This window comes from Scophthalmus maximus, chromosome 9 (genome assembly GCF_022379125.1).
Source record: "Scophthalmus maximus strain ysfricsl-2021 chromosome 9, ASM2237912v1, whole genome shotgun sequence".
In the NCBI taxonomy this organism is placed as follows: Eukaryota; Metazoa; Chordata; class Actinopteri; order Pleuronectiformes; family Scophthalmidae; genus Scophthalmus; species Scophthalmus maximus.
Window position 1 is genome coordinate 1794388 of NC_061523.1, and position 144179 is coordinate 1938566.

General features: G+C 40.4%; 1 protein-coding gene and 1 pseudogene across 2 annotated transcripts; both read left to right on the forward strand.

The window, feature by feature from the left end:
• The first annotated feature begins 21469 nt into the window (after positions 1 to 21469).
• Positions 21470 to 24501, forward strand: LOC124850533 (annotated as a pseudogene).
• An 8453-nt stretch (positions 24502 to 32954) lies between these two features.
• On the forward strand, positions 32955 to 100592 carry gfra3 (GDNF family receptor alpha 3). 2 transcript variants are annotated; one of them, XR_007031475.1, is made up of 9 exons: positions 32955 to 33411; positions 66552 to 66845; positions 74670 to 74741; positions 75883 to 76237; positions 77388 to 77497; positions 79200 to 79334; positions 82683 to 82819; positions 90590 to 99605; positions 99768 to 100592. XR_007031475.1 is itself a non-coding variant. In XM_035650294.2 (8 exons), exons 1-8 carry the CDS (start codon positions 33372 to 33374, stop codon positions 90803 to 90805), a joined length of 1359 nt encoding a protein of 452 aa, XP_035506187.1. In that variant the 5' UTR covers positions 32955 to 33371; the 3' UTR covers positions 90806 to 100592. The 2 variants fall into 2 exon arrangements, 1 of the variants encoding a protein (XP_035506187.1); XM_035650294.2 differs by having other exon boundaries at positions 90590 to 100592.
• The last annotated feature ends 43587 nt before the right edge of the window (positions 100593 to 144179 follow it).

Below are 144179 nucleotides of genomic sequence, written 5' to 3' on the forward strand. Positions count from 1 at the left end.
GGTTGTCCAAAGCAGAAGAACCACAAAGTGAATTGTCGTTCTGGGGAAGGAGCAGTGTCTGAGCCAATGCGATATGATGTAGTATATTGCAGGATGGGGAACAGCTGTGCAAGGAGAACTGGCGGGGGGAGAGGGAACTGGAGGCCTCGCCCAAACAGCAGCACGCGCTGGGTGCGGTCGAATTGTCAAATTTGCTTAGGAAGGTTCCCAAATCCTGAAATGACCTGGAAGTATTTCATCGCCAGTCATGATAAGAGCTGTTCGAAATTTTTTAAATGCTTAGGAAAGGTGCTCCAATGCTTCCTTTCCTATTTCCTATGAGGACAAATAGACGCCCCACCGGTTCTAGGTAAACAATTAAATCTGAAGTAGAAGAAGAGTATGAATATGACCCAGAAGTGATCATGTAAGTTACATTTGCCATGAAGCATTTACATCTGATGTCACACGGTGTCATGTGGATAAATATGAATGGACAGGAGCAAGAGCAAACATTCTCAATGTGACAACCCTTTCCATTCACTTTCGTAGCCTATAATATTGTTTTTGTTTCAATTCCAACCTTGGTGATGAATAAATCCATGTTGTCCATGTTTAACATGAATCAACCTGCTAAGAAGGCACAGGGCGAAGTCACCTATAAGATATGCATTTTGTTGTCCACAATGGCAGACGCACGACAATAACATCTGCCGTTGCATAATTATGTAGTCAACTTCTAAGTCCTGTGAATTCTCCATTACACCTTTCCTTGACCTCATCCAAATCCACCAACTGAGTTAAAAGGGAGACAGGGCAAAACACACATGCAGGTCCAAAACCAGGAAGTCACCAGAATGTAGGTAAAGTTCTTACAAACCCAATGGAGACAATCATAATGTGATTTCTGTCACACATTGTCTGCACAGCTATTAACCACTGAAACATTGCTGTTTTGTACTGAACAATCTTAATATGAAGGAAAAAAAAGACTATAACAGAGAGACCCTTTCCCCCATGTCTTTTTATTTGTACTTGTTATGATTTCTCACAAAGAAGCTTGGACCCAAACGCTGAGTGCTCACACACTGAAGATAGAAGTGTGTTAAAGGTAAGTTTAAGGAATTTATTTTACAGTTCAATATGCGTTTTGAGCTCCAGGCTGTGCAGCAGTGATCCAGGATAGATAGGAAAACTCCAGCAGTGAACCGAGGGGATGACTCAGGGGACTTGATCCATATGGCTTGTAGAATGGAGGTTGTGAGCTGGATAAGGCAAGGCAGCTTTGAACCGAGAGCTGGACCTGGAGCACACAGAGATCGATATGAGTTAACAGAAAACAATTGAAACTTGATTAGAGCATATAGCAGAAGACCTGACATAGTACCACTGTTGGTGACTGTACGATCTGGCGAGTGGGAGAAAGAGCCGGTCTTCAATACTGCAGACTGGAGGTGAGATGATGGCAGGATTGGCAGTTGGTGACGCCCACCACCAGACACGCACGCACGCATGCACACACACACAAAAGACTGAGGACACAGACGGATTCTAACAGTACTGAGGTGGCAGAGAAGAATAAATACCTAAAAAGGAAACTTAAACGTCACTCAGTAGAGCGCCTCCCTCCCCCAAGTCCTGACAGTCCTCTTATGAAACCACATTTAAGTCTGCTAGCTCCTGATTCTATTTTGATAGCACCAAATTGCACACAGTCATAGGTTTAATATAGATCCATGTATATATTAATTATTTCCCAGGAAATATGTGAAAATGTAAATGTCGAAAAAAAATTAAAAATAAATAGTTGGATCTGCCCTCTTTGTCTGGATCTGTGTCAAAAACTAATGGATTCCTAATGTCCCATCCTTTCACCAAGTTTCATGGAAATCTGTTCAGTAGTATTAGTGTAATCCTACTGACAAACAAATGGACAGGGTAGAAATCATAACCTCCTTGGCGGAGGTGATAAGAATCCTTTAAGATATGACAGGACTACTGTTCCAGAAACATTTGCAAATGAAAATTAGTCTACACAATTTAATGTCAGGCTAACACAATCCAGATTCAATATACAGCTTGAAACACTGCAGGATGTACTGTATGAGTGAAGCTTGTGTCAACCCCCTTCCTATCTCCCCCTCACTGTGTGGTGTGTTTCTGATCAGTCTGACAGACGGAGACTAATTCATCCAGGTGATAAGGCGTGTCATTGGCTTTTCTCTCTCCGTCGCTACTGTGCTTAATGTGACCTGCAGCATGTCGCAGAGCGTGCTGGTCAATATTAGCTCTGCCGCCACTGACTCAAAAGGACATGTTTGTTCACCCTGCCCACAACCACCACAGCCACAGAAAACAAACACACACTAACAAACAGAGTGGTGATAGCTCTGATAGTAGCATGTAACAATCACTCAACAAGGCCTTGAGCCAAGAGCAAAGCATAGTCGCAGCAGCTGTTTGGTAAGGAGAACTGTTCTAGGTATTGGAGCTGGGGTATCATATGTTTTTTTTTTTATGATTCACCTGGTTGATTATGTTTTTATTGTGTTTTAATAGATTTTTTTGTAATATTTTGTTCATTTCATGCCATGCCTTCCCGAGGACTGCAACTGCTGTTTCCTTTTTCTGTCATCCATCAAACAAGATTAAATATCAACAAATAAATCTAAAATATGGATCCTATATACCAACATACACACATTACACAGAACATAAGGCTTGATGCCAGCATTAAATGAAGTAAATTAACAATTATAATTTCAGTTTAATTAAAGTTATTAGAAGCATGAAATGTAATTATCTCTCAGGAATCAGACTCATGTTAAACTCATAGTCTCTCCTTCATATTAATATACTTCAACCCTTTGTGGAGTGTCAGTATTATTCATTGTAAATTAAGTCAAATAAAGTTTATGATATTATGAATTTAAATGAATTTGCTGCTGCCTTGAAAATTACATTGTCTTCCCGAAAAATGAAGACAAACAAAACTAAATTAAAATCCATTGGTTTCTAGTTATGACATAAAAAATAAATAATAATATCATTAAGTATTTAAGTCCCTCTTCTTTGTTAGCACCAAAAAATAACACATAAGTAAGTTTTAAAATAAAACGGAATTTCTGACATTAAAGTTGTAAATTTGCGAGGAAAAAAATTGGATATTCTCTGAGATTAGAGATGTAAATTTATGAGAACATTTTCAGTCAGCAGTGATGAGGAGCCACCAAAAGCAGTCCACTGACGGACAAACCAGAGATATGCAACAGTGGCACTATCAGACCTGTAAATATTTACATTTGTTTGATTAGATATTGTTGTTTTAAACTCATATCTTCTAAATAAATGTCTCTAAATATAGTCTGGTCTATTTAATGTTCACACTGAGCTTCATTGAAACGATAATAGGGCAACAACAAAAAACAGTAACCGATTCTCTGCATAGTGTGTATGTATGTATGTATCCGGAAATACAAAAAATATATTGCTGGAATTATTTCATATGAATTTGATGAGTAAAGGATCAATCAAACGTAAACATATACAGCCAGAATACATTGCAGCTACAGTAGCTGGTCTAACTTGGCTCTATACATCGTCACAATCTTAATTCAAAGGTAAAAAATGATTGTGTTTGTCTTTACACAGCTTGTGTGTGCCTAAAACCTATGAGGATTTATTGTGGGCGGGCAGGGGCGGACTGCGTCCGTGTTTCAGCTCATATCCTGTTTGTTTAGACTCCGCAGCTCTACGAGGGCAGCAAGGTAGCAGCTCACTGGGTTTAGATTGTTTGTCATTTGGCATTTCAAGTGGAACTAACAAGCCTATAAAATGGTAACGAGAGAAGAGGAGAGGAGGCTGAGGGCAACCTGAAGACGAAAGAGAGAAAGAGACTTTAGGAAGTGGGGGGTGAAGGAGACAGAGCAAGAGCGGAATAAGAGAAGAGATGAAGAGAGAAAAAGGGATGGATGGGTGGAGATAAAGGGTACGAGAGAAAATGAGAGAAAATGAGAACTGTAGATAAGAGACATAGGAAGAGGCTGAGTGGGAGAAATTTCATGTGAAATTGTTAGTGGGATTTGGTAACAATATCTGGTATTTCACGCTCATGTGGATCTTCAACCCCCACCATCTTACCCCTTGTCTGCTCCCTGATTATTTGATTTAGAATTTTTTTCTTCTCTCGAGAAACAATGCTGTGTAAAAGTCAAGGCTGATATGGTCAGTTACACTCTGAAAAAACACCCTCCAAAAAGCAGTGTCCAGTGGGAGTTACTCAAATGGAGTGGAGTCTAAAACCAGATTAAGGATTGTTAATGAAAAAATAGTTTTTTAATTTAAAGAGATACTGCACAGTTGATGTGTTTTTTGAGCTTTAAACTAAATGACATTCCTGGACTGTGATGAAACACATTAATTGTAGTTTGAATATCACATTCCTGACAAAATGTATATTAAAAAACAAACAAACATTTTATGTGTTGTACATGGCTCAGAACACCACCTGGTGTTTCAAACCATGCTGATACCATACCACAATGCTGACAGAGTGAACCATTTTGGACGTCTATACGTCATGAGATTTATACACTGCTCCAAAAAATGAAGGGAACACTTAAAGCTGCCGTCGGTAGGTTTGAGAAGAGAGTGGAATTAGTCTCAGAATTCAAAATTCAACGACTCCTGCTCCCTCCCCCCCCCCCCCTCTCAGCTGCACTTCAGTTCTGCCTTCACAGCTCCTCCCAGTCCGCCGTGCCCGTGCAGGCTACCATGGTAACTGAAGCCAGGCAAGGTACGTAACATGACGTGCCCACCGGTAAGAAGTTACCTACTGGCCTACTGTCGACATTGGTAGACTATAACACATTCTTAGTTACTGTTGCCTCACATTATTACCTGTGACTTTTTGTGAAAACAACATTGTCAGTGTTTTTTACAAATTGATCACAAGTCGAAATACTATGAGGGGAATAAATCATTTGAGTACTTAATCTGTAGTTATGATTATCAGTGTCGAACAAAATGTTTCAACGCAGGGGCAATGTGCATTTTACTTTTCCACATGGCAAAAGTGGAGTCTTGCTTCGGGAACGCTCCTGTGTTATTGGCAAGCACACAGAAGATTGCGCATGTAAAAATAATATCTGCTCTGAAGTGACAAATAAATACGTAAGTGATGAGTGCATTTGCAAATTCAGTAGGCCTACGTGAACGTGACTGTAGCCACAGCTGGGTATATCAATACATACTAAGCATTTAGCATAGCACGGGATGCTATGTTTGGAGATAAATAGTGATGCAACCTAAACAGTATGACACTGATGGGGGAGCATTTAGCCATGAGAGCACAGGCAACTGCACACACATATCTTTGTTGGTCTTGACCGAGCGAGTGAGTGTGTGCACTGGTCCTGCAGCGGTGCGCAGCGTGTACCCAGATGATTGACAGAGCGGAGAGACACCCCCTGTTTGTGATTGGAGATTTTTCTTAGGGCAAATTAAATTAAAGACAATAGGGGTCACCAGATAAACTACATTCTGTCACATATGATCTGTCTCACATACTACTACCAGAATGTAGTGACAGTTTTAGCAAATATGAAAAAAAGTTATTTTTGCAAATCCTACCGACTGCAGCTTTAATTGTCACAGTAAAACACCAAGTCAGTTAAACATCAGGTATATCAATCTGTCCATTTAGGAAGCAAAAGTGATTGTGAATCAATCTCTGACAACAGGTACAATGGAGTGGCAATGCCACTACTGGAAGCAAGAGGCAGTGCCTGCAGCCCAATCGTTTTACACAGGTAGTCCAGCTTCTCCAGGATGGCACATCCATATGTGCGGTTACAAGAAGGTTTGCTGTGACTCCCAGCACAGTTTCAAGTGCATGAAGGGCACAAATCAGAACCTCAAGCAGGCTACCAGAGTGCTTGTTTCAGACCAAACTGTCCGAAACAGACTCCATGAATGTGGCATAAGGGCCCGAATTCTTTTAGTGGGACCTGTGTTCACAGCCCAGCATCATACAGCTTGATTGGCATTTGCGAGAGAACACCAGAATTGGCAGGACCACCACTCGCACGCCGATGTCTTTGCAGATGAGAGCAGGTTGACACTGAGCACACGTGACAGGCATGAAAGAGTCTGGAGCCCTGTAACATCATCCAGCATGACCAGTTTGGCAGTGAGTTGGTGATGGTCTTGGGAGGCATATCCATGTCATAGCCAACGGTATCCTGACTGCTGTTAGGTACGAGGAGAAAATCCTCAGCGATTGTCAGACCCTGGGCCCTGGGTTCCTCCTGGTGCAGGACAATTCTAGGCATCATGTGGCCAGAGTGTGTAGGACACACCGCTAAAGTCAGGGAATATTAAATACCCTCTGCTGTGCGGTTTAAGTCACTGGACTCAAACATCTCCAAATTTTTGCGGAAAATAAACCCCCATGAATCAGTTTAAAAACTCTGATAAATCATAGTCCCCTGGAACACTCATGGATGGCCATTGAATAAACATTCTGTAAGGAAATTAAAAATTTCCGATATACCATTCATCAGCTCCAGTATCAAACATCATACTTGCTTTAAAAGCATTAACATAAGCACTTCCCTGGTAGCCTGGTGGGAATTTCCTCTAAATGTCTGGGTCTTCACCTATCCCGTGCGGATTTAGTCCAATCTGGAATAATCCAGACATCCTAAAAAATAAGAAAACACAAAATTTCCCAGTGTGGTATGACAAAGGGATAAGACATCTACAGCATGTAATGCAGGGCAGTAACTTTATTCCATTCCAGGACTTAGTGGCACAATATGGAATTAGCAATAATAGATTTCTTGAATATCAACAGTTTAAATCCATAATTCGGGCGCGATTTAAGGATAACAAAATGGATTTAGATCTACCACCAATGATAACAGACTTTCTTAAACTCTCGCCCCAAAAGTACTATCAAAGATGTACTGTTGAAAACAGATGGATCAGTTTTTTTCCCACTCTTAAAGTGGGAGACAGATCTATCTATTAGTCCAGACCTAAACTTCTGGACGCAAATATGTTTAAATACCTTTAAAATGACTAAAAATCCCAATCTACAACTTATACAGTATACAAAGGCTGTTCATAATAGGTCTTAGGCAATTAAACATCTGTCTTGACTGCTCAGGTAACATATCGGATAGTTATATACATGCTATGTGGCAATGTGCGCCTGTCCAGAAGTTCTACGCTGATGATACCCAGCTGTATTTATCTATAAAGCCAGATGAAACTAATCAGGTCGACAAACTTCTGGATTGTCTTAAAGACATAAAGGCCTGGATGACTTATAATTTTTTACTTCTAAACTCAGAAAAAACTGAGGTCATTATACTCGGCCCTAAACACCTCAGAGAAACATTATCTGATCATATAGTTACTTTGGATGGCATTACCTTGGCCTCCAGCTCTACTGTGAGAAACCTTGGAGTTACCTTTGACCAGGACATGTCCTTTGACTCACACATAAAACAAGTCTCTAGGACAGCCTTCTTTCACCTGCGCAATATCAAGAACATTAGAAACATCCTCTCTCAAAAGGATGCTGAAAAACTAGTCCATGCTTTTGTTACTTCTAGACTGGACTACTGTAATTCATTACTGCTAGGATGCCCCAATAAGTCTGTGAAAAGCCTCCAGCTAATCCAAAATGCCGCAGCTCGAGTTCTGACAGGAACTAGAAAAAGAGATCATATTTCTCCAGTGTTAGAATCTCTGCATTGGCTTCCTGTAAAATTTAGAATAGAATTCAAAATACTGCTCCTAACATACAAAGCCCTTAATAATCAAGCTCCATCATATCTTACAGAGCTCCTAGTTTCATATTATCCCAATAGATCACTTCGCTCTGTAAATGCAGGATTACTTGTGGTTCCCAGAGTCTGTAAAAGTAGAATGGGAGGCAGAGCCTTCAGCCACCAGGCTCCTCTCCTCTGGAACCAGCTCCCAGTTTGTGTCAGGGATGCAGATACCCTGTCTACATTTAAAGTTAAACTTAAAACCTTCCTTTTTGATAAAGCTTATAGTTAGAACTGCTCAGGTGTTTAATAAACCATTTCTTTATTATGCTGTTATAAGCCTAGACTGCTGGGGGAACTTATATCATGAGCATCTTTCTCCCTCTCCCGTTCTCTCCTTCTCCCTCTTTCTCTCCCTTTATATCTCTCTCCTTCTCCCACCTTTTCAATCTCTCTCTCTCTCTCTCTCTGCCCCCATGTATCTACATTACATGTCACTAACTCTGTTTTCTCTCTCCCCTAGTAGATCTGACCCCAGATCTGCAGGATCCAAACCCGTCATTATTATTATTACTATCATTATTATTAATAACATCATTGTATTTATAAGTATCAGTTTTCACTAATTATAAGTATCAGTCTGGTAGAAATTAAAGCAACTGTTATACTACCCCCCCCATCCCCCGATATGTTTACAGTACATGTCACTAACCCTGTTTGTGTTTTCTATCTCTCCTAGTGTATCTCTGACCCCAGAGCTGCAGGACCCAAACCCGTCATTATTATTATTATTGCTATTATTAATATTAATATTAATATCATCACTATATAATGACAACAACATAATTGTATTTTTTAATTATAAGTATCAGTCTGGTAGAGATTACAGCGGCGGTTGTACAACTGTCCTCTCTCTCTCTTCTCTCCTACTGTCTCTCCTCCCACCCTCTTTCTGCCCACCTCTCCTCTCTTCCTCCTCTCTCTCCTCACCCCAACCGGTCGAGACAGATGACCGCCCACAACTGAGTCTGGTTCTGTCAGAGATTTCTTCCTGTTAAAAGGGAGTTTTTTCTCTCCACCGTCGCCAAGTGCTTTGCTCATTGTGGGATTTGTTGGGTTTTCCCTGTAATATTGTAATATTGACCTCACTATGTAAAGTGCCTTGAGACAATGTATGTTGTGATATGGCGCTATACAAATAAAATTGAATTGAATTGAATTGATATGTGAAGACCTATCGACTTGGCTAAAATACCCCGTCCCAGTTACCCCATCACTCTGCGTGCTGGGGGACCTAAGTGACATTAATATAGAGGCTGACACATCATACATGCTTCTCACTGCCATGTGCATTGCCAAGAAATCTATCCTCATGACCTGGAAGGCAACTCATGAACTGGGTTGGCGGGCTTCGGGCCGGGGCTGTGCTGGGCTGCCTCGGGGCTGTGTGGGGGCCTTTGGTTTGGGGCTTTGGATCTCTGAGTCTGGGGCGGGTCTGCGCGCTGGGGGTTGGTGGGGCGGTTGTTCGCTCTGGGGTGCTGGTGGTGCTCGGGGGGCTCTTGCTCTCCTGGGCTGGGGGGACCTGGCGTCCTCTTACCTAGGAGGGCGGGGGACAGGGCTGAATGCAGGGGCCAGTCAGGAACCTGGCCCCAGTGGGGAGGACCAACCAAGCCTCCCTATAACCTTCTCAACCTTCCCCCTTTGGTTATGTCTCACTACATGTATAAACCCTTAGGACTCTGTGAGGCAGACAGGTGGCGAGGCGTTTGGTGGACGGGGTTACTTTATTGCGGCCTCGCCCTCCTTCCTCCCCCGCTGGCCGCCCCTTAATTTTAATCACACATTAGACACAGAGGGCTTGGGGGGTGGGAGGGGCACGTTGGAGAGCCTCACTACCTGCCAGTTGTGTGAAGCCCGTGTCGCAACTACCCTCCAGATTTTAACTGCACTTTAGGTACCACGCACCTTACCTCCACTCCACCATACAACACTTCACAAATCATTGTTTTCCCCTGCCGGCTCTCTCGCAAGGGGGGCGTGAGGTTGTCCTGGGGGCACAAGGGCCGGTGTTGTCGCGGTGGGTTTTGGCCCTCTCCCTTGGGGGTGGTTGCGGGCGGCCTCGGGTTCACGGGGCTGGGGGGCCGCTGGCTCTGCCTGCTTTCGGTGGGGGTGGCCTCTGGCTGGGCTGGGGGGGCTGTCATCCCTGGTTCCCCCGCGTTCTCGCTCTCTGGCGGCGGGGGGGGGGGGGGGGGCTTCCCAGCACGGCTCTCTGCTGTTCTCCCTTGGGGATGGGCATGGTTGTCCCCGGGGCATGTGGTCTTGGGTCCTTTGCGCTTTCGGGGGGTTGCAGGGTGCCCTGGCTACTGGGGTCCCTGCCTGCCTGCTGCTGGGGTTGGTGCATCGCTGTTGTGGCGTCCCACTCTCAGTAAACTCAACTGCTGGACACATCTTCTCAACTGCTGGACACATCTTCTCAACTGCTGGACACATCTTCTTACTAATCCTGCTAATAAGTCAAGAAATCTGTCTGAATGTGTGTCTGTGTGTGGGTGTCTGTCTGTCATATCTCGAGAACCGTTCATCTTCTCACTCTCAGACTTGTGAGTATGTTATTTAGGGAACAAGAAAGGGCGGTGCTTGAAACGCGTTACGTTCAGTGTTGATACTTTTTTGAATAAACAGCTGATCAATGTTGTCGAGCGGCAGCAGTAAAGACGTTGTCAACCTCGACAACAACGTGTTCACAACAACAGTGACAACAACTGATTCTCCGGTTCAGTGTTCTGTGTACTGAGTTGAGATTCACCGATAGTTTGTTATTTGCACGTCTGAACATTTTTGTAGAAGAAATTAACACTGCCCTGAGACTACAGTCAAAAACCTTGCCAAGGCTCATAAATGGATAAATGGACTTTCTTGTCTTATTGACCACTCAAAGTGCTTTACAGGACATGTCACATTCACCCATTCACACATATTCATACAGCACGGCTGTTTACAGCGATTTTTCTGTCAAATTCATACACTGGCGGAAAAGCCTTTATACAAAATATTAATTCGCTTTACAACTTATTTTAATTGTTCACTAACATTAGCCTTCTAATCAATGTTATGTTACCATACACAGACTGCCCCCTTCCTCTCATCCAATTGCATTGCCTCTGCAGCGAGAACTCCAGCTTCAGGTGTAACTAGGGCTGGAGCGGGCCCGGTACTAGGCATGTGTGTGTGGGGGAGCAGAACCCTGCTCTTACTGCCCCACAATACTAACCTGGCTTCATCCAGAAATTAAAAAAGAACTCAAGAGTATTTTATTTTGTCCTAGTTGATCTGGCCAATCACAAACATGCCACATCGAAAAAATAAAAGTACTTCCTTACTTCCTTACATAGCCTACTTTAGGGTTTATGGATCATTACGACCCTGCAGCTTGCGAGCTTGCGGCTCTTTGGCTGCTCCTGTGCGGCTCGTGGCTTTCTACTGGTGTTGCTGCCTTCTTAATTCTTAATTCAGCGTTCACACGCACGAATGATTAACTGTTTCCGTGAAGCTCAACTCGTTACACAGAGCCGGGGAAAATTCAAAACTGAACTTCCTTTGTCCCTAAACAACAAGAGTGTTAGACAGGCAGGCAGGCAGGCAGGCAGCCAGGCAGGCAGGCAGACAGACAGATTTCTTGAATAACAATTAGCAGGTTTAGTAAAATGTCTCCAGCAGTAGATAGCCTCTCTGCTGCCTTTATCTCAGACATCTCTGCATGCTCTACTCTGTTGACATTTTCGCATCGCTCAACAGACGTTACATGATTTGTTGTTCTCACTGGTTGTAGGTCTATCAAATTGCATCCAGAGACATTTTGGTCTGTGTCCGTTGGTAATGCCTCTTGGAAATCGAAAATGAAGTCTTTCAGAGCTACTAATGCCAGCCTTACACCTAACGACTTTCAAGCGACTTCACTGTCGTAGACAAATTTCCATTGTCGGTATAAAATCATGAGAGTTTTGCTTGAGTTGAGGCCCCCAACCGTCATCTTGATTGTTTGGTGTAAGGTGGTGATCTGAGCTGTTTTAAGTCTGTCTTTTTGTCATCTTGCTGTTCGATAAATTCAACCGTGTTTCATATTATTGTAAGTTTTTAGTCTTCGTTCAAGCAGATGGTGACGTGAAAATTATGTAAAACCAATAGTTGAGGTCTTTCCAGAACCAAACAGGAAGCAGAAGAGCGTCTAGGAGTCGGGAAAAACATGCTGCAACATCGCATGGAGACTGTGGTGAAGCCTGGAAACCCGCAGTTTCTAAACTACCTGGTTGCGTGAACGGGGACAACGCAGAGGACAAAGCAACCAGGTAGTTTAGAAAACGTAGCATTCGAGGCTTCACCCGAGTCTCCATGCGATGTTGCAGAAAGTATTTACCGTCGTTTCCACATTCTGCAGCGCCTTCGCTTTTTCTTGTTGGCTTATATTTTCTGTACAGACCAATGTACACACACACACACACTAGGAAACCGAGCGGCTTAAAGCTGCTGGTGGCTAGACTGCGACTAAAAACTCTGTGACTAATGACAAATTGTCTTTTAAAAGTCTTTTCAGTGTCTTCTCAAAGTCGTCTAGTGTATGGGAGGCATAATGCTTTTAGTTCAAGATTGATGAGTGGAAAATCGGTAGATGAAGTTTGTTTCAGAGCTCTGTGGTGGCCATTTAGGTAAGCTGGACCTCTGTGAAATTGTATTTTGTAATTGTATGGCACTCACATTGCATAAAAAGTTGCCCAGGCAACAGCACAGTGGTTCCATTATGTTTTGGAACAGTGCCAAACAGTGCTGCACAGAAGCATCGCTTGTGCATTAAAAAGAAGTACATTGTTACGTTTTAACTTGTACAAAAAATAAACGTGCATCATTATAATGGAATGAATGCCACTCACTAAATCTCTGGAGACAGATGTTGTTGCATGCCACTCACATTGTGTCATAAGTTGCCCAGGCAATGACTCATCAAGGTTGACTCATGTTTTGGAACAGCAAATGTGAATGGGATGCAATAAACGCAAATGGTTTTATTAGGTAACATTTCAATGAAAACGACATATTGCTTTAGGAAATGTACCGATACCAGAATATAATAATAATAATATTATATAATCACAGCAACATAGCTAGGCCGAGGGTAATACGGTGAATAGACGTCTCATGCCTAAATAAGGGAAGGCGGTAACTGCCCATTTCCATTGTTGTTTTTTTCAAATTGACACGGAATGACTGATGACCAGCTAATTGCACACATACCCAGAATTGGAGATCAGTTTAGGCAGTACTGCAAAGAGAAGTGGTTGCCCTGGAAGGACTCACCACCACAGTCTCTAGGGCTACAGCAAGCCTGATGACAAAGATAAACCAAAGGTGGGTCTTAAAGAGAGGTCATAGGGATGATCGCTCAAAGAAAATTGTTGGTAACTTCAATGCTTAAAAAAAATGGAGCGATCTTTTCAGTAAGGGTTGTTTGAAGAATTGGGTGGCTGTAATGTTCAGGTTAAATGATAAAAGGGGTTGAGGGAACAGGCATTTGAAGGCGTTGAAGAATGCCACAATGGCTCAGCTGATGGAGACTGGAAAATTACTTTTTTTTCCAAATGGAAGATGTAAACTTGGTAATGTCACTGAATTTGAATTCACTATGCAAGATTTTACAGATGATGAGCTGGAACGATTTACCACACTAGGTCAGCAATATGAGTATAGAAAAGTATTGACAATCTGGCATGCAAAAACACTGCTACTTTCACACCTGGAACTCTCAGGGGAACTGCTCTCAGACCTGGAACTCCCAGTGGAACTGCTCTCACAGCTGAAACTCCCAGTTTACACCTGAAACTTCCAGTGGCTCTGCTTGCAAATACTGTTAATAAAGTTTAAATTGAAGAATTTAATTTCTGGCTGTTTTGTTTCTTTGTACTTTTATTTTTGATACTTAAGTACATTTTAATACCTGACAAATACATTTGATACTCAAGTACATTTGATGAAAGCTACTTTAAGATTTTACTGACGGCTGCTACAATCCAAGTCAGCCATAGCATTCTTTTTGAGAACCCGTCAATTGCTCCATTGATGCATATACCAAATGGCCTTAATTTGTAATATGAATCAACATGCCATACAAAATTGATGCCCCTTGGAAAAGTATGTCAGTCTCTGCAATCTTGTACTTCTGCATATTTGCCTTCTGGGTAAAGAGTGGATAGCATTATGCAGACATCCTCTTTCCATACATGCAATCCCCTTCCTTTGCATTTAGTGTAAATCCACCTGTAACCATCCAAAGCCAATGATCCTTGGAGCCCCTCCCTTATGAATTCAACAGTTTCTGCTAAACTGTTTTACACACAACTGGCAGACCACTGTTACATGCGCACAACACAACAAAACATGCAAGAAATGAATCTCCCTTCCAAATATCAGAAATAAAACAAGTCTTGGGATGAAGGCAGTCCTTTTGTACTTTTTGCATTACGTGAGTTGGTACAGCAATCTCTAGGGTTTGGTCCATCAGAGCTTGTTTTTGGACACTGCGTGCAGTCCTCTGAAAGTGCTGAAAGATAACTTACTTTCAGCAGTGTTGTCATCAGAAAGAAACATGCTAGACTAAGTAAGTAAGTTCCATGAATGGTTACATCAGACCCGTTCCTTTGCAAAAGAAGCACTTACTAGCTGCCAAATCAAAATTAAAATTCAGTCTGACCTCACCATCACATATTTCCCTGTCCCTTCCGCAGGGTGGAAGGGACACTTGGTGGGGTGTTATGGGCTTGGCTCTTCAGGGTTTCTTTTTCTTTTGAAGCACGTCATCCTGGTCCTGTCCACCGCACCTCCACTGGGGACTCCTACCTGGTCTGCGACTATGGACCTCCCACCACGTTGTATCACCCAGTCATCGCCCAGTTTATACCTGTCATTTGACAATCACAAGCTCCACTGACACCACCTGGTGCAGTTGTCAGTGATGGCTGTTGGTTAATATTAGCAGTTTGCCTCTGTGTCTCTATGTTTAATTTTTTTCACTCGTTGATATAGCAACATGAAAAATTGTTACTTCAAAAAAAGAGGAAATTTTAAATCATATGAGACGAGTTTTGCGTTTTATGGAAATGTGGCTTTAGGTTAGATTGTTTGTTATTTTCTCTCATTCTTGCACTACATCTAGTTTGTATATTGTCAAATAAGGTTATATTCTGAAAGAACAGGCCAGGTTTGTTCATATATTGACAGATAGAAGGTTGAGGGTGATGTAGATGTTTTTTTTTTTTTTTTTTTATGATTTGTCGTCATCCACAGCCCTTTCCTTTATTTGTTTGCCTCCCCTGACTCCTGTTCTTTTAGTTTTTGTTTTACAATTGCTTCTACACAAGCTTGATTGCCTCATTGCATTGTTATTGGGTGGTAAATGTGCATACAGGTCTGGCCATGGCCATGAACTCACACAACATGCGGACTTTCCTTGAAGCTCATCTTGTTATTGGATTTTATAAATCAAGACTAAAGTAAGTAAAATGCCTGAAATATTTTGTGTGTTTATTACAATGTCTAGAACATATAGATACCAAGTTACTGTGGAATACATTCATCAAATTAGAGTTTGAGCTTGTTATGTCCATGTTGCAATTTTACAACACTGGGTGAGAGTGGTTGTCAAAATAGCCTGTGCACCTTACACATTACCTTGGGACATTGCACTTCTCACATGTTCACATATGGAAAAAATATGCAATGTATCTTCTTACAATTACAAGTTCCAATTATGAGTTTATACAATTTCTGGTTAAAAGTCTGTAGCAGAATTTGAAGTTGAATCTGTATCTTATCAGTTAAAAAATTTAATTCACTGATCCTGGGCTTTTTTCTGGGCTTTGTTTGTTTGCCCAAATAGTTGCTTGTTGCATTAGGGAGAAACAGGTTTTAAAATGTTCTGGAATGTTGGGATGTAAGTGCTCTGGGGGATGGTTGTTGCTTTGTTCAGGGACAGGTGCGATTGGGCTGCAAGTGGTACCCGAATAGCACAACTCTGTGATTCCTTTCAAGGGGAAATTCATCTAAACTAAACAATACATGCAAGGCCAGTCTACCCTAGGGGGTTCTAATTGTGGTAAAAAACTAAAATCTCTGACATGATCTGTCACTTTGAAGTGTCAACGGAGTACGAGCCAGATCTGAACTTGGATTGTCGTGTGATGTTGATTCAGTGATGGGACAAAGCCACCAAAACCTACATTAATGTTGACCTTACATTGTGGGTGCCTACAATAAATACAAGGGAGATGTCTATTTTTTTGGACTAATTTGTAGTCAAGTACAAGTTCCCCATGACATTGCGGTGCTGGTACATTTTCATCTTCTGGCGCACTATCACCCTCGCAGTGGTTAACATCTGGTTTCTCTACAAGTGGGACTGCAAAGCTCTCAACATTCCTAGGAAAGAGATACTGAACAGGAGACTGTTCCAGGCACAACTTACATCCTCTATCATCCTGGTGAACACAACTGTCAACACGCCAAAGAGGACGACCTTCTTCAGGCAATGGGAACCCAGTAAAACAGACAGTGCCATCAAGGAGCCCTTTGACTGGTCAGAAGAGACTGTCCTCAGGTGATTCGAGTCCACCAAATATAGGGTCCCAGCCAAGAGGACTTCTGTGCACCACCTTTGTGGATATACGCAGGGACATGTTTGCATATTTCACCGTGAAGATGAAGAGAGGACGCTGCAGACACTGGGATGAAGGATTCACCAACACTCTGCAGGAAGTGCAATGTCCATAAATAAAGGAGAAGAACTGTCTTTGGGACTGTCACTGCAAATGAACATGGTGGAATACTTTTCCAGGCTTTCATTCAGGTCATTGAGTTTTGTTAATATTTGTAGAAAATTCTGAATTTTCCCCCCTATTTTTCGTTTAATAAATTATTATTCATAAAAAATATGTCTGTTGTGTGATGATTATTCATGATATATGTTGTTATGGGGTTATATGAGCAAACAAGCCTGTAAATGATCCCTTAGTAGTTCTGTATATTCATTCAGACTGTGATTGCATGAACAGAACTCCTGCTACCACTGAGGCCCAGCGTTGCAAAATTACAACGTTACCCTAAAAACTTACTAAAAAGTAAAAAATTCCGAAAGCTATCATTTCTGAAAGGTGAAAAAAATTTTAGCAAATTTTTTCTATATTTAGGCTTTACAGGGTTAATGATGATGAATTTAAAAGTCCCAAAATCAAATTTGGACAAAGAACTCAATCTGTAAATAACTTCTATGTACAGTGGCTGTGAGTGAACATTTGTACACACACACACACACACACACACAACTTGTCCCTTCCTTGGTTATGTCTGTCCTGCAATCTTATAGGGCTTGTTTACTGCGTTAATTCCATTTTGGAAAATATTAGATTATTCTGCATTAAGTTCCATGTAGATAGAAGGTGTCTTTACAGCAGGGACATACAACTGGATGGACCCTGCTGATAGTGGGCCAGTAGTCTCTTCATGGCTGTTCGATGTTACCTGTTAATTAAGAAGTCTGTGCAAAGGCTTTGATTTTTCTGAAGTGTAAATCTTGGTCCAGGTTTGTTGTCCTAATCCAGCAGTGAGTACAAGATTGAGTCTTGTGTAACGGGTAGCGTGGGAAGCATTACACCTGAGGTATCTCCTGTGTTCTGCTCTTCTACAAACATCAGGGAAACATGCTGAACTGGATGATTTGCAAGGACATATGCACCAAAAGCAGCTTTCTGACAGACAGTGTTATGCAGGCAAGATTTGTGTTGACAAATGTGAATTGCTTAGAAGTCTTTCCCTTTGGCAGCAATTAATCGCAGGTGATTATGTCAACCTTGCTCTGCTCTGTTAACCATCTGCATTTGCTACTGCCAGTCCAAAAGTACAAACCAAAGAGCTTTATGATTGGCCAATTCTCCAGCTGTACTTTTTTCCAATCTACCGCATTAGCTACATGGGCATAACCCCCAGGAAATTATCCTGCAATAAGACATTAGTTATCTTTCTTATTCCCATGTTGCCAGCACAACAGGCATGCAACATGTATTTTCCATGCAACACACCACCATATTGGTTTTCTCTATACATCGACACTGCTGGATACTACTCCACAGCTACAAACTTCAATATGTTGTTCACCCTCTAGAAGACTTCCTCACTATCACACCATCATCATTGGGAGGCTGTGGTTCAAGAGGTAGAGCAGGTCATCCGCAAACCAGAATGACTCTTGTTCTACCCCCGGCTCCTCCAGTCTTGCTTGCCGATGTGTCCTTGGGCAAGACACTATACCCTAAATTGCCCTTGTTGGCTGTACAAGCAGTGTATGAATGAGTGGTTGATTCGACTACAAAAGGGCTTTATAAATACAGTCCATTTACCATTGTATGGTCTCTACAAATTTTTCATCTTGTAATAGAAGAACGCAGCTTATCTGTCAAATTAGTTGGCATCACCCTATATTCACTCATCTTTTACACATCCCTTGCAACTGAGAAATTGCAATGGATATCTTTGTACAAGCATGACCAAGCAAGAGGTGCCAAGCATGACCCCCCAACGTAATTCCTTCATCTCCCACTTACTGTCCCTGTCTGCCACTACCATGTGCCTTCATGACTACATAATGTTGGGTGAAACTATGCGATGAGTTCCTTTCCTCCTGAAACAAGGTCTTTTTTTCCTATGATGACCACACAACTCAGCCCAAAGAGATCTAAATGTACATTAATACAGCACCCTCCATCAGATTTGGAAGCTACTAAGGCTGTAGGTGGCTTACATCTGAGGGGCCACCATAGTTATCCTTGTACCATCCATCCTTCACCCACTACAAACTGTATCCCATAGTTATTGCTGCCCTTCTTTTGGGGGCTGTGACTGTTCCAAAAAAGTAATTAATTCAGAAAGCTGTACTAGATAGATAGACTTTATTGTCATCCCACATACACCAGACAAGTGCACATCAGAACGAAAATTCTTCGCAGCTGGCTCTCAAATGTTCTACAATATAAATATATTCAGAAAGAAAATACCAAATAAAAACAGAGGATAAATAATAAACTTTAAACATGCAAATACTTTGATTTTCAAAAAAAGTTTGAGCATCAGTAAATATATGTAATGTTTTGGCACAAGTAAATATTGAGTATGAAGTAAGTCATACGTGCTCTTATTCAATATACATTATGATTAGGGCTGGTATCGTGGCCAATTTCCTAAATCGATCGATTTCAATTTATAAGGTTCTGAATCGATTAATCACGATTCGATTCAATTCAATCTGCTATTAAATAATGAAAATGGCTCAACTGTGTTACAAAATACAAATGTACTTTATTTATTCTCTTCACCTTAAACAACAGGTTTTAAGTGCAAACTTGTAAATTGGACATATTAAACTTGAGCTGTAAACAAAACAAAACTGTCTCAAGTCTCAAAAGTGCAATTTTTAAATTAGAAAAGAATTGAAACTGAAAGTGTACTTGAACTACAACATTTCATCACTGCAAATTGCATTAAGGCAAGGTTTATTAAAGTGCAAAAATAATAATAATGGTAACAAAACTAAAAGTAGACTTAAACTGTCTAAAGTCAAGTCTTGTTATTGTGACTTTGTTCTTACTTCTCACTAATTGTGAGATTCTTGTGCAGGAAAAGGAGCTCATCGACATGATTTGGGGTTAGGCAGCTCCTTTTTGCAGTGACAATATCACCCGCAGTTGAAAACACCCGCTCCGACGCAATACTGGTCCCAGGGACACAAACGTATTGCTTCGCAAGGCGAGCCAACAGTGGATATTCCCCTTCATTTGACCTCCACCAGGTCAGAGGATTTTCATTCAGCCCAGCAGGATTTTCCGCCCTGTATCTTCTGATTTCATCTTCAGCCCTCATTGCTGGATTTTTCTGTCCATGTTCCTTTACTGTTGGTGAGTAGACTGCCCCAAGGAGAGACTCCAAGGTGCTGGATTTCTTGGGCTTCTTGGGCGAAGTTGCTTCCCCCATCTCATCAGCTCCTTCATCAGCATCATCACCATCAGTATTTTGCTGTTGAATAAGACAGGGAAAAAAATAGAAATAAATAAATAGATTGAAAATCATTTATGAACTCTTTTAAATTATATAATATTCCTTATAATCCAATAGAGAATCTTTTAATTCGCAATGAAAACATTCGTATTAAATTGAACAGTTTTTTTCTAAATACTTACATCACGTGCAGCAGTGGCAGCCTCAGTCTGCAGTCTGGAGAAGGTGTCATTTCGCTCTTTAGCAGACAGGGATGGTAGGGCCTTAAAGCGAGGATCCAGCGCTGATGCTGCATACAATGTGTCCTTCCGCGTATCATATCTTAAAGACATTTCACAAATTATTTTTGTTATCACAGTATGAGTATAAACATGGCATGCATACAAATATTCAATCTCACACATACAAACAAAAAAGTGCATGGATTATAAATTATTAACTGCTACAACTAATCAGTAAAATGAGAAGAAAATGCACTTATAAAATACAAAACTTTGCTTTTGTAATGTTTGGATTTGGCCTACCACTGACTATTGCATAGACACACACAGAGAGAGAGAGAGAGAGAGAGAGAGACCTTAGCATACCTTGTCCTTAAGTTATTCTTTACAGCAGCCTTCAAGTCCCTCACCCCGGTGGAGTCTTCGAGGCTGGGGCTCAAGGCCTCCTGCAGCAGTTGGGCGATGACGGACAGAGTTGGTTGCTTATCCTCCGACATTGCCAGTGTAGCTTCTTTCACTAGTTTCAAGACCCGCACCAAATCTTATGCAATCGTTACGTCCTCCTCTGTGAAGGTGCACAGATCTTTTTCATTCCTGCGCACGTCTTGTGAAAGGAGAGTGGCAGAGATAGCTGGCTGTTGCTCTAAAAAGCGCTCCAGCATGTCCAGTGCACTGTTCCACCTAGTCACAACGTCTACTGTTAGCTTGTGCGCTGGCAGTTGAAGCAGCCTCTGTTTTTCTTTTAGTATGTGGTTTGCCGTCCTACTCCGGTGAAAGAACGTTGCTATACGCCTCACTCTAGCAAGAAGACGTGACACGGCTGGGATTTTTAGACCTGCTTGTGAGGCTAAGTTCAGTGTGTGCGCCAACGTGCATTAGCTGCAATATCTCAACCGCACAAACCATATTTGCAGCGTTGTCCGTCACGACTTCTGGGTCTTTGCTGGTCATTCCCCATTCCTGTATGGCCCCCGTCAACTTATCAGCTATATTAATAGCAGTGGGGCTTGTGAAAACCTCGGTGGTCTGTAGCACATGAGACATGAGGCACCACTCGTTGTCGATGTAGTGAGAAGTCACTGTCAAGTACGACTGCGTTGACAGGTATGTCCAGGTGTCACACGTTATGCCGACTCTCTGCATTTTCGTTTGAATGTCGTCTTTCACACATGTATACATCATGGGGATAACAGTTTCAGTCAGATATTTACGTTGCACCATAACGTAGTGTGGTTCGAGCACCTGAATGAGCCGCTTGAAGCCTTCGTTTTGCTGGTAAAAAAATGCTGGTTTACATGTGGAGCCAATCCCATCTGAAATTGGTTGAGAGGTGGGGTACACCCTGGACAAGTCCAGTCAAATACAGCAGCGGCCTGGGGTAATTTCACTGACTGACAGACTATGCAACATGCCTGCAAGTGCTCGGGAGAGTTTTTGTAAGTCAAAATTAATTTGGCTTAATCTTCATTTGACCTATGGAAAATGGCTCCCTTGTTTAAAAGCAACGCTCGCACACACATTTTGTCTTACCTACAATTTTGTCACGACAAGTTGTGTTTTGATCCATAAATCCGCTTCCATAAGCTAGCACAAAGGCTACTTCTCACTTTAAGATGATATCCTGCTTGTTCCACCACTGTTTGCTTCCAGCTGAGTGATTCTGATCCTCAGTGGGTTTGCTTCCTCATAGTCAGCGAATGGTGTTGTTGACAGGTGTGCATTTGGACTTCTGGGATTCTACTAAAAGCCTGCTAGATTAACTGAGTATATTTACTTTTCTGATATTGGCATTGTCTGCTTAACTGTTCTCTATATGTTGTTTCTGGTTTTCAGGTTGACCTTGTAGACTGTCTCTGAGCTAAGTTCTGTTGTGATCAGTGTTGTTGAGCTAGATTTACTTATCTCCTAGATTTAAAATTTACTACACTGTCTCTACTGACTGATTCTAAACTGTTTTACTGTGATCAGTATCAGTATCCCTGAGTTAGACTCATTTATTTTCTAGTTATCTAGATAGCCTTGTTTTATTCAACTGTCTTTGCTGAAGGATTCTAAGCCGTGTTATGCTGTGATTGAGTTTATCTAGTTTCCAAAACTGTCATTTCCCTGCTAAACAGTGCTCTGCCTGTTAATAGATTTAACAATTTGGCCTATTAGTAAAGTTTATTGGGGCTTTAAATCCATCTTAGAAATCTATCTCCACTGACTAAGGTGGAAACTGTTGCAGTTCAGCTCTCAGCAGAAGTACTTTCAATTGCTCTCTCTCACCAGGTGATTCGAATACCTAACTAATTGTGGGGGCGTGGTTTGCACCCCTGTAGCCACTTTAGCAATCAGCACTTGTGTAGAAATGCCAGTGTTCGTTTGAAGCAGCAGCTTCAGCGGCAGTCAAAGACTCATCATGCAGAGTCCTTCGTGGGAGGACGAATCGGAGCGAGTATCTTTTGATTTTGACTTTTCCTCCACTTATCATGTGTGTATTTTCCATTCCTGTACACTACTCTTCTCGTAGATACTTTACACCACATACCCGTTCTCTACATCAAGTTAATCTTTCCAATCTTATCTTCCCCTCCCGGTCCACACAGACTCTGCCTTGCAACCCTCAAGGCAGAGTTCATCTCTGGCTGCGCATCCTCGCTGTCCCTGGACTTTCTTGCACTCACAGAGACCTGGATAACTCCCGAAAACACCTCCTCCCCTGCGGCCCTCTCCTCAGCCTGCTCATTCAGCCACATACCTCGACCTGCTGGCAGAGGGGGAGGCACTGGTCTGCTACTTTCTCCTGAATGGTAATTGTCTCTTTACCCCCTTCCGCAATTTACTCCTTCATCCTTTGAACTTCATGCTGTTTCTGTAACTCACCCAGTGAAATTAAACATCATTGTACTCTACCGCCCACCAGGCCCTCTTGGGGATTTCTTGGAGGAATTGGACGTCCTCCTGTCTAACATTCCGGAAGATGGTCCCCCACTAGTACTCGGGGACTTCAACAACCAGACAGAGAAGTAAACATCTCAGCTGTTAGTCTTTCTATCCTCCTTCGCTCTCCCACTCTCTCCCTCCCCCCCACTCACAAAGCTAGTAACCAACTCGATCTTATATTCCCCAGATACTGCTCTACCTCCGAGCTCTCTGTCACTCCTCTCCATGTCTCTGACCACTTATTCATATCCTACTCTCTTCCCCTCTCCCTAACTCCTAACCCTCCCTCTTCCACTCATACCATACCTGTCCGCCGCAACCTTCGCTCCCTGTCTCCCTCCTTTCTCGGCTCATCTGTCCTATCAGCTCTCCCCTCAGCTGACTCCTTCTCACTACGAGCGACTTTGTAACTACTTTGCAAAAAAGATAGATTCGCTCCTCATTTCCCGGCCCACCTACTGACACTTCCTCTCCCTCACCCTCCTCATCTCCTTCTGTAGTCGCTTTTTCAACACTGCCTCCCAGTGAGGTTCTATCTTTGGTCACTTCCCACCTCCCCAGCACATGCCCCCTTGACCCTCTCACCTTCTTCAGTCTGTTGCTCCTGACCTCCTTCCCTTCCTCTACATCTCATCAATACCTCTCTGACAACGGCTTACTTCCCCAACACTCTTAAAGCAGCAAGAGTGAATCCTCTTTAAAAGAAACCTACACTTGACCCATCTGATGTGAGAAACTACAGACCGGTCTCTCTTCTTCCATTTCTTTCAAAAACTCTTCAACGTGCTGTCTTAACTCAATTTTCCGCATATCTCCACCAGAACAACCTTCTTGATCCCCACAAGTCAGGATTCAAGGCAGGGCACTCAACAGAGACTGCCCTCCCAGCTGTCACAGAGGAACTACACACATCTCGAGCAGCCTCTCTCTCCTCTGTTGTCCTCCTGCTTGACCTCTCAGGCGATTTTGACAGTGATCCTACCTCAAGGGCCGCACATACAGGGTTACTTGGAGGTCTCCCACCAAAGACCACTCCATCACCATTGAGAACTCAGTGGTGACCCCTACTCGAACCACGAGGAACCTGGGTGTGACACTGGACGACCAGCTGTCCCTCCCTGCCAACATTGCAGTGACGACCCGCTCCTGTAGTTTAATCCTCCACAACATCAGTAGGATACGTCCGTTCCTCACAGAGAAGGCGACACAGGTATTGGTGTAGGCTCTTGTCATCTCACGCCTGGACTACTGCAATTCCCTTCTAGCTGATCTGCCGGCATGTGCCATCCGACCTCTGCAGCTTATCCAGAATGCAGCAGCCCGGGTGGTCTTCCACCTAGCCAAGTTCTCCCACACTACACCGCTCCCGATTGGTCGATTACTTGCCGCATTTTATTTTACCCGCCATCTTTAAAAGCCGGTGTGCAGCTGCAACCTCACCAATGTTTTGTCTTTTCACAGCGCTTTATCATGGACAAGCAGAAGAGAAGTTTCGATTGATGGACTAATGACGAGGTGCAGGCTCTGCTGAGCATTTTAGCTAGGGGAGCAAAGGATCACAAAACTTACGGTTCAGATCGATATGCGGCTTTTGAGTGACGTATATAAACGTTGGTTTCCAGAACACATAAAACAGAGTACTTTTGCCCTTGGTCTTCAATGACAACAACCTTCATGTCCGGTGTTTAAATAAAATCTTAAAATTAAATATGCAAAAAAAATAATTAAAGTGCAAAATGAGGTCTGAATTAGTCAAGAGGGAGAGATGTTCACCGTCTCGCTGCAGGACAAACACTGACTTTCCCCAACAGTGAAGCAAAGAACACAGGCTACTTTTTTACAATTACTTATCATATCAAGAGCGTGCAACCGGCACCGCACATTAACTTTTGCTATCAACCCTCCTTCCCTCGCTGGGTGGAGTCATGCTCAAATCACACATGCTCGAGGCTCTCTCACTCTCTCAATCTCTCTCCCTATCTTGCACACACGCACCGCTCCATTCCCAACAGGAGTATTTACAGTCATTGATTTTCCACCATGCGGATCACCACCATCATCTGTGTATTTTACAGAAAGGCCACAATGCTCCTTAATACGAGACTTAAATGATGCGGGTGGCTTGTCCAGTTCTTCCGCTCCTCCAGTAGCCATGACTACGTTCCGCTTCTACCGCTGTTAATATGCCTCTTTCCAGTGAACACACAACTTCCTTCAACATCTCCCGATCATTATATTGTCACTGCAGTTTTCTGCATCAACATTTAGGGAGTTATTATCCTACTTTAAAAAGTAATAGTGGTAGTACATAAAAAAGTTACACCAAAAATTTCCGCCAAGGACGACATTGAAACGGTGACGCAAAACGAAACTGCTTTTCCATACGTCACCGGTTTGATTTTCATAAGCTTCAGGAGGGACTTCCGGCCGCGGTGGAAATGCAGACAACAATAGGCCACAGGATCCTGTTAGTTCCTGGAAGAGTAGTTCCAGGATCTAATAGTTCATGGTACTTTTGCTGAAAATGCAGCTCATGTTAGAGATAAAGAATTCTTCCTGACAACAGCAATGAACTAAATACGGATTGTTGCTTTAACTGTTTTGCAAAGGGAGGCAAATCCGTTTCAGCCTCCCCTTGGTGGCTGGTTTGATTGCCATGCAGCCATGACAGGAGTCGAGACAACACCTGAAGGTAATTGCACTATATTTATTCAATAAATACACACAGAATCTCAAACTAAATGGTATGTAAGTGTCATAACATTAAACTTTTTTTATCCCCCCTCAAATTTCTGAGGAGGCGCTGACTCCCCTGATGACCCGCGGCTGGTCAATAATCTTAGTATTAAATCCTCCAAGTCTAAGTTTTTAAAACACTTTTCACTGAATTTTTCCTGATCCAACAACACTTGGTCCCAACAAACTGATACATTCAAATTTGAAGTTGAACTGCAGAGATTTTCCCCACTATGGGGCAACATATCTGTGATAAAATGTGCTTAAACCAACGTTTGGTTAAATGCTTAGGATCATCGGGCCTCATGCAAGACCCGTTCACCTGCATAAATTTGTTCTTAAATCGTAGTACGAGTGATTTAGGAGAACTTCCCGCACTCACCATTTTTTTCCTGTATTTTACGATTTCTTATAAATACGCGCAGAATTGACGAGTGGTTGAGACCTGTCGTAGGAGTCACGTATATTGTTCTACTGTTAATCAAACCAAGTTTTCCCACGCATTAGTTGTTTTTTCATCACTCGAAGAAATTAATTTAAATTAAACTAAATTTTTAAAAAAAAAAAATATATATATATATATAATACATTTTTCACTTCAATATGGTTACATTATTCTGTTTAATTCAGCAATTCGCGTTATAATATAATTGTATGTTAATAGTGTTGCGCAATGTCCAGGGGAGCGCACATCTTTGGCAGATGGCATGCATGTTGTAATATAGACTTTCATTTATGGATATGTGGAAACAGAACTTTAATCTCTGAGCCTGAGCCTTTGACACTGTTTTCCTGAATGAACTTATATTTTATTTTTGGGGTGTTGATTATGCTAATTTGTGATCCGCAGGCACGCTCACTCAAGTACGCACAGGTGACATTCATCCTGTTTATGCACGTAATTTACTCACTTTTCTGAAGATAGAAGCGTTTGATGAATACGACATGGCCTGTTCGTACGAAATCTCGGTACGAACAGATGTAGGAGAAATTTTGGATTAGAATACATGTCCTTGCATGAGGCCTATTGACTCGACCTGTGCCAAAGTTCTTTTGTGAGAGTAAACTTCACTCTTGTTTTCCATAGCCTGTCATTTACTCAAAACTTGTATAATTTGAATTTGAAATAAAGAAAAACAAAACAATGTATTTGATGTTAATGAACTGATTCTGCATCAGAAACATCATGTATTTGATCAGTATCATCAAACAGAAGGCTTGACAAGTAGCAAAAAAACAAGAAGCCATGTAGCAATGCCACAGTGGAGGAGGGAGATGTCTTTTGGGTATTTACATTTGTTTAGAAGTTTTGAGAGGGTGGAATGTTTTATAGATGAGACACATGATATAACAGAATATTAGTGCACTAGTTACATAATTTGTCTTTCAGTGACCCAGCTGATGTTCCAGACGGATATGAGAATGAAAATGTTCACTTTGTGAGATTTTCCTAGCCAGATTTATTTTCTCCTAAAACAATCCAGGGATTCCCTCGCCAAAAGCTGCCATAGGTCTCCAACAAAATGAATTGCACTCCCCCCATTCAAATTGTATTTGGAATGTTGATTGTCAATCATTTTGCATGTAACTGATGTAATGGTTCACCAGAAACGGCCAGTCAATTTTTTTAAGTTTAATATGCGTTTGCCTATGAAGCAGGTAATCAATGTTAAATGGAGCTTAAGTGAAGCTACAGCTGTGTAAGCATACACATTCAAATTCATTTCTCACTAATGTTAGTCAGAATTATGGGATAATACAAACTTCTTACAGGGGACCTTTGTGATTATGACTCCATCATTTTAATTTACTTTACTCAAGGCTTTTATAGTCTCCAAACGGGGCCATCTTTACTATTTATAAGATTAGTCCATATTAAGGAACCACTGTTGTGAATGCCATTAAAAGGGATCGATTTATCATCTGACTCTTTGATTGGTTGAAAGATCAGAGTCAGCTTGCCTTCCTTTATACTAACGCCCAAAGCACCAGCTACTAGTCAACAGAGCAGTTACTCAAGACTGTTAGATCTGACAGACCAATCTGTGCCTGGATTGACCACAAGAAAGCCTACAGGTCAATGCAGAGACATGGATACTGGAATGCTTGAAACTAAACATCAACAGAGCACTAAGAGCCTTCATCAAGAATTCAGTAGGACTGTGAAAATGACTCTAGAGGCCGACTCAAGGCCAATTGCACAAGTTACCATCAAGAGCGGCATATACCAAGGAGAAGCTCTGTCCCCACTGCTGTTCTGCATAGGCCTGAACCCGCTCAGACAGATTATCAGTAGGAGAAAGGGCATAGATTGTTCAAGAGTAAGAAGAATTTATTGAAAGATCGTCTCTTGTTCGATTGCGCCTCTCCTTAGTAGCCAAGGAACCAAACCAAACAACCACAATATGTTGACAAAGAAAAGGTAATCTTCTGCAGTGGGCAGCCAGAGTAAAGCTCCCGGGGACTAACTCCAGTTCTTTAAAATTATCGAAATCATAAATCGAATTATTCAAATCAAAAGATCAACCCGCTGAGCTCTGGTTGTGCTGACTTGGAATGACGCAAAAGCATCAACACGGTAGGCAGCCAGATAATTATTGTCATGAAAACAAAAAGAGACAGATTAAATATGGTTCTAATTGATACATCTAATATTACTAATTGACATCTAATTAATTTGACATGCCACTATCCAGGATGAAAATTCCAGGAGTACATAAGGAATATGGCCCCAAGTAATGACCTGCTAAGTGAAAACCTCAGACAGCAGAAACCCGATGATGAGGAGGAGGCAGAGGAGGAGGAACCATCATGGAAGTACAAGCCTCTGGCATGTACAGATAGAAGAAGCAGCTGATATCGCAAATTTAAAAGTGGCTGGAAAAGGCTGGTGAGAAAGGCAGCACAAAGACACTAATTATGGCAGCACAAAATCAGGTGCTGAGTACAAGATCGATATCAATATTGTGCCAGTATTTTTAGTAGATATTGAGATAATACACAGGGTATGAGAAATCTTTGACCTGTTGTTGGTGTTACAGAAAAAGTCAGGGTATCACCAAGTCCAAAAGCCTTCATTATCTGGAAACATGGATGTCTGTACAGAATTCCAAGTGCAATCTATCTAGTACTTGTTGAGATATTTAAATCTGGAGTGGTGGACCACCCAACATAAAGAACAACTATACTATAACTATATATCACAAATGATGTTACATGCAATACTGTAGTGATAGAATTATATTACATTGAGCAGTTAGCTACTATTTTTTGTAACATGACATCATCGCATGACCTGTACATCACTTAACCTACACCATCACCACCATAGAGTCTTGTAGCCTAGTGGTAAATGTAAAGATTTGCATCCAGTTTAGTGGCAGACCTCCGTGGTGGAGCCACATGTGGTCACAAAGCGATTTATGATGCCTCTGCAAAACCTTTATTATGATGTCACGGTGGTTGTTATTTGTTGTGATGTCACACTGCTGTTCACCATATGCCGTTCCCTGGAGAGTTGAGGCTCTCCACTGATTAGCTGAACAGCTTGTTGCCCAACAGGCCATGAGGTTGAATGACCTCTGGGGATGAACAGAGGCGCATGTAATTTGCTTGATGGGACAAGGTGGTAACACTTTTCGGTGTGTGTGTGTGCGTGCGTGTGCATATCATTATTAAAATGGACTCCCTGATATCACTATATAATTCGTAATATAATTCGTAAGTCAGGATGAAGTATCTGTTAATACATGAACAAAAGTATGTTGCTGATCATTGTCTCCATGCCCTCCACGTTGGTCTGTGGTCTTCGAAACAAGCACGACTGAAATTTTAATTCTGACATCTTGTTTTTTATGTTGTCACTGATGCCAATGCGTGACACCCCTACATTAGCATTTTGTAGAAGCACACCCATAAAAAAACAGAGGGGGCAATCTCGCCTGCTTCCACCGTCAATTATAGGAATTGCATGTGATGAAACTTAAGCACACACGATGGGGGGTTGTCTGTGAGCGTGTGTAATTGTGTAAGTGTTGTACATGTTACCGCTATTTATGGTTGGCCACCCATAAAAAAGTCTCCTCCAGCTCCTCTCTCTTCCATTTATACAATTATCCAGTCCAGCAGTGCACCTAACGGCCCACACCACAGCTGCACACAGCTCCACATATGATCTGCACTAAATCCACACACCATCAACACATCCAGCCCTGAAACCAGCACATATCATTAACATTCACTCAAACTCATATACATAAAAGCAGGTAGCCTAACTTAAAGACTGTTCTAAGATGAATTGTCTTATATTCTATTTTTTGGTATGTGTTAAAGTTCTAAAGGTAAGTTTAAAAGGGTTTTAGGGTAAGGTTCAAACGACAACCTTTTACTATATATGATCATTTTACTAAAAATATCTATGTTAGAGGATGATCTAAATTTTGAATATGTAAATAAGCTTAATGTTTTTTTATACAAACATTTCTTCTTTTGGAATTTGTTCAGGATTGTTGGTATTATTTAGATGGCACACAACAACGTTTTTTTTGTTTGTTTGTTATTTTTTTGCATCACATTTTCTGTATATTACTTCCCAAATATCAATTAATGGACAGTAATACCTTGCTGTTAATAGACAGGGTTGTATTTACGCCAAAGACATAACTGTTGTGTGATTATACCAACCCTGATTTTTAACCAATTCATTATATGCAACTAAATGTTTTTGCCGAACACTTTTCGATAATTGCTGCCTGGACTGGTGAGTTGTTTTTTTTCCAAACCGCACAGAGATCTAACCGAGGAGGTTGGAGTGGGTTGCATCCTGTGTCTGCATAGCTTTTGTTTGATGACTTTTCGTTGTAGGGTTTGTTTTGCTTCAGCTTTGAATATCCACCTCCACGATAAGATTGTGTCTATGCCTTGGCAACTTTTCCAATTTCATAGACAATATTAATGCAGCTAATGTAGGTTAGCATATAGACAGTAAGTAAGTGAGTAAAAAAAAGAAAAATATACTTATAAAACAGACTTATTAATGTGATATATCTTGTTTACCTATTCATTAAAAGTCATAATCTTCCCCTCTCTGTGACTCTCTGTACTGTTAATTTATCTCCTTTTTAAATTTTTTGTAAAGGATCTGCCTGTCTGTTGTTTTACCTCCTGCTGCAGTGTGTTTCACCTGTTCCTCTGTCCCTGCATCTGAACAGGGGCCGGGGGCGGGGCGCCCATTGCTCCTTTCCTTTTGCATCGGAAAGTCCAGTGTACCCTATACTAAAGGAGATTGGAAAGGAAGCCTTAAAGCTCCTTTCCTATGCATTAAGAGAACACGAACAGCTCTTATCTTGGCTGCTGATCAAATACTTCCGGGTGACTTCAAGATTTAGGAAACTTCCTAAGCAAATTTGACAATTCGACGGTATACCCCAACCAGAATCTTTTCTCAGAGAACATTTCTGACAACCTGTGATGAAACCTGTTCATTGTTATTATTATCTATTGTTGAGCAACACATTTTTAGTTCTCGCACATGAACACTAATGGTTGATTTTAAATTTCTATTCCCTACACATGTATATGGGGCCAAGCCCTGGCGACATTGGGCAAGATTGTGGCTGGAACAGATCAAAGCCCTTTCTAAAACAAATAAACTTCACAAGAGACATTGATTGTTTTTAATATGATTAATGTAGATTTTTTTTTCAAGTGAGTGTCATCCTGTTACAATTCTTCAATCTCCTCTTAATGATCACATTTTGTAATCCACTGCTTTACAGAAGCAAAATAACTCAAACGGCACAGTATGGGAAATTAGCCCATCAATCTAATATTGCGCAATCCTCCCAAATTTGCTTCCTTTAATAGTGTTTAATCTTGTCACCTAAGGCAATTTTTATCTATTTTCTATTGTAAATAAGAATATATATAATGTCTCATATATAAATGGTTAAAAACTTAAGATAAGATAAGATAAGATAAGATAAGATAAGATATACCTTTATTCGTCCCCCAATGGGGAAATTTGGGCATTACAGCAGCAAAGTGGACAGAAGAATATATAAGAAATTTCCAAATTTTTTTTAGTATGTACAAAATTTAACAAAAAAATAGCATTAATTAAAAAAAGACCAAAGGTATGTAAATACTATACACAGAGCAGTAGCAATAGATGCTTAATGTAAAAAAAGAATGCATTTAGAGCACGCCATAGACAGAGATAAAGTGAAACTTGACAGAAAGTGATTTTAATTTTTCTTAGTATAGCGTTTATCTTGAAACAAACTTCAAATGAAGGTTGTGTGGCAGAATAAAACAGAAATGTATTATAAGAAGATGACTCATCTCTTAAAGCTGCAACTGCTGAAGTTGCACTTTTCGGGACTTCTATAGCGTTATCCTGTTCCTAAAGATGAAAACTGAGCTAGCTGCGTCCCCTCAACTCAGCTCTAAAGACCACACAAAACATACATATTCAATAAACAATATTATATAAAAGACAAAAATGATCTCATAATATCATTATGATTTTTTTTTTAAGTTTTCATACTTATGGACTTGAGAACATGGAAGTTTCAGATTTCACTCTGGCTCATTATAGAAGTTCTGTTTTTCAGTGAATGTTGTGAAGTCAAAAATTGCATGTTCAGTATGTAGTGAGGAGCTTTTCGGCTCTTGTGACGCCAAACAAGACTGATGAGAGCCATGAGAGTCAGACAAAGCAAGCAATACAAGTTACTAAAGGACTAAAGGAAACAAAAGCAGTCTACTTTCAGTTTGGAAGCTCCATACAACCAATGTTCTGTCGGCTACATGATCTTTCTGTCTGGAAAAAATCATTTCAATAATAGCAATTGTAGAACTGTACTGCGCTCAACTTATCTTGTCACAGACGTCCTGATATTGTAGTTTAGAAGAATACAAATATTCAACTTTTAGTTCTTAATTGTGATCATTCTTTTTTGCCCTGTAGACCAACATTTTGCGATGCCATTTGTAAAAAAAACATATACTACTTCACTGTTTTGACATCTCAGCTCTATATTCTAGACTGATGAATGAATAGAAAACATATCATCATGACTTCCCAGTTATAATGACCTCAATAAAGGACTTATTTTCATCCCTTGGTACAATGTCCCCAAGGTGATGATGATGATGATGTGAAGAGGAGGAGGAGGAGGGATATCACCAGTTAATAACCCCTGCCTCCCCTGCCTGTCAGCATCATGAGCACGGGATGTGCGGGACTTGTTCACCAGCGGAGCCGCGTCGTGATGACTGTCCGCGGGCAGAGCAGCAGCCCGGGAACGCTTGACGCTTCCTGCATCCAGTAGCTGATCGCTCCAAAGAGCGCGGCGTGAAGCTGGGGTCTCGGCACAACAACAACAACAAAATATTATACTCCGACACATTTGGCCGAGGCTTTTTCTTTTCCTTCCATCTGGGGATTTGAAACTTGAGGGACTTAATCCGTCGCGGGCAGAGAACAAAAGGCGGACGGGCGGACGGGCGGACGGACGGACGTCTGTGCGCGCGGTGCATGTAGTGCCAGGCCGGGTGTCTGTCTGCGGGGCGCACAGCGGGGCGCACAGCGGTGCCGCTGGACCAGCCGAGGACGCACCAGGTCCGTCCCCCGGCGAACATGATTCTGCTCGGGACTGTGCTACTTCTTTTCTTCTCAGGTACGTTCAGCACTTTCATAACTGCGATCCAACAACAGAGATATGTGTCATCTGTTGCGAGACAGTGTCACCAAAACGCACGGGTCTTAAATTCGCAAGTTACACGAGGAAGGGATTTCTCCCATTTTGCCCCAAAAGAGAGATTCTCCTCCTCACTTGTATACTGTAGCCTGTATGTTTCGGACGCTGTAAAAAGGTTTTTGTTTTCTCCCAACTTTTCAGAAGAGTAAAAAACCTATATCGTATGGCTGTTCCTATCGTATAAAACGTCACCAGGATACGCCCTGCCAGCGTCAAGCCCCAGGTCAAACTTTATATATGATATACGTATATAGAAAAAGGCATCCAATGATTATCGAATAACAACAAATCTATACAATATGTCTTTGTCTTTAAATCGGCTTTAGTTTTGAATTGGCATAAAGTGTACAAATCTAGAAACATTTCAAGTTATAAAAATTGCAAAGCATAGTTGTCATGATATATATATATATATAAAAGAAGTACATAGGCAGAGTGTATTAACTATTAACCTTAAATCTCCTGGAAAGTGCCATGTAGATTAGGATGAACAGTGGATAAATAACTTCAAGGGAAAAAAAAATGAACAAAAGCTCAAACAAGAGAATGTGATCATCTGCAGACCGAGGCCTCAGTATCCTCGCACCCTCAGTCTAAAGGTGACAGATGACTTTGTGTTTCCGCAGCTCGTCCTGCGAACAAAGGAAAAGATTCAGGCTCGAAATGAATTGATTTTGTGGACCAGTGAATTTATATATTTGAGTTATATTAAAGGATTACATTTAGGTGTTTGTTCCCCACTTGTGCGCATATATATAAAATACACCTTTACTGATCACTTCACTGTCAGCGATGCCGTTCTCTTGGTTAAGGTAAATTGACAACCTTAAGGAGCATTTCTTTTCCTCACTTTACAGTTAATATTCTGTTGAAGCGTTCTTATTTTTGGTTTACAGTAGACCATTTATAATTGTTTTGTTTTCCTATGACGGCTATTCACTCTGATAGAGTTGTGACTGTTTAAAGATGTTGTGCGGATGCTTACATTTCTTTTTCAATTTTACACAAATAGTACTGACATGGTTTTAACTAAAGAGGATTCTTCAAGATTGGAAACTTTATCCTAATTCTATAAATAAATGCATGGATCAGAGAAACACTCCTCATGAATGGTTGAAAATTTCAAATGAATCAAATAATGATTTGGTTTTTAATCCGAATTTATAGTGCAGACGTTTTGTATTTGTATTATCACTCATTGGGCTTTTTTATTGCATTAATACTGAACTTATTGTTGGATATGAACCTGACATTGTACCAAGGATGTTAAGTTGACTCTTTTCCCTCTTTGTGTGGTTTGTATAAAGGGGATGCGTTCCGGAGTCTGAGCACTAAAAGCTTGAAAATGAAAAGAAAGCGGAAAGAAAAAGAGCTTCTCTAAAGGGCTGTTTATAGCACCACAGTGGGTTGTGCACTGTAACAAACATTTTGTAGTGTTACATTTCACCCAAATGTGAGGGCACAGCAGAAGAGGGGATGCCGTGTTAAATAAAAGTAGTATAGGTGAGTGTTCAGACGCAGCTTTTACCAAATCTAGACAAAGAAACAAAGAGTGATGTTGGGAGTGATCATGACTGAGCAGTATGGAAACAACCCCCTCAATATGTGTTACCAAAAGTCATAGGAGTCAATACATGTAGAGGAAACAACGTGCCACCTGCAATAAAGAGGGTTGTGTGAAGCCTTCCTAGGCCTGAAGATTAGATAGAAATATACTTTTGTTAATGAATAAAGTATTGGAGTGCTTTAATCACACAGATTTGTGGGCATACAAAAATATTTAAGCGCAAAGTAGACATTTCATGCTCCATTTAAAGTTGTATCCTCCTCTCTCCTTATCCATTTGTCAGTAGAGAATATGAGATGCCCTTTGCTAACAATACTTCAATAGAACACGGCCATGTGTGGCTTTTACTGTCAGGTGCTTCTCATGGCTGAGGTCAGACTTCATGCGAATGTCAGGAAAATCTGACGCAGCGCACAGGGAAGTCACCTGACATGACTCATGGAATCTGTTTCAGTTCCAGTTGTGAACCAAACGTCCGTTCTTACTCTCAGATGTGGACTATAAATTAAAAGCTATAATATTTTCTGGACACTTTATTTGTTGCAAATGGGTTTAATGTATTTATTTTCGTGTTGTAGCAGTCAACACTGGAGGTATGTGGATTATATCCCAGCACTTCTTTGTCAGATAAACCCCCCCAGCTGTCAGACGGGCTCATCATTAGAGCAGATGGCTTCATAGAGTTATTTGTATCAGTATTCGACAACAATGGCCGTGGTTGACTTTTGGTTGTGTACGATTACACACCAAATACGCAGATTCTAGAATGGTTGATGTTTGAATCTATTTTTTTCCCCATCTTCTTTTCAGTAGTCAGAGTTTAGTTTGCCCTTGTATTTGTACCACTTCACTTCAACCATTTATCCAGTGCTTGTAGTGGCAAGTTGATAGTAGTCGGTGGAAGACTATATAATATACTACAGCATAAGATCATTGCACCAATTTGAAAACATTTTGTGTGATTATTTTCCCATTAAACATACATATGTTGGATATGCATTATCAAATCATAATTTCTACTTTTTAAATTTGACCTGAACTCTACATCCCTCCCTGGTAGCTGCAGGATTATCCCCTGGTGTACAAGCGCTACTGTCTGAGAATTAGCAGATTATGTCAGTGCTGTGAAAGGAATAATAACATTCCCCTACAGTGGCTTTAAGTGAGCTTGTTCTTTGCTGCAGCATGACCCCACTGTGTTCATTAGCTATGTTAATGATTGTCCAGCTTGTAGTGACATTGTAATGTTGACTGACAGGCTCATATATCTCTCTGTCTCTCTGCTTCAGTTTCACCCAGCCTCCCCCTTCTCTCTATCTCCCTGAAGGCTTTCAGGTGGTGTGTGATTTTTTTTTCCCAGTCTCAATCTAAATTCCCCCTCGTATTCAGTGGCGCGTCAGAATAAATTGTTCGAGTCGTTCAATGAGAAAGTGCAGTCAACCGACGCCGGTGTGTGCAAACACATTTGGAGCGGTGGTGGTTGACGTCTTATCGGTGCACAGGCAGGTGTGTTTGTGTGTATTTCCAGGGGTTAGAGGGTGTGTGACGGGGTTCATTTTGTGCAGACGCCACTAGTGGGATTTTGAAGACCTATACTGATACCAATATTTTGAGAGAGAAGCTGGCCACAGAGAATATTTACCTTGTCTTTTGGATCATATTAGCATGTACTTTCCACCTAAAGGGAAAACCTGTTTTCTCAATCAGCTCTTACTGACAGGGATTATGGTGAAGTGTATGGGGCTCCCTTATGTCCCTTATTCCCATTGACAAATAAAAGTGACTGTGATTAAACCAAACTCACCAGTCCCGATGAGGCAGATTTGTCAAGTATTTTGAATGTTAAACAAATAAAAAATACACAACCTTAAATTTGATTGTTAATTATTTATTCATGATTATTTAATGTTGTCGAAAACTACTCAAGATTTAATTCCCAATTCTATGGCTGCATTATTACATTAGATGGAAATGTCTTGTTAGCGTCTTGCAAACATTTCAGCCCGGATTTGGTATCCTTAAAAACTAGAGCCCATATCCGTCAGTTATTCCTAAAATGACGTTATCAAACCTTTATGACAAAGAAATGTAATTGAGGCTTGATATTTTAGTGTAACCATTAACTATTTCATAAATAACTATTAATAAAAAGAAAACACATACAGATATGTCTGTGAAAGTCTCATATCGGCAGATATTCTCGGGCAACTGATATAGGCTCTAATAGAAACTATTCAGTGTTGAACTCAGAAAATGAAAAAGTGATAGCGCAAATCAGTAACAACAGATCTCCCAAATTTCCCTCTACTTGCTATGCACAGCACAGTTCTGTTTCCTCCCCCTGGTATTTTGTTCACCATTGCACATCCTTCAATCAATGAAACATATTTAAAGAGGGAAAAATAAAGCTCATTAGCTTAGCTCTGTCACTCTTGAGGCACTACATTTTTTCAAAAGACATAATTGTGTCACTTAGGGGTGAAAAAGTAATGAGTTAAAGGGGCAGAGCGCCCAAAAAAAGTACGTACCAAACAGCCACATACTTAAATGATGTCTTACCTTTGAATTCTGCAAGCTAGCACAAAGGCTACTCATCGCTTTGAGAATGGTGTTGAGAGGGATTGGAGGCTGTCCGTTGATTCTCCTGTCTCCGACAGTTCAATAGACGTGTCAATCATTCATATTGACCAATGGGCTGCTGAGGCCCCCGCCTCTTTAACGTTGTGTCGCTGCCAGCTCTGATGTCATTACGCAGCACTACAAAGAGTGTTTTTAGAGAAAGATGACCACCCGTTTTTGTTTAAACAGTTGTATTTGATGTAATATACACTTACAGAGACATATATGTGAAATTAAATGACTTTTGCAGCAGTGGTAATTTTGGAAGCTATTTTAGTCATCGAAAAGTCGTGAGATGTCTGTGATGACGATTCCACAATGTCTGTGAACCATTGTTGCCATTTTTGTGGGAGCCATTTGAAGATATCGTGTACTCTTCGAATGCTGGTTCATCAGCGGCAGCCTTGGTTGTTTACAAAAGTTGCTTCCGTCTGCGTCGTGGTATAAACCTCGCCCATTATCAGATAATCGGTTGTGATTGGACCGGAAAGTTTTCTGCCCGGGGGAAATCACTTCCCAGGACTACTACCCAACATGGTCTGAAAGAAAGATCAGAGAAGAGACAGGTTGACAACTCGTTATGTTAAATGCAGATCCCAAATGTCAATGACAATATACCAGCGTTTGCTCAACGCACTCTATTTGGAGACAGTGGATGCGAGCAGTTAATAGTCATGGCTAGAGAACTAGCAACTGTCCTATTGTACAACCTCCCTCCCCTCCCCCGGACCACCTGCCTCTCCAAAGCAGTCAACCCAGGGGAAATAGAAAACAATAAAATAATATTGTGTACTTAATTCAAACGTACGTTCAGCTAACTTAGCTCTGCGGCAATGATGGTCAGAGTTGATTCTTGAGATGATAGACTGGTTTCGCCATAAGGAGGAAGATTGAATTCAGACACGTTGATCAGATGGTTCGCGGTTCAGACATTGTTTATTGCAGCGCTGGTTCTATGGTTCTCTGCATGGTGCAAGGAGCTTCGACCATGAACAGAGCAACACTTGAGTTTATAAATCACACCATGAACCAACACAAATTTAGATTATACCATACACGGTTTGACTAGTTTCCCCAGACAGACATAGATCAACCAGGAGGTATTAGTTTATCTTGGTATAGCGATATTTGTGACCTTGACCTGTTCACTTAAATCTTCTAGCTTGAAGCACAGGCATCCCATCAATGACGCATTTGAATCTGACATGTCCAAACTTGGAACATGCTCAACATAGTCAATGTAAAATCTTAATAACAGGCAAGTAAGTCGTTCCATGAACATTATACAACTTACAGCGTGTGTTTTTTTTCACAAGAGTTGTGACACTGAAAGCTTCAGTTTACATTGTTGACAAGCTATTAGCAAGGCAGACAAGGCTGCCTTTCTCCGCTTAGACGACTGAAATAAATCTGCAGCTCTGTCTGCCAGTTCTTCAGTCATGTTGTCACAACACACACACACACACACACACACTCGTGTATCCATGGCTCCATTAATTTCCTGGATGCATAAACCTTATCCATAGTACTTGCCAAACCCTAGCCCACCAAACCCCTCATGTTGTGGCGAAATACCTGGACCACACACACAAACACACACACACACACACACACACACACACACACACACACACACACACACACACACACACACACACACACACATATACAGGTGCCAGGTGTTTCAAACTGTAGGCTGTCTTACCATGGTAACACACCCATTACTGATGATCCACAGCACTGCAGGGGTGTGCAGTGAACAACAGGAGTCTTTCCCGTGGGCACAGAGAGAGAGAGAGAGAGTTTCTTATCTATATTGACATCCACTGACAGACAATGATGTCTATGAAGAGCAATGAGGCCAGAGATATGAGCATCATAAACCTGTTTTGATGATAAGTGTTAAAAATTGTGAATAGAAGAGGCAATCCTCCCAGGTCAGAGGGAGAGCGAGTGAGAGAGTGAGGGAGAGAGAGATGAAGAGAATTGAAGTGTATGAGTAGAATGAAGTTGGTGAAAGCAGTGAGGAAATCTTCCTTCCTCCGTCTCATTCTGTGAAAAATTAGCAACTTATGTGGCCTCCATCCACCTGATTCCATCTGATCTGGGTGCAGAGGTGTGTGTGTGTGTGTGTGAGAGAGAGAGAGATACAGCCCTTCTCAAAGGGAATGGTGTATCCAAGGGGAAGTTTGGAGGTCTTCTGTGTGTTTTGTTGATAACTGGGATTTGGAACTCAAACACAGAGGCGGCAGATGGTGTGTTGGCTTATGATTCCTTGGCTGTGGGTTTGTGTGTGTGTGTGTGTGTGTGTGTGTGTGTGTGTGTCAAATGTGTGAAGAAGAATTAGATTGAGTGCTGTGTGTGTGAGCGTAATGGTGTATCCTTACCCAAACTCAGTGTCAGACATGCCTCAGTGGTCCCTGAAGGTACTGCTGCTCTCTGTGGTCAGAGCCCGGACTGATCCCTGGTCAGCCGTGGCCTGACCCCAGGCCCATCTGCTATCATGATGGCAGATGTGTCAGAGACTGGCTTCAGATATGTTGCTGAACCCACAAGCCCCAGTTAGTCTTTCCGACAGTCCATCCTCCCCGTTGGCAGGAGGACCTCTGCCCGACATTTAGTTCTGTACGTTCTGTAAACGCAAAATATGTGTGGAAACACACTAGATCAAATGTGTTTCGATCATCACTTCTTCTTGTCTGACTGTAGAGGTACTGACAGTATTATTAAGTCAAAGATTTTTTTTGAATGTCTCTGGCCTGGTAAAGCCACCCCACACGTTTTCACACATAAAAATAAAAGCTATTTGAAAGAAGGTAGGAAAGATCTCGACAGAATGATCAATATCTCTGAAATGGCAAGTATGACAAAATACAAAATGAAATCTGACAATGTATTGAAATTTTAATGATAAATTTTTTGATGATAAATTGTTCGACCATGTATAAAAGCAGTAGAGCTTATAGCTGTTAATGGCTGAACAACTTGCTGTCAGGACTACCTTCTGGCTATATCACACTGCCCCCCCTCCCCAAAGAATGTGATGAATCAGACAAATATGGATTTGTTATCCAATTGACTATGAAATCAAAGGTTACTCTCAGGTGTTCACATGATAAATAACGGACTCCGTTACAAAAAGTGTGTGTGTGATAACAGGCCTCTCGATGTGGCATTGTAAGATTTGTCCATTTTGCTGTGTATGTGTTTAACGTCAGTAAACATTGGTCAGTAAGCTACTGACGAATACAAAATTAAGTGGACAGTCAGCCACTATCCTCTAAACTATCTGTGAATAATGCAAATTTTGATATATGAATATAAAATGTGAGAAATGTAATTAGGGATGACTCATCTTGACACTCCTATTATATATATATCCCTTGGTTACGCCCTTACTGCAGGACTCAGCTAATGCCTTTTTGCTTAAAAAAATAAATATGAACAAATGAACAAATAAAAAAGCATGGCAGGTGTTATTCTACAAGATTTAAAGAAAACTTGGTGGCATTCATCACTGTCTGAGACCTTTGCAACTATTCAGACGTTATCCATTATTTTGCTCTTTCATCATAATTACACTAATTACAGCTTCTCTATTACCTCAGATTTCCATAACATGGAAGTAGGGAAATTAGAATGTCAAGACTTAATGATTCAAAATCTGCGTGAATTGTGGTTCAAACTTTGTAGGTGACTCAATGACAGATCATTCTGGTTAATTTAATTTTTGGAACTGTTAGGTGGCAGAGAGGGGAACCAAAAGCTCAGCTCATATCTTTGATTTTCTTCAAACTGCTCCATGTAGTCTTGCTACCCACATTTTTTAAAATTAAAGTGGGTGACTTACCCTGTTGCTGCAGAGCTAATTTTACCAATATGATGAGGTTTTTATTCTGTTAAAATGTCACAGACTCCTTTTATTGGCTCTGAAACGTCAGCGTACAGCCATGAATGGACCCTTCTTTTGAAATCAATGAAAGCTGCATGACTTTGGTATTAAGGCTGGGACGATATGCTTTTGTCCCGATTTGATTGTATCCTGACACTTGATTTGTATTGCGATTTATTTCTTTTTACTCAAAAAATGAATTGCATTCCTGAAATCTCCACACAGCACACATGTTGGTCTTTAAATCAACCTAGTTCTAAAAGATAAACAAATGTATATATATACTTTTTAAATAAAGTGCTATTTAGCTGTTCCTACTAAGTTCACACTGCAGCCATATTAGTTGCATTGTCTGAATAAAGCAGTGTCTTTTTCTGAGATAGGTTAGGGTAGGTCTGCATGACTCGTGAGCCTCTTGCATGACTCGTGTCTGGAGGACATGTGAGGACAATGACCAATGACCAATCTTCTGCAATGTAGTGGGCTCTGAGGGTGACATAGGACTTGGTGGCCCCGGGAGTCCAAGCATCGCAGGTAAGAGCGACTCATTCAGCTCTGCTCAGCTTTTCTTATACATTAGACAAACCCTCGTCGTAAATTGTAGGAGCAGTCTCCAACCAAAAACTTTCTTGACGGTATAAAGTACCGCATTATGGTTGGAGATTATGTTAAATTAAAGGTTGATATTGTTTGTTCCCTGGATTTCTAACTCAGAAAATCATAGCCATCCATGGCTGGGATTTTTATTTAAAAATGGACCATATTAGGACTGTCACTTCTTTATTACAGTGAAAGATGCGCATTCTAGCAAATAAAAACATATGAATATATGTATATAGGAGAGTCGACATCATTGACGACTTCTCTCTTACTTAAGTGAAGCATGAAATATGCTAATATCACATTAGTGTATCATGTATATCAGTCACAGACTCAGACTATCTCCTGTCAGGCTGTTGAAGCATCAGAATCATTTTCTCTGACAGTTAGAACTTTATAGACTTTTAGAGCTCATCATCTGAGTCAAACGTGAGGACTGATTGTTTAACAGATTTCCCCCCTCGTTCAAGATGATATGAACTCATTTTCAGTCTTCATGGATTTATTTCCTCGGTAGGGTGACCAGGTGTCCCGCTTTACGTGGGACTGCACAGCATTTTTATCTCTTTTCCCACGTCCCTCAAACTGAGACCATGTCCCGCATTTTGTTTGGCAGACACTTCTCACAGACGCTTGTCTAAATTCGGCTTTTACCCGGTGGCTGTAGAGAAAGCAGGGAAAGCTGTCATTCAGGGGCTGTGTATTGATGTCAATCAAATCATGCACACGTCACATGCCCACTTGAACTGCGCAGGTTAGCGCCGCGCGTCACCGTCTTTGCAGCCACAAGTCAAAACGTATGCAGATGTCTGGAAAATAAAATGGAAAGTACGACCAAGAAAAGAAAATGCAGCTACAACAAAGACTGGGAAAGTCATTACAACTGGGTTAAGCCAGTGGAAGGGGACTCACAAAGAGTTTTTTGCCTTTTATGCCAGAGCAGTTTTTTAGTTACTCACGGAGGATAGTATGATGTGAAGCGACACAGTCCATATCTACATTTTTTGAGTCTAATTTCGATTGAAATTCAGTGATTTGATCAGGAGGATTAAAAGACTTCAAGTGAATGTTGCCTTCTGTTTGATAAACATTGTTCTACTTCTGTATGTGTTTCAGTAGATTTTGATACTACAAAAGTCTGAATAAATGTATGATGTTTCAAAGGCGCAACATTAGACTATCATCTTTGTTAATGTGTCCCACATTGTCCCACACAAAAATATTATTTGCCCCACATTTGGTTTGTTGGGATCTGGTCACCCTATTTCTCGGTGGCAGCAAAAGATGTGATATCAGTCTTTAGTATCTTCTGCAGGTTAAAATGGACTAACCACATTACTGACTGAGTCTTTACTTAGTAGAAGACTATGTTACATTGGCACTATCTCCATTCAAAAATAATAGCTAACGTTGTAAACCTGTGAATTTCTTTTCCTTGAAAAAAGGATGACCAACACTTGAAAAAAAACTATCTTTCCAGGAATAAAATATTGCCATATAAAAGTGGTGATTTGTTGATGAGATATTATATAATTTGTCATATTTCCAAGGTCAAGAATCAAAGTTAATGTAAGTGCATATTTTATCAATAGGGATGCATGGTTTTGAAAAAAACAGTATGACAGTGCAGTAGAAAAAAAACCACAGCCTTTTGTTCTAACACATATTGTGTGAAAAATCATTGCTGATCATATTTTATATGTTCATACGGTAGATCAAATTTGAAATAAAAAGTTACAACCATCTGGTCACCCTATTTCTCGGTGGCAGCAAAAGATGTGATATCAGTCTTTAGTATCTTCTGCAGGTTAAAATGGACTAACCACATTACTGACTGAGTCTTTACTTAGTAGAAGACTATGTTACATTGGCACTATCTCCATTCAAAAATAATAGCTAACGTAAACCTGTGAATTTCTTTTCCTTGAAAAAAGGATGACCAACACTTGAAAAAAAACTATCTTTCCAGGAATAAAATATTGCCATATAAAAGTGGTGATTTGTTGATGAGATATTATATAATTTGTCATATTTCCAAGGTCAAGAATCAAAGTTAATGTAAGTGCATATTTTATCAATAGGGATGCATGGTTTTGAAAAAAACAGTATGACAGTGCAGTAGAAAAAAAAACACAGCCTTTTGTTCTAACACATATTGTGTGAAAAATCATTGCTGATCATATTTTATATGTTCATACGGTAGATCAAATTTGAAATAAAAAGTTACAACCATCTGGTCACCCTATTTCTCGGTGGCAGCAAAAGATGTGATATCAGTCTTTAGTATCTTCTGCAGTTTAAAATGGACTAACCACATTACTGACTGAGTCTTTACTTAGTAGAAGACTATGTTACATTGGCACTATCTCCATTCAAAAATAATAGCTAACGTAAACCTGTGAATTTCTTTTCCTTGAAAAAAGGATGACCAACACTTGAAAAAACCCTATCTTTCCAGGAATAAAATATTGCCATATAAAAGTGGTGATTTGTTGATGAGATATTATATAATTTGTCATATTTCCAAGGGCAAGAATCAAAGTTAATGTAAGTGCATATTTTATCAATAGGGATGCATGGTTTTGAAAAAAAACAGTATGACAGTGCAGTAGAAAAAAAACCACAGCCTTTTGTTCTAACACATAGTGTGAAAAATCATTGCTGATCATATTTTATATGTTCATACGGTAGATCAAATTTGAAATAAAAAGTTACAACCATTGGCTACTTTACATTACTGTATTAGGTCAAAGGCAACAAGACTTGCTGTACATCCTTGATAATGTCTGAAGAAGCTTTACAGAAATAACAAATGGTAAATGGACTCTACTTTTATAGCGCCTTTCTAGTCTTCCAACCCAAAGTGTCACATTCACCAATTCACACACACATTCATACACCGTTTTAAACACAGTGCATTTTCTATCTCACACCATTCATACACTGCTGTCAGGGGACATTTTAGGGTCAAGTGTCTTTCACTTATATGCACGAAGACTTGAGGACCTGGGGATCGAACCATCAACCTTTTGGTTGGTGGATGACCCGCTCCAAGTCCTGAGCCACAGCCATAATTATTTTTTTTTACACATGCACATGTTTGTAGGTATTCCTTTCCAAACAAACACAGAATGTAAAAGACATCATTGCCACTTCTCATCACACTGCCGGTAATTCTTTCCGACCAGCTGCCGGCTCAGAGTTTTTCTGTGTATCTTCTTTATATGAGGAAGATATTTGAACAGAGAGAGGGATAAGGGCTAATACAACCACATCATGACAGTGTATTCAAACCAGGTAAATCAAGAGAGATTCTGCAGTTACAATAATAGAAGTGGAATCAGATTGAGGATAACCTGCAGGTGTCCTCCGTGCTGCAAATTAATGAAGCAGCTTTTATATTAAATCCAACCTAATGTGGCACATGATGTAAAATCCAGTTTAAATCCAGCAGTATGTGCTGCTGTTTTCTAATTATATTACTGCCTGAGAATTTATGTAGTAATGACTTATTGATGTTGAAGTGCATCATTATTAGAAGATCAACTGTTTTAACTGTAGCCTCAAGTGATGTTACAGTATATTGACCTCTGTATCATACTTCATTACCTTGGGGCAGCTAGTGATTGATTAATTTCTATGTCCTTCACACACAACATATCAGCATGAGAGAATTACAATGACACTTGAAAAAGAGAGACCCAAACAAGGTGTAAAATTAGTGGATAAAAAAGATGGAATATTACTATTATCACATTTATGAGTGGAAAATGGACTTTTAAAAAAAGATAGTGCTTTTCTAGTCTTGACTATTGGACTACTGAAAGGGCTTTCACGTTCACCCAATCACACACTTTCACTTGCTGCTGTGACTCAGGAGGTTGAGTCGGTTGTCCTCCAACCCAAAGGTTGGTGGTGCGATCCCCTTGTGACCTTTGGCAATACACTTTACTCTAAATTGCCTTTGACGGCTCTTCCAGCAATGAATGAATGTGACAGAAAAAGTGTGGTTCATAGCAGGACTGTTTATATGTGTGTGTGAATGGGTGGACATGACTTGTCCTCTAAAGCTTGTTTCTTAATACCCAACCCTACCAAGTACTGATTGGGATTGAATCATCTACCTTCTGGTTATTATAAATAAAATTGACCGTAGGTGTGAATGTGAGAGTGAATGGTTGTCCACTTCTGTATGTGGCCCTGCGATAGGCTGGCGACCTGTACAGGGTGAACCCCGCCTCTCGCCCAATGTCAACTGGGGTTGGCTCCAACTTCAGAGCGAAAAAAAACACAGAACAGGCTTTCCTTGCAGGTAATCCACCTCTTTGTCGCGATTTGTTGCTGAGGTTGTTCAAATAATGTTGTGTTATGCCCTTGTTATGTCAGTAGATGGCAAAAATCACCTGTGAATGAACTATAGACCAGAGTTATGGCTATGGATCCTCTCTGGATAATAAAGGAAATCACTGCTGCAAAGGAGACAAGTCACTACCTTCACTCACTGCTCTTGGAACTGTATCCAGGTCAGTAACAATATAAATCTTTCTGAAACAGAAAACTCCCAAAGGAACGTTGCACAACCCATTCGTTTCATGGGAGCAGTTTGTTAAAATTATACTAAAGAAAATGTAACAGTATGTCAGCTGTTTAATAGAGGTATGTTTTGAATTTTTACCCTGCTTTGGCTATTCATCCAGTGGGCCACTTACACTATGGTAATTTTTTCAGTGTTTTTGTGTGTAAATGGAGACATGTACATGTTGTTTTTCTGTGAAGTCACTGAGGGCTTGTTTAAAGTGCATTCGTTAGACTGATTTGATCAGTTGAAGTATTTTAATTATATAAGTTACACTAAACCAGTTAAGGGATTCAATGAACATGCTTATTGTTGTTACATTTCTGTCTTTTTGATTGTGTTCAGAATATGGACTCCGCCCATGTCTTCCAGTGTCTTATACAAAATCATATTAGTGCATAACATCTGTTTAAAGTGAATTCTGAGTATACAGCATAGAGTTGTTTATAAAATGAGCTGTAATTTCTAATGTGAGTGAACTTGAAATGACAGAGAAACATGGCAATGCTTGACACTGTGTACTCACAGCAGTTGCAGAACGTTTCTGTGTAAGCCAATCAGGATTTGTACTGATTGTACTGTCTGTACCTGTTTTAGGACTGGGATCACTTGCCACTAACAACCGAGTTACTTAGATGTTTGTTCAAGTAATTGAGAAATGCAAAAGTTGCGCTTGGCAGTGAGTATATGTATTCCATTCCCAACATCCCCAGTCCTCTATTTGCTTTTATTAGACACATCTCACAGGCTGTGACCCCTCATCCTGCTCATGGACTTTTCTGTTGTGCTGCGCTGTTTAGCCTGTGAATATCTAAGGCTGGTGGGAATTTGTGTTCGTTAACCAATTAAGACCTCAAGTGCCCTCTAAAAAAGGGGTCTTGAGGTCTAATGTGTGACATCGACATTTTAATAGTACGTCTTAATTTATCACGCTTTTCCTCCACCTTTATTTCCTTAATTTTGTCCTTGCACCTGAACTCTTGGACCTTTTTATTCTGAAATAATTTGAACAAATAATTGAGATGTTCTTCTGACTGATCCAATCTAGCATTTGCCATCAGTACTTGTTATGTCCTGGTCTTATGCTGAGAGATGCAGAATTGCTCATCCAACAAATATTGCTCATGATTAATAGAAGTTGCCTTGACATTGGCAGACTCAGAAACAGGCTTGGGAAAAACAAGACATCTGGCGGACTGACTGACTCAGGAACAGGCTCAGGAACTGAAGAGGCATCGGTTTGGACAGCTGACTGCCAACTCAAGAACAGGCAGGATGTTGGCCAAGCCTCCTGTCCATGGGCCCAATGCGATGGCCTATGAGCCCCCAAGTAGCTGACTGGGTGGCTAGTAAGGGAACAAGGGTCTGAACAAAGTCCTTAAGCCATTAAGGCAATTAACTCTTCAACCCTTAGATTTTTGGACACTTCCATGCGTTCCTTGCTCGGAGCAGCTTGTTGGTATTCCAAGCAAAGCTCTTTTTACAGCAGCGTGAGACAGTTCCTTGGCATTTGGCGTAATGGCTGAAGGCTTTTAGTCGAGATTGGGCTCAGAACCAACAAAAACAGGATTAAGTCTCAAAGGCAGAAAAGAGCAGGTTGAGTGATGATCAAAAATTCCATATTCAAAAACAAGAGATCTCAGGCAAGAGTTTGGCCCTGAACTATACCACTGCACAGGGAGAAGAATCTGGGGACTAGGAAACAGAAAGGTACAGCTTTAAAGCAGGAGTTGATTAGCTGATGAGTAACAGGTGTGAGGTCCAGCACACAGTAGAAAGTGGGATGGATCTTCATGGACGATGAGGTTAACAACAACAAAATGGGCTTCTAATTTCCTAGGCTTCCTAGATCTCTGGAAGCAAGCTATACCATCTGACCTGGTGGGTAGTTGGGGGCAGGGGTTCGATGACGTCAGCGAGGCATTGGTTCCTGGCTGCTGTGCGAGGAAGAGCCACCCTGCTTTTGTTACATTACGTTAGTTTAGGTGCTGCTTTTTTCCAAATAAGGTTTCATTCCAAATATTACGGCCGCAGGGAACAGCAGTTGAGAAAATTACCTGATTTGCTGCAGTGCATGCAGAGACCCCCAATGATCCTCCCCGGGAAGGTTAAGCGGGTATGGCCCAACAGCATGTGTTCTTCGGATGGAGGTCACGATGGGTGGCTGAAGGTTTTTTGACAGGGTTACGTGGCAAAACCTTCTGAGACATGGTTGAAGTGAACAGGATTAGTAGTAGATTTCTCTCTCTGTCACTCCCTTTGGTTGTTATCTAAATGGCTAGAAAGAGAAATTTCAGACATCCAAACACACACACACACACACACACACACACACACAACCATTCAGCAAGGAGGAGCAACTTTAACTTGAAAAAAAGTTAATTGAATGGGAGTAACAGCATGAGCTTTAACAGAAAGTAGTGTCTTATGGGTCCATTTGATTTTCATACTGTAATAATGAAGGCTGGAACTCAGGGCAGAGGACACAAATATGATACTAAGGCTGACATTTTGAAGGTGCTTTGATATAAAAAGGCAGGCTTACAAGCAGAGGAGATGACAGTGTTGGCAGGCAGGAACACAATATGCTGGACTTGGCAAACAGTACAAAGAGTGTGGGGTAGGGTTGTCAAAAGTACCTTGATAATTTTTTCGATATCACGTGTTTAATCAAAAAATCTCCTTTAATTTAATTTCTGATAGTGTCGGAAAGACCAATTAGATTTTCAAATTACCCTAGGCTGCTAAAAGTTACAAGATGAAATAAAATCAACTGATCTTCAACCTGCTGTGGCTGTGAAGCGACCCTATCACGTGACTGGAGGCGGAAGCACAAGCAGGCAGCAGCATGTCTCCAGCAGGTGAGTGACCTATCGCTGTGGTGAAGAGTACTAGATGACCACCATGGCGAGTCCCGAACAAGTACCAAGGAGTGTAGGAAAGGAAAAGGGTCGGAGAGTTGTTTGGCGATATTTTTTCTTATGAGTCAGATTCTCAAAGAAAGGCGAAAGACTCCAACAAGCCTATTTGTGAACGGTGTTGTCCCTTACTGTAAGACACCAGGAGATAGCGTGGTCGTAGCATTGATCTGAAGTAGAATAGAGTCTCTTTTGTCATTGCACATGTACAAGTAAATTGGAGGCAGTCCTCTCAGTGCAACATCAGAAAAACATATAAAAGAGCCAGTCACTATAAAAAAAAAGAGACAGTATGAAGATTTATGGTTATGGTGTCCTCTGTGGACCTGTTTGCTCTGTAAGGAAACTGCTGTTTCGAGCATGGGTGGGAGGTAAGTCCGGACCACTTTCTCAAAGCACTTCATGATGATAGGAGTGAGTGCCATTGGACGGTAGTCTTTCAGGCTGATGATGGTGGTCTTTTTTGGCAGTGGGACGATGGTAGAGGACTTCAGGCAGGGTGGGATAGTAGACTGGGACAGGGACTGGTTGAAGATCTTGGTGAAGACCCCAGCCAGCTGGTCTGCACAATCCATCAACTGTCCAGAGATGCCATCGGGCCCCGCAGTTTTCTTAGGGTGCACCTCTCTCAGTGTGCGCCTCAACCCATGCTCCTCCACAGTGAAGATGTGGAAAGGTGGTTGTAATGTGGCTGTCTCTGGTACCTCGAAGCAGGCAAAGAAGTGGTTCAGCTCTTCCGCCAGCCAAGCGTCGCCAACCGCAACTGGGAGGTTGCTGGATTTGTAGCTGGTTATGTGCTGAACCCCCTGCCACACCTTAAGTGTGGACGGAGTGTCCGCAGTAGCAAATCAGTGTTGACCAGAGGAGGAAACACCACAAATGTGACTAAACGTTAATTGCAAAGAATGCAGGAGAACGAGGTAGTGACGTTGCATGAACAAGGACTTTTTGCTTCTCAAACACAGACAGAGACTCACTTCCTGCAACAAACTTGCTAAATTTTGTTACACACACAGCTTGCAGGGAGGGAGTCAGTAAAAGTAGTGTAGCTATCATACCGAAGTTCAGGAAGCTAGAGTGCCAGTGTAGGTCGGAACAGCAGCACGGAAAAGGCACACAGAACACACAGCAGCGGGACATAACTCTCTTCACTACTGAACATCCACTGACACCTGGGAAATCCCAGCATCTCCCCCAAACACTCTCCTACTGCCCTAACTAACTGGCGGGTTCGCTACAGTACCACACTGTAAAAATACTATGTTTTCTACAATTAAAATTTAATGCAACACTGTAAGCATATAGGAAAATGTGATGAGATTATTATTATTCATTTAAGGTTGGGAAAACATTCAAGAAGAGTTTTAATAATGTTGCTATGCGATCATTATTTAACTTTTTCTGTACCTGGATTGTGTGTTATGCTAATTGTTAATAATAATAAAAAAGAAATTAACAATCTTATGTGTCCATAGGAACTTTTTCTTTTTACCATGGTATCAAAAGTGGTACAGAGTATTGTTTTTTATCCAAGTATTATATCGCAGTCTAGAAATTTGGCATCGTGACAACCCCTAAGGTGGAAAACAGACCAAATACACTGGGTAGACAAGAGTAATTGGGAATATGGGAAACTAATCGGGGCAGTGTGCGCAATCACAAAGGTCGGAAACACACAAAGACAGAAAGAAAAACAACCAATAGATACACAAGTAAAGAAGTACATAGAATAAGTAACTACGTGAGAAATATCCCCAGGCAACCAACCAAGAACTGTCTGGCAAGAAAATTCCAAAATACAATGTGACAATTTGTAGAAAAATGTTGGTGTTGGTTAAGATTAGTGCAGTTTGTATGTTAATTTCAGTCCATTCATATAAGTGTCCCTGGGGCTGGGTCCATGTGGAGGGGCAGAGAGAAAAACACAGAGTATTTTTGAGGCTATCACCGAACAGCACCTGAATCACATATTTTCTAGACCTATAGAGTGCCTTATACATGATGTCACCTTGCTGCAAAACATACTAAGATAATGAGATTCCTTCTCTGTGGTGTCTGTTTGTGCCCCCATCCCCACTTCTGTCCCTCTGTCCGGCCTGGAGACAAATCATAACATAACTAAATAAATAATAAAACAGACAAAGGAATATATTAAAACTCTCTTGTTAAAGTAAAGTCTGTTTGGCACAACAAGGTATTCAGCTCCTCATACTGTATACTAGCTGCAGGGCAGGACAGGTTAAAAAAAAAGAAAAGATAATGAGATTCGCCTATTTGACTTATTTCATGTGAAAGAGACCTACCATCTTTATCTGTATATTAGTCAATAAATGAACAACCGACCCTGTTGCAATGGAAAGTATGTTGTGTGTTTAAAGTAAGTGTCTAAATGATAATTATGATTTCTCTTGGTTGTGAGTCAGAACAGATTAAGGTCCACATTCCATTCAAATGTTTGTTGACCAGTTGTTGCTGAATTGAACTGTGAATGTTAAACAAACATACTTAGTATAAATGGTTGTCTTCCTCGAAACTGGTCACCATACTCTTGTGTGTTGTCACTCAATTCCGGTGTGCAGCAGATGGCATAGTGAATGTTCATCATCTGTCCACATGGGAATACAATGAAAAACTCCCCTGGCACTGATGGAGAGTGCTGCCTGCCGTTTGCAGTCCACTGATGATAAACAGGGTTTGGTAATTATACCAAAGCCGAGGCATGTACATTTATTTACCAATGGGTACTTCATGTTCTTTTCTGGGGAATATAAATTATGAAAGAGTTTTCTTCTTCTGACTTAACATTTTGAAGTCCGGGAGGAAAAGGCATACTGCCAAAATAAGGTTTAGGTGATTTCCAGCTCACTTCCATGCTCTGTGCCCTTTGTAGTCAGCTTGGCACTTCTGGCTTGGCAACATCCTCCTGTTTCTTGGACTCCCTGTTGGAAACCATGTTGGAAAAGTCTGAAAGACGGTTATGATAATAATAATGAGAATCTTGTTAATGGGTCATACAACAAAACAGTTGGTTCTCTTTGGCTTTTTAATTTTTTTATTGTTTGCCAATACAATACTTGTTTCAGGGGTTTTCCTCTTTGTGAACCATGGAGAATAACATAGAAAGTGAAACTCTAACTTTCGGTTTGCTCCTTGTTTCAAATCATACTGACATTTGAATAAATGCAAATTAATTTACCAGATTTTTTTCCTTAAACAACAGAGGACGCAATTGTTGCTGTATGCAACAGGGCCTACAACTGTCCGTTATGGAGCTGTAGAGACAAAGCCGGGAGACTATTTGTGATGAGAACCATCCCGCTATATATGGCGAGGTGTATACAGACAGACTCTGGTTAGCTTTCTTTCTGCCTCTATGGCCAGAGCATACCTTTCGATCTCTGCAACATCTGTGCATAGCGAGCGCATCTTTTCAACTGTAGAAGAAATTATTACCTCCCAAAGCTCCCTGCTGTCTCCAGTAATTGTGGATCATTTGATTTTTCTCAACAAAAATATTTGCCCCTACATGTAACATCTTACATCAGAGTTACTGTCTGTGGCCTCAAGCAGTGTATGTGTATGTGTTTCCAGCTAAATTCAGGCTCTGTGGGACCGCTTATGCTTTATTTATCTTGTATTTTAAATTAGCTGAAAATTAAATATTTGGTTATTGTTTTGATTAATTTTCCAAAATTCATCCAAACAAAACTGTCAACAGAGACAATTAGTATTGTGCAGTGTAGTACATGCTACCCTATAGCAACATGCATTGGTTTACGAACAACATTGTTGTAGTTGGGTAAAGATGATAATTTAGGCACAAACTACAGTTGAACAAAAATAACCCAAGGTCAAGTAAGGAGATTTAACGGCATCTCATATTGTCTTAGAGAATAGTGTTATATCCTCTATGACAAAGGAGCAAATAAAATAAACTCGAAGAGAACTGTGAGATGAAAATTAAAGTCCTAATGTTACATGCCCAAGTAAAGGCTGTTAAGTGGACCTTGAGTTGATATTCTTTTCATCAAACTTTGTTTCCAAGGTCAATAATAACCTTTCATAATCAAAATAACTCATTTGGCAAGATCAGGGAATGTTCATTGTCATGGCTGAAAGCCAAAAACTACTCTGTTGAGGTTCTGCAAAGATGGGGATAATGGTTTAAACAAACCAATTTTGGCTGTTTGTAATATTCAATAAAATTTTATTTATATAGCACCAAATCACAACATACATTATGTCAAGGCACTTTACAAAGTAAGGTGGGATCTTACAATAAAGACCACTGTGTAAGACTAAGCGTGATCTATTTGCAGTGCTGGAATATACAGCAATATTCATGAAGTTTAGTGTAATCTTTTTTTGTTCATAATGACACTTTTATTTAGGCCCTCTTCCACTGAGTCCACCATGTTGCACCACCATGTACCTATGTTAGTCCAAAGTCACCGTAGGTTCTACTACACCTGGAAGGGGTGGTGGAGACAAGGGGTACTCAGTTTGTTGCAATCTGTACCCTCACCACTATCCATCCATCCATCCATCGTCTACTGCTTTATCCATTTAAGGGTCGTGGGGGGGGGGCTGGAGCGAATCCAAGCTGACATTGGGCGAGAGGCGGGGTTCACCCTGGACAGGTCGCTATGCCTATCGCAGGGCCACCTACAGAGACAAACAACCATTCACTCTCACATTCACACCTACAGTCAATTTAGAGTCTCAATGAACCTAACCCCATTCTGCATGTGTTTGGACTGTGGGAGGAAGCCAGAGAACCCCGGAGAGAACCCAAGGATACACGGGGATAACATGCAAACTCCACAAAGAAAGGCCCTGGTTGGTTTGAACCGGGACTCAAACCAGAACCTTCTTGCTGTGAGGCGAACGTGCTAACCACTACACCACCGTGCAGGGCTGCACGGTGACTAGATGCCACTAAATCGTGCACACTGAAAGTCACACGCATTTTCAATCCCTATATCTTTGTTGTGTTGACACATTGATGCTTAATAAGTGACTCTGGTCAAATTCTCAATGAAACCCATGAGAGATGAAGGGCATGAAGAGAAAAAATGTGAAGTTAGATTAAGACTGATGTTGAATTGAAGCAAAAATACATAAGCTGCAATGCCTTATATAACATTGACAGCTTACTGACTATGGTGTATTTCCTTTGTTCATAGAAATCTGCACCATACATACAATGAAATGATGCTTTACCATCAGAATTATTGCAGCAAAATCAGATTTGTGGTCCAGCGAGTTAATATTTTTCTTGATTTGGGAAGCACCTTTCGCAATAAGCAGTGGCTGGGTGGGTTTTATGCAGTGAATGTGCTGTGGATTGTGTTCTCTTAAACCTCTTGTACCTTGTGTGTATTCCAACAGAAAGCTCAGTAAAGGCCAGCAGACAGCAGTGTTTTTGATGTTGTATTAGGCTGTCAGGAGCTTTGACACAGAGCCAGAGTGGCCTGGTTTTGCTGCATTCACTTGTCTGTGTAGCAAGGAATAAAGCTGTTTTGATTAGTGTCACAATAGAAAAAAAATAATATCAATGGTTTACAGAGTATTGATGACAAAGATAAACAATTATGTTGATTTTGCTTGTCTTTTTATGCTTCGGGTTAAATTTCTCTTGAACCTAGTACATTTAGTTTGTCATCTCTGTCCTTGAAATGAAAATAAAAAACCCCCCAAAAAACATGTTAATTAGTTAACTTAAGGGTGCTGTAGGAGAATTGTGTTACCTTTGAACTGAGTCAGAGTAGCTGTTTCTCCGGCTTTATGTTAAGCTTTGTTAATGGTAAATTAACAGAATTTTATCGTTATAGAATGTAAGTCACACTAACATCAGCGCTGACATACACTGCGCTTTTTCCATCACATTCATGCACAGCCATCAGTGGCAATTTTTATGGCCAAGTGTCCTGCCTAAGGAACATTCGGCATGTAGATTGGAAGTAGCAGGGATCGAACCACCGGCCTTCTGGTTAGTGGAAGACCCTCTCCTTCCCCTGAGCCACAGCTCATTGCATTGAAGATCAGTTTGCCTTTGTGCAAAAGTCACTGCACACCAGTGCATATACATTTGACAACGATCGATTAATTTGCTGTCGCCACCCATTCCACTGGCCCAGGGAAATAACCTGGTTCTAACTGACTGATGTAGACATAACTGGACATTGGACTTTCACTGTGAAATCGAATCCTTTTGCAGCTTTGCTCGGGCATAAGTGTGGATAAATAGCTCATATAAAGTCTGTCTGCTCGGTTATGTGTGCTGAAATGCTACTGTCAGACATTCATGTGTCCTGAGCATGACATGACGCTACACAACATGACACCGGGTTTGAAGTGGAACTGCAGTGTTTCCTGTGAGATGAAAGTGAATCTGTTTGTAGAATTTTGATGGCGTGGGGTTGACATTGGATGGGATAGCCTCTGGTCAGAGAGGTGGTCAGGATCAAGTCGGTAGGGCTGAGCAGTTAGCCTTGATGTGTGGACACAGTGAGCTGTGGCAGTGTTGGGATGCGGTGCTCCACAAAGGCTGTTTGTTCACCCAACAATGTTTTATGTATGTGGTTAGTCTTTCATCAGCACACTCAGTATTCAATTTACATACTGTGTACTGATCCGGCACTGAATGTTAAGCTGTTTATGCTATCTCAGCCACTTTATTCTGACACTGAGATGTATGTGTGTGTGTGTGTGTGTGTGTGTGTGTGTGTGTGTGTGTGTGTGGGAGTCTGTGTGTGTGCTTTAGACAGATTGCTTTGCCCCCTCCGCCCCCTCTCCTGTGGTTGTGCAGTATTGTGTTCTGGTAATAATGATGGGTTCTGTGCCTCCCAGTCTCTCTCCCAGCAGGACACACACATAAAGGGTCCTTCTCAGGGTCCTTCTGTGTGTGTCTATTTGTTGCTTTTTGCGATTGTGTGTGCGTGTGAATGCGTGAGTGCATGTGTGAGCATTTTGTGTGATTCTAAGAACATCATTTTCGGAGGTGCATGCTGATTGTGCCTCATACTGTGTGCGTGTCCAACCCATCATGGTTCACATTGGAACGCTCGCTCTTTGTCTCTGCCTCTATCGCTCATGCTCTCTCCCTTACTCCCAACTCACCCTTTTTCCATCTACCTCTCCGTTCCATTATTTGAAAAAGAAAAAAGAAGGTTTCGGCTGTCCTCAAACAACATCTCTGCTCTTCCCCTGTGCATGAGCGATTGGATTTTACAAGGAGAGTCTCGGATGTGTGGCGCCTTTGATGGAAAATTGAAGCAGCCACACATTTGAAAACAATAGTTCCTCCTGCTGAAACTTTTTGTTCCCCACTATCCAAACGGTGTCTGTTTTAAATAAATAAATGAAAACAAGCTCAGAACTTCATCCATGCCAGCCAAGTGTGACAACTGTATCCGAGGACCATACATTGTAGTCTGCTACAAAAGAGGTGGACTAGGGATACGACAATTGTGAAATTCTGAGCAGAGGCCGATAGCCGATACCGATGTTTTTGTTATGTTGGTTTATTTTTTGTTGTTGTTATTCAGTGCCACTTTTGCGAAGGAAACCAAGGAATCTTCATTATAAAAAATAACTGCACTGTTTTAAAGCCTTTCAGCACTTCATCACACTATCTTTGAATTAGCACAAATTGAACCGTAGAAATTTATGGAACATACTTGTTTATTTTTGTGAAAAACAACTTTTTCAAAAGAATGGACATATGTTTTGTTTCTCGTACGGTACTCAGTACATTGTTGAACACTGAACAGCACTATTTTGAACAAATAACTACTATTAAGTATATGATGTTTTGTGTTGAATGATATGACTAACATAGAGCACATAAATAAATAAATAAATAATAATAATAAATAAAATAGCACAACTCAATATGTACAGACTGTTACCTAAAGCCCTTGGACTCTATTAAATTCAATTTGATTTGTATAGCGCAAAAATCACAACATATATTGTCTCAAGGCACTTACATAGGAAGGTCAATATTACAATATTACAGGGAAAACCCAACAGATCACACTATGAGCAAGCACTTGGCGACTGTGGATGAGAAAAAACTCCCTTTTAATCTCTGACAGAACCGGACTCAGTTGTGGGCGGTCATCTGTCTCGACCGCTTGAGGTGAGGAGAGAAATGGGGAGGAGAGGAGAGGGTGAGAGGAGAGACAGTAGGAGGAAAGAGAGAGAGAGAGGACACTTGTACAACTGCCGCTTTAATCATTCTCTACCAGAATGATACATATAATACAAAAATAATACTGACACTTATAGATGCAATAATGTTGTTGTTAATATTAGTAATAATAATAATGACGGATTTCTACTGTGGTAAAGGGTTGTAGACCTCTCACTATGAACCAGGTCACAGCCAGGTGGAACTCATTCACCCTCTCCTTCATCCTCCCACTAGCTGCAGCTTTGTGGGGCTTGGGGCTTAGATGTCCTTTCACTTTCACTAAATGTTTCGACAGATCGCTCGTGTTACCGCCTTTACTTGCAAAACATTATTTTACACTTGTGGCAAAGAGCGTTGTCTCCATTGATTTTGGTGAAATACACCCAGACTGTGGACCGGTTCACTCTCTGCCATCGTCACACGGAAGCAGGTCTCTGTCTGCACTGCGTGAAGGAGCTGGCCACGCCCCCCTCACAGCACACACTCTACTACGCAGAGACAGACATGAATCTCAGCTGGGCTGTTGTCAGAGTCAGACCGCAAATAACAGGGTTCGTACGGGTGCTTGAAATCCATAAAAATGTTTGAATTCTAATGTGTTTTCCAGGTTTCAAGGTGCTTGAATCTTGGATAAAGTGCTTGAAAATGCTTGAATGTATTTTTTTTCACAAGAAATAGCTAACTGACTGAATAGTTTATTCAGTATAGAATAGAAATTCGCTTATTAGATGGAGAAATAAAATTATTTGGAGAGCCTAAAAGGAAAAGTGTTTGCTCTGCCTGAGCCTCGCTGGTTCCCCTGCTTGTGTGATCTGCCTGTTCGTTTTCATGTGTGACCCCTCGCCCCTTCCGAAGACGTTCAGAGGTCATTGCAAACATGCCGGGAGGTTGCTGCTTCAATGAGCGTCGGCTGGAAAATGAAAAATATAAAGCTTTGATAAAAAATAAAAAAATGAGTAGCCTCCTGCAGAGTCTGCAAAAGGGACGTGCAGCTCTTCACAATGGGAGAGTCTGCGCTCTCAAGTCACATGAAAGGTAAGTAAGGTTTTCGAGTTGGCAAACGTTACATGTTGTTGCTAATTTGCTAGCTGGAGAATTCGCAGAATAAATGATTGAGAGACACTGTGTACAACGCTCATATTGCATTTCAATTATGGCACGCTCATTTATGGAATAAGCATTGAACATAACCGTAACTGTTAAGTAACGGTAACGTTAGTAACTTAATGCAACTGAAAACTTTAGGAAATGTTAGCCCAATGCACAACTAGCCAACTTAATTCTGGGTACCTGCGGCTTGTGGCTGTTTATTGGTGTTGTCAGTTTTTCTCGTCTTATGTTATTACATTATTCTACTACAACTCTTAGCCTGCCACCCTGCCACTGCTCCCTCACGGTGTACGTGTGCTCACAGACAGACAGAATCATGGTCATGGATATGAACAATATACTATAATTGTAAATAATAATATCAATAATAATGGTAGATAAAATAAATGAAGGAGGGAAAACCTCAATATCAGGCAGATGTTTGTGCAATGTCAAAGTCTTCTGACCTGAAATGAAATAACAGCTGCAGATGTCATTTGGCTCAAAGTCTCTCCCTCTCAGTGCTACTCTCCATGCCTGTCTTACTGTCTTGCTTATTTTTTCCAGTGGACTGCAGTGGAGGCAGCCAGTGGAATAGGGACAACAGGAGTTGCGCCGCTTCCATTCACAGGGTCCATGCACCATAAAATTATTTTTTGGTGGTAATCCAACACTCAAAGCAGAAATATGCTGGGCAACAAAAGCCATTACTCCTACAAATCATGTGAGAATGCAGGGGACTTTTTCAGAACCATGTTTCCTGACAGTGACATAGCAAAGCAGTATACTTGTGGGGAGAGAAAGGTGGCCTAACTCACCACATTTGGGATTGCTCCTTATTTCTCTTCCCAAATGAAGGCCAAAGCCAAGAAAAAGTCTGGATATGTACTTCTCCTCGATGAAAGTCTCAATAGGGAAATGAAGAAATGCCAGATTGACATTCACTTGACATTCTGGAATGATAGCCAAGTAAACTCGAGGTTACCTGACATCATTTTTCATGGGGAATCACACTGCAGAACCAATGTATGAGAAGATTGAAAAGGTCTGTTCAGATATGGGCTTCCAGAACCTGATTCAGCTGTCGATGGATGGCCCAAATGTGAATTGCAAGCTCTTCTCACTGGCCCAGCAGAACATTGAAGAACAAACAGGAAGGAAAATGTCAAACGTTGGAAGTTGTGGTTTGCATATTCTACACAACTCCTTCAGAGCAGGGTGTGCATCCACAGACTGGGAGCTGGGAAATGCTCTGTCAAGCCTTAAATGGCTATTTAACGATGTCCCAGCTCGTAGGGAGGACTAAACAGAAGTCACTGGTTCCACATCCTTCCCTCTTGACTTCTGCATTCATTGATGGCTGGAAAATGTGGAGGTGGCTGAGCTTGCCCTTCAGATTTTGCCCTCTCTGAAAATGTATATCAATGCTGCAAAAACTGTGACAGAACCATTGAAAAAGTCTTTCAAGATGGCTCAGATGATTGTGCAAGATGACCTCTTCTCAGCAAAGCTCAACTTCTTTCTAATGGGGACTCGGGAAATCACCCCTATAAAGCTTCTTCAAGTTGACTATGCTGACCCAGTCAACCACATGGATGTCACCAAACTGAGAGTCGGATTTGTCACAGAGCGGGCCCTAGAGGAACACACAAAGTAGAACTGGGAAGCTGAGAAACTGAGGCTGGAGTTCAGACAGAACTACAAGCTGTTTTTGCTGAAGATTGGTATCCAAGCTCCACGAAGGAGCTATTCCTCTCTGCAGCTGCTAACAGGCAAAAGTACCACATGTACCTTGATGACCAAAGACGTCTGAAGAAAGATGAGCAGAAAGCACAAAAGTGGAAAGGACTAATGGAGGAGATAAAATAGATAAAAGCCAAAAAGCAGAGAATGGAGGAGGATAATGAGGGTCCTCTTGAAGTCTGCTGATCGCAATGCAGTAAAAGCTGAATCAGTAGGAAAACTGTGCTTCATCTCAAAGTCCAATGGACTCCGAAGAGCTGCAAAAGAAAAGGAAAAAGGTCTGGAGGCTTTGGAGAAACAGCTACCTGACAAACTCATGGAACCGAAAGACACTCCTTTATAGGCCCTACCCTATTCGGTCTTACCTTGCACTGTTTTCCGTTGTTTGTTCTGTTTTTTTCATACATTTTTAAATTTTTTATACAGTTGCACTTATGTCAACTGAATTGATTTATTTACATTTGCACTTCTTGCTGAGTTAATGTGAAGAGAAATAAGCATTTAGAGTTTACACATTATATACAGGCATAGAATGCAACTTACTTTGTATTATTTTGTGGGGTTTGGTGCATTTTTTGGTTGTTTTTTCAACGGAAGGGGATACAGTACACTTATGTCAATTGTAGTTGATATTTTTACATTTGCACTTTTGCATGGTTAATATGATGTTATTTTGATGTTTTTTTCAAAAGAAGGGGATACAGTACACTTAGGTTGACTTTAGTTGATTTTTTTACATTTGCACTTGAGTTAATGTGAAGAGTAATTAGCATTTTGAATTTACACAATGTGTATATATATATATATATATATACATGCATAAAATGCAACTTGCTTTGCAGTATTTTGTGGTGTTTGGTGCATTTTTAGGTGGATTTTCAACAGAAGGGGAAACAGTAAATATGTCAATTGTTTACATTTGCACTTTTTGCAAATTAATGTGATGCTATTTTGTTATTGATTTTTCAACAGAAGGGGGAAACAAGAGACGTATGTCAACTTTAGCTGATTTGTTTACATTTGCACATCTTGTTGAGTAAATATGATGTTAAAGATACATTTTTTGAATTTATACATTTTCAGTAAAGAATTTATTGAAAGTGAATTTATTTGTCCAGTGATTTCGGAGGGGTAATTGTTTTACATTGAGTCAGCCAGGTTAGATAGCAAGTCTATTTACAGACATGTGACACATTTTGAAACATAAAAGTTGTGCATTTTCCTTTTAGATTCCTATCCTTCTGGTATAACGAAACACACTTTTGGTTGCTAATAGCATATTACCATCTTATTCAACATGATAAATAATAATTTTCAGTATGTATGTATTCATAGAAATTTGTAATTTACCACAGCTGTAAGGTGCTGGAAAAAATGGAAATTGACCCTGAAAAGGGCTTGAAAAGTGCTTGAATTTGACCTTGGAAAAGGTGTATGAACCCTGGATGGCAGTCAGCAAGGCGAAAAAAACGATGTATGGCCAATTAATCGATGCATCATTAAAGTGGACTGTTAAAGAAAGACTGAAACTGATAAATGGACAGTACAAGTCAAATTCACCCATTTACACACTCCCATTCATACAGCACTTCTATGCGCAACGCTTTCTATCAACAATCAATCATACACTGCTGGCACAGTCTTCAGGGGTTATTTAGGGTTCAGTGCCTTCCCCAAGGACACTTGTGGACTGGAGGAGCCGCCTAAGCCATCCTCATTTAAAGTTAGATGAGTGGAAGCAACATGTGTGTTTTTGTATATGACGACTGGCATTGAGTCTGGTCAACAGGTTTTTCTGACTTGTTAGGGTGCTTTCCCAACTTGGAGTCCTTCAAACAAATTCAGCTTTACATTGAACTCTGATGAAGACCAAATGACCACAGTGAAAAATCAGCTTTCTCTGCTCGGTTTTCAATCAATCTAATCTTGTTAGGCTTGTTTATGATATGAATACAAAACAGATAGACAACAACAGCATTTTTTAATAAAGATATTTAATTTTAATGCATATTTAAACGCCAAACTCCATCTTAATTATTCTATCTATTTAAGTGTGTGAACTCTCTCAGGAATCTGCTCAGCAACCCCGTCAGAACATTAATATTACAGTTAGATAAGTTTTTTCTATCCTACATCCTTATTCATAACAACAATAGCCTGTTGCACACACTGAATGATTTGACTTTCCTCAGGAAGAACAGTTTGCTATCGAAGGTGATTGTAAGAGGCCATCCTCTCCACTTCCTCCCCCTGAATAAATATACTGGGACAGAGGTCCCTCTGTTCCTCTGGTAGTCCACCACCAATCTTAAGTCGTGCTTGTTGAGCTTCAGGTGACTGATGCTGCAACATGTAATGAAGCTTTCAATCAGCCATCTGTAGTCCTCCTCATTGTCTCTGTTGATACATCCAACAAAAGACGAGTCATCAGAAAACTTCTGAAGGTGGCCGGAATCAGAGTCGAATCGGAAGAGGAATGGTGCCAATCAGTTATGTACTGGGATCAAAAAAACACCCTGGCACCTGCAACACCAACCCTATTTTTAAACCCAACAACACCAACCCCACCCAAATGTGGCCATAAAAAGCATAAAACCGTACAGACAGACCAGAATGCAGATATTCGCAACACATGACACGCATCGCTACAGCCAGTACCAGGTGACTGCGCCGAAAAACTGGACACATTTTTTTCCGCTAGCGAACTGTGAGGAAATATTTGCAGATTTTTACAAAACTTTATTGGATTCAAATCGCTTACTGAACCTTTAAAGCACAGTAGGCTACAGGCTACTGGTTGTGACAGACTGACTGTGTATTCACTGAGTGGAGACTTTTTCAGAATGTCTCAGTATGTGGCGAAATTTCACCCAATTTAATTCTATTTAATTTAACTCAGACTTAAATACAGTCTCAACTGTTGCATCTTCATCAAATGTAAAGCTGGAGGCATTTACTTATGTTCTGAAGTGCATTTGGTGGTAGTCCATTGGTTTTTATCATTGGGAAATTACGAGGATCCAGACACGCTAGAGTCTGTAGGTGTCCGCTGCATCACCAGACTCCCCTGGCATAGATTTTTCTTTTCTTGTTGTGTTTTGCTGGTATTTTTTGCCTGCACTTCAATTTCACATTCCTCACTTAAAAATATTGTATTTGCCCAGTTCACAAAATCTGTCTACGGCCTATTTCACAATGTCAAAATCTCTCACATAATTTTTCAGTTGCTGGTGTTTCTTTACCCATCCGATGGGCGCCCAGGAGATCCATCCGGCTGGTCTGGAGGTACTTTGACAAGGGCGCAGGAACACTTACACAGTCTAAAAGGTCTCTTGCTTTAAAAGTGACTTGATGAAGGCATGTGCTTCTACAAGCACAGCGGGCTTGTGTTTGTGGCTGCATGCATGAAAAAACCTGTTGGAAAATAATCAAATGTTTTTTTTAATATTATTTTTATCCATAAAATGACCCATTCTGAGCGGCCCATATACATTACATTCATTTAGCAGACAGGTTTTTTATCCAAAGCGACTTACAATTAGTGCATTACCCAAAAGTAAAATAATCGATTAGTACATAAACATTTATCAATTAGGCAAAAACAGCTTCAAATGCTCATTTAGATTTTTTTTATTTATAAATTCAGGGAGTAAGGTGCAGTCTGAACAGGTGAGTTTTCAGTCTGCAACGAAAGCTTTGAAGTGATTCTGCTGACCTGATGTCAATGGGGAGCTTGTTCCACCATTGAGATACCAGGACGGAGGAACAACGTATCCTCCTGATGTTGTGGTGGATGAATCTGCAGGAGCTGGTTGTCACTGCGATGTTGGCAGCAAAGGACAGCTGGTTGTCCAGTATCACACCCAGGTTCCTTGCAGTTTGAACAAGGGTAACCAAAGAGTTCTCAATGGTGATGGAGAGGTCGTGGCGACAGATGCCTTCCCTGGGAGGAAAAGCGTCTTGGTCTTGTCCAGATTGAGCTTCAGGTGGTGCGTCGACATCCACTGAGAATTGTCAGCCAGACATGCAGAGATCCGTGCTGCAACCTGGGTTTCAGATTGTGGAAAGGACCACAGGAGTTGGGTGTCATATACGTACCTATGGTAGGAAAAGCCATGTGAGGGAATGACAGAGCCTAATGACCTGGTGTACAGAGAGAAGGGGATGGGGCCCAGAACAGAGCCCTGTTCTGGGGTCCCTCAGTAGTGAGGTTGCAGGGTTCAGACACAGATCCTCTCCAAGTAACCCTGTAAGTGCAGTCCTTGAAGTAGTATGCAAATAGGGAGAGTGCCGAGCCTGAGACTCCCATTTCTTGGAGGGTGGAGAGGAAGATCAGCACAGTGTCAAAAGTGACTGAGAGGTCGAGGAAGATAACAACAGAGGAGACGGATGCTGCTCGAGCTGTGGGGAAGTCCTCTGTGACAGCTAGGAGGGCAGTCTCTATTGAGTGCCATGCTTTTAAATATAGAGGGCGGCCCTTCTGGCATTTGTCCAAATTCCAGATAGCCAGTCCATCACTGATGCCAGTATATTTCCATGGGGTGCACCAGTGCTGCTTAGTGCAAACTGAGGAGCACAGACATCCACTCGGACATACTGTGGCAGACCAATAAGGTTGAAAATAACAATATCTACACAAAAAATGTAAATGCATACAGGTTGGAGTGTGTGTGTGTGTGTGTGTGTGTGTGTGTGTGTGTCTGTGCATCTATGAAAAATATCTATCACATTACAATTCATATTAACTGGGCATGTGCATACTGGTGCAAACAGGAAGCAGATAGTCTACTCTACAGTTGGTTGCTTAGTTACAGAAAACACAAACAAATGAGTAACAACAATAGTGAAAAGTAAGAGCAGCGATATCTTTCCATGAACCAACGACAAGGTGGAACTAGTACTTAAAGTGAGTAAGTGTTGCTTTATTCTCCACTGGTAGTCGAGTCAAGACTGATAAAAAACAATCAGGAAGCTTTTCCCAGCCATACTACAATCCATCCAAATAGAAACGGGGCGAGCAGCATATTCAAACTTCTCCATTTTAGGCACCCGAAAACTGTGGGGTAGTGTGGATGGCAGGCGCAACCGTAACAGCAGTGCGGCGCGTTGAATGCGTCAACGCGCTGCACTGTTTACGTTCATCCCCAGTGATGGTCACCCCTGTTCTGGAGTATGCATAAAATGAAACTTAATCCGAAAAAGCTTGTGTTATATACAAAGAGTGTTTGTAAAAAGAGATGAACACCTGTCTTTGCTAAAACAGTTGTATTTCAATAGAATAAATACTTAAAGAGACCTAAGTGAAATTTAATGAGGTTTACTGTGAGAAACCTCAAAAGGAACAGCTGACCATGTCCCTATAAAGCCTGTTACTTTGTTATGCCTCACTTTATCAACATGAAATTTGGTTTGGAGATGATGTTCAGATGTGCTATGGATTCTGTCTGGAAATTTTTTGTTTCTGTTTCATCTGCATTATTACATAGAGAATATTCACTCTAAATATGTTTTCTTTTTCGGCAAATATAAAATATTCTATTTAAGTTGTGTTCCATCTTCAGTCACATCCTTTTCATATATATATATACTGTATATATTATTGGTAATTTAACCAAAGTATTAATCAATTTATCATTAGATTAATAGAAAAAAATAATGTTAGATTAATAGACTAATCTAAAAAATGGATTAATCAATAAAAAAATAATTGTTTGTTGAAGCCTAACAACGGATGTGCCAAGAGTTAGCACTGTGATAATGTTTTGTTTCTGACATATACACCTCTTTCTTTCCCTTTTGATTTTACCTCTTTCTGCTTTAATATGTCGCTCTTCATCTTTTTTTCCCTCTCTTAGATGCGTGGTCAACGTCACTACCCACCTTCCCTTTCTCCTCTCCCACTGACTGTGTTGAAGCTCATCGGGAGTGCTCTGCGGATTCCCAATGTGAGGCATTGTACCGGGGCCTGGAGCTGTGTGCAGCTGACGCAGCGGTTTCCCCACTAGGGGAGAAGGCGGCAGCTGAGTGCCTTGAGAGACGGGATGTTCTGCTGGTCAAACATTCTGCTCTGCTGGCCTGCAAGTGCCAGCGTGGCTTTCGCAAGGAGGAGCAGTGCCTGCGCATATACTGGAGGGTTCGCCTGCTGCCAGGTCAGTCAGGGTGTTGCTGAGGCAGGCAAAGGCACTTATGAAAGTCTTTATGTTAATGTATAATTTACATAATCTGAAAATAATTTAAGAATTCTGTACATAATATATAATTTGCACATTTTAATTTAGGTGTAAGTGATATTAACCCCCCCAGTGCATTTATTTTCAATTAGAAATGTTCTGAGTTTTTACTTTGCCAAATCATGTCCCATAAGAATTTGATTTTTTCAATCCATCCATTCATTTTTATACCCACTATCCCACATATGTGTTGTGTGTTTGTGCTGAAAGTATAACTGGTGCAGCTCAGGGAAATGGTCTTTTCACAGACTTTTTGGGACATCCTAACAATAATGAATTACAGTAGTCCAGTCTCGAAGTAACACATGCATGGACTAGTTTTTCAGCATCCTTTTGAGATAGGATGTTTATAATTTTCTTATAATTTTCTCTCTGCAGCACTTAGATCTAACAGGAAGAAAGTAGAGACTGTCCACGCTCTGAGGCAAGGTTGTTGGTGACTTTCAACAGTGCTGTTTCTGTACAATGATGTTTTTAAAATTCTGACTGAAAGTCTTCAAGTAAACTATTTCTGTGTAAATAATTTTTCGAGGATTTTAGAAATGAAGGGTTTGATATGGATCTATAGTTAGATAAGATATCTGGGTCTAGAGTCGGCTTTTTAAGCAGAGGTTAAAGGACTTTGGTACGTAACCTGTTGTATAGTGATACATTGATCTGATCTAATATGGAATTATTAATTAAAGGTAATACATCATTTAACAACCTCGATGGAATAGGATCTAAAAGACAGGTTGATGGCTTGGATGAAATGACCAATGAAGTCAGCTCAGCCAGATCTATGGGGGAAGAGCAATCTAGATATAAATTAAGCGACGCATTTGGTTCTGGGGCTACTATGTTGGACAGTGTATCTGAAATCATTACTACGAAGAGCTAAAGGAATAGACTTTTCAGTAGAGCCTTTACTCTCTCGCCTGGCTACAGTGCTGAAGAGGAACCTGGCATTGTTTTTATTTTCCTCTATTAGTGAAGATAATATATGGTTCTGGCATTTTGGATGGCTTTCTTATATGTAATTAAACTATTTTGCCAGGCTTCGTAAAAATAATCCAGATAAGTGGAACGCCACTTCCTTTCGAAACTTCTTGATGTCTGTTTTAAAGCACGGGTTTGATCATTGTATCATTGAGCTGTTCTCATTTGTCTAACTATCTTCTTTTTTAGAGCGACAATGAGTGACAGTGTCGAGTGTGGCACGCAATGAGGCTGCTGTACTATCAAAAAGATCATCAATTTGTGTGGGAGTAAAGTTTTGATAACTATCCTGCAATATTCTGACACATGACATTGGAGTAAGTAATGATGGAATTTTTTCCTTGAATTTGCTTAAAGGGGTTTTCTGATAGACCCCTGCTGTAATACAATAGTTTTTCAGAATTCAGTGTAGTTAATAATTGAGAATTCCTATTATTCCTATTATTCTTTGTGGGCAGTATGTCAGAACAAGGTCGAGGGTGTGATTAAAACAGTGAGTGGGTTTATTTACAAGTTGAATAAAACGAATTGAGTCTTTTAGTGAATTAAACTACTATATATACTGAATATAATCACTTTATCTGTTCTAAGCACTAACTCCACTAAATCCAGATACAAATTCTGAGTATGGGGCATGTGGACGATATACATATTGAGATATCCAGCTTGGGTGTATGTATATATAAGACTGATTTGGAAGAATACAAAATATTTAGTGGCACAAAAGCTGTAGTAGCGTCAGTACCCGACATTGTGCAGCAACGGGTGGAACTTGAAAGAGGTGAAGTGGATGGTCATGGCCACTGCCAGGCAGAGGAGCAGACGGGAGCAGGTAGAGGAACAGGCCTAGAGCAGACAGTGGTGCAGACAGAGGAGCAGGCAGTGGAGCAGACAGTGGACCAGGCAGTGGTGCAGGCAGTGGTGCAGACAGTGGTGCAGGCAGTGGAGCAGACAGTGGAGCAGGCAGTGGAGCAGACAGTGGAGCAGGCAGTGGTGCAGGCAGAGGTGCAGACAGTGGTGCAGACAGTGGTGCAGACAGTGGAGCAGACAGTGGAGCAGACAGTGGTGCAGGCAGTGGTGCAGACAGTGGTGCAGGCAGTGGTGCAGACAGTGGTGCAGACAGTGGAGCAGACAGTGGAGCAGACAGTGGTGCAGGCAGTGGTGCAGGCAGTGGAGCAGACCGAGGAGCAGGAAGAGAGTATAGTGGAAGCGATGAGTGTGGAGTAGCTTTTAAGCTTTTAGCAATTAAGTATTTTTCTGTCGATCATTATTTCTCCTTTGTTACTTTAAAAATAACTTTTATGCTATGACTATCTGTGTGTAGCTCTCCACCTTCAGTAAATTTAGATTGATTGGTGCTGCTGTCCACTGAGCTGCACCTTCTTTTGGTAGGTGCATCATGACCTGTAGGTCAAACTCTCCCACTGCTCATTACCAGTATGGTACAGTTTAAATTGTACATCTTTGTCAGGGAACTACAACAATTCTGGACCTGAATGTATTATCATGTATCATTTTAAAGGTGCACTGAGTAACTTTTTTAAAAACATAAACAAACTTTTATTTTATCATATTTTATTTTACATCTTAATGTATTTTTTGGTTCTGTCAGTGCTCTTAATACAATAAATATCAGTCTGTAAGAGTTTAATGAGTTTTTTGTAAAGCCATAAAAAGTTGTTGTTTTTAAACATTAGAGCAAAACATGCTTGTATTTTGACTTATGGTGCAATAACTATAATTAAAAGAGCACACTGTCCATCTAAAAGTCTTACTCTCCAACAATATAAACAAGCTTGTAAACTCACATTTATTTAAATAGTTTGAAATAATACCTTGACTTCTAGCAGAGCTTTTTCTTTGACAATCACTTGTGCCATTACTGGAGTATGGAGATTTTGTTTTCCAAAGCCATCTCAGTCAACAGTGAGTGAATGGGATGCTGGGCAATTTCCAGGTGTCACCAACAGATAGGACCACAGCCACACGGCCTACTATTCACTACCAAGACTTTGAAAGCAAACCCAGGCACACCACAGTTGCGATATGAACACGAGGAATAGGGGGAAGGAAGAGAGACAAGGAAGAGGCTGGGACTCCTGGAGGACAGAGCTCCAGATCCAAAACACAGACAGCCAGGGGATAACAGTTGCATAACTGTTCCTGGTCTCTTCTCTCTCCTATCTCTCTGATTCCCCCCCTCTTTTCACCCTCCTCTCCTCTTTTCCCCATTTCTCTTCTCTCACCACAACCGATCACGGCAGATGGCCGCCCACAACTGAGTCTGGTTCTGCTAGAAATTTCTTCCTGTTTAAATGAGTTTTGTTCTCTCCACAGTTGCGAAGTGCTAATCATTGTGGGAACTGTTGAGTTTGTTTGTAATATTGTGAGGTCTTGACATCACTACCTCGACCTCACTTCGTAAAGTGCCTTGAGATAATGTTTGTTGTGATTTGAGAGGACAGGGAGGAGAAAACAGGGACCTGGACACTCATGTTTGAAGGAATAAACAGGGTTCGACAGATTCAGTGGTTATCAGAAAGTTCATAGAAATCTTTCCAGCAGGACGCCATGGACTATAATATATGTAACAGGTTTAAAAGTTTTATTGTGACTAAAACCAACCCAGTGGATGAAAAATGCTAATTGCTACAATATCTGAAATAATCAAAGAGTACGCCATAGACTATAAAATTTATGTCGTGGCTATTTTTTCCAAGTTTGGATTTTCAAGTTTTGACTTCTCAACAGAGTCAGACAGGCTGATTTCAACATGGAGCCTGTTCCAGAGGAAAGGGGCATGATAGGGACAAGGGCAAGACCCTTTAGCATCATGTATGTAATTAGAAGCAACTCTTATCTGACCTGGGTATGGAGCCAATGAAGGGAAGCTACAATTGGTTTAATGGTAAAATTTTCTTGATTTAGTTGAAATTGTAGCTGCAGCTTTCTGAATTTTTCAAAGATTAGAGCACGCATGTGTTCATCCATGAAACTTGTTGGAAGGATGGTATATGGGCCAAGAGAAGGCCCATTCAAGTTTGGTGTGGATCCAGGAACCTTTTTTTTTTTTTATCTCTTTAACAGTTTTTACATTTTCACTAAATTCCCAGTGAATAATGCATGGATCTTGATGAAAATTAATCTGGCATATTTTTGGGGACTCTCAGTGTGTGTAATTTGGTGTGGCTTGATCGAATATAATGAGGACTGTTTGCCCTTGGCAGTGGTATGTGCTCTACTGCCATTCTAGTTCAGATAAGTAAAACTTTGATCACGTGAGAGTAAGGCCAGAGATAATCTCTGAGGATCTGTTGTATACAAAGCTACACTGAGATAGAGTAAGAGATGCACAAAGGTAGCATCTGAATCATCCTAAGCAGAAGATCATTCACCACTTCTGTTGGTAGAATGACACGTCCTGAAAGCAAACTGAAAATGTCCTGGAAGAGCACTGTTAGATACTGCATTCCTGGTAGTATGTTATTGAAGTAAATATTTAACAGTTTGAAACAATATGATTGAAAATTGTTATTCCCAAAACTAGCCAGAAGACTTTGAATAGCTTATCTGGGGTCATGGAGGCGGGTGGTAGGTTTATAAGCCAACCCTAACTTAGACAAGGATTCACAACTCAGTGTTTGTTGAGCGGAGACAATCTGAGATTCAGTGAAATGCTCAACTGGTTCTGTAGAAGAAGCTGGAGATGAGGAAATCAATTTGTTTTCTAATGAAGGATGTATTGAATATTGAATTAGTAACTTTCCACCACTGGTCGCTTACACAGAAACAACATATGCGGGTGTTTGGACGAACATCACACACAGCTGATGCATGTTGTCTGTTTTCATGTACATACAGACACATCTTCACTCACATTCACTCAAAATATACAAAACTTTTTAGTAACTACTGTTCTGTTCTTTAACTCCATATATCAATGATAAACCAAATTACCATAAATGTCTCATGATACCCACAAACCAGCCTCATGTGTAAGAGTTCCGTCAAAAGGGCCTCATTGTTAACTCACACACTAGTCCGCACACACACACACACACACACACACACACACACTCACACAGAGTAGCAGAAGCATATTCAGACTGCTGGTGTGATGTGTGAATTAGTAGGTGAGCTAATACTAGCCAGCAGACTCCTTCTCCCCTGTGGCTTATTAGTCAGTGGAGCATTTGTGTAATTACACACTCTTCAGTTCCTAACGCTGCTAGGCTGCTCTAGCGTGTCATTACCATAAATATATAGCCTGGAATAGGATTTACATACATAAACACTTTACATGCCATTACATTCTTGATTGAGTTTGTACTTTGGAATGTGTTAGAATAATTGGCAGGAACAAACGGCTCGTCCACTAGTCAATCAAGGCTCAGCTAATGGGTTTCACAAATGGACAAAAGCTGTATTCAATAACATGAGCTGATTGTGACTTTGGGTTTACCCTCCTATCATTCTTGTCCATAATTTTATCCTTCATTTTTTTTTAAATATACTGTATTTAATTATATTTTGCAATGTAAGTATGTGATGTGGGTTATTTAAAGTAATACAACTGGTTAATTGAAGAAAGATCCAAATCATTATCTAATGTTATCCAATTGTAATGATCCTACATAGACTACCTGAGCAACTACTGTAAATGGGTCGAGAGTGGTGTCACGTCATAGGTGCTTAGAGATCATGACAGAATGAGTACAAAACTAATGGTCTTATCGGCATGAGCTTTAGCATTGCTTTGATCCATTATTCTGTTTAATTTTACCAAAGTGATAGTAATACTCACATCCACTAACATTGTTATGTTTTCAGTAACAACAAAAACAGACAACATTTCAATTACTATAATTCTGCGTCAGTTGATGCTGCACACGCTATGCACTGAAAGCATGGGATAATGGCTACCATGTCATGGGCAATTTTGCATCACTCAGCCTAAGACCAGGGCGTAACAATGACTGACTGTTCGTAAATTCTTGATTGGTGCATAGTCTTTTAATATCAACTTAAAAGTGATAGTAAGCTGTCAATATCAGCGTAAAAAGTATTCAGACCCTAAGAGAAAGTAGTAATATCACACTGTCAAAATACTTAACAACAATTCAAAAGCCTCATTAGTTAAGTTAAAGTATTATTAGAAAAATGTAATTTAAGTACACAAAAAGTAAACATACTCATTCAGAAAAATTTTCCCTCTCAGTGTTTTACCATGTTTATGGACTAAGGCTGAGCTAATTTCAACAATTTGTACTGTTGTGTAGTTTAATCTAGAGTTTAATCTAGAGCAATGAATCAATAAGATTAGTGCTAAGAAAGTAACTTTTATTAACCGAAGCTGTCAGACAAATGTAGTGGAGTAATAATTATATTTGTCTCTGTGGTGGAGCACAAGTATAAAGTGACATAAAATGAAAATACTCAAGTGAAGTACATAATTACACCACTGCAAGCCAGGCGCTAACTGGATAACTGCTTCTTCCTAGAATGTAAAGAATCCTATTTCAAATCCTTATCTTGCCTAGGCAACCAAAATGGCTAGAGCCAGAATGACAGGGAATGAAATAATGTAGTCATGGTGACTGAATGGCAGAGGTCTCCTGTTCAGCAAAGAGGCAAAGTGGACCTTCCCATGGTCACTGTGGATCACAAAGTGAAGTTAACATGCTTACCTATACTGAGGGGCGGACTGGCTATCTGGACATTCTGGAGAAGTCGAGAACAGCCGTCCGCCCGATGGCCCGGCTGGTATCTGGAAGGGCGATTTAGTTCTTACTTGCTTTGTTTTGTTATGCGTGTGTAAACCTCATTTACTGACATATTAGCAGCCGTGCTAGCAGTACCAGGTTAGAGCTCTGGCATTTACCATCTTTGTTGGTGCCTCTGTCTTATGTCCCGAAGTGGGGGGCTGAACAACACCATAGTAATGAATTAAGACAAATTAATTAAATACACACCCATTCGTCCCTGTTTAAATTGCTCAAGAACTGGTCACAAACTCATATCATACCGCATATCAAAAAAAAAAAGGCAGAATTATCCAATTCTTATAGTGCTACGTGTCAATCTGCACAGTTAGTGGTGGTTGGGCCTATTTGGCGGGAAGGCCCAAGGGCGTGCAGATACATTGTTTCAGTGTTGCCATCAAAAAGTAATATCTAATGCTGAATAAATGAAAACCTGCACAGTGGATATATGTAGGGAGAGGAGGCCAGGCGGTGGGGCAGGGGGTGTGTACTCGTTCTTTCGAAATTAAAAATGAAGACTCATGCATGTGAGCAAAAATATAGTTAAAATTAATGAATGTGTATAGACAGTGGGACCCCTCTGCACTGCAGGGATGCAGGGGAAGGCCTTTGTTCTTCTAATTAGTCTTTGTGAAGTAAACATCAATTCGGCACAGTGAACTGTTAGAAACTACACAGCTCAATTTAGAGAATCATTTTTTTGCACACAGTGCAGCAACCTGGTGGAGGCCAGTTTGATGTCTTTTTTGATGTTCATGATTCTCCACCACTATCATACTGTATACTGTACATTCCCTGTATCACTATGATTACTCTTCTTTAGGTCATTAGGGTTCTTATACCTTTAAAAAAAATTTATGTTGACCCTTTTATAATTTAACGTGACCAGTCTGAGAAAGTAATCCTGAAGCTTTCATTATAAACAGCCAGCATGTTTGGTTGATTTCTGACCACAGGTCTTGACTATTTTCTTGTCCTCAATATCTATCTATTCTTTTTGCAGGGGAGGATGAGCTGGAAATATCTCCCTATGATGACACAACAATGGATACTCGCATGGCCTCCTTAGTGGCAGGTAAAACACTCCCTGAGATTCACTCAAACATACACACAGAGTAATTTGTGCAATCTTTTGTTACGATTACATGCTTTGGATTAGCATCCATTGCTAGTCTTACAAATACATGACAGGAAAGTAGCTTGATCAATCAACTAGTGACCAGCTGAGTGGAGGGACTCTGCTCTTTGCATTTGCCTCGTTCTCTGCCTGTGTCAGACCCTATTTACGCCCTCAAAGTTTGGTGGTGTTGGGAAATGGGTTCTGTATTAGAGATCTGCCTTTCTCTGAAGCTCTTCCTTTTTTTAATGTGTTGTGCTTCTAAGGATTATTAGGATGGTGAGGTGTGGCCTGGGATGGAATTGAACCCTGGACATTGAAGCAATAAATGATTATGCATTGTATGCTGTTGAACCAAAAGATTCAGTCATTACATTTTTTGTTCCGCTGACAGTGGGGACGAAATTTAGTATGTACCTATAAAGAGCCATTTCAGTATTCACTGTATTCTCTGATGTGATGGCTGGAAAAGCTTCTTTTTGGGAGGCGTCTGACTTCAGATGATTGTAATGATGATGATGATGCAAGTTCATCCCTGCAAACCACGCACACTGGCTCATTTATTACGTCATCAAAAGATAACTCTTTGTCCATTTTTTTCTTGTAAACCACTCGTATTGAGAGGTATCAAATATTTTGTTACCATTAAACCTTCCACAAATGTTGCAGTCCTAAAGCAGCTGTATAAAATTCACATTGTCTTAGGGGACCAGGACGGTGTTACGCCGAGGTATGCCTCGGCAGGCTAAATTCTGCACAACATGGGTTGATAATGCTTTGGCTGTGAACGATCACATGACAACCATACAGTTCTGAGCAGACAGACAGACCTGCCATCGCTGTCAATCTGGTGCGCACAACAGCGTACATGTTCACAGGGCGTTATTGCTATATAAAATATTTAGCACTACCTGACTGGGGTATATACAACTGTCAGTGTAAACATCACCCCTCTAATAAGTTTTGTCATTACAGTGATTATTTTATAGTATTACCAGTTACAAATTGTTAACTCAGCTCTAAAATATACTTTTTAAGCAATTCACAACTTGGTGCAAACACAGGTGTTTTGCTAATTCAACTTTTCCCCAATGCTCAGCCTCATCTTTCATGCAACTGGATGGTGAGAACCAGTGTCTGAAGGCAGCACAGGACTGCGGCCTGTACGAGAAGTGTGGCTCCCTGCGATCAGAGTATGTCCTGGCCTGCACCAAGCGGGTTCCAGGGTCCAACCGGTGCAACCAGCACAAGTGTCACCGGGCCCTCCGGCGCTTCCTGGAGAGGGTGCCTGAGGAGTACAGCCTGGGTGTCCTTTTCTGCCCCTGCACCAACACCCTGTGTGGTGAGAGGAGGAGGAAGACCATTGTGCCCTCCTGCTCCTACCAGGAGATGGAGGGACTACAACCCAACTGCCTCCACCAGCAGAGCTTCTGTCGCCGTGATGACCTCTGCAGGTTAGGACCTTAAGCATGGGGCTGATACTGTGGGTTAATTCTAACATTTAAAATGGCTTTATAAAATGGCTTTATAAAATTATGTCACAAGAGGAAGTCTAATTTCATATGTACTGTAGAACTAATTGTAGTGTTATACAATACAGCTATATATGAATCTATATAGTCACTAAATGCCTAAATATTCTTGCAGCTGACCGCTGATGAATTTGAAACTTAAAGTAAACATTTATGCCTTTGTTTCTAGTAGTCAGTATATATGTTTTTATTACATTGAAGAGCAGACTTCGACACAGGTAATATAATAATAATTCCTCTGTTTAGGACTCTCCAGTTCCTCATGCCTTTAGAGCCTAGCACTGTCAAGACAGTTTGCTATTGGTTTACAGTTGAGCCCAAACCGTTATATTGGTTGGCCGATAACATAGGCCAATATGAGCCTTTCACAGACATATTGGTGTCTGTGTTTATGTTTGCTGATGTGCACTGATGTATGTAAAAACGTTTTTTACATTTGTGCATTTATGTTACATTTTACATTAATAATATATGTTTAATTTCTTAATTCGAGTTCCATATATTAAGAGGAATTTCTGTTTTATTTATTGCTATTTGTGATACATTTCAAACTGTAAAATATCAAACCTCAACTACATTTTTTTTGTCATAAGAGTTTGATAAATAATCCTAGGAATAATGTTATCAGTGTATCATATTAGGCATTTTATGAGGAGGAGGATGTTGATCATGATGATGTTGAATTCTAGTGTGTCATGATGTCTATATTGCTGTTTCATTCCCACAGATAGTAACCCCCCCAGATTTTTACTATCTGGGGGAAATAGTGGAAAAAGTCATATTGGTATTGACCCTCAAAAATGCAGATTAATCCCCCAGTCCTCTGTGAGAGGACAGACTAGAACAGTGGTTGGTTCCAAGGCAAACATATCAAGAAAGTTATAATGATGAGACAGAGAAAGGACAAAGCACACAAAAATGTGCCAATGCTTCTACTGTACTAAAAAAAACATGGGACTGAAAACAACTGAACCTAATTTTACATGCACACAAACACCCAACCATACACACATCCACATTTACTCCCCATTTCTTGTGTTTGATGTTGAGTTGTTGTCTGTGTTGTTGCCAGGTCCAGACTGGCTGATTTCCTTAATAACTGCCAGCCATCTACTCTGACAGCCAGCGGCTGTCTGAAAGACTCAGCAGGCCTCTGCCTCCGAGCTTATGCTGGACTCATTGGTACGGAATGCATGAGGGAGTGGGAGAAAAGGGAACTTGGTGGAAGAAGGAAGCATGAGTTGTTGAATAACATGAAGTTGAAAGACTGCATGTTACCTCAAGAATATGCTTCCAGGAGATAATCTTTTGGCACACATAAAATATCCTAGTAGAGATTTCACGGAAACGGCCATGAAGTCGGACTGCTATAAAAGAAAGAATTGTAAAACATATGGTTGCCTAACCTTATGAATACAATTTAATCAAATATGGAACAACTGAGCAAAAACAGAAAAAACATGGTACATAATCCAAAAAGTCAAGATTTCAGAGCATGGTCAGATTTCAGTCCCTCTCTTTATTCTATCCATCATCAAATGGAACAAAAATTAGAACGATAAAGTAACAAGCTTTTATGTGCTATGAAAATACTAAGTAAACTTTTCACAAATGCATGCATGTATTTTTTGACATTATTTTAGCTGATTTTTTAAAGGTTATAATAATAATAGAATAATAGGTGCTTACACTTGGTAGCGCTCAGGCCCTAATAACAACAACAACAACAAGAATGGATGGATGGCTAGGCTATCAGTTGGTCTATGACACTTGTCTGTGAAAGGCATCATGAACGGAGTGACTAAAATTAAGATAAATGACGTTGAAGTTGCAAAATATCATTATGGCAACAAAAACTAACAGTTGAATAGACTCTCTAAAAAAGAGCAAATAATATACAATCTCAAAATCAGCTGTACAGAACCGATGGCAGGAAGGAGAGAAGAACAATAATGGGTAGGAAGTGTGTGGATGTGGTGATCAGACGTAGATGTGGAGGAGAAGCAGCAAGACAGAAAATGAGAAGCCATGGCAGCGACAGGAGCTGTGGATTCTGCAAGCTCTGATAATGATGGACGCCTTTCTATAAGGCTCTTAGCTTTTTTTTAAAGGTACAACCTGCATAATCCACATATTTACACAAAGGTGGCCTGCCTGTTGTAGTTTGCCAAGTAACATTTGATCCAAAAAGACAGATAATTTGATCCCTTCTAGTACAGATTATTAGGTGAATGTTGACATGTCTTATAAAATATTGATATGAAATGAAGTGGGTTCCTGTACTACCCTGAGTTGCATCACAAATACATTACAAAAAGGGTTATGGTCAGGTTTGCAAAATGTTGTACATGTACTGTATTAGTAGAGTTTACTGACAACTTATCATTCTTCAGCGTGTTAATAGATGATATCAGTAACTTTGTCATTTGTTTTTTAGTGTGACTGTAGCATCTGTACAGGAACTACAGATACTAACTTACACACAATTCACAGCAATGTTTATTAATGTGCACTGTTTCTAGGGAAAAAATGATTTAACTGTTTCTTCAAATGTCTTATAAGTGATAAAAATGCTGCCTGTTTGTGTCTAAGATTGCTCAGAATGCATCAGCAGAAAACCCCATTTTAAAGTTAGGGTTAGAGTTGAGGTTTATAATGTCCCTTTCAGAATCCACACCATGTTTTTCTGCAGGCAGCATTTATCTTTGCTTTTATTTAAAAATTAAAAATAGCCCATTTGCGTCCATATAGATCAAAGTTAAATGCAGCGTAGGTGTGAGATGCCGACAGTCTTTTTGGTCATGACGTCATCAGTCTCATTTTAAAGATATATTGAAAAAAAAAAAAAAATGATGATCCTAATTTTGACCCTTATGACCTACAGGTACTATGATGACGCCCAACTACATCAGTAACAGTTCTGCTGAGGTGTCACTGTGGTGCAACTGTGAAGGCAGCGGTAACCAGTGGCAGGACTGTCTGAGACTGCAACGCATGTTCACCCACAACACCTGCCTGCGTGAGTCTGTCTAAACTCTGTACACGTTTCATTTACAGGTCTCAGCAGAGTGGATGAGATGAGTTTGATTTATTTATTTGTTGTTGACTGTCCCTTAAACTGAGTTGACTCTGTGATGACATTCTGATCAGATTTCATACAGTTAATGATTTTTGTGTGACAGTATCAGCGGTATTCATAGTTGATGGGCTGATGGACGTATAAAGATTTGTGTCAGTCATGCAGTACAATAGTTTCCTTGCCCAGAAAAATAAAAATCCTCATTCTGTTACAAATTGGTTTTGCCAGGGCTGGATTAGCAACTGGGCCCCGCACAATATCACCTGAAATGGTCCTGCTTGTTGATTAGTCAGTGCATAGGTGTTTAAAAATCTATCGAAGACCTTTGTGATTTAAGTAAACATTTTGAATATTAAGACCAATAAAATATCCACCGATGAGCCAAAACATTATGACCACTCAATAATGAAGCAAATAGCATTATCTGACACGTCATAGTCTGGGAAATATTAGACAGTAAGTGAACAGTTGATCATTGTAGTCAATGTGTTGGATGTTTGAAAAATGAGCATGTGTAAAGAGCTGAGTGACGTCTGGTCATGAGTGTGTACTGTGGCACAAGTTCAAGACAATTTGAATGATGGTCATGGAAGCAATTTGTCACACAATACATCACACTTGGGGGGGGGGGGGGCGGGTCTGTGGGTGTCTCACGATTCGATTTGATTCAGATTCTTGGGGTCACGATTCGATTCAGAATCGATTTACAATTCAAAACGATTCTTCATTCAAAATCGATTCTCGGTTCATAATGATTCACGTTTCAAAATTTATTTTTTAATAAGTACCTGCTTCAGGATCTACTCCAGTCCTCTGTGAGCTAATAAAAGCAGTGTGGCGAATTTTGGCATGAAAGTGAAAGATTATATAATTTATTTTTTGAAAAACTTATCAACTGATTGCAAGAAGACAAAATCTATGACCAAATGTAATTTATTCATGCTTAACTTGCACAATTTTCTCAATTCTCACTTTTTAAGAATAACAAATAACAAACTTCCTGACTCTCTCACTTCTCAGTCTCCTGTGTTACTCTGCTCGGCACAGGTCGGCTGTTTTTCTGATCTCTTTACGGTGCGCATCCGGTAGTGGTTTTCTGCACCTCAGCTGCCACATTTAACTTTGTTTGGGGGGTATAAAGCTCTCAGTTGATGGATCTTGTCTGCCTTTCAGTTCATGGTGTAGATGGGTCTATTGGTCTTGCACTCACAACATCGAATCTCTCCACCACAAAACTGACATGATGATGATGATTCAATGATTCGGACTGCATTATCGTCAAATTGGCCATGCTCATGCTTAAACACCTTGCAGAAATGCATCTAATGTGCATCTAATGTGCAAGATAACACTATATTTGTCATCTTTAGTAATAATCCATTTTTCAAGGCAGTCTTCACATGGTCCATCCACACTCCTCAGGCTCCCCTAAGGGGTGTGTATGTTTCCCTATGTCTGTCTACATGTGTCTGTAGCTTTGTTGGGTTCTCTCTCAAAGAAGATACCTAGCATCTCAGAAAGAAGTGACCTTTTTTCCAATAGGGACATCCAGCTAAACTCTTGGTTTGAACCGAGAACCTTGAGATGTCCACTACATTACAGTGCCGGCCTCCAAAGCCTCTAAAGTTCATGATTAACACGTTTTAATTGCTCTTTAATCTGTACACGTGCAACAGTGAATATATGCAGCTTTCTGGAGTGCTATGATCATAGTGAGGTTATCAGGTTTGGTGCAATTGTGCCTGTACAGACACCTAAACCAGAACCTATACCAAGAGGTTGACCATTGTTTATTTTATTTTTTAATTGAAAAGACATGCCCTGCAAACCATATTAACCACACACTGACTCAAGCCCTGTACTAAAAGGAAGAGTGGAAAAGCTTTTTCCCAAATCTGCCACAAACCCTTTCATCTTGTTTTATTTTGTGCATCCACTGTTTCTTATAAATATCATACAATAATAAAGGGTAATTATTTCTTAAGATTTCATGATATGTATTGTTGGCTCATGATGCTTTGCATGCCATTTAAGATGATTTTTAAAAATCATTGCAATTCATTATTTAGAAGTGGGGGATTGTTCGGAATATATGCACACACATTTAAAGTGACCAAAAGTGATGTTATCCATAAACATTTTTATAAGGCTTTTAAAAAATGCATCTGAAGAACACAAATATGAAATCAGCATTAATGTGTCACCGTTATTCATACTCTGAGGAACAATTCAAAGGAAAAAAGAAAAGAAAAGACTTGATGTCTGCTGAATCTATCTGGGTAGCTGGCTCCTGCAGCAATGTTCACAGTTTGAGCTGAACTCCAGCTCCTTTATATATCAGTTACATGGTAAAACTTCAGTATTCATAAGGGTCTAAGACTCTATATCTAAGTCTAAGAGTCTATGTCCATATCTGTCATTAACATGTGTCTTGGGTCAAGCAATCACAAGTGGACAGCTTTAACGTACAGATGTGAATGTACCTGCGAAACATTGGATACATTGATATCCGATTGCTCCGACCACAGGAGGTCTGGGCCGCGTATAGCTTCATTCTTTTAGCAGTTTGTACACAAATGTATCCTGGGCTACATTGAAGAACCACCTAATCTAGGGATGCCCTCTGCATAAGATGAAGTATGTACCCATGTGCATTCTCAAATCGCATGAGCTGCCTTTGTCCATGACACGAAAAGTGTGTCAAACATCTTGGTCAATATGGTTTTCCTGGAACAGCCAAGGCATAGACCCTGTCTGTGTTGTTTTGATCTCCTTTACCTCCCGCTAGTTACAAACAACATTGCATTTGGTCTTTGCAATCTGAAAAGATGTACGTGATGAACGTTTGAATGTAGAGGGGAAGTGCGATCCATTCAGAAATAATCACTCACTCAAATAATCACTCTTATGTCAGGTGTGAAGTGATATAGCTGCCAGGTATGAACAGTGTCTTATAGTCTGTGTCTGCAGCATGAGGATGCTGCAAGAGATGTGAGGAGAAGCGCTAGAGGGTAAAGCCCTCCTTCTGGCACTCAGTCACAGCAGCTGTCAATCAGGCTGTCGATACACACTGAGCCCGTTATGTCCAAACACTAAAGTCTGGATCGATGCATCAATGCACTTCCCATAAAGATCTGTGATTCATCAAGCTGCTGACAGCTCGAACAATAAAGCTGCCAGATAGATATGAAGGTTCACGCCCACTCAGCTTCGCAGCAGTCCTGCCAAACACACACACACACACACACACACACACACACGTACTGACAGTGCTGTGTTTCTATGCAGGTAACTCTATCAGTTGGATGGGGAGTCCAGGCTCCCTGCCTGCTGACATCACCCCCCCTCCTGCTCCCAGACCCTCCCCGTTGGTACAGGAGGAAGAGCTGCTGAGCAACAACCACCTGCCTGAACACAACAACGTGGTGAGTACACTTCAGTGTGTCACAAACATCACCTTTTCAGATTTCGGTGAAGGTTCCAAATTTGTATATCCAATTTTAAAGAGTTTTAAACTTTACACCATTGTATGGCCATGCCACCAGGATACTTTTTTCAATGATGAAAGTTCTGCAATTGTATTTTCCAAATAAATAATTTTCATCAGTGTAACGTCAAGAAATAGTCAAACAAGACTAATTCAATTCAATTCAATTTTATTTGTACAGGGCCAACATACAGCATACATTGTCTGGCACTTTACATAATGAGGTACTCAGAACATTACACAGAAACCCAAGTGTTCCCACAATGAGCAGCACTTGGCGACTGTCTACAGCGATGTTAGCAGCTCTATGAGTAACGTTTACAAAATCCATAATATTAGTTTTAGCATGTAAGCATGTTAATAGCAGTAAAAAAAACAAGTGAGGCTTCTGGAAATGTCAACAGTTTTGAAGGTATTTGGTCATGAACCTTGTTATTGGACGGATTCAAATTTTGACTTGAAATCACAGAAATGATCCCCTCTTGATCTCTTTTCTGTAACATTTTCTGAGATCCCAAAGTGACATCTTCAAGTGTTATTAACACAAAACCCCAAGAATCTGAATCGAAATTCAGCAAGTAGTTTTTTTTAAGGTTTTTGAGGACTATTAGTCACAATGAGAAAATAAAATGTCCTCTAATGAGGGCTTTACAATTATACCATGCAATTAACATACAGGAACTTCATATAATGATTAGTTTACTTACATAGATTTCCTATAGAGACCTCAGAGAAATATTGCTAGCACATAAAATGACTGACATGAGGACTGTAGTTTATTAATATTCATGGGGTGTGTAATCTTAATTCACAGTTTCAAGGAAACACCACTGGAAGGCTCTCACTGTGTAGCAGCTTTAGGAAGTTGCACTGAGAATATTAGTCAGGCTAATAGCAGATTAATACAGAGCTTGTGAACAGCTCTAAATGGTAGCCACTGCTGTACAGTACTAGAGATAATGCACTCATGCCTGTATTTCACCAGAGACTCATCAATACTATGCATTCAAACAGGATAATAGAAAATGTTATGAGGGAAGCTGCAAGATTGACATAATGTTATGTATTTATTGTAATTGTGCAATCAGTGAGATTTATGATTGATCAGATAGGCCATTATTGATGGTTCCAATCCTCAGGAGAACATCCTATGTTTCAACAGTTGTAGATGAACACAAAAGTGTATCAGAATTTGATTTTAGCATCAAAGGAGCAGCTCTGGGGCTGGAGTTATCAAAGCAATCTGGTTAAACCTTCAAAAGATTCAACAGAGAGTGTATCATTTTAGGACTGCTGAAGGGAAGATGCTGGGAGAGACGTCATGAATACAGGTTGACTTATTCAGAGCTAAACACAGATGCAATAATGTAATAGATGTGAAATGTTATAGCATGAAACACAAAGTACAGCTGAGGCTGATTGGAATGCCAGTTATTTGGTCATAAACCAAATTATTGGATCATTTACAATTTTGACCTGATAGTGGCATTAGAAATAAATAAATAAGTGAAAATTACCCAAATTATCAAAAAATGATGTCCTTCCCCAACTCGTCCAGTAATGTTATTCCCGTCTGGCTAATGTGTTATTCTATAAGGCATGGACAGGCTAAATGTTTTGTTATCTAATTTTGAGGACTATTAGTAGTTCCTCTTATCAGTGTACCCATGGACCTAAAGACAACAATTTTTCTGATACTAAGAAAACCTAAACCTGTATAAATAAGGTGCATCCGATGATTTCTTTGTACTTCTTTGGAACTTCTTTTTCAAAATCCGAAGATTAATTTCAACGTGGTGGGAAAAGTTTGAATTGGAACTGTAATGACCAGTTCCAATTCCAAATATACAGTAGTTTGCCTCGTAATCCAGCCGAGGGCGGTCACTATCAGCTCGCAAATCCATCCTGTGCAGACAATCATGTGCGCTCTGAATGGGTGTTCTCTTCGGCAGGTAGTATTGTAACAATAAAATAAAAAGGGAAAGCCGCATTTGATTCCAATCATGTTGTTAGACTTGTGTTTCTGGCTAATAACATGCCTGTCAGTTGTGTGTTTTAACCAAGTGGCAGCCCACAGTGACGTCACCCGTTGGTCTGTAAACTGCCGTTCAGAGGAAGCCTCAGTTTGGCATTTTGAATAGCGCCATGTTGTGTTTTTTTGCTATTGGATGTAGAATCGGTGGTGGGTCAGACTGAGAGCTCTTCCACAACGTGCCCACCTACACCTGCAACCATGTACCGATTGGCAATACTAGCTGTCCATCACACATCCCAATGCATATGTTGTTTATTAATCGAGTGAGAATTAGGGTCATTTTCTGATAGACTTCTATAGAAACTGACTTCTTTTTTTGCAACCAGTGGAGACGCCCTCAGCTGGTGATTCCAGAGAATTCAGGCTTTATTTTCTGGACCCAGTGACTATGTCCATGTTTATATACAGTCAATGGCTTTAACTTGCTACATTTGTAGATCAAAGCTTTAGAAATTCTCTTCTGTTGGATGTTATACTATATAATACTACAGAGGAATGCCTTTTCCTTTTTATTCTCATTAACTGCTTTTTCCTTTTTGACGTGAGGGGCGGGCATTCAAATGCATTTGAAGATGATTTTTTTAACAAGTGACAGCCCTGAACAGATGCTGATATCCTAGAGTCACACATTTATTGTACTATTGTGTGTGTGTGTGTTTCACTACACATCATTCATATGGAGATCAAGGTCAGACCTCAACTATGAGCAAGGAAATGTTCAAACCGTCCTGTCTGTGTTATTAAATTTGTCTCTCCCAACCTATCAGGCTTCACACAGTGTGTGGCACACAAACAAGTCTTGGCCATGAAGTGTTTTCATGTCCGTCCTGTTAGATCTTGTGTGAGTCTGCCAGCTCAGTAACATGCAGACACTCTCAGACGCACAGAGATACTGAAATGCACTGTTAACACATATGCTGGCTGCACAGGCTGCACAGGCTGCCCTTGTCCAACACTGACCATTAAATATGGTCCAATCCAATTGTGGGCTTGGCGACTGTAACCTTGGCCAGGCTGGTATGGCTGTGGCTGCCTGGCTCCCAGCATGCCTCACAGCCAGAGTTAATCTGGGCCTCCAGACAAGAGGGGATTCCAACTCTCTCTTCCTCAGTTGCCCCCTCTCTCTCTTTCCCTCTCTCTCTGTCCATCTGTGTCTCTCTCCCACTGAATGGATTAGATGAGGTGCTGGTTGGAAGCAGTGCATCAGTCAGGCTTCATTAGTATGAATTTATTCATGCCCATATGTCTTCCCACCTCTTTTTCTTCTACCCCGAAATCCCCCTCTTCCCTTCTTACTTTGTTTCTCCTATCCTCCACTCAATTCCTCCATCCCACCTTTTCTTCTTCTACTCACCTGATCCACATCTCCTCATCGGCCTGTCACTCAGCTGCTTGTCTTGTCTCTCCGAGGAGCTTTTGCTTGTTTCTCTGAAGTGATTTTTTCCCTTAGAATTTGAAAGAACGCACTCTTCAAAAAGCTGAGCATACTATCCAGCAATGGAAAAGAAAAAAATGTCACGTTCAGAAGCACAGATGAGTGCTCGTGGATTTTAATGTTATATTTCTATAGAGAATACAACTAAATGTGTAGTGAGGTGGGATCTTAATGTCATTTGAATTCCTGCAGTCTGTTCATTTTCTTATACTTGTTTTGACATACTGGCATAGAGTGTGCTATTAAAATAACAATGCCTGAGGAAAACAAATGAACAAAGTATTAAAGAAACTGCCATGTGAACATATGCGAGGAATGCATTCAACAAGGTTCTGCCCTGAGAGGCATTATGCCAGCATTGACTCTGTGATACTTTGTTACTCAGACGTTAAAACATTCTTGTCAGATCATCATCAACAGTATCTGATCAACTTCACGTCCCACACCATGTACAAGAAATAATAATAATACGTTAATTTGTATAGCGCTTTTCACAGACACAAGTCACAAAGTGCTTTACTTTGGCAATATGCAATTCACAGCAAAAGTCCTATATAAAAGTAATAAAAGATTTGAGAACCTGTAAAACATGGGGTCTCAAGTAATAAGAGCACCGACACTGATATAATAAATACATCAAATAAGTTATAAAAACAGTACAATATATAATACCAAACACACAATATAAGCAGTAAAATGCCACACATCTTACCTACAAACTTAAAAATATAGACCTGGTACATACCAAGTTACCCAAAAGTCTGTCTGAAAACCAAGGTAAACCAAAGAGGTTGCATCCAACAATTTTGGTAACTTTCCAAAACAAGTGATCCTACAGTGAAGCCCATGTCCAAGGTGTGTATGGCCAAGGTGGTATGAGAGCGGCTGTTTTTAATTATTCACTGTACTGCTGTACAGTGAATAATTTTTTGTGTTTGTGTAGAAAAAAAATCAAAGCTCATAGCAGATTCGTCATGTACTATTCATCATTACGACAGCAGGTGTTTCATCCTGCCTTCGGGCTCTTCCTACACGCTGTCACAGATTTGGTCTGATGATAACTCTTAAAAACTGATTTATTTCAAGTTGTGGTAGTTCTGGTAAAGTGATCTGATGCTGTTAAGTGTAGAGGATTTAATTACCAATGACTACACTGAAAAAAGAAAATTATTTAACAACTTTAAAAGAAACCACTTATATTGGGACCACACAAATGAATTAAGTATATTCAGCTTAAAGTTAACAATTTAACACTGATAATTTTAATTTGAAAATAACAATACATTTTTGTGATCAATTTAAGTTTTTTTGTTTTGTTTAATACAAAATAATAGGAAATAATAATAATATTATGAAAAGCATCGGAGGGTTGTAGCATACATACTTTATTTTTGTCCCGCCTCATTCTCATAATGATACAAGTAGTTTTTTACACAACGTTCAAGATTTACTGTTTTGTGCAGCACTTTTTGCCACACTGTCACCCTCTCTCTCCTTCTCTTTTGCTCTGTCTATATCTCTTTCACAGTCAGACTGACCATCAGCAGCACAGGGAGAAATCCCACCTGCATAAGTTACCTTTTAAAACATGTATAAAGTTTTTACCGTTCTCTGCAGGCAGGCAGGATTCAGCATAAACTCTCTAGCTACCACTTTAACTGTGCGCATTTACCTGGCAGCAGGCAAGCCTCAGCCTAACACCAGCACTGTCTGCGTATGTTGTCCAAAATTGGTTAAAATCCGTCCATGCATTTGTTATTTTGTACGACCCCCCCCCCCCCCACCCCACCCCGACACACACACACACACACACACACACACACACACACACACACACAGAGAGAGAGAGAGAGAGAGAGCACGAGAGGGGTGAAAATGCTCTTGGACGCACAGGGTAAATATTTTTGTCAATTATTTATGAAATTTTATTTGCAAGACTGTTAAAAGATAATAGTGACTTACAATAGCTGTACAAACTGGGGAAAAGTTGAAGCTAATCAGAGGGTGCTCTCTCTGCTGGTCAGGCTGAATATTTTTTTACTTTAAGTTATTGTCATAGAGTGTACACAACACTTACTGGATTCTATTTCACTACTAATGAACTCAATTATTTTCACATCAGTATCAAAGTGAGAAGAACCAAACTACAATACATTTCTGCACCCTGAAGGAAAACACGATAACTGCCTTGTTTACAGCTTCTGCAGCTGTCACAAGAGCCGACGAAAAGTTTGAAAATCCCGGTCAAAAAATATAAAATGCATAAAACAAGCAAGTAAAACACAGTATTTCAATGAAGTGGTAGAGAAGGATATTAATATCAGTAAAAGAACAATCTGCACACAAACAGGCCTTAGGCTCCTCCAGATGTTGGTGCCTAAATTGATGATGAACAGCTTGGAATCCTCATAAGTTCGCAGTGAATCATATTCATCAGAAGCTGTAAAGTTTTATGGAAATACTTCTGATGATCAAAGTGCTAACACATGAACACACAACACATGGGGAGGTCCCATATTTTACACTTTTCCTGTGTTTCATTTGAAGTATTGATATCCGTAAGAAGAAGAATTTGTTGTATTTGTAGCAAAAATCCTCTCAATGTAGGTTTATACCTCCTCTGTCCTGCTCTCTTTGGAACTCGTCAACAATAACAGGTTGGTCAGCCAATCAGAGCTGATTTTTGGTGACACACACACACACATATATATATATATATATACATCCTGCAAAGTTGGATGGTGGGTCTGAGCCGGCAGTGCTAGGGGCAACGCTGAGGGTGGTGATTGTTGTGACAAAGTTATTGACGTCCTGATGGCTTGTTTGAAGGTACAGTTTGTGAATATGGGCTGTGTGGATTTATCCGTGGACTGAGCACGTTGATACTCTAACAGTATTTATATAGCACCCAGACCTGCTTTTATGTCAAAAAATACATGAAATCTCACTTTCAACAGTTATGGGACCTTTAAGATTGTGTTGTGTATTATAACAGTGATACATAACCTGCATGCGTGTTGTATATGGGCTACTATACACGACATACAGTATACTACAGTATATGATGTCACACAACATAAAAGATCTCTTAGTCTTTTGAACAATTGCTTCATTTTAGAGTTGTGTGCAGAGCTCGTTGCCCCGCTCTCTTTCGCTCTCTCTCTCTTTCTGTCTCTCTAACTGTCACAGTCAGACTGACCATTGGCAGCACCAGGAGGATCACTGCCCATGTCGTGGCCTGTTTAAACATCTGTAATGTTATTACTGTCTTATGTTATTATAGACACTGCTTCCACTGTGCATGTTCGCATGACACACACAGTTCTCAGCAGACAGACAGTTTTACAGTTTAACACCGGCCCTGCTCTGTAAGTGTGTACTGTATTTATAGCATGAAAGTCGCACAACTCCACAACCCCCACACACCAACATAAAGGGCCTAATGGATGATAGCATTAGGTCATTGCAGAGCATTAAAGACATGCTTTACATCAGCTTTCTAATTGATGCTTTAGCATCCGTGGCTCAATTATTGGCTACCAGCTCATTAGTAATGTCAAAGACAGTGAGGAGGGAGTAAGCTGTATTGTTGACATAACTGCTGACATAGAAAGTGGCGCCAATTATAGTTTGCAAATGATACCGTAAATATATGCAAAATAACATATTTGAATGTTTGCACATCAGTCCCCCCAAATTGTTCCATAAGGCCCAAAAGCTTAAACTAAACATTTTTTTGTAAAGCCACGACGAATTGCATTCATGTAGCAATAAGAATTTAGGATGAATTCAGGATGAATCAGTTGAAGCTTGGCTTGTTCTGGCACGTTTGAATTTCTTCGGTTCCTTAATTGGGGCGGCTGTGGTTCATGACCTACAGCGGCTGGTCCACTAATCAGAAGGTTGGTGGTTTGATCCCCGGCTCAGCAACAGCGTTTTAGTGTGTGTGATAGAGAAAAACTGTATCAATGAGTGTGCAAATGGGTGAATGGGACTTTGTGCATTGAATTGTTGTTAAAACTAAAAAAACATTTAATGAAGTCAATTCGATGCAGTAAATCAGAATGATGTTGTTGTTGTTTTAATCAAATTCCATTTCAAATTGAATACATGGAATATAAATGTATTTGCAAATAAATGTGCATGTCTATAGGGTGTAGTATAAAACATTACATTTTAAAACCGTTGTCCACCAGCTGTCATTCATTCATTCATTCACACCGTCTCCTCCCTGTCAGGTAATGGAGAGCGAGGAAGAGGAGGATCTGACACAGATAGAGGAAGGAGATGATGAAGGCGACCGGTTTGATGTCATCCCTCTGTACTCGGAGAGGGCCACTGTCTCCAACTTGGGCTCGTCTGGAACTGGAGTGGCTGCATCCCTCAACACTGGCCCTGCTAGACCAATACTACTGCTCCTTCTGCTCGTCTCTGCCTCGTTCAGCTGGGGGTAGAGCATGGGATACAGAGAACACACGCGCACGCACGCACGCACGCACGCACGCACGCACACACACACACACACGCACACACACACACACACATAATGGACCCTCAACAGTCCTGGACTGATTGCTGTAAAATGATAAGAAACAGTGAAGAAATGGACTTCACCTTTTGTCAGTAGCATCCCCTTATTTCTTCACTTCTGTCCTCATTCTTCTTTCCATACTACCCTCCTAAGAAAATGGCACTTTGGTCATCGTGGTCTGACTGCAGTTGCTGTGGTGCATTTATGTCCTGGCAGCACAGGATACCTATGGCAGGACTTCCACATCCCGCTGTCAACCAATGAGCATCACATTCCAGAAAGTCTAACAGATGACCCAAAAAACGGCTATGAATGACTTCACAAGTAAAGTGTGATTCATATATTATCGATACAGATTCAAATAGGAAGTTATTTGTCATGCGTTTTTTTTTTTTTTGAAATGAATAAAGACAGTTTATCATTGATCCAGTTTATTTTATTTAATGGTGAATCTGAAAAACCTGGGGGAAAAAATACATGAATTTATTTGAATCTATTGTTTGTCCACTTTGTTTTAAAACTGTAGTTTCTGATCAGTCTGCTCGGCTGAATCAATAATAGATATCTCACAATGACGTGTCAACTGATAAAAGATTTGTGTGGTCCCCCTCAAAGATTCCTCCTTTCTGCTCACAGCAGAAATATGACCTTTCAGATGGAGGACAAGAAGCATTTATTCCTCCAAAACTTAAATGATATTAGAAAACAAATGTTGGTGATTTAGGCAAATAGCAGTAGACAAACACAACTACTATGATATTGCCGACGGTATCTGTAATTTTAAATCCGGTTTATCAATTAAATTGCTGCTTTTTATGTAAAGTCATACAGTAAAGATACTTAACATCACCAACTCTGGTAACTTTGCTAACTAGCCCCTGCAAGTCCGGCCGCTGCACCCATGTTCATGCTTCATACTTCTGCTAACGGAGTGTGGAGCATGATGAGTGAGGGTTCACCACGGAGAACTGCTCTGGCTGCTGCAGGCTGGTTGTTCCTGTGCTTGGATGTGATCCCTCACTCATATAGAAAAGCCCCACAGCTGCAGTCAGACCGTGGTTTTTTTATTTATGAAAATGTTGTATTTCTTTGTTTATTTTGACTCACTGATGGATGACGATTTGTCTCCCTGGTTTGGACTTACCTGTTCATGGGTCATCGTGACACAGAACAAGAAAGGGAGGCTGATTTACGATGCGTCAGTCAAACTTTATCACGCTGATGAATGGAGTGATTCTCTTGTCCTTTCCGCCGCCCATACTCTACAGCCATGGTGACTAACAACTTACACACTTGTCTCTTATTGCTTAATGAACATCAAGTGTGTGATGTGTGTGTGTGTGTGTGTGTGTGTGTGTGTGTGTTATTGTGTTTGTGTGTGTGTTTTTGTGCTCGCTGGTACAGAAAGAAAATTGGGTAAAGCTCTTTGTTATAATTTATGTCTTGCTTTTTTCCCACACACATCATCACAGCCACACATAACATATAGACACGCACACACACACACACACACACACACACACACATACACACACATTTGCCCCCCTACTGCCTGCCGTGTGTTCAGCCGATGCAGCTCTTTCTTGCTTTATTGCTCTATCCCTGTCCCTCTCTCCCTCCCTGGTGACTCAGGACCGGGGCCCAAGCTGCCACAGGCACCAATATGAATAAAACCATCTTAATAAAAACAACACACCAGAAACTATATGAGCTCTAAAGTTGCAGAACAAATCACATAAGCGGCCCAGTAGGTGGAAAACATGCGCTAATTCTGACACCAACAAAGAGACAAAGTGAAACGAGTTAGAGAACAAGTGGGAAGGAGAGAGATGTTTGGAGGGGAAAATAAGAAAAAAATAAATAAGGCCAAGTCCCTGTGTGGTCTTTGCGTGTTTGATGTTTTACTTGTTATAGTTGGAGGGTTCATAATCAGTCCCTGACAACATCTCTTTATCATCTGACAGACTCCTTGGGGGGAGGCGTGTGTGTGTTGGGGGTTGGCGGGTTGGGAGAGGTGGGTTTGTTGGGGGGTATCAGGCAGTGATATAAATGGTGCAATATAGAGAGAAGAGAAGGGACCCCGGAGCACAAACCCAGCAGAGAGATTCGCCGGCTCTTGATTTTCTGTCTTATAAATCTTTTGCTGACACTAATTTTTATTTCATTCCTTTCTATTTCTGGGGAACATGTACAATTAACTTCCATCTGCAGGGCAGCCAGTGATAGTGGAGGGCAAGGAGACTGAAGGGACAGAGGGAAGGAAGAGGAGAGAGGGAAGCGAAACTGGGAGGAAAATTAGAGGAAAGCGAATGGGGTAAATGGAAAGGAGAATTAAAGGCAAAAAAAATAGGAGTGAGAAAAAGTAAAAGTGTAAGCAAGAAGAGATGAGGAAAGAACAGAACATAGAGGAAAGCATCAAGGCAAGAGGAAATAAGATAGGACAAAATGGACAAGTGAAGAGAGACATGAGAAGGATGCATGGAAAGGGGAAGAAGAACGGAAAAAATGTGAAAAGGCTGAAAGAGGCAGAAACAAAGATGCATAAGTGGAAACAAACAGGAAGAAGGATAAAAGAAAAATAAAGAAAATAGACGGGATGTGGGGGAGCAGAGACAGACAAAATGGGGAGCGGAGGCGGACAGGAGAAGGAAGAGTAAAGAGGAAGAAGAGACAGTCTGTTTGTGTTGGCACTGAGGAAACAAACTACAAAAGAAATGAAGGGATGAGGAGAGTGAGAGTGGTGACAGGTCTGCAGTGTACTTTAACCTCGCTTTTCTCTCTCCTCAAAGGTTTTTCTGTCTGAACACAGCCCTCAGACAGAACCTCTGTATCTCTGTCTATCAGAGAAACAGGGAGCTCTGTCAGCTCACTCAGTTTCAGCGGGGTGAACAGTAAATACTGATGTTCTGTGAGTCTGCTAAAGTATTGACTAAGTCTCATGAACAGCAGTCAAGCACTGTGATCTGACACAGGATACGGACTACAAATAAAAGATGCATTCACTTTAATGACTGTAAAACAACTACACCATGAATCACCAGACAAACACAGGGTATGGCAGTTAAAGTTAAGGAAACACACCATTAAATCATCTGACTTTCAAATTCAGCCTCCAAGAAATTGTTCAATCTACATTTTATATTCACCTTTATTCAGCTTAATGTTAATATGAGTGAATATGATAAGTTCCCAACTTGAACTTGAAAAGTAATGAGAATATATCCAAAGCCGGAGATCTTTGTGGTCAAAAAAATAGATCAGTGAGCTACACACACAGAAACGTCCCGCTATACCACAAATGCTAACTAGAGCACAGATGTGGAATAATCAGCCACGGAAACGACACTGCTCCTCCAGTTTGTTAAACTAGTGAACAGTTGTTGTGCAAAATTACTGAGCCACAAATATATTTTTGAGGTTGTTTTTAAAGATTTACATCTTCATTATAAGAACCAGTAAAAGGTGGTCCAAAATGGGTTGTGTCAACTGTGAGACAAGTAATAGAACACCACCCCTGTCCTTTAACTAGATAGAATTCTAGCGGTTCTGTGAGGTAATTCAACAATTATAACAATTATACAATATGGACGGTAAAAATTGTGGGTAACTCTAAACACCTACGGTTATCTACAAGGTCAATGCAGTCTGTGCAATATACAAAAGTTTTAAATCACCTCAATTTTTATAGTGTACATTGAAATGTACACTAACATTTCTGTATTATTTTCAAATTTACATTAACATAGAACACACACTTGGAATATGAATCAATTTTATAACAGTCTTTAATTCATCAAGGAGCTGAACACACTCGGGATGTTCTTGCTACAATAGAAATATTAAATAAAAGATCATCTCAACACTGTTGCAGAAGTTCCTACAATTGTGTTGCAGGCTGCTTTGCTTTCACCTTCTGTCCAGTTCATCCCAAGTAATCTCCATGGCGATTAAGTCCGGAGACTGGGCAGCTCTTCCATCTGTCTGTCTATCTGTTCCAACACTGCCTTTGCACATATACAGAGGGTTTGTCAGTAAGTTACCGCAGGAATTGTTTGAATCAACTTTCAAGGCTTAATTTAAAAACTTCACTAGTCAGGCAGCTAACCAGTAAACTGAATGTAGTTTTGCCTCAGTCTCCATAACCATGTTGATTTGAGGGTCTGCTTAGAGATATTGATGAATCTCGTTACTGATATTGGTGCTGCTCTTTGAAGGTCATACACACTCTGAGAGGAAGCTCTGTTTCAGATTTAATGTGGAATTTCCTAATGGGACTGGGCACAATTATTCTCAAGGAAATCATCCCAATCTGCTCAAACCCAAACAGATATTTGTTTAACAACCAAATAAGCAATCTTAATTCTAACTAACAGTGAGCAGGTGAGCTAGCTTGGACTAGCTTGGCCTGGCCTTGACCAAGTCTTGTCATCTGGCTGGCTGGCTAGCGGTTTGCTCAATGGCTAAACCAGTTTCTCAACCATCAATGTGAGGAGTCACTATGCCAATCTTTTAACATCATGCTTATTTTGAGAATGCGCAATTGCATTTTGCTGTGACATTTTCTTGTTATATTGAAAACGAACTCCAAACTAGAACCCTACCGCATGTGGGCTATGCGTTAATGCATGGTGTTTCATCAAGGTAGGGACAATCATGTTTTAAATTATTCTTATGATACCTACTGAGCAAACTTTATAAAGAAAGAAACCTCCTTATAGCTGTATAGAGAAGTCAGACTGTCTCTTCCCTATTACATGCTAACCATTACCATACTGACAGGTTGTCAGGGCTTGCTAACATCTTGACATGATATACTGAATAAGTTTTAGGTAGCAAGTGGGAGAGAATATGAACATGAATGTAAGCACCAAAAAACAAGTATTTCTAATTAATCGCTGGACACATAGTTACCTTGAGATTTTGTTATTTTATTGATATTTGTTGAAACTGGTACCATCCTGGACAAACCAAGACTCTGTATATTTTTGGTGCGACCAGGCCATAAGACATTCAAAAAAGTTGGTTTGTGTTTGAAGAAAGTTGTTAGCTTCAGATTTAAGATATCTTCCTGAAAAGTTAAAATATGATAAGTAGATGGTCACTGACTCAAGAAATGGGGGAGCACACAAGGAGATAGATTAAAGCTCTCTGTCTCAAATTCAACTCAATTTGATTCCTATATCACTGAATAAAATAAGTGCATTCAACCATGAAGATATTACCCAGAAGTGCAAGACTCATCCGAGTACATGAAAATTTATCAAATAGGCAAAACGGCTTAAAGTGCTCCAGTTTAGATTTTTGTTTTTTGTTGGTTTGTTTTAATGATTCATGGACTACAGTGCAGTCTGAACAGGTGAGTTTTCAGTCTGCAGCGGAAAGTTTGTAGGGTTTCTGTTGTCCTAATGTCAATTGGGAGCTCGTTCCTCTACTTTGGAACCAGGACTGAAAACAGATGAGATTTATTTGATTCGTGGCCACTGAGCCATATTATAGAGAGATATATTTTTTTTTTTCATAACTTTATTGTGTACCAACCAAATCATATAATTTATGTAATGGCTATGGCAGCCTATAAAGACAATGCTTCCCCACCAAATCCTCCATGGCTGTACCTTAGATCTATTTTTGAAATTTCTCAATTGAAGGATGATTCATACCGTTTTAAATGTTTGCTGTGTTTACCATGCACCAACTACATCACGGCCTACAAGAATTCGCCATCCAACCTGAAGAAACATGGGTAGCATAAGTTACCTACAGTACAGTATACACTGTGTTGAGATGAAAAAAAATGTACTCTGAATACTTAAGTATTTTTAAAAGCAAATACTTCTTTACTTTAAATAGTAATAGTAATATTTGACCAGGAGTATCTATACTTTTACTCAAGTAATGGAGTTGTATACTTTGTCCAGCACTGGAAATGGGGACAGAGAAGATAGAGGGGCAGAGAGAGTTTTATTAGTCAATAAGTTGTGGTCACCCTCCACTATCAGCTCTGCTAAGCTTGATGTTTTCTTGAGGGGAGAAACCAATCATCGCTCCACACTACATTTACCGTATGATCCACTCCACCTGGGCTGGCTGACTGACTGATCTACTTGTGGATGAATATCAGTGCCAGTGTCTGTCCTTATACCAGCTACTGAGCTCCGCATGTGTAACATTAAGGAAATCCTCTTCTACATTTGAAAAAAGTGAGCCTATGATGTATAGTAAATTACGTCAAAAGGCAGTGAGAAGTTTCCTCTGACCTCAGAATTACTCAACCCCCACCCAATAGTCGGGGTTAATTGAGATCAGCAGGGGAGGGCAGGCGATGGCCCTTTGCCGGGCACCATTGTTCACTGTAATTGTTGTCTCAGCTGTTTGTTGTTGGGCCATCACCCGCTGGCAGGACGACAAGAGAGATGGACAAAGGCATAAAGAGAGACAGAAGAGAAAGAGAGAAAGGAGGGAGTGGACACTGGTGATTTACATTAATATGTACTGAAATAAACAAGCGGAGAAGCCATGCGTTAAATCAACTCAGAGAGAGACAGAGAGAGAGAGAGAGAGAGAGACAGGAAGCCTTCAGGGTGAAAGAGGAATAGAGAAGGAGGGAAATGTGTGTGTTTGGAAAGAAGCATTTTTTTATTGTTCTATTACCGTGCAGTAGATTTACATGCACACAAGTTCACGCATGCACACACACTCACACACACCATGTTAGATTTATGCATCTAAGTGTGTCGCTTTCTCACTCAGTATTTTAGTATTCTAATCCATCATTGGCCTGACATGGGGATGCTGTCTCTCTCTTTTCTCTCTCTGTCTATGTCTCTCTCTCCATGCTACTGCACATACACGGCATCCAGACGGAAGATAAAGACAAAGCAGGGGGAAAAACAAACTCCACAGCAGGGAGAGCTTTATCCTGAGAGATAAAGCGGCAGAATAAAGCAGCGACAAAGCGATACTGAGGAAGTGTAAAAGATGAAAAGTGAGGGGGAAAAAAGGGGGAGGAAGGAGCAGAAGCAGCAAAGGAGGAGGAAGGGGTGGAAATGGAAGTGGGAAAAGCCGGGAAAGACAGAAAAACGAAGGCAGAGGGAAGAGGGGGTGGGGGAATGGGCAAGAGAGCAAAAGATAGAGACTGGGAGATGTGTGAATGTGTTGCAGTGTGTCGCGGCTGAAGTCCTCCCTGCTGCATTTCACACTCCGTAGGTCCTGACACATCGGCACTGAAAGACACGCACGCACACACACACGCACGCACGCACGCACGCACACACACACACACACACACACACACACACAGAGACATACAATGGCCATCCCCCTCTTTTTTTCTAATTCACACACACAACACACTTGTCCCATTTCTCAGCCACGGCCGCAGATTAACAAAGATCCACAAAAACAGTCACTAAAGTAAAATTCCTGCAGCTTTTGCCTTTGACTACTCTCTGCTTCTTGGGACCCTGCTTTGAATCTATTACAATGGGTTCAATAAATATTAAAGGAAATGTATGAAGTATTGCATAATCTATAAATCAGATAAATACATGAAAATAAGATTTACAAATGCGTAAAACAAGCAAGTTTCGACACACACATACACACACACACATACACACACACACACACACAAACACTTCCCACTGTGTGCCCAAACTTACTTACAGCTTGTTTTACACATTAGTAAATCTTATTTTTATGTATTTATTTGATTACTTCATCATCATATCTCAGTAAAGTTACTTAACAACAAGTCAGAGAGCGCAGGTTTCCAAGCCTGTATCTTAAGTAAGATCAGTAGCAATATGTATCTAAAGTTTGCTAACTCTAGTTATCAATAACCACCATACGCTACTAGTCGCAGCAGACTGAGTAAAGCTGTCGTAACAAAACCATTTGTATGAGGTTACAATCTGTTGTATCTACTCTCACTTAAAACAGAAAACAGAAAGCTATCTCCAAAATTGCTTGCTGCCCCTTTACAGTTAGAGTGGATTTCCAGCGCCTCAAGGCACGATGATGCAGGTTTCACTGAAGGCTTCTGTATTAGGACATCTGACATGAAAACAGTGAAAACTCATGGAGCAGTTGTGTTACTTATTCTGGATGTAGACCACATTCACTCTCTACTTTGTATATCAGCTAACATGACTTAATCCACACAATAGCCCATGAGCACAATCAAGCACAAATCTCTCAAATCCTCTAAGTGATCTCTTTGAAGGAACAGTCTGTCTATCACCTGTAATCACCTCCGAACTTCGTATTTGTTAAGCTCTTCAAATGTGTGTAGCAGGGGAATTATGCAGTGTTTCCTAATTTGAAAGTTTGTTGGCACTGTTTTGTATAATTTTGCTGAATTCCCAGACCCATATGAGAACAATCATTCTGTTGATTTAGAAATCAGTTTTGTAACTGTCTCATTACACACTGACTGTAATTGTTATTGTACAATTAAATATGCAGTGAATGAATTGTGTGGGACTTCCTGGAGTTTCCTCAATGACCCTGTATCGTCTCATGGACTCCTTGGATTTCCTTGACCCTTTGAAAACTGCTTTCCTGTGTTGCATCTGAGATGATGTTCAAGATCAGGTTTTTGTCTTCCGCTGAATGTTTGTTTTTTTCAGCTGCCACAGATGCACAAGTTGTCACCCTTGCCGTGCATTGCCATGGTTACCCCAGTCTCACGTAGGCTGCTGCACCTGGTGTGATCCCAAAAGGTAAATGGAGCGGAATGATCTTTTCCAAGCCTGATTCTTTTCAATAAACCTGCGAGGATGCGGCAGCCATTTTGCCCCCCCTCCACACACACACACACACACTTGACTGACTTACCGACTGAATCCTCCCCCTTTCTCCTCCTCCACCTCTTATCTCGGCAGGTGCCTGGCTGACTGGGAGATCATCGTCATGGAGATTGAGATGATGACACACACACACACACACACACAAACACACACACAAACACACACACACACACACACACACAGTCACAGACTCGGAAATGAGACTGGCTTGCAAGCAGCACAGTCTGATTCGATGAAAAGTTGTCTGTCCAAAGGGAAGACAGCCGCACGGATTGAGCTGTCACCTGAAGGGAACTCTTTCATACCTCTGTGTGAAAATGGATGGGTTTCTCTTTTTCTTTCATTCTGTCAAATGTAAAACCTTTCCTTTGGGTAATTCCAACTAAATTCTCGGCCTGGGGGACGAGCAGGTGGATATATATGTACTCCATTTGAAGAACATTGACCGAGGCTGAAAACACTCCTGTCACTCCCCAGTTTCCTCTCCCTGCTTGCTGTCTAAAGCATGTCAGTATACAGTGCCAGAGTGAGGGAGGCACATTAACACAGGGCTTCCCCCGCTCCAATTTACTGTGTCATCCATCCAATGCTCCTTTGGTCCAGTGCTTTCTGCCTGTTGGACTGTTGGTGAAACTAAAAGGCACATGAACTCCAGACAGTACTTCCCGCACATGAATAAAAAAAGAAATAGAGGGAAACAACGACTCCAGTCAATAGAGATTGGTGGTTTTAAACTGTGGTAGTGGAAAAACTATGTATCTCCAGGGGGCATGAAATATCTCTGATTCTGATAATTTGTTGAAATGTTGCCCTGCTGAATGTGGGGACATGAAACCCTCCGGGCCTCTGCTGTGTTCACATGTGAATAATAAAATAAATGTACAAGCTGACACTTCTTTACCTCGACTTCCAGCGTGTCTTTTCTTCTCTAATCACCTGTTAAAGATTTTGCAGGTATTCATGGTATTATTGTGGTTTTGGGTCTGTACTTCATCACACTGGATTTTATGTTTATTTGAAGCTCTTCACATCATAAAAAGAAGACAGTAGGAATTGTAGTCTTGCATTATTAAGGATGTAAAACTGAATTTTGAGGTAACAGGTAGCCAGTGGAGCTTTCTGAGGCATGAAGTGATGTTCTTATCTTATTGTCCTCGTTAGGACTCCTGGTCAGCTCCAGTATGGAATAAGTTGCATTCTATGAGTGTTTAATTCAATTATTTTTTTGTTTAAAAGGGGCTACACTTCATACACTGTTAATCTGATGTAAATTCAAACTCAATATCAAAGCTGAGAGTCGGCACCTCAGAGACAACATGATGAAAAAGTCTGTCCTTTTGACTTTGCAAAAAAAATGACTTTTTTTAATTTGGTTTGATTTCATTTTGGTGTTTTTGGTCTTGTAATGCTTTGGGGCTTTTGTCCACTCTCACAACTGCTGCTTTTGATGACAAATCTCTGATGAAGCAACTGTCCTCTACCTGATAGTCAGAAAACAGTTGGAAAAAATGGTGGAGGATTTGGCAGGTGAAGAAATTGATATTTTTCTCAGGAATTGGTAGAGGCACAACTCACAATGATTGCTAAGGTTGCTTTGTCTACTACATTTGTAAATGAGCAAGTTTTGCAACATGTTCACTGTATCCGATTAAAGTGATAATACACCACTTTTGTATTTGAAGCTTGTTATTTTGTAACCAAAAAGTGAATTAATGAAAGTTTAACTAAATAAGATTGACATAAAAAATACATTTGCCAATGTGACTGAAGAAAAAAAAAACATCCCTTACCTTGCCTTGCCCAAAAAAAGGGTAAAATGGATTTAATGTAGCTCTTTTCTAGTCTTATTGACCACCCAAAGCTTTAAAGTACAAGTCACATCCACCCATTCCCATACACATTCATATAGCGCTTCTATACACAGAGCTTTTTGTATCACACATCGTTCATACCCTGCCAGCACAGCTGTCAGGGGTAATTTAGGGTCAAGTATGTTGTCCAAGGACACAACGGCACGCAGACCGGAGGACCAGGGGATTGACCTTTTGATGACCCACTCTATCTCCGGAGCCATATCAGCCCATAACCTGAGCCATAGCCGCATCAATTGACAATGCAAGATCAGCATATGCAAAATGAGAACCAAGTCAATTTATTTTCCACTTAACCAAAATGTTGTTATTTATAATTCCCAAATGGTAATTCTTTTGCATGAGCTGAAGCTCTGAACTCTCATAAATCACAAATTGTTAAAACATAACTTGAAAAGCAGAGGATTCTGATATACAAGGATGTGAGCGAACAACAATATCCCTCGTGGGATAATGAGATTTACAGCCACACTATCTGTTGCTTTGAACATGTTAGGCTGCATGCTGTGCACACAGATGGATGACGGGAAAGTAAACATTTCTATGCATCTGCAAAAGTCTGCATTGATCAAGTCTCCAAATGGCAGAGTGATGCCGACTCGCTAGGGAGGACGTTTGCTCGAACATATGGCCACAGTAATAAGCATGCACATACATAATGACGCACACGTACTACATACAGGGATCGCTTTAATTTGAATTAACTTTACAGACAGATTGATATTCCTTCAGGCAGTAGTTTTAAGTACAGGACAGATTGCAGCCCATCCAAATGGCCTGATGCAGCAAGATGCAAACCTCAATACCTTCATTACCAAAATTAAGAAAACACTACTGAGCTCTTTCTGCAAGTCTAATCCAACACTGTTAATGATTTGTGCTGTAGCTTCTATTTATCAACGTAGAACCTGCATATTAATATTGGCCTATTAATATAAATAAATAAATCAAGTTCAATAAAAACACATTAAAACTCGATGTGTGTTCACTCCTGACTGCTCATCATCCTGCTTGTCATGAGAATAACTGCTGTCAGACTGCGATGAGAACGAGTCCAAGAGTGTTTTAATAGAGCCTGTCAGTGTGGGACTGATGAAAACACACTGATATAAAAAACTCATTTGATGTTGGCACAAAAGAAAACAAGCACACACACAGACACAACACACAAACACACACACACACACACACACACACACTTGCAGGTCTTTCATTAATCACATTCACTGCCTTATCCCATGCCCTACCTTTAGTCTTTAAATGTAACTTTAATCATTGCATATGCATCAGCACGTTCTCTTTAACCTTGTGTTTTTTTAAACATGTTTTTGATTTTGAATGTGTGACTCATCTGTGGAGAGTGGCTTTTCACTCCAATGTATGCTGACTGTATATCATGAAAGTAACAATTAAACTCAATTTGATTCTGAACTTCACCCTCAGTGAAGCTCAGTGAGACTCTGGAGCTGAAATTTGAAAAAAGTAGTCAAAAAAATAGAGCACAGGTTGTGAGGGATGGCAGGGGGCGTGTGTGTGAGGCAGGTGTTGCTCAGAAACATCCCAAGGCTAGAAAAAAATGTGTCACAGAACCGCAAGGCACTACAGGGCTCTTTTAAGGTGGAGTTCTTTTCCCCCAATCCCTAGAAGCAGACATTAGTGTTGTGGAGGACCATGGTGGTCCCAAGCTATATCAATTTGAGCAGCTGGCTCCAGCTCTAATAATGCTGGAGATCTTCAAGAGATATTATATAGAAATCCAGCAGTTTCCACAATGAGCAGGAAATCTGAAAAAAAAAAAAACTACAAGCCATGCTAGTCACGTGTCTGTGCATGGTGCCAATTCTGTTCATCTACTGAACTGAACTGTTAGTATGTGCAGCAATACATGGAGTCCAGAGGTAGTCACCTCATCCTCTATCAATTCCTATTTGGTGCATTTAGCAGCGGTTCTCTTACGACTAGAGCAACATACCTAAATGGTCTGTCTCATGAAAATAACATAATTAAGTTAAAATGGCAACTCTACACATATATATTGGTCTCTTACTCCATCAGACGGCTCCAATCTGCTCTGATAACGTTCTACTTTAAAGGGGCAGTAAGCGATTTTGGAGAAAGCCTGTTTCTATTTTTTTGTTTGTGATGATTTTAGTGTCCTAGGATGTGTCACTAACACGTCTCTTTAGTTGTCGTGGAGTGATTTACAAACTGCACACAGTGTGGTGCCGTCTGCACCATTTTTTGGTTTTCAATTAACAGAGCCAAGGCCGAAAAAAATATAATCTTTTTTCAGCGCACCGACAGCTAGCTGAGCGTGAGGAAATATTCGCTGAATTTTCCAAAAAGTGTATTGGTTTAAAATCGCTTACTGCCTCTTTAACTGGAAAGAAAAGAGGCTGATGTGATTGGCCATCACTACGCCAGCTGTTTATGTATTCTGACAAATCCCATGCTGCTTGAAACTCTGCTGGAGTTACACTCTGCACCTCAGGGCACAAAAATTTCCACATATCATTTGCCACACCCTGTGCTCTTGTGCTGTGCACCACTGATTCATAACAATAGAGCCAGCGGTGTTTGGAAGAGCAAATATAAAAGCTCATGAAGTGGGTGCTTGTTGAATCCCTACTGCGTTGTAGCAAATTGTAATGAAAAGTAAAAAGTGAGAATTTATTTGTATGTTATTTGAGTGTCATAGGTTAAGTCCAAACAGGCATTTTCAACATCAGTGTGTGTGTGTGTGTGTGTGTGTGTGTGTGTGTGTAAGTGTTTAGCCTCTGAGGCGCAGATCTAGAATTAGCGCAGAGTATTTTCAGCCTCTGCGGTTCATCGCCCACCAACGACCCATTCAGGCCTCTGATTCTGTTAAACTCCAAATCCATCCCTTTGATTTCATACCACTGATGCAGGATTGCTAATGATGGAGTCCTGCTGGATTCATTAAGCACTTACCCTCAGTGCATGAGGAGGTATCTTTTAGCCCCCTTTGGTTTTGAAGCATGTTTGTTTGATGCTTGGAATGCACTAAGTCGTTAGACATGTTGAGTGGCCACGTGTACAGACTAGGTACAGTTAGGATGGCAGGCTTTTGGCCTGCCTGTCTCATGGCTGCATAACCCTGCTTCTCTGTTCCGTCTCCAAGAAGTCCTTGGCTTTTGCAGGTCTTTCTAGTCTCCATCCATCTGTCCATTATCTATACGTTTTATCCTTTAGGGATCACAGAGGGACTGGATCCAATCCCGGCTGAGAAACATTGGGTACACCCTGGACAGGTCGCCAGTCCATCACAGGGCTGACATATAGAGACAAAAATACTTACTCATTACTCAGTGAAAACCCAGCAGGAACAGGGAGAACATGTAAAACTCCACACAGGGAGGCCCCGGCCAGCTGGCAGGTCTTTTTACTTTCAATTAGTGCAAATAGAGATAAGGGTGAATACTTTCAGACAAAGGCATGGTTTTACTCTGTAGTTCAGACTACAGCCAAGATTAACATATTTTAAAAGCATATGTATTGCATAAAATACAGTCAATACCGATAATTTCTTTAATGTACTCTGTTTTGTTCACCTCACCTTGCTTATTTTAACAATTCTTTGCCACAGCCTATAGTGCAAGCATTTTTATTGTACTGTATATGCGATCGAAAATTAAGAGAGTGAATGTGAAACATTATTTGGGAGCACTGGTTCAGGTGACTAGCTCCTACTGTAACTATCTCTTTTTCATTGGCAGCAGTATTGTAGCATTGTGCAATACATTAAACTGGGAACTTGTGCCATTAGCTGGTACATTACTGACCATCACTTCCGGCCAAAAATGATGAACATCACTAGTGGCAGGTCGTGTGAGGTGTTGGCAGGTCAAATTTTAATGTATCAGTTCTTCGGTTTATGTACTCTCTGTGTTGAAGTCTCTTTCCCCTTTGAGAGTTTCTCATTAAATTGCCCCATCATACCGCATCATACCCATTGAATAAAGCATGACCTTCAATAAAATGATTTAATCAGACTCGTTTATAAACCAGTCTTCGCTTTTTCTTCTACTCTTTTACACTCGCTGCTCTTTCGTCCTGTTTCTTCTACTCCTCTTTTGTCTAATCTTCTAATTCTCCAGTGCCATTATCTACCTTAACAAAAGTGATTCTCCTCAGCCCTGAAGGACAAATGCAGAGGGAGGGGTGATGGCGAGCGAGGGGAGGATGAGTAGTAGGCAGAGGAAACAAAGTAAAGCTTTTAATCTGTAAATGGAGAAGGGTAATGGTCATTTAAGCATTAAGATATCCCCCTTGCCCGCCTGCTCTGTTTGGGTCTCCTTAATGCTCCTTAAACATTTATGAAGGCTGATAACAAAGACAGGCCGTAGCTACACAGAGTAATCAAATCACTGCTGGTTATAGGTCTCTACTCGGAAGAGAGAGGGAGGGGTGGAAGGAGCGAGAGAGTGGGGGAGAAGCTTGCAATTAAGGGGAGAACACAGAGTGACAGTAATAGAAATAGAGACAGAAAGGGGAGAAGACATAGAAAAATATATTAGCTCTTAAAATAGTCATCTGGCAATGTGCAAATAAAATGCAGTGGGTTGCTGTCAAAGAGAATACAGAACAATGTATATTCCACTTTGGCTGAACACATCTGCCTGTCTCCTTGAGGCGTTCCCTCCCAAAGCACCATATAGAGTATTCATTTTATAGTGTGTTTGCTGAAATTCATGACTTGCTACTTTCCCTGGTGAACATTTTACAATCTTTTTGGAGGTTTTGAAATAACAATAAAGTTAGATAAAACCCCTCGATAAGTTTTTATTATACCGTGTCTGTTTTTTTGTCCATCATGTGTAAGTGGAAGTCACTGACAAACAGTTTTCTACTCCATCCCATTTACACCATGCAGACTGTATCCATTTATCCAATCAGGACCAGAAAAATCACATGGTAAACATGTATGCACTGAGACTAAAACGCAATTGGAGCAGTCAGACCACATTTGGGACATTGTGACTGGATCTCAGCTGGATGTAAGGTCATATCATACAGTAAAATGGTTCACTCCACCTGTTACTGCCACCTTAAGCTAGTTAGCCTTTCCTCGCAAAAAGTAGTTCAAAATTTAATGACACTTTCCATTTACATGGGATGAAAGATATATACTGATCACCTAATTTCTATATTCCTTTTTTTTCTATAGTGAGGAAATGGATGAACAAGATGTATTAATGAAGCACTTTTCTGGTCTTAACACCTCTGGCACATTCAGAAATTTACATACATTTATACAGCGCTTCGACACAGAGAACTTTCCTATCACAGGAAAAGCTGTCAGGGCCAATTTGGGGCTCAACACGTGGACTGGAGGATTGAACTGACCTTCTGGTTCGTGGACAACTTGCTCTTCTTCCTGAGCCACAATGCGTACATGTTGGATTTCTTTTCTATTATCCAAATCTCCCTCTGTGTGACCAGTGACGGGATCTACTTATGTAGTGGCGGAAAGCATCCTGATTGTGGGTGATGTGAGCAATGTCTTGTTGATGCTAAACATAGTGATCCTGGCGCTGATGTGTCCTTGCTGTGACCAGTATCTTGTTGAGGCTATCTAGTATGATGACGCAGATATGTCCTTGTTTTGAACAATTGAACATGACACCTCAGGCCTGTTTCGTAGATGGTAGGTACAAAAGAACTGTACACCTATATGCACTTTGATTCGTCTTTGTTTTTTGCTGTGAACCATATCTCAAAATAAACGTGTCCCGCTGAAACTGCTCATTGGATGCTTCGACTTGTCTTTCTGCAAACCTCCTGAAACCTGAAAATTCTAACACTTTCTGCTGATTCACAGTAGATGGGGCTGAGACAGCACGATCAGGTAAAAGCCACTGTCAGGAAAGATAAAGATGAAATTCCTTCCAAAAGCAGATAGAGATAAAAGCAGATGTACACATACAATCTGTGCAGCCTATAAATTGGCAGCAGCTCAGTCGGTCTTCCAGGTGGCTTGCGAAGAGGTGGGGAGTGCAGGGGAGGGGGGGTTACTCAGGGTTAAATGGAGCCAATCACAGACAGAAAAACAGCATTACACACCACATTAGGCATCATCTCACCACTCTCTCCCCTACTTTCTCCCCTTTCTCTCTCTCCCCAGGTGTGCAGCTAGCTGATAGCGTCGGCTTTATTTGCACATTCACTTGAAATTCTCCAGAACTAATAGATTCTACTAGATTCAACTAACTCAATACTGCTGATCTGCAGCTTATTACAGACGACCAGCCAACTAGCCAATCATTCAACCAACCAGTCAACCAAGGAAATGAATTGCAAATATTATATGGATATGAGGTCTGCATCTGGAGTGTAATCTATAAAATCAATCCTTTATCATTGTTTTACGATAAGATGAGGCAATGCAGAAAGCATAATAACATCTCCTGGATGACTCCCTGCTGCATGGAAAATCCACTACACCTCAACTAAATGTATTAATATTGTATACTGCTGTGGTAAGATAACGATAGAGCTCACCTGCACAATGTAGAAGGAAAAAATAATGTTAAGATCAGCATGTACTTCATGTACTTTGCAATATGGTAGATTCCCGTATTCATGACTCAACACATAAATTAAGTCACGTGAAAAAATGTGCTATTGTGCTTCTGGGAAATGCACTGGTGCTGAACAAAATGAAAGTCGAGCTGTTTTTGGATGTAATGCTACAGTTGCAAATCCGAGAATTATAAACCCTATGAAATTTAAAATAAATGCACTGAGATAATTTTACTTGTTAGGGCTTAAAATAATATAATGTGACCTGTTTTACTGATAAAGAACCTCCTGTACATAATTGATGACTATAGATTTAAAAGATCTAACAACATGGATCAGGAAACTGACGTCTGACAACACAGGAATTACTTACTGCATGGTCTATATGCAGAAGATTAAAATTGATGTGTTACGGTTAAAATACTGTTGGATCTCCATCTGCTGTGTGTGTATGGTGTCATCTGCCTGACCCCGGAAATTAGTCTCAGTCATTACTTGTAATGCATGGAGGGGTTTTTTTTTTATCTGCAGGTGAGTGGTGTTTTGATGACTGGTTGTAATGGTGTGAGCAGAAACCAAATGAGTAAACCTCGGAATCTTTGGAATAGATAAACTGCATTTACAATGCACCTTTATCCAAAGTGCTTTAAAAATTGTCAATGAGTTTAAATTCCCCCATTGTTATAAATGATCAATTAATCAATCTTTGTACAGCACCTTTCATACAAGTTAATGCAGTTCAAAGTTCATGAATGATTGGTAAGCTGATAACAAGGTATAACAATTTTAGATAAATAAAAAAAACAATGCTGAAATGTAGATAAGTGTCAAACAGATAACAACAATATAAATAAAAAAGCCTTACATAGCTTTCTAGCTTGACAAATTAGAATGTCACAAGGAATGGATACATCTGCCCAACAGTCCCCCGTCATTCAGTCAAGCCACGCCAAATCAGTCAGTCCCTTAAATGTGCGTAATCATCAAGATCCATGCATTGTTCCCTGGGAAACCTGTGAAAATATAAAAATAAAACCCATCTCACAATTATAAAGAAAGTAGTAAAATTATTGGATCAACCCCTTGGTCCAGATCTGTGCCAGAATTCTTTCTTGACACCTCCTTCCACCAAGTTTCAGGGAAATCCATTCAGTAGTTTTTGCATAATCCTGCTGAAAACAAACAAACAAACACACATACAGGTGAAAACATAACCTCCTTAGTGGAGGTAATAAAATACAATAACATTTACAACATAGGCATAATAAAATGAGTGAATAAAGTAAATAGTTAATGACTATAAAATATCTGTAACTGAAAGGCGGGCTGTAACACCTATGCTAGCCCAGTGTTTTTCAACCTTATTTTCTGAAACACTTTTGACAATGAAAAAATCCCACGACACACCACCATCCCACATGTGAGAAAATAAAACAACGTAACAGACTCAATAAAAAAATATTGTAGGTTTGGAAGTGGATTTTTATGCTGATTCTATGGATGTGAAAGATGTAATGGTGTGTGTTGATCATACAAGAGTCGAAAAAATAAAATAAAAGTTATACTCACTCAGTGCGAAACCTGACCCTGTTTGGATGAGCACAAAGCCAATATCCTGGCAGGAATTGATGACAGACGCACACTGAGCTCTTCTTTGACTGCTCTCAGTCGCTCTGTTTTTCATTTTAATAGCTGTCAAACTTGAAAAGCCAATCTTGCGTAGATATGTTGTGGAAAATGGGAGCAATGTTGAAATTCCCACCAGTCAACCAAAAACTATCCAATGATAGATCTGCATAGTGCAGTTTTAAACCACAATCTTGTCTCAGTTCAATCAGTTGCTCGTGCTCCTGCAAAGTCAATGTCCTTTCTGAAAACTACTGCCAAGCAGTAGTTCGGTGGAGGCTGAGAGGAAATAAAAAGATAATTTCTCCTCAAGAGTTTTCAAATGTTTGCTGATAATCTCGCACAACGCAGCGTGTCTTGTTGACAGTGTTGACCATTTTTGTGTGAGGGAACATTTCGAGAATGACCCTTTCCTGATGTTGTCGCCTTAGGGAGATCTTTGAACGGAATCCATTTAATTTGTCGGTACTTGTGAGCAGATTTTCATTCGGCCTTGCATTCATGTGTTCAGTTCATTCAAACTTAAGAGCAGCTTTGCTTCATCGCACTTCTCATCAGTTAAGAAGGTTTTCAGTTACCCCCGCAACTCATACACTCGGGCCAGAACTTTTCCCCCCCGAGTCAACCATCGGAACTCCCTATGGAGCAACAAGGCTGTATGCTCTACTCCCATCTCATCACATCATGATGCGAACAAGTGACTTTTTCAGAGGTCTTGTTTTGACAAAGTTTACCATACGCATGACACCATCCAACACATTAGGTAGGTCCGCTGGTAAAGTGCCTAAGTGGTGCAAAAAACAGAGTGACCACAACATCTGGGTTTCTCTCTCTTGCACGAAGTGCGCCCGACCATAGCTGCTGCTCCATTACTGCAGACACCCACACAATTTTCCAACTGAAGTCCTCCTTGTTACAGATATTCTGATGAAAAAAATCTTCCTCTGTTGTCTTTTTGGGGAATACCTTGCAAAAAAGGTTTTTCTCTGATGGTGTAGCCATCCACATTGGCAAAGAGTTTAGCATGTCCACCGTGTATCAAGGGTTCTCTGCATTTCTCTCTGAGTCTCCTACAGATTCACGTCTGGTGTTACGCACATGTTATCAATCTGGTACTAGATGACACAACGGGCAGTGTTGTAAAAAGTGCATCTCGCTTCTCATTGCTTAATGAAATTACAGTTTTCCTCAGAGTCATATAAGCATATGCAGAGGTGGGAAAAGACAAGTGACTACAAAAGGCACAGGAGACTGCCCAATAGGGAAAAACAAGGTGGTGGGCTAAGAATCAGGCTCTCATTAAGGTCTTTGGGTGTTTTGGTAAACCCCAGGATGCATTGTTTGTTGACCTGCGGCTGACCCTAGCCTCTGTTGAGGAAGATGGGAGTATGAAGCCAACAGTTAGGGTCAAAGCAAACGAATACATAACAAATCTTCTGAAAAATGAGATTATCCTCACTGCTAAAACCTTCCTCCGCATTTCCAACATACATCCCCCTCTCCAAGTACCTATAGACACAAAGAGTTTGGAAGAGGATAACCTAAAAAAATATGTCAGGGACTTTGAGGGAGTGAAAGGAGCAGCTGATGAGCTTGAGTTGGGCCAATGAAAAGCTGCAAAAGATGGACAATTGTGAACTAGCTGTGCAGACTGCTTTTTCAAAGCATCTCTGAAAAAAGAAAAGAATGCCAGGAGAGCTTTAAGATGATGACACAGAAGCCTCACCTGATGCTCCCTTTTCAGTGCCATTTATGTACATCTAATAATACCTCCTCACAGATGCTTAGCATGTGATTGGTTTGGCATATACTTTTCTGTTGACACTTTCCATCGCTCGGGTGGCCTGTGAGAGAAGCTTCTCAACTCTGAAATGTGTCAAGAATAGGCTACGAAGCTCACTGACTCAGGACCACATGGATGCTGCCATGTTAACGTGCACAGAGAAGGAATTCCTTTTGTCGATAGACAATGAAAATGATAAATAAAGCTGCAGAAACCAGTGCACTGCTTAGGCGGCTGTTGATGCTGTAGATACTATTGGTGCTATTTGCAGTTTTAAGTATGAACTAAAACAACTGCGCAACACACCTCTCTGTAAGGAACAGTGATGTAACTTTTTATTTCAAATGTTTCATTTCAATTTTGAACCAGTATATCGTAGAAGTGAAATGGGCTATTATTTTTGTTCATTTAGTGTAATATTATTTGACCTCTATAGATTTGTTGAAACATATTATAGATATAAACTACACGATAGTAAGAGCTCAACTGTTGCTTCATTTATCAATTTCCACTACCATGGAAAAAGTGGGTCTTGGGCCTGAAACTCCTGGGCTGAAAAGTGGCCTACTGACTGACTACATGATTTGGTATCCCATCACATCACAGGCATCCCAGAACCGAACAAAACAGAACAGACGAACTGACACAGAGGACTGGGAGCACAAAGACTAAATACAACAGGGAAGATTGGACGCAGGTGAGACATATAAGGAACAGGTGCAGACAATCACAGGGGCAGGAGACACAGGGAAAGTAAAGCGAACAGACGAGAAACATGAAGTGCAGAGAAACGAGGAGCATGACTTCAAAATAAAACAGGAAATAACAAACTCGAAATATACAAACAGGGGATAACACAGGTAACTTAACTAACACCTAGACACAACGGAAGCTACAGAATAAAACAGGAACCAAGAAACTAATATAACAGATACACAAGAAATGATACATCCAGGAATGAACTAAAGAGTTCATGAAGAAAAACCAAGTACTGGTGGATCATAACAAATTCAACACTGCGCTTTCTAGGACTGTAAATAAAACACCGGCCAAGTGTGAGACTGACAAGATGAACAGTTCTCAAGATGTGACTGACAGACAGATTTCTTGAATTATTAGAAAGATTAGTAAGATGTCTCGAGCAGTGGAGAGCAGCCTCTCTGCTTGCCTTATATAAAATGGATGTATATGTCTGAAAGTTGACTTCAGTACTTCATTTCTTTGAGGAACACAAAACATATGTATGATAGTGGAAATTAAATGAAAATCAAAATACACAGAATTACGCTCTTTAAAATATGAGGGAAAATATCATGACATATTGCAATATCATAAGGAAATAATCTGTTGATAATTTAATACAAATTGCAAATTTTCTCAAAATTCCTGAGGGGATCAAGTTCACTATTTCTGTTCATTGTAGTTCATTTTTCTGTGATGTTATTGTTTTTATGCAAAAACTCATTTTCAAAAGAAGCTACTTTCCCCCCTTTTTTGTGATTGTATGTGAGTGGGGGTTGTCAGTGTCCATACAATGCATTGGCCATCATTCATATCCATAACCATTCAGTTAAATTCTGTAAATTCTTCACTACAGCACACAATTGTTTGATAATGAATAAATGTAAGCGGTGTGATGCAAGAAGCCCTTGGCCACTTAAATTCTTTCAAAGCAGCTCTAAAGTTTGAGACCCCTGCTCTATTTCCTCCCATCATCAAGTGAAGACCTGGGGCCTGTACTACGAAGCAAGTTACAAATTCCCAGGACTTTTACTGGCTTAACTGAACATCATAGCTGTGTCCCAATTCAGGGGCCACATCCTTCGGAGGTTTCATTTGTAGACCGGTTGTACCTCTACCTGTATCTGTACTTGTACCAGATGTAAGTGTCGCGACTTGACGAACGCTCCCTTCAAGCCCCCCACAACGAAGGATACACCGGGTGGATCCTTCCCGGCCCAGGCTAACCCAGGATTCACTGTGTGCCATTTTCACTGTGCGGCCAGCGATAACGGGAACATAACTACGTAACTATTGTAAAAGTACAAGTACCTTGAATTTGTAGTTAAATATTAGATATGGAATTATATCATCAAAGTGAAATTAAATATACCATACATTAATAAACCATTGTTAATTTATATTATGAGGATTAACCAGTATTTTAGCTATACTCTCCGCTCAAGGATATATGTAATACCTAATCAAGTCATTTGCTGGCAAAAATTTGACTCGCCAGTAAAACAGGAAGTAGAAGAAGGAAATCCGCTGTAGACCAGACCGTCTCATTTCGGTTTGCCTGTCGCTGTCTACGTCCTCCGACGGATGCGGCCCCTAAATTGGGACAGAGCTCATGTCAGCTTTTATGATAACCTATACTAGGAAGCTGGATATCAACTGTCCCAGTTAACCCTGGATTTTCATATCCAGGTACGAGCGGGTTTGGGTGGAAGAGCCAGTCGCTAATTACAAAGCAACATTGTCAGGACCACAAATAAGGTTTTTCATATGACGAGAAGAATCACTGACACCAGTTCAAATGAATACAATAGAGAAAAAATTGTATTTAGTTTTCATATCAATTTATCGTCAGTCTCCTCATGTTGGTCGGAGCTGCAGTGATAGAATAACAAAGTAAAACACTGTCAGTGATTCTGTCAGGAATCAAATAATCATTGTTGAATTCTAATGAACCTCTAATATTAATGAGTCTATGTATTTATTTAGGGTGATAAACTCTCCCTCTGTTTATTAGAAACTGTTTTAAAACCAGAGTGGACACATGAAAGTTAATTCTAAACAACTAAACAAGGTTGATAGTGCTGCTGGAAAATAGTAATTTGTGTGTTTGTGTGTTTACCTAACTTATATGTCTGATATCCCAGATCGTAGGCCTTTGATCACTTTGATCTCAGGAGTAGGTGTGTACTACAGCACGGGAGTATGCATGCCTATGATCCTTTGATCTCAGGAGTGTGTAAACTGTGTATACTAGATCACAGGAATGATTACTTGGATACTTAAATCAACAGGATTGCTTATTAATAATTATCCAGAACATTCGTGAATACATAAATCTGATACACTAGTCTAGCCAGCAGAACACAACACAACACAGAAATACTATTACATTTGAAGAACAGAACAGGAACGCTAACAGAGAGTGCATAGAGGCATGGCCTTATCTACTTTTTCATTACACTATTTTAGTCTGCTGGATTCAGTAACAATAAACCCAACCATACATTTCTGTTTGATACTGTTCCAGCAGTCTCTAGATTCTCACCCTTTGTCTCATACAGTAAAACAGATTACATTGGATACAAATTAGTAAACCATCTCCAGCCTATTCTGAATAGTATCTTTAATCTGAGATACTTTTCACACATTTTCAGAACTCGTGAAATATTGCTTGTGTGTGTTTCAAAAAATTACTAACTTTCAGTGTCAATTCAATAATATATATTCAATATATTTGAATAGGACCAAATCACAATATGAATTATATCAAAGCACTTTTCCTGAGTAAGGTTGAGACCTTACAATATCATAGTGAGTGTGCAGTTATCTGCTTACACTGGATGGGCTTAAGTAGATACTACATAGGCTCGGTACGTACCAATGATGGCACTACACCGGGGCTAACCGGGGCTATAGCCCGGTCACAAATCTGGTTAGCCTCGGTTCAGCCCCCCAAGGTGTCATTCGGAATTTACAGAGGAAAATAGTTCCATACTGTAATGCAATAAACAGCTGTCAATATGTTGTTTAAACGCTCTTAACAATAAAATAAAAAATTTAAAAAAAACGCATCTTCCTTGAACCATCCATCTTGTTTATTGTTTACATCTGAAAAGATAAGGAACACCAAAGTCCAAACGACTGCTGAATTCAGAACCCTTTTAGTCCGATGAATGTCAAATGCAGCATTATAACAGGTAAAGCCGAAATATTCCCAAATAGGCAACCACACATTTTTCTTTGGGACCATGTTAATCCTTGTGTTGAGTGTAAAATTGAGCAAATAAATGAAACCTAACTATACCTGACCTTAAGGTGGTTTGTCTGATTTATTGATAAATATTAATAAATATTGTGTTGCGTGACTTGCGTCGGGCATCACCTATCCCACAGGGTGGCGTTACAGGCCTTCCTTTTTTACCATGCACACTTTATAAAGTAACTAAAGTCATGACTATTTTCTTAGCACCCCCACTTATTGGTCAAGCCCCTCCTTAGCCCCAGGAGAGAAAAAATCCTGGCACCGTGCGTGGTATGTACAGACTATTGGGGTCTGGCTACCCATAGAAGCAATGCAAGGCAAGTTTATTTGTATAGCACATTTCAACAACGAGGCAATACAAAGTGCTTCACATAAAACATTAAAAGCAAACAATATGGCCTTTATATGTAACTTTTATACAAGAATACACTTGAAAGGGATGAGCAGTGTTGCTGAATTGTTTTGATTGAGATCACAGTTACTCAGCAGAAAAATTTGTCCTTAATAATGCTGGACGGAGCATTTTAACAGTGCCTTTAGAACCACTATCAGGCTAAAGCAGAGGTCCCCTGTTGCCCACAACTCTTGACTCACTACTTGTATAAAAAAAATATTAATTTGGGTAAGTACTAAGTGGTTATGATTGCATTCCGCTTGCAGCTATATTTTACATTTGGATTTGACCTTTTTATCTGATTTTCAACCACATTAGAACATTCAACCCATGAATGGTTTGAAGCAGGATACAAACATAACAGGACTATTTCTGGATTCCAGGTCCAAAGCTAAAATTTCGCAGCAAATGTTGAGTGAATGGTTGTCTGAATAAAAAAATGCATATATAAATACAAGACAGCTACATAGTATTTGAGTCTGTGACTGAATAAACCTTAGAATGGTAAATTAACTGTACTAATTTAGCACTTTTCTAATCTTATAGACCACTCAAGGCACTTTGAAGCATATGTCACATTTACCCATTGACACACTGCTTTTTAGCATGGTTTTTCTGTTATATTCATACACACTCATTCACTGCCGGAAGAGACATCACAGGCAATTTAGGGTGACTGGGTGTTTGGGTTAGCAGATGACCGTCTCTACCTCCTGAGCCACAGACTCCCATAAAACAATAAAAAAAAACAAGAGAATACTCAAAAAAAAGAATAATTCCTGCTATTGTGTTGCAGTTAGGTCAGTTCCTGCAGAGCATTCTCTCTGTGACAAAATTAACAGTAAAGACACAAACAGTAGTCGGGTTATATTTCAAAGTTGCTTGCTAGTTCCTAATTGTACCTGTGTGGCTTGTATATTACTTGACATGCTTTTGCTTGGCATCATGCAGCTCTATTTGTTAGGTGAAAATGGTCAGATGCAGGTGCAGTTCCATGGTAACCATTACAACCACTAAACAGCACATAAACATCCCAACTGCTGTCCACAATATTACTTAGACTTGAGACTACTTGATTTGTGAAAAATAAATCATGCACAATATGTGGTAGGGTTATTTATTCTGTATGAACATAAGATAAAATGCATAAATATTTTTATAGATGGAAATGTGAGTCAGTTGTTCCAGCACTGATCAAGACTAACTTCTGGATCTGAATAAAACAGGCACATTAACAGTAATGTTGATTAAATGAATGGAATAGATGTACTAGTCTATTTCGAAATACATCCAATAATGTGTGATGTACATCACACATAAAACAAACAATGCATTTCAAAACATTGTTGGAATTTTAGTGAACTTTATTTTTCAGAAAGCCTAAAATAATTCATAACCATTTTCCCTATAACATGAATCAACAAAGCAACAGAATGATTACTGTAATGTAACGACATGACAACATGTCTCTAACCATTTTAGGCTCCTCAATTAAAACATTATATACAACAAAAACCCCACAAAAAACGACAACGTATAACATGCATTCACAAGCAGCTAATTAACTAAAGCCACTGTGACGGTACAGCAATAAGTCAATTAACCAGAACCAGCTGTCCATGTGCCTAAGTGTCTCTGGGTTGATATATAGATAGATACTTTATTGATCCCAAACTGGGGAATTCTGGAGTTACAGCAGCAGGTATCACACAACACACCTTAACGAATATATAATATATACAAAAAACAAATGCAAAACTAGACAGATTTCCCAAAAAATATAAAGAATAAGGACAGTATAGAGAATTTACATTAAATAGTAAAGTATGTGCAATCAGTTGCCAGAAATGTGCATAGGAACCTGTATCATGAAGGTCTAAATGTGCCAGGATTTGTGTTAGACCACATCACAAGACATTGGGTAAGACACTGATCCCTTAATTAACCCTGAGCCAGCAGTGTTTGATGTGTGATAGAAAAGCATTACATATAGCAGCACTGTGTGAATACGTTTGTGAATGGATAAATGTGACTTGTAGTGTAAAGTACTTAAAGTGGTCGATAAGACTAGAAAAGCATTATTTAAATAAGCGTCCATTTACCATTATACTACTAATTGAACTGGGTAAACCCACAAGCACGCTGGGGCAGCTGGCCTTTTAAAGAAAAGCAATCCCTCCGCCACATGAGTATAAAAGATAGCTGCCAATCACTGCGAAGTAACTATCTATGTCCTTGTGTTTCTATGGAGCAGGAAATATCTGTGGGTGATGACAACTTTCTGGATAAATTCCCATGCAGGGCCACACAACATAGGGTAATTAATTAAGTGTGTTAAAGCATTGTGCTTTGCTCCAAACCCTGTCACACCAGAATGCCAAATGGCTGAGAGGAGCACTAGTAGTCATCTCCAAGTGTCAGGATGTAGGGGTACCCTGTTAAGTCTGACCGAAGAAAGGAAGATTAATAGCGATGAACAAAAAGATTATATTGAAATATTTTAATCATAAACAAGTTCTTTACCTGTTTATATTGAACAGTATATTTGTATGACATGTCATGTAGTGTTAATGCTGATATGTGTCATCGTTCTCAACAGCTGTCTGCCGCAGTCAGGGCTGAGCTGAGCCTTGAGCTGAGTTCATGATGTATCATAAGATCTGATTCTATGGTTGATCTCTGAGAGCAAGACTTCTATTCAGTGTAACACCATCTCCTCCAACAGTCACATGTCAGGACTTCATTCACCATTTACTTACTTTATAGTTTATATATATTGATATATATATATATATATATATCAATTTATATATTGATGTTGCACCAAATCAGATGCAATGTGTTGATTTGAACCATTGATACACTGATATTTTGTCTTTGATTATTTGTGAAACTCTTTTCAGAGCCTCACCACTTTGATCCACCTCAGCTTTTTGATTTCACTTATATTTATAAATACATTTATATTCACTAACGTCACTGTCAAAGACCAAACTGTATTAATATTGTAAAATTAAAATAAAGGTGAAGAGCCACATGTAGCATGTCACATGCTGTCACATGCAGTATGTTTACTGTATGTGGACTGAAGTACTGCAAATATGATTCGTGTTCATGATGGATTTGAAATAATAAAAAGAAAATATGACGTGAGATTCAATTTTTTAGTTTTGTAAGTTGAATTCAACTTATTAATGGTGATGAATAATTGGTATTTTGGATATTTATAGTTAATTTCATATCACAACATCATCAGACTTTCATATGTAAATTATTTGAAGGCTAGATGCTGACTGTTATGAAACAATTCCACGTTTAGAATATTTCCACAACCCTGCAGAACCACATATTTTCATGAAATACATTCATGCCCCACATATTTGATATGGAAAAAGAAAAAACAATCGATTGAAGAATTTTTATTCATTAAAATAATAAAGCATGAACATTTAGATGAATGATATGGACGAGAACATTTAAAATAAAACCTAAGAACAGTACAGTAACACTAACAGGTTGGACCGAGTCTTGGTGGTGAAATGAATCCGCGCGTACCCAGCTTGCACCTCGGCCGCATTGGATTTTTCGCTGCAGTACCACGGACTGGCCAGCGTGTCATTTTTGCTTCAAGGCTGAGCGAAACCCGGGGCTTGCATGACACACAAAAACAAGACACAGCCTGAACCATGACATGACCCCCCCATCGCAGCACCAGAGCCTGGACGGAAGGGAGAGCTACATTGTCAGGAGGACAATGTAGCACCAATGTCTATCATTCTGCGAAGAAAGGTGGCTGGAAGCTAAAAAAGCCATGAATGGTGAAATACCTGTTGATCATGGAATTGTGGGTGTATTTCAATCCAAGTAAGGTGAGTGCTCCACGCAGCAGGATGATATGCTGTGACACAGCCTAATCCTGATCATCACCTCTAGTCTGTTCCACACTGCATCTGCCACTTTTGTCTTAAACCTTTGGTCCAAGGCTGTGCCCTCCTCCAAGACCTGCCTGATGCTCTCATCCTGCAAGACAAAAACATAATGTAGTAATTGGTTCTCCCAGTATACCCAATGAAAACAATTCACATCACAAGAAATAAATAGGATAATGCTACACTTGGTATCGTTTTGAGAGGTCATCCCAGCTCTGCTCCTTGATGGTCTGTGTAAAGAGTCCTCTTCAGTTACAGAAAAGTGGTGCTGGAGTTTCCCTAAGATGGGCCGAATTTGACCCAGGATTGGACTCCTTTCAGCTGAGATGCAGATGGTTGAAGTATAAAGTATCTCCATAACTTTGACAAACTCTTCTGCTTTTCTGAAATCCCCATCAGAAATTCTCTTCAGTCTGAAAAATGTGCATATTGTTTCATTAACAAGATTACAGTCTTATGAGCAAAATATTTGATGCTGGCCATGGAATAAGCCGTCACCAATGTCCATCGTTCTGGACAATACCTGTCCTTCTCGATTGACTTCTTTGGCCGAGGGTCCATGGAGGTTGCCTGGATGGGAACTGCTCCAGGAATTGCTCCACCATCAGGAAAGGGCTAATCCACCTGTTCTTCACATCTAGGATTACAGCATGTTCTGTAAGGTCTATAGAGACAGACAGAGGGAAATGGATTGCTAAACTGGTTGTCCATTAACTGTAATTTTAATTAACTGTTTAGCTAAGGAATGTTGCACTAAGTTAGGTGTTTAGGTGTATCTCTCTCTTAAGAGAACCAGAACCAGACTGGAGGGTAAAGTGTACAGCTTTTAGAGCAGCAATATTAAGAGTATGATCAAAGAGACAATTTTTCTAATACTCATCTTTTTCACTGCCATATCCATATTTGCTGCATCATCTACAGTGATGGTAATATCTCCTATCTCTTTTGCTATAACATTCCCCATCTGTGATGTGTACACTGCCTTTGTATGCAGGATTTTCTCCTTCATGAAACCTTGTTTCACATAGTCGACTGAGACTCAAGTAGTGGTCCCGTGCCACACTGGTCCACCCATCAGCGGTCACAGCCACCTCTTTTGCGTCTTGCAACTCTCTCTTGACATTTTCCATCGCTACTGCATTCCATGCAGGTATGAGGGTATTTGACAGTAGGTCTCTGCTGGGGGACTGATACTTGGGGTTTAAGGTTCTTATCATCTCCCTATAATTGAGAATAGAATTTAAAATAGAACACAAAACATTAACAATGGCATCATTTCCTTATAATTTACATTTGAACACAAAAAAAACAACAATATGACTTCTGCATTATTACTGCTGCTTAGCAAAAAGTAACAAAAAAATATCAAAGACTACAGATTACCTGGGTTATATTGACTAACAACCTTTACAGCTTACTAACCTCCACCATGGGGCCTCCACTGTTGAAAAAGGCAGCAAACCTTTAACAATAAAGCTGGTGACTGCCCTGTGGCAGTCCTCTTGCTTTTCCTTGGACATTTTCCCTCTTTCTGCCAGTGTGAACGGATTGACACTTTCTGGCATTGTGTGAAGAGAAGCTAATGTGAAGAGGAAAAAATATATATATACATATATATAACTGCATTAAAAAAATGGATCAGCACAACCTAACTTATATCTATTGTTACCCTATACGTCAGCAGAAAACTTCAATACACATTACATGACTGCTAAAATCGAAATTAGGTACCAAATTTTGTTTTTTAATACTCGGTAGGATCGGAGCGTTTCGGTCGATACCAAAAAAGGATCGAAGTTTGATACCCAGCCCTACATGAAACTCAAAAAGATATATATATAACTGCCATTTATGCGGCGAAATAATGGATCAGCGCAACCTTACCTATATCTGGACAAGATCAAGATGCTTTTCCTTCCAGGGAAAGGTTTTTCCCATCAACGACCTCTCCATTACCATTGAGAACTCCAGCACAAACTCCAAGGAACTTGGGTGTGACACTGGACAACAAGCTGTCCTCTGCTGCCAACATCGCAGCGACGACCCACTCCTGCAGATTCATCCTCTACAACATCAGGAGGATAAGTTAGTTTCTTACCAAGAAGGCAATTCAGGTGTTACACCTCGACTACTGCAACTCCCTCCTAGCTGGTCTGCCGGCATGTGCCATCCAACCTCTGCAGCTCATCCAGAATGTAGGGGCCCAGTTGGTATTCAACCTACCCAACTTCTACCACACTACACCGCTCCTCTGCACCCTGCACTGACTTATGGTGGTGGCTCGAATCCGATTCAAGGCACTGGTACTATATACCATGCTACGAATGGCTCAGGCCCTGCCAACATCCAGAACATGGTCAATCCTTACACCCGAGCCCGTCCACTCCGCTCTACTACTGCCCCATGGCTTGCTACTCCCTCACTGCGAGGGGTGGGCTGCCACCGCTCCACGAAATCATGTCTGTTTGTTGTCCTGGTTCCTCAATGGTGAAATGAGCTCCCCATCTACATCAGGGAAGCAGAAACTCTGAATGTAATGTAATGTTTGGCTGTTAGCATGCAAGTTAGACCAAGAATATTCTCTGTTGACAGATCTGTGTTATAGTGAACTCATATATTCACGTAAGGACAACCTAGGCTCATTGAGTGATTTATTTTCTTAATTATTTTTTTTTTTAATCATCTTTCACCCAAGTTTTTACTTTGGAGCACCAAATTCATACAACTGCCACTTCCCATGGTGATGTACTTCCTATGTTGTGCATGTTCCACCTGTTCCATCCACAACCTTGAGCTCTATACCTCATCATCACCACCAGTGTCTAGGCTATGGGGCACGTGTTCTATATATATCACTTCATTCATTGTACCACATCCTGTTTAAAAGTAAATATTATTGTTCTCTATTATTTCTCTCTAAGTCCCTCCTGATTGAAATGTTGAAGATAAATTCAAACGTCATTGTAGCTGCAATGCTGTCACATTGTTCTATTTTTTCTGTTGAATGGAACAAGAGAAGAAAGGAGAAAATGTGTCAGGAAAAGAATGAAAATGGTCAAGAATAAGAAAATTATATGCAAAAAAGACATGCATAAGAAAAATAAGTAAGGAGGTGCAGGTTAAAAAGAAATGAAGAGGAAGAGGGGGGAGTAGAGATGTAATGAGGGGGACAGCAGGGAGAAGAATGACTACAACGCTCGCTCATTAAAGAAGACAAGGGCTCCATTAAGCAGCAAACCGTCCGTTTTTGTGCGTAAGCACGTGCATGCATGCGTATGTGTATTTGATGTGTGTTTATTCACTGCAGTGGCCGCAGGGCTGTTGTCTGTACTTCATCAGTATAATGATGCCACATAAAGGAACTTCATGGCATTGAACACACACACACACACACACACACACACACACACAAACTAACACACACACACACACACACACACACACACACACAGTGCTGCCAGTCTAGACTGCAGTGGCTCCTAGCTTCTAATTACATATTGATATAGCAAACAACACCAAGCTAGTCTCTGCAAGCTGATCATAAATGAACAAAAACTAATGCTGGAAACTGAAAGTAAACAGGATAGTCTGAAACGAACCCACACACACACACAGAGACACACACAATTGTATTCACTCAAACACACATTAGCAGCAACTATTAGAAGGCCCCAAAATTAATGAACTGAATTGGAACTGTAATATGGATATGACTTCACATCCTGATGAGAATCCATAAAGCAGATCCTTTATTATGGTTGTATGAAGAACTGAAGCATTGCAGAAAACTTAATAACACTGTTTGGCTGACTGACTGGCTACGTGCCTGACATCTTAGCTGCATCTAAGCTGCTTGGAAAGAAAAAAAGAAAATCAGATTGAACTACTTGTATCCAATCTCAAAATCCTTTTTTCCTTCTCCCCCTAAAACAAGTGAAGCAAATTCTGAGTGAAAATCCAGCTGCGACACAACTTTAATTTCTATGATTCCAATGGATGAAGACTTAAAAAAGCCAGAGCCTTTCATCATTTTATGGGAAATATTAATGTGATTGCTAGTCGTGGATCAAATGTTGGTAGATAAATGTCACTGTGCACACTCAGAAGGGAGTCAGCGGTTATTGGTTGATGTCACGGGAGGATTTGTTTCACATTAATATGCCTCAACAATATTCTTAAGTTCTCAGTGCATGTCTTCCATTTAATCAGGTGCAAAGGTTTAAAGTTATTTAAATTCACTTTGAATTGTCTCTGCATCCAGGCCTGATGGTGACTTAAAAGGAACAGTCCAGCATTGTGGGAACAAAGTCCCATTGAGATCTAAAACAGCAGTGTTAAAGCAACACTGAAGAGTCTGCAGGCATGTTAGCTGCTCTGTGAGGTCAGCACATTGGATCTTTAAGTTACATGCTTACCATCATTCTAACAAGGACATTTGGAAATCTGTTCATAACTGTTCAGCCACTGGTGGATTCCCTTCAGCCCTAAATTAAAAATGTGGCCAAAGTTCTGACTGCAATGGTGAGCAGGACAGGTAATTTGAGGGCAGAGCATACTGACAGAGACAAAGTTGGACGTGGCTTGAGGCAGACTGGAGCAGGTAGGTGAACCTGAGGTATCATATCTCTAGTCCGGATCTGTGAAGAATATGAATGGGAAAAGGCCTTCAACACTCTTCTGGCCACACTGGGCCCAGATCCTAAATGACATCCTGAGTGGCATATTGGTTTGTCTTCTTGGATGATATCTTGTTTTTTCTTTCATTCCCCCCCAAAAAAACCTCCCTGAGCATGTGTAGCATACCCACCAAGTCCTCCAACAGCTTCTAGAGAACTTCCTGTATGTAAAAGCAGGGAATGTGAGTTCCATATCGATGACAGACCCAGCCAAGGTCAAAATGTTCCTTGGGTGTCCAAGTCCAGTAACTTATGAACAACTTTAGAGATTCCATGGTTCTGCAAATGACTATTGAAGGTTTAACCACAACCTACACCTCCAGACAGTTTGATTGGATTCAAGAACCCCTTCACCTCTGCACCAATCCTCACTAAGCCAGACCCATACAAGCACTTTGTGGTTGAAGAATCCTCAGACATGAAGATGGTGATGATGGTGCTGTCACGATCCCTCCTCCATGGCACCTGTTTCCCCTTCCCCCTTGCTCTCTTTAAAAATACTTAACTAAAATGGAGGAACACATACTGAGAGACAATGTTTTCAAGTAAATTTTTAAAAATAAACCAGGCTTGCTGGGATCCTGGACTATAGAAGCTGGGTTCTGAACAAGGGACAGAAAAACCAAAAGTACCTGAGTTACACAGGAGAATGTGGACAGAAGGGGGATTCATAGCACTAGACTGACAGTATCTAACTCTCTGTAATTCTTTATATGCCTACTCTTCATAAGGAATTAACATCCCCTCCAGCCATCACCGACAACTAAACCAACAGCTGATCCCAGATGGATCAGTCTGTTGTGGTCAGTGTACTGTTCTTCACTGTGTTCTGCTGGGGGAAGCAACATTGGAGCCAGACTTAAAAAACTGATTAAGAGACCTTGCTCCATAAAAAGCTGCGAGCTGGAGACTTTTTAAGCTGTGGTGGAGAAGAGGACACTGACCAAACTAGTATCTATCATGGATAAACTGACCAACCTCTCCACCAAATACTGGAAAGACAGCAGAGCTCTTTCTCCAAAAGGACCGTTATAATGTACAACACTTCACCACTGTCTAAGAGAGACACTGAGGACTCTGTTTAACACAAAAAAAGCAAATTTGGGATCCATTAAGAACATCTATCTATCTATCTATCTATCTATGGTTTTTCAATGCACCACACTTCTAGCTCTTACACAAGACAATCAACCTACCTTGCCATTTTGTTAGTTTGTTAGCTTTTCTGCCAGTCTTTCAAGACTGCCTCAAACTCATACGACAAACTTATATCGTTTCTGCAGCAGCATATTACGATGTATGTTGACATTTTAAAGACCGCAGACCTTTAGCGGTAGTTATGTACTGTACACAGCCGCTAGAGGTCAACGGTGGACCTGTTAAGTCTGTCAAGTTTATGTATTTAAATGTATTTCCTTATATTCTGTAAAGTTAATGGACTGTATTTATATAGTGCTTTTTCTAGTCTTTCTCTGTCACATTCATACACTGTCGGAAGAGCTGTTAAAGAGCTTTTAACAGAAAGAAATCTCTGGCAGATCCGGACTCAGTTGTGGGCAGCCATCTGTCTTGACCGGTCGGGGTGTGGAAAAAAATGGGGGAGAGGGGAGAGGTGGCAGAAAAAGGGGGAGAGGAGGGACAGGAGGATAGAAGAGAGAGAGAGAACAGTTGTAGAACCACCGGTTTAATCTATATCAGAATGATACTTATAATTACAGAAATACTGATACTTATAAATGCAAGATTCCAGAGGAGAGGAGCCTGGTGGCTGAAGGCTCTGCCTCCCATTCTACTTTTACAGACTCTGGGAACCACAAGTAGTCCTGAGTTTACAGGGCAAAGTGATCTATTGGGATAATATTAAACTATGAGCTCTGTAAGGTATGATGGAGCTTAAATATTAAGTGCTTTGTAGGTTAGGAGCAGGATTTTGAATTCTATTCTGAATTTTATAGGAAGCCAATGCAGAGATGCTAACACTGGAGAAATATGATCTCTTCTAGTTCCTGTCAGAACTCTTGCTACAGCATTTTGGATTAACTTGAGGCTTTTCACAGACTTACTGGGGCATCCTAACACTAATGAATTACTGTGGTCCAGTCTAAAAGTGAGAAATGCATGAACTAGTTTTTCATCATCCTTTTGAGATAGGATGTTTCTAATGTTCTTGATATTGCGCAGGTGAAAGAAGGCTGTTCTAGAGACTTGTTTCATGTGCGAGTCAAAGGACATGTCCTGGTCAAAGATATCTCCAAGGTTTCTCACAGTATAGCTGGAGGCCAAGGTTATACCATCCAAGGTAACTATATGATCAGATATTGTTATTCTGATGTTTAGGGCCGAGTACAATTATCTCAGTTTTATCTGAATTTAGAAGTAAAAATTATAAGTTATCCAGGCCTTTTTGTCTTTAAGACAGTCCTGAAGTTTGTCTACCTTATTCGTTTCATCTGGCTTTATAGATAAATATAGCTGGGTATCATCTGCATAGCAATGGAAATGTATGTGGTGTTTTCTTATAATATTGCCTAAAGGAAGCATATATAAAGTGAAAAGTATCGGTCCCAGCACAAAACCTTTAGGAACTCCATGACTCACTTTTGTATGAATGGAAGATTTGTTGTCAACGTTAAAAAACTGAAATCTATCAGATAAGTAAGACCTAAACCATTCTAGTGCTGTTCCTTTAATCCCAATGTGTTTAAGTCTCTGTAAAAGAATTTTGTGATCGATGGTATCAAATGCAGCACTAAGATCTAATAGAACGAGAATAGAAACATGTCCACTATCTGAGGCCATGAGAAGGTCGTTGATCACCTTCAGCAGTGCTGTGTCTGTACTATGATGTTTTGACCTAAAAGGTCCATCACCAGACAGATAACAGGATTTACTGTATATCAGGCGACACGTGGCCCATTTGCAGGAGGTTTTCAGGATAATGACAGAACTGGAGTCAAAGACCATATAAACTTGACCAATTTCTCAAAAAAACATGGTGCAGATGTACATGGGAAAATATAAAGATTAAAGCGCAATACACTTTCTCTGAAGCCATAAGGGGTTGTCTTTTAATTTGAACATGTGTTAAATTTGTTGGAGCTTGATTTGGAAAATGTGACAGTTCAAATGCATTTGTACTAACATGAATCTGTTAACCCAGTGTGAGATTAAAGGATTGTGATTAGATTGATTAGTATCTCCAGTACAAAGACAGTTCCAAGAGATGATTAACCTATAAGCTTGTCTGTAAGTAAAAGGGAAATAACATATCTTTTATCATCTGGGGAGCTGTAATGAACACTTTTTCCCAACATGCTGGGCTTTAACAAGCTCTGTCAATTTCTGAGCTTTATTATCCTGGAGTTACAAAAAAAAATGTCTTTGGTTTTCATGGGTTGCTCTGTCAAGCTCAAATAAGACTAAGGGATTCCTGCCTCTGCAGCTGTATGTTCCCTGACTGAACCTCTCAGATCTCCTGCTTTAGTGGTGCTTTTACTCAAGTGCACTGTGATGTAATAACAGTAGATCAGGATCCATTGGGAATAGGCCGATTTAATTTAGTATCACATTATCAACTATACTAGCATCCAGTTATGTATTGTAAACACTGAAGCAATGACACTATCCACTCGGATAAAATGTCAATGTATGAGAAACAGGTAATAATATAGAGAATATAAATGAAAGTGTTGTTTACAAAATGCTCATATAATAAGACCGAAAATCATATTTTGACTAATTCAGGCTTCCTTATGGGTACAATACAGTTCTCATTTACATACAATAAGAAAAAACAATATGGGCTTCTTCAAAACTATTGCTTTTACTATCAACCTATGATATAGTATTTTGGTAAGAAAAATCCTACCCAGTATTCTATATCATGAAGTATCCTATATCATGAATATATCTATCCAACATTTGTTACAAACAAAACCAGACCATATAACTGTCTGATCCAGCGAAGGCACATTCATTGTGTATTTATGGATGACTGTTAGATAAGATTTACTGTCTGGAGGGTCAGTTATCCAAATGTGGATTCTCTCATTTCTATCAGTGCAATATTCACCTTTAGAAAAAAGTTTATCTTTTGAAATCCATTACTGGTAAGGATTTGAGAACCCCAGGAAATGTTTTGTTCATTTGCTCACTTTCATATGGGTGTTAGAAATGTTCCAAGCAGGGATTTAGACTCAATGGTACAATACACTTCCAACTTGAACTTGTCTGTACAAATTGTAAGCTAAACATTGTTTACTTCCTCTCTAAGCCAGTAGCTGCTTGTAGAGGTAATACCTGTGGGATGTTATCATTAGCCATACTATTACTATCAGTAACCCTAACCATGTAGTATTACCTGTAAATGTAATTTACACACCAACATTTATAAACATAGGGCCCTGGTTGAAAAATATCGGAATTACCCTCTAATCTTCAATTTAAGCAAGTTATCCTCTCCTCAATTTGGATGTACCCAGGTATTACATTTTTTTCTTAAATAAAAGGATGACTATATTATCATCGCCTGATGTTGATTCCATCTGTATTTTCACGAGGCACACCAAAGACATGCAGAATGGGGTTAGGTTCATTGGAGACTCTAAATTGACCGTAGGTGTGAATGTGAGAGTGAATGATTGTCCGTGTCTGTATGTGGCCCTGCGATAGGCTGGCGACCTGTCCAGGGTGTGCCCCGCCTCTCGCCCAATGTTAGCTGGGATTGGCTCCAGCGACCCCCCGCGACCCTTAAATGGATAAAGTGGTAGACGATGAATGAATGAATGATATTCGCTAAATCACATTGCTTCTAAATTTTTCACTATTTCATGCTGTTTATTTGTGCCACAGTTGATCAGCAATGACCTTAAAAGACATTTAACCTCAATTTGGGAGAGGAATATGAGTTCTTTATATATATTGAGCACAGGTTGAATATGTTGTGACTTGACCGTTCCTGGTTGTCTCTCATTGAGACTTATTTGGCAAATCCAGTTGTTGCGGAGCAGTAGTTGACCTTGTTTTTCATTCTGTATCTTTTAAGTGTACACTGCGTCAAAACAAAAAACAACTTTCCACAAACTGTGAAGCACAAACTTTTTCTGAATCTAAGTGCCTACCATACTGCAGATATTTAAAGTTACATGCAGAATGCATTATTTAATCCAATCACTGATTCCTTTGATGCCGTTCCTTTCTGATGGCAGAGTTTTTCCCCACAGGAGAGCACCTGGTATGTTATCTCCCAGTCTCAAACCAGGAGGCAGTGTGAAGGGATCATTGTGGCAGAAGGCTTAGAGCAGACAACATTCACTGCCTTTGTTTTCTCACTGGGATGCAAGTCCTCCATTTCAGAGAGAAGCACTCTCTGTGTTTGTTACAAGACAAACACAGAGAGTGTGTTTGTTACAAGACAAAGTCTTGTCCCCAATTTGCAGAATTTCACAACATTTCCCGGTGTTGGAATTTGAAATTGAAACATTTTTATTCATATCCCGATCACATGATTTATTACAATGTCAAAATTGCAAGGGCAGCACAAGATTGGTTCAATTAGAAACCCAGCTTGAGAAGTAAATATAAAATGTGCAGGGGTTTTGACAGTGTTTGGAACAAACTTGCGTATCCGAATAGGATGAACTAGTGTAATCCTATCACTATGGACACAATGGACATCCAGAAATTAACACTTTGACACATTTAACTGAAATTTCTTATAAAACTCATGTTGTATTTCTACTACCTTTGACAAGAAGTTAGCTGAATAAAAGTCATTTGGAGAGTAAAGTTTGTCTTCATTTTTGCCATATGCAGCTTCTCCTGAGTAAATTGTAGCCCACACTGAAGATGCGTTTGCACACAGACAATATTGTGACGAGGTCCTTTTACTTTTGAATACATAAAGGGGAATCACTGATGCTGGGGTTTAGCAGTTTATGTTTTACTGGATAGTAAGTACTAGACAAATTATGCCATTTAGGAGAAAGTCTTAGCAAAACAGCTCTGCGCTGCTCTTTATCGAGACTGTCCTCCAACAAAAAATGACCAGATAGGTTGTTTTTGAAGCAGCACGGCCACTAGAGGTGGGGGTGGTAGACCTGGTAAGTCCATTAAGTTTGTGTATTTAAATGGATTTGCTTATATTTGTGGCGTACCTCTTTTCACCTGTTGAGATGCTATTTCAGCAAACGGTTGATATGATAATTTTTACCACAAACGACATTGTTCGTCATATGAGTTGGAGGACTTGTTGCTTTATCAGAGGTGGGGAATTATCATGCATTGGCAAAACCAACAGATACTGTGTGTACCGACTGACACAAGAAGCAACAATTTCTTATTCTCTGGGGACCATGAATGTCTTAGGAAACGGTGTCCAAATTTCATGTAAATACATCCAAAGGATATTTCACTCTGGGCTCAAGTGACTCGAACTGCCCTGAAGAGACTAATGTGGAAATAAAACCGAGAGATGAAGGAAACCAACTAAAATTTAGATTGATGTTAAGTTGTTCTACAATTGCCAATGTGACCTAAAGAGGAACCCCTCAAAGAGAAAGATGTTAAGAATGGAAGAAAGAAAAGAAGAAGATGGGAATGAGGAAAGATTGGAGGAAGAGAAGAGATTAGTGGAAAAACAATCTCGGACAAAACAGATGAAAGATGAGTAAGAGATGAAGAGAAGACAGGCAAAAATTATTAGGCAAGGCATAAAGAGACCATTAAAAGATGAAAGCGACATAGTGTGTGTAAAGGGGTGTGGGTCAAACAGAGTGGAATATGGGATGAGTAAGTAATGAGATAGAGAGGAAGTGGGTCCTTAGCTAAGTCAGCTGGCATATACTGTAAATCCCTCCAACCTGTAAATAATTCATAAACACTTCTTTTCATGCTGATGATCGCTTATTTTTTTTAGCACTTGTGTCCACTACAGATTGTATACATGACTCCTGAACTAAGTGAAGCACAAATACATTTTCTTAATCAAACACTGTCCTCCTCTTACCACCCCAAAAACCCTGTCCCATTTGTCCACCCGGTCTTTCTTAATTGCCCTCACTCTCATTGATTTATTGATCTTTAGTCCGCTGCAGGGTTTTTTTGCCGGACTTAAGACTTTGGGTGGCCTTCTGAACCACCCAAAGTCTTTTACAGTACAAGTCACATTCACTGATTCACGGATTCACATATTCATACATTCTATACTTCTATACAGTGCTTTGTCTTTCCCCCATCATTCATACACTGCTGGATCAGCCATCACAGGCAATTTAGAGTTAAGTGTCTTTCCAAAGGACACATTGGCGTGCGGACTGGAGGAGCTAGAGATCACACCGTCTGGTAAATGGACTAACTATTTGTTTATTACCTTTATGGTTTTATTTAAATTGTTCAGCTTTTGGCTTGTCTGGGAATTCCAACTATTCTTGACCTGAATGTATAATCATTCTTTATTTTTTTAAATTCATGTATTTTCTTTTATATTTCTTGTTAAAGTATATTTTAGCTCTTGATACAAGGAATATCAGTTTGTGAAATATATGAGTTTCAATTGTATTTTAAATCCAAAAAACATTTGTTAACATTTGTATTGTTTGAATGAAAGAAATATAGCAAAAGAGGCTTGTTATTTGAGTTATGGTGAAATAACAACAATTTAAAGAGCACAGTGTCCATCTAGAAGTCTTACTCTTCAAGAATAAAAACACACTTTATTAAACTTGATTAAATAAATTTAAATGGGCTCATGAGTATGAGGATTTTGTTTTCCACACCCACCTCAGTCAAGAGTGAGTGAGTACAGTGCTACCCTTGTCCTTGGCACTTACTACTCAGCTTTGTAGTGGTTTGGGGGAACAGTACAGTAGGTGCGAGTATTTAAGGGGACCACAAGGATAGTGTACTAGTGGGTGATGTCCGACAGATTGTGGTGGGCTGTCTGGGTCAAAAAAGCCAGGGCTATTTATTGGTCCCAGTCCAGCCCTGTCCACAGGCCTTTACTGTAATACTAGCATTAGTGATAATAATGTAGCTCCAGAGCAGAAGCTGTGTTGGTTATATACAGACATACTTTATCCAATGACTCCTCTTTCTATTACTGTCCATAAAAAATATGGTGTATAAAGTTATGGAACGCATGCTGGGGAAAAGGGATTGTCTGGAACATAATGCTTAAACTGCTGTCAATGTGTGTATAGTTTGTAAATATTATACCTATGTTTTGTTTGATGTCGATGGTCATTTTGAAATTTTAAAGTCATTTACTTTTTATATACTGATTCATTTACCTTTTATATACAAAAGGAGTATAATTGTAGCTTGAGTGAACTACAGTATGTTAAGCCTAAATACTGTGATCTTATTTTTTTGGCAGAACCACAGGTTCACAAGTGTGTTGTTTATGGATGAATGTTCTGTGCTTCAGTGTTAATTCAGTGTTCATTAACGAAAACTATGACGAAATGTTGTTTTCGTCAACAACCTTTTTTCCAAGAGTTGTTGACGAGCTAAAAATAGATCTTTGATCATAAAAATTATGAAAAAATTAACGTTTTGTTTTCGTTGACGAGAGGAGACGGGACTAAAATGTTAAGTGGTGGGCTATAGGACTTGAAAATACATGATATTTTTCCCCGGTGTGAATCTAGTCCGTCTGTTGAAATGCATCAGTGTTGGTCTTTTCCTGCTTGGTGGCCAGACCATAGTCGGGAAGCAGGGGAGATGTTTCACTTTCTCCAGGGCTAAAGTGCTGTCTTCCTCCAGGACCAACCCTCTCACATTCCCCAACAGTGTGGTAAAGGACACAGCAAGACTTCTCTATTATGTTAAAACGGACTGCAACCTGCACTGCAAATTCACTTCTGCACCCAACTCTCTCTCCCATTCTTAAGTCACTCACTCGCTCTGCCGATGTCTCTCCCCCTTCTCACTCTACCACACACACACTATGCACACACCCTACGCATTAGGTCAAGTTCTGCATATCTATTGTTCATTGATTGCTCTGTTATGGGAAAATGTGTGTTTATTGCACTTTTATTTGAAGTTTCAGAAAAAATAAATATAACATAGTATGGCAAAGAGAGAATGTTTTGTTTCTTGACTTGGACTAAAGAACATTCCACTATGTTGCCACTTCTATCTATGTGTAATGTACAAGAAGTCCTAGGCTATCCTTACCTTAGGAGATCAGCAAGAATAGCACAGCAGCATGGCATAGATGGGGGAGTACAGTCTAGGCTATAGATATTCAACTAAGGTTAGGACTGTTGTCATGTTATGAATTTTCGGCATTTGATACAACCTGTCACCTTGATTTTAATATCCGAAAGTTGTATTAACCAAATAATGGCTTAATTCGTTTGAAGAGAAAACATCTAGACTAAAGATTGACTAAAATGTACTTTTTGTCGACTAAAACATTATCAGTTGTAACTGTAAATGAATAAGCCTTTTTTGTCTAAAGACTAAGACTAAATCTGAAATAGCTGCTAAAACCAAGTTAATAAAGAGAAGTGAACTATTGAGGTCCTGTCAAATGGATTCTGACTAATGCACATCTTAAAAGGGAATTTCAAAAAATCATTCAAGTCCAATTATATTGCTACAGGACATTCTTGAATCTGTAGCTGCTTATGAAAAGATGTGGTTACTGTGGTGATATTCACTGTAGAAGTACAGCTAAACTGATTATTGTGGTTATCTCACTTCAAAACATTGGCAGTGCTGACCGGAGATACCGTAGACAGTGCATGCTCAGGCCTGTGGGAGCTGACTAATCAGAGCAGATAGAGCTTTTAGGGAGGGGATACTTAAAACAGGGGTGGCGAACTGTTTCCTATCTAGGCCCGTTTTACATCTTTAAGTCCTTCACTGGTCATACTGAATTATTGAGCACATATAACACTAACCTCTCTTGTGTGGTAGCTGGGACTGCTCCTCTTTTACAAGGTGTCTGGAAGCAGTGATTATGCTACCATCTGTAAGCCTGGAACCCAGACGCATTCTCGGAGCTCATTTCATTTGCTCAGCCAGACTTGGTCTTGATCCCCTCCATTGGGAAGTGATTTCTCTCCAGCAGAAAATGTGCCGGTCCAATGACTAACGATTATCTGATAATGGGCAGGGTTTATACCACGACATGAAGGGAAGCGACTTTTATAAACAACAAAGGCTGCCGCTGATGAACGAGCATTTGACTAAAAGTACCCGATATTTTATCCCACAAAAACGACAACACTTGTTCACAGACATTGTGGAATCATCATCATAGGCATCTCCTCTCTGCTGTAGTCTGTTGACATTTTAGAGTCGTTAATCAGACGCATGCAACAAATCATCACATGATTTGTTGCTATTCAATTGCGGCCAGAGGCATTTCGCTCTGCGTCCGTTGGTAACGCCTCTTGGAAATGGAAAATGAACCAAGAGGTCCTAGACTAATACGTATGTGAGTATTAGTCTGGCTAAGCCAGGCTAACCATCTGACGCTTTGATTCTCAAACAAATCCTCATCTTTGGTAGAGACATGCAGGAGTTGCAAAGACAGGTAATGTATAATGTTAGTGGCCACAAACAGTAACTCATGGTTCACTGCTGCCGAGTCAAGACATAAAAAATGGCAGGGCCTCTGCTATAACCGTTCAAGGGAAATGTGGAAAACCAGACTTAAAAATTGTACTTTTGCAAATGCGACCACTGGAATTGTTTGGTTGGAGGGTGTGCCAAACTGCGAGTCCCAGACAAAACAGTCTGTTGTGAATACATGTCACGTTACCATTAGTTACACTTATATTAATGTTCTAATGTATTGTTATAGGTTGAATGGGCTAAGATGTTCACACATTAACTTCCACTCAGCTGACAAGGAATGAAAGTAGCTACGTGGTTCGCTTTCCAGCTCTTCATCTCACTACTTCATGAGGAAGTGAAGGAGCCGCCCGGACCCCTGCGGACGGGTCCAGGTTGACCACACGCCCAACTCCTGCCTTGACATCTGGCAGGGTAGAAAATGCCCAACAATGTGCCAGACACTTAGATGCCTGCTAGCCACACGGCACCGCCGTCATCTTGAACATTTCTAAGGACTGGGGGTCATCCCCTGCTTGCGGGCCAGACCAAATTGTCTTACTATATGGCACAGAGGTCAGACATACCCCACGCTTGAGCTAAAATGGACCGTTACAGGCAAAGTCACTCAAAAGAAAGAAATTACATTTTATTCAAAGCAATTTGTTTGTAGTTTTACTGATTAAGTTAATTGTCAAGGACCAAAAAGTCTTGGGACCTTGTGCAGTGTAAAGTTGATCTATAGTTGAATAGACATGTAGGATATCCGGAAATTTATGGAAAAATGCTTTGTAAATTAATAAAATGCAATGACTTTCTTCATCAATGACCAGTCTTTCTCTTTTATTAGTGAACCATGATGCTTTTAAAGCCATCCCAGGGGACAGACAATATCAAGAGGTTTAAGAGTGGAGGCAGGAAGCTGCATTAAATGCAAATTTCCCCATTGTGGGATGAATAAAGGTATGTCTTATGGATAACATTGCCATAGCCCATAACTGACAGAAAAGTAAATTGACAACATTTACGTAGTGCTTTTATACAGTCCAAGTCACATTCATCCATTCACACACACACACACACACACACACACACCCACACTCTCCTAGACCAATGTTACGTCATACGTAGCTTGCCCACCAGCAATTCAACATCCATTCAAGATGACCTTTCTTTAATCATGACAGAAGGGTTGATTGCTTTCTACAGTTCCTGGTAATACGTCCCGTATTTCTACAAAACATGGCAGTTTTGCTTTTAAGTTCATTAATTGGTGTCCCACAGGGCTCTGTTTTTGGACCTCATCCTCCTCTCTCTTTACACCATTTCATTAGGCTCTGTCATTCACTCACTCAGCTTTTCCTACCATAGCTATGCAGATGAAACCCAACTAATTTGGTCCTATCCACAATCTGAAACCTAGGTGGCAGCACAAATCTCTGCATGTCTGACTGACATTTCTCAGTGGATGTCGATTCACAACCTGAAGCTCAATCTGGACAAGACAGAGATGCTTTTCCTCCCAGGGAAGGCGTCTCTCACCAATGACCTCTCCATCACCATTGAGAACTCTGTGGTGTCCCCTGCTCAAACTGCAAGGAACCTGGGTGTGACACTGGACGTTCGTTACTTACCGAGAAGGCAATCCAGGCATTGATGCAGGCTCTTGTCATCTCACGCCTGGTCTATTGCAACTCCCTCTAAACTGGTTTGCTGACATGTGCCATCCGACCTCTGCAGCTCATCCAGAATGCAGCGGCCCAGTTGGTCGTCAACCTACCAAAATTCTCCTACACTACACCGCTCCTCCGCACCCTGCACTGGCTTCCTGTGGTGGCTCGAATCTGACTCAAGGCACTGGTACTCGCCTACCGTGCTGTGAATGGCTTAGGCCCTACGTACATCCAGAAAATGGTCAAACATTACACCCCAGCCCGTCCACTCCGCTCTGCTACTGGCAAACGGCTTGCTACTCCCTCACTGCAAGGGGTGGGCGGCCATCTCTCATCTAAATCCCTTCTGTCCTGGTTCCTCAATGGTGCAACATGTTCCCTATTTATATCAGGACAACATAATCCCTTCAATGATTCTGTTGCAGATTGAAAATTCACCTGATCAGACTTCACCTTACTCCCTGAATTTATATATTTTTTAAATTCTTGCACTATTTGGTAAAATATCCATGCTTGAATGTACTTATTGTAAGTCGCTTTGGACAAAAGCGTCTGCTAAATGAATGTAATGTAATTATTTAAAAAACTTCTTAAATGAGCACTTTACTGAGCACTATACTGCTTTTTTGATAAATGTTTATGTACTCTATTGATTCTTGCACTTTTGGGTAATATCTTCATGGTTGAATGCACTTATTGTAAGTCGCTTTGGACAAAAGCATCTGCTAAATGAATGTAATGTAATGTAATAATATAATGTTCTTAAAAAGACAGCTTGTAATTGAGCTTGTAAAACTAAATTGCAGTTCTGTTATTTCATGACAAGAGATTGTAAAGTTATAAGTTATAATTGAATGGAGAGATGATTTTTCTAGTACCAGAAAATGTTGCAACAGTTATAATTCTATGCAGGCCACATACACTCCAGATTCACTCTAAATCCAAATGTCAAAATGACTGACTAATGACTAAAATCGTATGCCTGTTTGAAACATGTAGATGAACAACAAGGATCTAATAAGCATGTCATAAAATTATGGTTTAGGACCAGATAAAAACTGGATTTGCAATCTGTAATAGAACTCCTGGCTGATAAACAAAGGGTTAGCAATGTTTTTTTAAATTCTACTTGAAGGTGATGCAAAAGGAAGATCAGAGGAGTCACCACAATACCTAGGGTTCATCCTCTACGATGTGGGAACCATAATTATTAACAGTGATGTCCATGGCAATCTGACCAGGGGGCGAGAAAATGGTGGAGATACTCTGGAATGGACAGAAGTGTTGGACAGACATATGGCACAATAAAGGGACCAAAGTCACTACCCTTGGGCCTTCATGCTACATTGTCACAAATATAATTCATTTGTATTTGTATTTGTTCGCTGCTTCCTGTTGAGGTAGGAGAGAGAACGAGTTCCAAAAGTGATAGTGAACCATACACCACACAAACAGCTTTCCAAACACGAGTGGCAAATATTCTTTCTTTCCTCAGATGACCCATCTACAAAGGAATTTGAGAAGGTAGTAAAGACCAAGTGAAACTTAAGTGGAGGTAGGGGAGGAGGGGTGAGAGAAGTTGAGATGAAGCCAATGACTGAGTGTTGCATAGATAGACTGCAAGGAATGATGTGAGGCCTGCAGGTGTTTTCATATCCTAAAAGAGATCGATATTTGCGTTCATTCCGACTCTGACTGTACCGCGCGGCTCCAAATAAATAACCATAATCACAAAACGCCCCAAGATTGACTCTCGATAGAATTATCATTCTTTCTCTTTGGCAGATTGGATATTGCTCCTTCAGGGTTCTCAAATGACTTTGTTGTTGAGTGTGTTGTGAGTGTGACCGTACGCTCTTGTTTATCTGTGTTGAGAGCATTCAAATTTCACAGAATCAATGAACTACGGGCATTGTATGAAGTGTGTGTGGGCAATCTTCTGACAGTATATAGATCTGTGCTGTGCTGTGTGTGTGTGTGTGTGTGTGTGTGTGTGTGTGTAGCCATGGGGTGTGAACAAGAACAGACCACAGTAATTGAATCTTCATCTGAGCCCTTAAGTCCAACCATTAGACTATGATAACACAACACACAGACACACACACTGCTAGTTTAGTCTCATTGCAGTATCAGAACAATGTAGCACTAGCTGAAGTGCACAACAGTGGGTTTTGCCTTTGTTCATTGAGAGATGATGGCCCACTGTGTTTGAGCCCTAAGAGTTATACAGACAGAAAAGTGATATGAGGAGGAAAATAAGGGAAAGTTGCAAAGTTATGTTTTAAATGGTAATTCTTATGTAATCCATGTATGGGTAAGGATTTGACCATAAGTTTAAGTTTTAAATGCACACAGCACATATCGTGGGTAAAATCTCCCAGTCAGTCAGATTTAAGTAAACATTTCTTCCAGGTTGGTATTATCCTGGAAGATTGAATCGTCATGTCCACAGTTGAAACAATCGGTCAACATTGGTGCTGGGAAAATGCCACAGGTACAGGTAGAGGGGTGCGGATAATAGCTAAAGCTGGGTTTTGGCACAGGGACAGATCACGTTGCCACATGTACTGGAGCGTAATACAAAAAGACCCTGGCCCCGTCCTCAGTGCTGAGTAGTGTATTGCTGACTAATAATTCTTGTTCAAAGCTGTCTCCTCTCTGCTCTGTGGTCACCACAACTTTAACTGTTGTTTTAATGGAGCTGTACAGCCCCATCAGCCCCACTCATCTGCTTACCTCTCCCATCTATCTCTCCCGAGTTCTAATTCAGCCCACCTCTGCAAAAAGCAATGAAATGGAATTGACTGATACCCACAAAATGCATTACAGTTCATAATAGGATATCAATAATAATAAATAAACAAGGGTAAAAGTTTAAAGCTCTGCTTGCGGCCCCTAGAGGATGTTAACTATATAAGACCATGTAATATAAAAGTGTTGGAGGAGGAACAAGTGCAGGAGGAGCAATGGAGGAACAAGACGATGATTTATAGTCTTGGAGTAGTCTGACCTATGAAGCCCCCAATGATTAGAGATTTAATTTATCTTCTTTATACAAAGTTAACAGCGGAACATAGACATTTTGTGTAGGGCCGAAACTAACGATTATTTTCATTATCGATTAATGCAAAGAAACCAGAAAATATTCACACTTAAGAAGCTGAAATAATACAACAGAGATATTTTTGGAAGCAATTAATGGATTATCAAAATAGTTGGCAATTAATTTTGTAGTCGATACCAATTTGATTCTTTGATTAACTGTTGCAGCTCTAATTTAGTGTAGCAAGTGGAGCTGGAGTAGATCTCATGAAGTTTTCAAAATCCAAAGCATCCAAAACATGAATTGAACATAAATATATACAGTCAGTTTAATAATAATCTGGTTATTTGTTTCCAAGATATTGCATGTGGTCATCAAATTTAAGGACAGGACAAGTGGGCATGGGCTGGAGCTGGGTAACACTTTGTGTGAGCCATATTGTTTTATTATCATGGCTCCCACATGGGAATGTGTGCTGACTACATGGGCCCTATAAGGGATATTTGTGGGCTTAGTGGGCATGGGCTGGAACTGGGCAACATATTATGAAACCTTTAAGGGATATATGTGGGCTAAGTGGACATGAGCAGGAACTGGGAAATACTACGTGGGACCAATATTTTTTAAGTAACATGAGCCCCACAAAGCAAGCCCATGTAGCTTAACTACATGGGCCTCATTTGGGTTTTTACTGTGGGCAAGATGAAAGATGGCCCAGAGTTTACAGCAGGACAACCTTTTTCACATGTTGAAGTTAAAATGCCTATCAAAGGAAGCCCCATATGTCTTGCTGACGACTGTCCCCCAGTTGTTCTGGAGCTGTTGTGCTAACATTGCTAGCCCAATAAAAATCCACATTTTAAGTGAAATAATGTCCGTCACTTAGGGGAGTGGGAGAGTGTTTTGAGGGAGATGATGGGATTTCCCACTTGTCAGTGAATGCGTCTGCCTAGTAAAGTGATAGGTTCCGCCGCTGTGTGTTCTATGTACGTCTATTCCGTGTTGTTGTTCCACGTTGGACTTCATAAACGTTTGACCTACACTGTCGTGTCCTCCTGTATGAGGGCAACAGTACTTTTACTTACCACTCCCCCCAAGTCCAGCAGGTTTGTTGCAGGAAGTGAGTCTCTGTCAGTGTTTGAGAGCCCGTTAAGCGAATGAGCAACTGTTTTGCAGAAGAAGTGTCTGTGTCCACATTGTGATGCTGGAAAGCAAGCATTAAGCATACATTATGTTGCTGTATATCAAATGTAGACCAAACCATTTAATTTTCCTGTGTCAACTGATGATGGTTCTGGTAGGGTTGCTTCCTGTTGCCAGTAGGTGGTGCTATCAGTACTTGAATATTGGTACATGTAACTTGTACATGTCTTTAGGCTAGGAAATCCTATTATCAAGGTTGGAGCAGATGAGATTGGTTACAACAACATCTTCAAAATAATGCATTATGTAGGTCTTGGCTTTTCTGACCAAATTTGAGGTGGAAAAATTAAACCAGTGCTGGCAACTGGCCAGCACTGCCAGTTGCCAGCTGGCAGTGCTGGCAACTGGACAAGCACATATTGACAACTCATTGACATGCAGTTTGATTGGTAATACCACACAGCTGATTATCCTAGACACAAATGGAACCCATCAGATCGCAGGAGCTGCAACATTTTATGTTACTAGAATTTAAAAAGGACTGCGCCAAAGCAGCCAAAGCAGCAGACCAGAATTGTATATTGGAGCGGACCTTTATTAGCATTAAAGTACATAGAGACCTACAGCCGTTACCTAATGAAACAGAACAGGCTTCACCCTATGTCCCACGAAGGCCTGTGGCAGAACCAACTAATGAGTTATCTGAGTTTTAATCCTACATAATTGTTGGTTTCAGTTTTTTTGGTTGAAGCTGACTAGAAACCGCCAAGCAGAATCGAGGTCCTGATTAGAACGGTCAAACTGACCATTTGACTGGAGATAGAAACTGGAGGTGAGACTAAGCGTTTCTCTCAATTATTTACAGAATTCTCTCCAAACTTGACGGATGAATTGTGGACCTCTGTATGAGACTATGTCTGTGGGAATGCCTATGAAGATGAATGACTAGATCAGCAGTTTCTCTGGCAGTGGGTAATTTGGCAGAGCTACAAAATTAGTGGCTTTAGAAAAACGGTCGACAATCATAAAAATCCACTAGAGTATTGAGTTAGGAGCACCTGGACGAGGTTGTAGTTTCTTGAAGACGAAACGTCTGAGTAGAGGTTTGAGAAGAACAGCTGGGGCTTGATGGGAGGTTTAATTACTGGCAGAGACCGTACATGCAAAAACAAATTGTCTGCAATCTGACACCACAGTTGGTCACCAAAAATGACCTTTAAGCAGAGCAAATGTTCTTCTCTGGCCGTGGTGGTAACCTTAGATGTGGGGGCCCATTGCAGGACCTGGGAGCGATCAGCAACTGGAACAAATAGGTTAGGGAGTCCCTTTACAAGGATCTGTCTGGATTTGTTGAGCTTCTCTTACCAGATTCTCCACCTCCCAAGTCACTGCTGCCACCACTCAGACCTGGTGAACTGTCGGTAAAGGGCGTTGGGCTTTACATGCTGGGATCCAGGGTGATAGGTGTATGTGAAGTTGAACTGACTGAATAAAATGGCATGAGTTGAGTCTTTAGCTAATTGTATTTAGGATAGTTTTTTATGATCTGTCCAAATCATAAAAGGACTAAAGGTTGCTCAGCTCTCTCTAGCCAGTGTCTCCACTCTTCTAGTGCTAGCTGACAGCGAGGAGGTCCCTGTTGCCCATGTCATGTTGCACTCTGCAAATGACAAACAACAAGAGAAGAGTCTGTTACCTGAGAAATAATTAATTCAGAAATGTCAACCTCCAAAATAGACTGTCTTGAGGGATCTGATTGAACAAGGACTGAAGGTGAAGGGATCTATTAACTTCAGAAAGGCTGGAGAAACAATCAAAGTAACAGAGGACGAGGTTAAATTTGACAAATGGGCAGCAACATGGCTGAAGTCTCCAATAACACAACAGTAAAAATTTGCAAACCTGGGGAGATATTGCAATTACTTCTGATATGTAAGATGTGGCCAGTTCAACAGGGCTTTAAATGTTTCCGCATCCATATTTGAATGCTGTAGCCCAATAAAGAAACTGAGTTGGCATGGAACTCACATTTTTTTACCTTTCACAAACAATTCCGGGCTCCAGCCTGCATCCAAATGGTTGCATTTTGCGACCAATTAAAGTTCCCAGTCGCTACGATTTACGTCAATGAGATTCCAAAGAGGCCATGCATGAGATCAGTGTAGATCCACCTCCACTGCTGATGGGGCGGTGCCTGGATAATCCACACATACGGGTCTTCTGACTCGCCTTCTGTGTTCTCTTGCACCCGTTGTCGGCCCCGGGCTGGCCATGGTGCAGTTTAACCAAAACAGTGCACTCTTTTATTCCTTTCACCTAGTCTGCTGCATTACAGAACAGCAGCAATGTGTGGGGTGGTGCTTAGACATCTTAATTTCACTTATTTAGAAGGCATTGAGGGTCAAAGGTGTGTACACACTATCCACCTTTTTACATGAAAACCTTTAGGAAGCGACAGCACGGCGGAATAAAAGTGGCCTATAAAAGAATAGATTAGGAAAATGACTTGGCCAGAAAAAGAACTAAAAAATCAATTAGATAAAAAATAACATTTGCATTAATTCCTGCTAACATCTCACTCAACAATGGCAAAATAACCATTGACCCTTTTTCCTCATTCAATGCAATTAAATTCTGACACTGTGAACTTAAAAAAAACCAGCACATTGTAATTTCTGTTAGTTGTCTATTCATTAATTTCAATTCAATTCAATTTTATTTGTATAGCGCCATATCACAACATACATTGTCTCAAGGCACTTTACATAGTGAGGTCAATATTACAATATTACAGGGGAAAACCCAACAAATCCCACAATGAGCAAAGCACTTGGCGACGGTGGAGAGAAAAAACTCCCTTTTAACATCATTACCAAAGCATTTATCAGTAATGCAGTTTAAATGGGCGAAAATGTGGATAAGTGAGTTGCAGGCCTATGCGAGGTGTACCCCTAAATCTTCTGCTTGTGCCCCTACATTTTTCCATTAAGGGGTTACAGCTCTCTTGGTAAAAAAAAAGTTAGTCTGGAGCCCTGCAATTTCTTTTCAAGCAGTTGCTGGATAACCTAACACACGTGGTATTGTGTGGATATTTCTGAATGGCACCATTTGTGTTTTTATGGTATTGACTAGGACTATGTGTTGACCATTACATTCATGAAATTTTTATTACAATAGAAGATATGTATTCCAAATCATAACTTGTCCCAAGTAATTTATCAAATGTGAAGTATG

What these genes read in the sequence shown, in the direction of transcription:
- gfra3 (XM_035650294.2), top strand. Translation starts at nt 33,372, where the DNA reads ATGATTCTGCTCGGGACTGTGCTACTTCTTTTCTTCTCAG. An exon ending in GAGGGTTCGCCTGCTGCCAG is followed by an intron (nt 66,846 to 74,669) that starts GTCAGTCAGGGT and finishes TTCTTTTTGCAG; the next exon opens with GGGAGGATGAGCTGGAAATA. An exon ending in CATGGCCTCCTTAGTGGCAG is followed by an intron (nt 74,742 to 75,882) that starts GTAAAACACTCC and finishes CCCAATGCTCAG; the next exon opens with CCTCATCTTTCATGCAACTG.